General features: G+C 42.7%; 2 long non-coding RNA genes, 2 other non-coding genes and 1 pseudogene across 4 annotated transcripts; 4 read left to right on the top strand and 1 right to left on the bottom strand.

The window, feature by feature from the left end:
• The first annotated feature begins 33452 nt into the window (after nucleotides 1-33452).
• LOC114695752 lies at nucleotides 33453-103462 on the top strand (annotated as a pseudogene).
• On the bottom strand, nucleotides 65627-65748 carry LOC114695762. Its single transcript, XR_003734913.1, has one exon. It is a non-coding gene; the product is annotated as a small nucleolar RNA SNORA40 (small nucleolar RNA).
• LOC114695761 lies at nucleotides 79954-80088 on the top strand. Its single transcript, XR_003734912.1, has one exon. It is a non-coding gene; the product is annotated as a small nucleolar RNA SNORA7 (small nucleolar RNA).
• Nucleotides 103463-118448: 14986 nt separating the features above from the next.
• LOC114695730 lies at nucleotides 118449-126199 on the top strand. The gene is made up of 4 exons (XR_005090643.1): nucleotides 118449-118593; nucleotides 118685-118827; nucleotides 125080-125146; nucleotides 126170-126199. It is a non-coding gene; the product is annotated as an uncharacterized LOC114695730 (long non-coding RNA).
• Nucleotides 126200-126205: 6 nt separating this feature from the next.
• On the top strand, nucleotides 126206-126654 carry LOC119087202. The gene is made up of 2 exons (XR_005090642.1): nucleotides 126206-126354; nucleotides 126495-126654. It is a non-coding gene; the product is annotated as an uncharacterized LOC119087202 (long non-coding RNA).
• The last annotated feature ends 13285 nt before the right edge of the window (nucleotides 126655-139939 follow it).

Genomic DNA, 139939 nt, shown 5'->3' with positions numbered 1-139939 from the left:
TTCCCTGGACCCCCTCCTCGGGCTGCTGCCACACTAGGTGGCTGCCTTGACACACGCTCCGGCTTCTACTGTTCTACACAACAGCAGTCAGCCTGACACTTCATCATTATCTGAGTCGGCAGCAGATTTGGGGAGACAACTGGGAATTCTTAAAGGGAGGAATTGGTTAAAAGAGAGAGATTTTTCCAACATTAAAAAATGGGAAATACAGCAGGACATGGTGGTGTGTGCTTTAATTCCAGCACTCAGGAGGCAGAGGCAGGCCTCTGTGAGTTTGAGGCCAGCCTGGTCTACATCGTGAGTTCTAGGGCAGTCAGAGCTGTTACACAGAGAAATCCTGTCTTGGGAAAAAAAAAAAGGGGGAGGGAAACGACACTATTACAATGGAGGGAATTAGGTCTGATAATATGCTGGATGGTTTGAAAATAGAACAATTAAATGAGAGCATAATTAATTTAGATGGGATTTATGTAATGTCACTTATAAACATTATTGGTTTTATCTTTATGAATAAAAAAGTTGCTAATGTAGAAAAGCAATCTCTATATGATGACCACATTCTGGCTTTATGCCACACAGCAGCCTTGAATGCTTGGGACAGAATTGAAGAAGCAGAAAAGAAAACTGGGTCATTTACTAAAGTTATACAGGGCCGAAAAGAAACTTTCACTGATTTCTTACAAAGATTGACTTCAGCAGTAAATAAAATGATACCAAATTCAGAAGCTAGACAAATAATAATTGAATCTCTGGCTTTTAAAAATGCTAATACACAATGCAAAAGGGTAATTAGGCCATTAAAGGCAAGGTCAGCACCCTTGGAGGAATGGATCCGAGATATAATTAATATTGAATCTCATAACCATGATGATGCTTAGATAGGAGAGGTGATTTCCAGAGGATTGAAGAAAAATCAAAATGTCAAGTGTTTCAATTGCAGTAAACAAGGTCACCTAAAAAGGGATTGTAAACGTGGCATTCCTAGAAACAATGTGTTTTCTAAGCATAATCCAAACAGAAAGCCCTCCCTTCTGGATTATGCAGGTGTGGCAAAGGCAAACATTGGACTAATGAATAAAAATCAATGAGGAGCAGAAAAGGTAACCTGTTGCCATTAGAAAACGCCTTGAGGGGTCTCTCGCAGGACCCCATGTCAAATTCAGTTCAGTCATTTCCTGTCATCATGGAGGAAACTCCTTCCCAGAGCAATTAAAGAACTTAATGTTTATTGTAAGAAACCACACTGCTCTGGATGATAGACCAGCTATAGAAGAGAGAACAAAAATTCAGGAGAAACCATAAAGCAAAATTGATAAAGATTAGATTTGAACAAGAGAGACCACTTACTTAGAAGAGATGATAGTTCATCAAACAGCATGGCTGTTCAATCTAAACTAACCTATAAAACTAACAAATGCTTTTCATTTGATCAGATATAACTTGCCAAAAGGGAACTTCCCCAAATTAGGGTTGGGGAAGAGTTTTGTTTTTGTCTTTCAGAAGAATGAAGGCATTCAGATAAAGAATCTGAAGAACACTGAACAAACAAGACATGAAGAAAAAGGACAAATTATCCAGAAAAAAAAAAAATGTCCCAAGAAAGAGAGTAAATTGACCTATTGGTGTGTCTCATATCCAACAGGGTAAACTTTCATAAATCTTCCCAAATGTTTGTTTCTGCTGTTCTGTACAAATATAAAATGCAAATAGTCTCTTTGTAGTCACAGTTCAATTGAAAATCAAAGCTGGCTTAAAGTTGGAGCATGGCTCTCTCCTTCTCTAAACCCAAGCATGCTTGTTAAAGTAAATTCAAAATCTCTGTCTCAAGTCGAAGAGCCACCTAATATGAGACAGAAGAAAAACCAAAATTAGGGACTATTCTATTGCCACTAATCTCATGATCCTTTGGTTTTATTTTGACTCTGTAAAGCTTTTCTTAAGGTATATTATCTCAAAATTTATAAGATCAATATATTATATATATATGTATTTTTATTTTGTCATGACATTAATAGTCATATAAAGTACTAATTCTAAAAAAAGGCTTCATCTAGTTTCCTGTACATGATTTCAGGTTTGAGTCTCTATCAGGTAATTGGGAATTAAGTTTTTGTACTCTGGATGTACATAACAAATATTCATCCTTTAACCTCTTTGAAATCTACTGCAAATGACATTAAAATGTTTAAGTGTTCTGCCGTGAACCATGACCACACCTAACAGCGACCTTTGAAGTCTCCAAAAGGATGATGGGACCCCACAATGACAATTCCGCATGCACTACGATAATGCCACTAAGCTGACAAAAGCCACCTAAAGATCAGCTTTGGAATACAAACTGCTTAGGACAATTTTGAGGTAGCTAGCTGAGATGATCCAGCCTCACAGACTACTCCAGCCAGGACTTGAGACAAGCACTGCACTTTTCTATTACCCAGAGAATGGACAACAAATAATACGGCTACCTCTCCCAGGACTTGACAATTAACCCAAATTTTTCTTTTCAGGGTCCCCTAAAGATGCCATTGCCCCAGGCAGCAGGAAGTAATTTTAAGAAAACAACACCCACATTCCCAAGAGGTGGGGGTAGGTAGTTTTTGGTCTTTCAATGGGTTATGGATAATTGTCATTGTTTAGGGTGGTTGGCAACAAGTTGTATTGGTAAGGGTCAGGAAAAAAGCTGAACAAAGGAGATTAGATCCAGGGTTCTTGTTTTGGAAAGAAAAAGGGGGATATAGAAATGATAGGATAAAAGGATAGACTGCCTAGCAAGTGCAAGTCCCTGGGTTCAATCCTCAGCTCCAAAAAAAAAAAAAAAAAAAAAAGGATTATTGAATCTATTCTGAAAAATAAAGTGGATATAGATATGATAGGATAAAAGGTAGATTGTTAAATCTACTTTTAAAAAGCAACTACGTGTTTTAAATATTTTACATTGATACGGATCTTTGTATATTGACACAAATTTGAGTTATTTTTGTTAGAACATACTGTATATACATTTCTATTGTTGTTTAAACTATTATACCTATACAACTCATCTAACAATGTAATGCAAATTTCTAGTCCTTGAAAGTTATTATTACAAACTATTTAGGATAATAAAGAAATGCAGGTGAATAGCCACCTATTACAATCAAACTTGTCATGTTAGGCATGTTTTCAAGGTTAAACAGATATTTTTAGATAAACAAGTGGTCTTCAAACACTTCAGAGATCTACAGAATATGGCATTTAAGATGTTTTAAGCCGGGAGTGGTGGCGCACACCTTTAATCCTAGCACTCGGGAGGCAGAGCCAGGCAGATCTCTGTGAGTTCAAGGACAGCCTGGGCTACCAAGTGAGTTCCAGGAAAGGCGCAAAAGCTACACAGAGAAACCCTGTCTCAAAAAACAAACTAACATTCTGGGTTAGGTCCTCAGCTCCGACAAAAAAAAAAAAAAAAAAAAAAAAAAAAAAAAAGTTTTAATAACATAGGTTCTTTTTTTTTTTTTTTTTAAATGACAATGAGACATGTCTGCTCCTGGCAGCACCAGTCTACGTCAGAGATGATGAGCATCGAAGAAACTCCATATGCAGTTTACTTTCTTTGTGGCAAAAGTTAGCCACTGGGCAAAAAAGCACTCTTGCCTCGACTGCTGACAGTATGCTGTCCAAATTGGACAAACAGGACACAAAAGAATGACTGCCGAACTTTGCTAAGACAAGATGGGACAGCCCTTCAAAAATCCTGCTTCACAGATAAGTCTGTCAGATATGTTAGGCCTGTAGGCCGAAGATGGATGCCCCAGTGTTGCAGAGGAACCTTGTGTGACTGTCCAGGCCCCCAGCTGTCTCTGTCATTTCTCACATTTTTGGAAGTCACTTGCTTGCACTTCCTGCTTACTCAGGTAATATTTCCTTCTCTGGTCTCTGATGGAGTTGAAGACTAGATAGTTATAGTTACGGTTTTCCTTGTTAACAAATTCAGAAAAGAAACTCACTAAAGAGATATAAATGTTTTAGGGTTGAGAGACACTAAAAGATAGTTTTGGTGATGTAAGTTAGAATAGAAATTGAATTAGATACAACTTTTTGGACTCACCAAGATAGGATAGATAATGAAGTATTGTCTCTGAATTTGTCAAGTGTTTATGGACTAGACATTGTTAATGTATTTATTGCCTGTGTATATTGTATACAGTTATTGTAGTTACTGTATATAGTCTTCTTATATTGGTTATAACCTTTTAGACAAAAAGGGGGAAATGTGATTATTTGGTTTGTGCTCTACCAAAGCTTGCCTGAAGATCAGAGGTGGGGCTAGCCATTAGTTAACCACAGAGGTCTAGAGGTCTGTACCACAGGAAGTGATAAGGCAGGTAGAGATAGGAGCTCAGCTCCCTTTTGGTCTGAGTGTTGGGGAATATTATTTTAAGGTATGTTACTTTTGTTTATGTTGCATTTGTTTAACTCTGTGAAACTGTGTTACTGTGCCTGTTTTAAAACACTTGATGGTCTAATAAAGAACTGAACAGCCAATAGCAAGCAGAAGAAAGGATAGGTAGGGCTGGCAGGCACAGAGAATATATAAAGGAGAAATCTGGAAAGAAGGAGGACCCAGGGGACAGCAAGCCACAGAGTAAGAAACAAAAAAAGGTATACAGGAATAGAAAAGGAAAAACCCAGATGCAAAAAATAGACCGGGTTTAATTTAAAGTTAAGAAAAGCTGGCAAGAAACAAGCCAAGCTAAGGCTGGGCATTTATAATTACAAGTAAGCCTCCATGTGTGATGCATTTGGGAGCTGGATAGCAGGGTCCCCCTAAACAGTAAAAAGCAAAAACAAACAACAACATCTGAGGAGTTGTGGAGGTAAGAGGTGACTTTGACTGCTCCTTTATTTCTCTATCTTTCAGCATTTACCCCATACCTGACTTCAGGTTTGATTATTAAGTCCAATTAGAATTCATGCTACACATGCCCAGTACTTACTGTTGCTTACGTATTAACATGTAGCAGCTCTTCTCCAGCACCATGTCTGCCTACTTGCCACCATGTTGCACCATGATGATAATGGACTAAATCTCTGAAAATGTAAGCCACTCAATTAAATGTTTTTCCTTTATTGAATTGTCTTGGTCATGGTGTCTCTACACAGCAACAGAAACCCTAACTAAGACAGACAGACAGACAGACAGACAGACAGACAGACACACACACACACACACACACACACACACACACACACACACCAAACAACATAGGCAATCACCATTGCTGTGTTTGTCCACTAGAATTAGATGGTAAGGTGCTATTGCTGAAAATCACACATGCTCTGGTTACAAGACACAGAGATATCAAGCTGGGCTGGAAGCTTCCGCTCTGCTGGTTAACCCTCACCGTGACAGAAGGTACTGTTGAAGAAAGAATTGTCAACAAGTCTAACTTAGCTGTGGACCTTGTATTCAACACTACTGACTGGCCAAGCAAGTATGCCCACTGGCATAATAATGCCAAGTCAATAATGGAGATAACCAACCACTTTCTGATTGGATTTGACTTTTGTGGGGGGAATTCATGTCTGATAGTGTAGACTGAGTCAAAAGCCCATGGCTGGAGAGGCTATAGGCCCTAGTATGGAAGCTGCTATAGGCATTTTGCAGACATATGCCCATCAAACGGTCTTCAAAATAATTATGCTTATTCTATAGATAGTGCTACTATCATCTTTAGTCAGAGCAGCTTCTTTTTACAGTGGGCAGTGGTATTTATAAAGACTCACAACTGGTTATAGAGTGACTAGGATAAATGACTGTTGAATATTCATCAATGAATGAGATTTCTACACCACCCTCTCCAAGGCTCAAGAAACATCCCAGTAAAGGGAGTGGAAAGACTCTAGAGTGCCAGTGAGCTAGCTTCAGTGGAAAAAAACACCTGCCATGCAAGCCTAATGTCTTGAGTTCTATCCTTGAAACCATGATGGAAGGAGAAAACTGATGACTTCTGAAATTTTCCTCTGATCTCACGTGCACCTGCACACATATACACACGTGTACACAGCCTTAAATAAGTAAATGGAAAAGACATGGGGAACAGGGAAAAAAATAAGAATGTAAAAGTGAACCACAGCTTCTTCCTGAAGGCATTTTCTAGTCCTCAAAGCAATGGAGGGAGAAGTGAAGGTGGTAGACACTTCTAGTACAAAGAAAAGGTGGGCTCTACTTTGGGAGCACTCTGTAAATCTGCTGGAAATACTGAAAGCAAGTTGCTGTTTCTGGGAGACTAATTCAAGTTCTTTGTCTGCCAAACAAGGAAACGTAAGCACCTTGAAATAAGGTACAAATTCAATACCAAGGATTATCTAGAAGGAAAAAATTGGAAGCCCTTTGTCTTAAGACTGTTAGCAGGTGCTGAGAGAAGGAAATGAACATTTTTTGACACACGACTCTGGCTCCAAATTGTCTCTAAAAATAGCTTTGAAAATAATTTGCCAAAAGACAAAGATTAGTAAGGCACATGATAATATTAACAAGCATCAACAAAAGTAACAATCAATGCAAGAACTAGGAACATATGCTGAAGCCAGAAAAACTGTAATACAATTACACTAGGAGATAAGGTAAGCTCTGAAGCTCAACAAGGAAGTAGGAACTGTGTTGTGTCGTTTGGAAAACAAACCATCAGGAATTACAGAACTGAGAAACACTATAACCAACTTAAATACTCAACAGCAAATGAGACAGCTGAAGAACTTATCTAGAATGAAGCACAGAAATAAAAAAATACACGAGAGAGAAGATATACAAGTTCCAGTACATTGTTCTGAACAGAGGTTTCACTGGAGTCTAGAGGAGAAAGAAATAAGACAGAACAGAGGTAATGAAGAGGTATTACTTAGACCACAAATAGCGGCTTATGCCTATAAGTTGCAATACTTGGAAGGCCGAGGCAGGAGGATTATAGTGAGTTCAAAGTCAGTCTGAGCTATACAGACACTGTCAAATAAGGGGGGCGGGGGCGGCACGCAGGCAGACAGGGAAACAGATAATCCAACAAACATTCTCAGAACTGCTCACAGAATCTAACCCACTGGGCTTCCCAGTGAAGCTCAGCTGAGTAAGTTTGAATATTTTCAGAAGGTGGCCACAATTCTTTCACTTCCCAGTATCTATGTCCTTTTGCAATTTGACTTTGTAGTTTTTCACATAAATTTAAAAAAAAGTTTATTTCCCCACCACATTCTAAACTTGTTGACCAAGAAAATGCAGCAGAAATGAAATGCCCATTCTGTCATTATCTTTGGAACCTTGTTGTCACATATTAGCCAACCAACTCACAAGGCAGAGCAGTGCACCTGGTCTGCAGCTCACTGTAGATGCAGTCAGTGCACCTTGGTCTGCAGCTCACTGTAGATGCAGTCAGTGCACCTGGTCTGCAAGCTCACTGTAGATGCAGTCAGTGCACCTTTTATGGTCAGTGCACCTGGTCTGAGCCCTGTAATGTCAGTCATGGTCTGCAGCTCCTGAGATGCAGTCAGGCAGCTGGTTGCTGTAGATGCAGTCAGTGCACCTGGTCTGCAGCTCACTGTAGATGCAGTCAGTGCACCTGGTCTGCAGCTCACTGTAGATGCAGTCAGTGCACCTGGTCTGCAAGCTTGCTGTAGATGCAGTCAGTGCACCTGGTCTGGCAGCTCACTGTAGATGCAGTCAGTGCACCTGGTCTGCAAGCTTGCTGTAGATGCAGTCAGTGCACCTGGTCTGCAGCTCACTGTAGATACATGCAAATGACTACTGTTTTAAGTCACTGGGAGTTAGGAGTTCATGATATGGGGCTATATGCTGGCTTGACATACTATGTGACTTCAGTTTCTCTGTGTTTGTTGTGTGCTGTGTGTATTCCTCCCCCTGGAGTCCCTCCCACTCTCAGAAGTCCTTTCTCACTTTTCCTAAATAAAGCTGTTTACTTTTGAACAAATAAAAAGTATATTTTCTGCTTTTTCCTCCATATATAATGCTAATAACATTATCTACTTGCTCCATAGTGTTTGCACACAAACAGCATTTATTCTAGACATGGGAAATCACTAAAACTGTCCTGGAGGATTAACAGAGAACCAAAGAACTTGAGTTAGAAGGGCCTTTGAGGTTACTGTCTCTCTGCCACTGCAGACACTCATGCATATGCTCATTTTAACACATCTATTCCATTATTATTAAGAAAATTCTAATCCAAAGTATACCTCGCTGGAGCAGAGTACACTCTTATTTTTTCTTCTGAAAAAGTCTTCTCAGAAAGCAAAGGCAACTAAGAAGTCTTCTATTACTAATAACTTCTTTAAAATGAAATGTTAGTTGGTCCTGGCAGGGCACATTTGTAAACCCAGTTTGGGGAACCTGAGGCAAAAGAATCAAGAAGGAGTTTGAGGCCAGCCTGGGCTACAAGAAACCCTGTCTCAAAACAACAAACAAACAAAAAGAAATGTTTAAACTGCAAACACCTCCCAGCCTTCTCTGGATTCCTCCCATACTCTAGAACTGGAAGGAAGAAGTTTTAAGGGTTGTATTTTCATAAGATTGATTCAACAAAGACCTATAACTCATACCCTGATATCTGACCTCAAAGAAACATTATTTTAAAAATAAACTACATCTGGTCCGGGAAGTGGACAAATGAACAAACAATCTAATCTATGTCCAAGTAAAGGTAGGCTATTGCTGGGCCCAGGCAGACCAACTAAGCAAGCTCAGTGTGGGGATGGGTCTGAGTATGTGAGCAAGCATCCCGAAAGTCACATCTAAATCAAATGTTGAAGACCAAGTAGGTTAGTCAATTGAGTTAAGACAGATCATCACAACAATTATTTTCACAGGGTCCCTGTTCCAGTTCTCTTTCTCTTCTAAAGGTTTTGACTTTTGGAGTTTTTAAGATAGGATCTCATTATATAGCCCTGGCTGTCCTAGAACTCAGAGATTGATCTGCCTGCTTCCAACCCCCAAGGCTGGAATTCAAGGAGCGCACCACTACCCCTGGCTTCTAAAGTTTTTCTTGAAAAGAGATTTATTTACTTTTATGTGGTATGTGAGTGTTTTTTGGCTGCATGTATGTCTGTGCACCACATACGTGTCTGGTGCCTTTAGAAGTCAGAAAAGGATCCCTAGAACTGGAGTTATAAAGGTTGTGAGCCACCATGTGAATGCCTGGGAACTGAACCCAGGTCCTCTGCAAGAACAGTAAGTAGTCTTAATAGCTGAGACATTGCTCCAGTCTTCTCTTCGAAAGCTTCTAAAAGTAAGAGGTAATAAATATGCATGTTATATGAAAAGAAAAGGCAGCCTATATCTGCAACAACAACAAAAAAAATGCTTTTTTATATGGCCAGTTTCTTATTACTAAATTTGGATAATTGTCTATTCAATATCAGAAAGCACTTCTAATTGAGTTTTGGTTTTTGTTTTTGGTTTGTCCGTCCCACCCCACTCCCACCCCCCGAGACAGGGCTTCTCTGTGTAGCTTTGGTGCCTGTCCTGGATCTCGCTCTGTCGGAACAGGCTGGCCTCGAACTCAAGAGATCCACCTGGCTCTGCCTGGGTTCAATTAGTTTCTGTCCCCTCCTGGCTATTTTACTGATTTAACAATATTTCTTGAAGCAGCACAGCTGCATGGGAACCGAGGGGCAGTAGCATTAGGAATCTTGTACTTCCTAATTCCTTAATGTGGAAGCTGTTGTTTCTCAGTTCCCAATATGAAAACCTTAGATGGACAGATGTCTCCGTCGTGTTTACAAAGGTATGTGGCTGGAAAAACTGTTTTGTTAGGAGGGTAAACATCCAAACACAGGGTTTTCTCTGTGTAGTTTTGGTGCCTGTCCTGGATCTCACTCTGTAGACCAGGCTGGCCTCGAACTCACACAGATTCGCCTGTGCTGGGATTAAAGGCGTGCACCACCACCGCCAGCCCCTAACACATTCTTACTGGTAAATACCCAGAGCCAAGGCCAAGAATATTCTAGAAAGCAGCACTGAGGGCTGGAGATGGCTCAGTGGTCAAGAGTGCTTGCTGCTTTTCCAGGGACCCTGAATTCAACCCCAGCACCCGTCAGGTGGCTCACAACCACCCGTAACTCCAGGGCCAGGGGGGTGACGCCCTCTTTTGGTACCCATGGGCTCCTGCACACAGACGGCACTCACACTCACACACGTAAATAAAAATAATAAACTGCATCTTAAGACAAGAGAAAGCAACATTGAGGAGGACGCCCCAGCTAGCTAGGACTGCATGGCCTAACCATTTACCAAGCCAATTATTTAAACTCACGTGGTAAACTACACAGTAACAGTGACTCACACCACCCTTGTCCATATTCCTTTGCAGTATCACTTGGCTACTAAAAAGTGAGTGGTACATTCCATTTCCTTTTCCCGTGAGGCCCGGGCTGGTTTTGTTATTGTTTTCATCAGTCTTACAGAGTTGATGGGAAACTTCTTAACTAGCCTCAAGCCTTGCAGCTTCCATTCTCACCCAGGTAGAACACTCTGATGGAGGAAGTCCCAGAAGAAAGCCAGAGCCAAACTATGGAATGAGCATAAAAAGACCCTGCCAACAATCAGATATCTACACAAGCCCAGCCCTAACAGAACTGCCAGCCAAATTAATCTGCATAGTTGAACCAGGTAAGATCAGGGATACAACCCAGGCAACACCAGAATCCTGAGGGGGAAAAAGAACTTTTACACCACTAAACTGTGTATTGATTAAGCAGCAATAGACAAAAAAACAACCCACTGGAGGCATACTGCTGTTTATCTCCACTTCAGCTTATGAAGTAGATAGAAAGTCAAAGTTCCAGAAGTCTTTCCAGTTGGAAAAGCTGTGTCTTATCTGATAACTGATTACGTTTTCTGTAATACAGTGGAGAAGCAAACGAAATACAAGAGAATACACAAGCTAGCTTTACTTTCATCCAAATCTATAATTATAAAGTATTAATACACGTAAAAAAAAAAAAAGACTAAACAATGAAGACATAGTCAACTATTTGCAACTCCTGGAATAAGTCTGTTTGTATTTACCAAATGCTTAACAGTAACAATTCTATGACGTTTTCTATATACCAGGGACTGAATCAGTTATTTAAGTGTGGTAAGTACATAGACACACTCATTTTTTTGAAATCAGATAAGACTAAGTCTCATTTAATTATACTACCATTTTTTTAAGCAGAAAAATGAAGCATAAAGTAGTTAAGCCCAGGGTATAACTAAATTTACCAGCGGAAAAACAGCACAGCCGCCACACAACATACACAGCATTTCAACGTGCAGGCCTGAGCAAGAGTATCCCACCAATTAAACTAACGTGCTCTCAGCAGAAAGAGCCGGGCTCGTCCTTAATCCAGGACTCCGGAGGCAGAGGCAGGCGGATCTCTGAGTTTGGGCCAGCCATGTCCACAGAGTGAGTTCCAGGACAGCCAGGCCTACACAGACAAACCCTACGTCGAAAAAACAAAAAACAAACGAACAAAAAAAAAAACGCCTTTCCGCAGAAAGCAAAGCTGTGAAATCTACCAAAAGAGAACGACTTAAACTGTTCCACGACGACTACCTGGGGAGCTGACACGTCTCCAATTCTGACGTGGAGCAGACCTAAGCATTCTAAGGGTTCGACAAAATTCCTAGGCAGCCTACGGAAACATCACTGTTCTTGACATCCTAGGCCTAGGCAGTCTGCCGTGTTCTCTCTACGGAGTTGGTGACAGACTGAGCACCCAGAACAGAAAGGACCCACACACGCTTAGGAACTTGAGAGGTGCTGGACGTCATGACAGCGGCCATACCTCCTCGGCCCCCTGTCATCCTGGAAAGCCTTCTCTTAAAAACCAAAACACAAACAAACAAACAACTCTGCCTCGAATCGTACAATTATAAATGTATCTCCAGCAAGCGAGGCGGAGGCGGCCGCAAGCCCAAGTCAAACTCGTGTGGCTGGCCGGCCGGAACGCTAACGAAGGCGCCACCGCGAGGGAGGCAGCCGTCATCTTCCTCGCCACGCTTCCCGGGCCAAGGAACCCACAGAGGACGCTATCAAGACTTGAGACGCTGCGGTCGGCCCGGGTCTCGGGCGCCTCAGGACCCAGCACACGGTCCCCTGCAGGGCTCCGCTGCTCCCTGCATTTACCGCCAGAGCCGCCTGGAGGCCCGCCCCCCTGGGCCTACCACCTCGGCCCCAGCCGGGGGCCTCCGCCCCCCCGGGAGTGAATGGGTGGCTTCGCTCCCGCCTCTGGACTCCCAGGGAGTACTCACTTGCCCGCCAGATCTTTATGGGAGCCGCTCGAATTCATGAGCTGGGCCAAATCCTGTCGCACGGCAGCCGCCATCTTTCTCCCAGCGCAGCCACGGCGGCGGGACCTCTCGCAGCCAAAAAAGAAACGAGCGCGTCCTCCAGGAATGCGGCAGAGGGAACCCCGGAGGGGCCATAGAGTCGCGCCTTGACGGCCAGAGCGCCGGGTCTGGGAGCCGGCATTGGCTCCGCCCTCGGGCTTGAGTGACACGGAACTCCTCTCCTCCGCTTTGAGACCCGCCCAGGCCTCTCGAGGGACGCCGGCTCTCACGCTCCGACCTGGGATTGGCTGAAGGGCCTGAAGCGTGTGCCTTGTGCAACTACAGGAAGGGCCCGGCCCGTTAGAACTAGGGCGGCGGTTGTCAGTTCCGGGCGTAAGGATGATCGTTCTCCCCTTCTTTTTTAAGGCCTCCCTTAAACTACCTGGGCTAAGGAACGAGCTGTGTGTGTTTTATTTCCAGGCACTATAGTCCAACACTGAGAAAACAAACAAACAAAAACCCCAACACACACACACACAAACACACACACACACACACAATTTACCTGGGAGAGAATGCACCATGATCAAGAAAATGACCCTCCCAGGACAAGGCTGCACCATTTAGGTGTGCCGGTGTCTGCGTGTCGTTCCCCCCCACACACACACAAACCCACACCTGTGAGAAACTCAGCCTGCATACTTTGTGATAATGGTGGACTGCTTTCAGCTCATTCCCTAAAATAAAAACAATAAATAAGAAATAAATATTTTTTTTTTTTTAAAAAAAGCCAAGCTGTAATACCAGAGCTCCAGAGGTGGAGCAGGAGAATCAGGAGTTCAAGCTATGTCCCTGAATTTAGTGAGTTCAAAGCCAGCTTGGACCACCAGAGACCCAGTCCCACAAAAGTCTAAGATACAGATTTCATGTACACACACTCCCCTTTCTCTGTTGCACCCTGTATCTTTTAAAAGTATTGGTCACATATCGCACTTTGTTCAGAACAATGCTATTGTTCATCTATTGTCCTGAAGTAATTATTATGATACTGCCTTCGCTTTAGAAACTGTTACTTGAATGACAAGTTATATGGTCATCTTACTTTTACATGAGACTGTATTAGTACATTATTCATGTATTCTTACAAAACTTTCCAAAAGTACAATCAAATTAATTGTAAACTTGGTATTCTCTTCTTTTCACAATAACACAGCTTGTTGGTCTGCCTTTGGTGTTTTCACTTTTCAGGTGATCTAGCATATAAGTCCAGTTCTTTTTTTTTTAATCTTTATCCTTAAAAGTAGTGATGATAAATTATATTTAGTCCTTGCTAATTATATTAGCAACAATGGTGCAGTGAATAACCTTATATATGCATGATTTAAGACAGCTGCAAGTAAAATACACTCCCAAAAGTGAATCAAGGTACACACAGTTTGGGCAGATATTGACAAATTGCACTCTGCAGGAGGATTCTAGTATTTTGTCCTCCAGTCAGATATATTTAGGATTGCAATGCAATTTCTTTTTGTTTTCTTTTTTGTTTTGTTTTGAGACAGGGTTTCTCTGTGTTCCCCTGGCTGTCCTTGGACTCCCTCTGTAGACCAGGCTGGCCTTGAACTCACAGAGATAGGATTGCAATTTCTTACAGACTTACCTACAACAAATACTAAACTGAAGCATTTTACCATCCTGGTATGTTATAAATGGCATCTTCTCTCTACTGGAAAGGGCACAGAACAAGGGAAACAAAGGAAAATAGAGATTATCCACACCAATCCAATCATGTTCTTTTCACAAGGATGCTTAGCATCACTGAGACTGGAAACTTACTTCCCAATAAGGTTTTTAAAGGGGGGCTTATGCCCACAAAACAGTAGGTCAGGTCTGTTGGCACAGACCTCTTAAGGACTGCCTAGAGTACTTAGTGGGACCCTGTCTAAAAATAGCAAGTAAAAAGAAGACTAGGGCTATACTTTATACCTAAGTGGTAGAGCATTGGCTTACCATAAATGAGGCCCTAGACTAATTCCAGTCCAAGAGTGAGGGAGAGGAAAAAAATGAAGAAGAAAAGAAGAGAGAGAGATGGACAAGGGATGAGGGATGGAGGGAATTGGCCGTCTCTACTACAACCTGTCCATCTGACCACCTAAATATCTGTGTGTCCTTTTCACAGTAGAATAGCTTCCTTCCTTCCCCAAGGAAGAGAGTTCAGCTTCCCACACAGGGTTAGCAAAAAAAAAAAAAACCAAAAAAACAAAAAACAAAAAAAAAAAACCCTACAATTTAAAGAACTTCAGTTGAATATACTTTTTTATTTTAGCACTTTTCAAAATAGAGTAAATGTTCCAAGAAGAGGCACATAGTTATATAGAAACCACCACCAACAACCCCAAAAAAAAGAAGACACGGGGAAAAGTGAGCCTGGCATAGGAGGTGTGCCTGCAATCCCAGCGCTCAGCAGCTGAGATAAGGGACTCACACAAGTTTAAGGCCATCCTGGACTACATAGTGAGTTCCAGGCTAGTCTGTACCACAGACTGAGATCCTGTCTCGAAGGGAAAGGAAAGTGGTTTGGCTATTTCAAAGTTGTTTCTTTGTAAGACGGGACCAAAAAATATAATTTGAAAAGTCCCAAGTTATTTTGGGTTGATTTAGTTTTTGTTTTGTTTTGTTTTTGAGATTGGGAGGGGGTTGTTGTTTTGTCTTTTGTTTTGTGAAAGTATAGAACGTTGAAGAAGTTTCATCAATATGCTAATTGAAATTGTTTGTTTGACAATCTCTTTAATCGTATGTCTCTGAAGGTGAAATAATAGCTTGATGATATATGCTTCTGTGAGTCATTCTATTTTTGAATTCTAGCCTAGTCCTTTAGGGCAAGAGTGGGAGCTTGGTCCAAAGCAATGGGATTCTGTGATTTTATGTGACATGTTTACATCTGCTAAAAGTCTAGGATGTTAAAACAAAACAAGACAAAAAGGTTCCTGAGGGACTGGAGAGATGATAGCTCAGTGGTTAAGAACGCTTGCTTTTCTTGCAGAGAACCTGGGTTCAATTCTCACCATCTATATGGTGGCTCACAACTGCCTGTAACTCCACTTCCAGGGGATCTAATACCATTTCTGGCCTCCTGGAGCTCCCACACAGAAGTGGAACACATAAGCTCATACAAGCAAACACACATACACATGAAATAAAAAGAAAATCTTTCAAAAGTAATTTTTAAAGCACCGGCTAAGGGGCTGGGGAGATGACCAGTGCATAAAGAGTTTAATATACTAGAGTTTGGATTCCCAGCGCCCACGTAAAAAGTTAGTCTACGTGAGGTAAGTCCTGAAGGCTTGCTGGCCAGCCAGTCTAGCTGAAAGAGGAAGCTTGCAGTTTTGTGAAAATGAGGTGAAGACAGATGTAGGAAGACCGCTGGCCTCCACATGTGCATGCATGGGTGAGTACACATTCACACACTAGTGCAAAATCATAACAACACAGACTCACTCTCAAAGTTTCTAATTTACTATGCAGCTTAGCAATCTCCACATGATTAATTTTTGTTTATTGTTGAGAATGCTCACCTTTTTGCTTAAACCAAACCCTCTTTGGCATATCAGGATTGCCAATATCATTGCCTGCTGCACTCTGGGGGGCATTTATTAAGTAGAATAAAGATCAGTTGAATGCAGGGAAGTGATAGTAGAGCTGATAACCAGGACAGCTACTGAATGATTGATAGAAGGGCGGCAATACACATTGCCAACTCACCGAGCAAAGAAATGATTCATTCCCCAAGCAGCACTGAAAAGAATGGCCAGAGAATTTATCATACTACTTAAAACAGTGCTCAGCTTAAAACCTAGGGATTGTTTGCTTCTAGAATTTTCCATGTAGCATTTTCAGTTAACTACAGGTAATTGAAGTCTCTGAAAGTAGAATCAGGAAGGTGTGGCACAAACCTCGACACTGTCGTACCTCAAATACGCCTTCTTGATCTCCTTGGGGTCAAGCATGTGTGGTGTAGTGGGTGTGTAAGGGTTGGATGAAATTAAGAGTTACTATAATTAAGGAGATGTTGAAGTTCCTTAGGGCTTGAACAACCGAGGTCTTTTCTGTTTTTTTTTTAATATATATTTTTTTACATTTTATTTAGATTGTATGTATGAGTGGTGACGTAATAGGTGGTGACTGTGGCTGTTCTGCTTCTCTGATCTTTCAACTTTCACCCTGATATCCGGCTCTGGGTTTTTTTTTGTTGTTGTTGTTGTTTTTTTTTTTAATTAAAAGACCATCTAAGATTTGAACAACATATGAGTGCTCTGTATGCCAGAAGAGGGCAACAGATCTCGTTATAGATGGTTGTGAGCCACCATGTGGTTGCTGGGAATTGAACCCAGGACCTCTGGAAGAGCAGCCAGTGCTCTTAACCTCTGAGCCATCTCTCCAGCCCCTCTGAGTTTGTTTTTACTATGGTTTCTTTGGCTTTCAGAAAGCTATAATAATTTGCTTCCAGACAGTCCTGATGCCCAGTGTTCTTTCTAGAGTAATTGTTAAACCTGCCCTAGTTGGTTCATTCCACACTCACATTCCCTTCCCCTCCCCTCTCCCACCCCTCCCCCACCCCACTTTAACAGTTTCCTTCATAGTTAACTGTCTGGGCATTCCATTGCACTGACGTGGATCTCCTGGACAAAAATCATAAGGGTAGCAAACATCAGCATTACAACACACAGGTTTGGAGTTTCCAGAATCTACTGGTTCCTGAGAGTTCTCTGGCTAAAGATAGGTACCACATCTGTCAAACAATGTTGACAATCTTATCAAAAGTGACAGTTCCAGGGCTAGAGAGATGGCTCAGCAGTTAAAAGCACTGTCGGCTCTTCCAGAGGTCCTGAGTTCAATTCCCAGCAACCACGTGCTGGCTCACAGCCATCTGTAATGAGATCTGGCGCCCTCTTCTGGTGTGCAAGCATGCATGCGGACAGAACTGTATACATAATTAATAATTAAATCTTTTTTTAAAAAAGTGACAGCTCCTCTGTGTTGAGTGTTTTCTGTTTATTTCTACCCATTGGTTGTTCCTCGAGGGAATCTGAAGATGGTGGCTGAAGCAGGAGGTGCGACTTCAACGTGGGCTCCCGTTAGTTAGAATGAGCAGTCCCAGTGTGCTTTTCAGACTCACCAGTCACCATTTGCCTTGGTGATGCTATCCCCAGGATGTTTTCCCCCTGACAACAGACAAGGGGAGGGGGCACTGGTCTTGGAGACTCAGGAAGATGTGGCACAGACCTGGACACTGGTGTGCCTCAGATACACCACCTTGATGTCACTGGGTCAAGTGGAAATGGGATAGTAGAAGTATCCGGCACTGAATGAGTCCAGATTCTGAAGAACACTGCATCTAAGCCACAGATCAAAACCAACATTTTGTGTGTGTGTGTGTGTGTGTGTAAGTGTGTGTGTAAGTGCGTGTGCAGGCGTGTGTGTGTGTGTGTAAGTGCGTGTGCAGGCATGTGTGTGTGTAAGTGCATGTGCAGGCATGTGCGTGTGCAGGGTGTGTGTGTGTGTGTGTGTGTGTGTGTGTGTGTGTGTAAGTGCGTGTGCAGGCGTGTGTGTCCGGTGTCTTCTACCAATCTCCACCTTACTTTTTGAGGCAGGGCTTCTCACTGAACCCAAAGTTCACCAATGGCTTGACCAGCCAATTGATGATCCACCTGTCTCTGTTCCCAAGGGACTGTGGACTTGAACTCAGGTCCTCATGTTTGAATGACAGGCATCTTACCCATTAAACTCCCTAACACCAATATATTCTTTGTTGGTGTTGTTGTTTGAGTTAGGTTTCATGTAGCTCAGGCTGGCCTGGAATTTGTATGTAGCTGAGGATGATCTTGAGGTTTTTGATCCTCTGGCCTTTACTCCCTAACAGCTGGAATTATATGCACATGACACGACTCCTAGCTGGGCAATCTACTGTGTGTGTGTGTGTGTGTGTGTGTGTGTGTGTGTGTGTGTGTGTGCGCGCGCGCGCGCGCGCGCATGTGTGTGTGTGTGAGCACACACATTCGTTCATTGGAGGATCCACCTACCACAGCCCAGGACGGGGTTTACATAGCGCACCATGTGTCCTGCCGTGGGCAGCTGTTACAGGGGTTGGGGTCCAGCGTGTCAACTCAGGTCCTCACAGGCACCCAACTGAGCTGTTTCCTGAGCCATAGCCAATGCATTCTTGTTTTTTAAATAATTTATTTGTATTTTACGTACATTGGTAGTTTGCCTGCATGTATTGAAAGAATAAAAAAAAGAAAGGTGAAGTGGGCACCTCTCGGCGGGCCCTGCCAAGGCACGCCACTAAGCAAACACTCCAGAGTTCGTGCAAGAGGTTTATTGGGGGGGGTGAAAGAGCTAAAGGCCATGTCAGAGTGGGGACATATGAGAGGCAGGCAGACAGACAGACAGAGAGACAAGGAGAAAAGAGAGGAAGAGAGAGGAAGGAAGGAGAAGAGGCAAGAGAGCGAGCACCTGGGGGGCACTTCTATGGGTGCACATGTCACATAGCTAAGGGTGGAAAGGCACTTGGCCATAGGTGATGTCATAGCTGCTTTGGCGGAGGCAGGAAACTAACATGTCTGTTTGTGGGAGGGTGTTGGATGCCCTGGAACAGGGGTTACAGACAGTTGTGAACTACCATGTGGGTGCTGGGAATTGAACCCCAGTCCTCTCTATGGTTAACTAATGGCTAGCTCCACTCTCCTTCAGGTAAGCTTTGGTAGAGCACAAACAAAACATCATCACATTTCCCTCTTTTGTCTAAAATAAAATGTTATAACTAATATAAGAAAAATTATATGCAATAAGTACAATAACTATATACAAATATATACAGGCAATAATTACATTAACAATGTCTAGTCCATTGCATTTGACAAATTTAGAGAAAATACTCCAATTTCTACCCTATCTTGGTGAGTCCAAAGTCTTGTACCTAATTCACCTTCTATCCTAACTTGCATTACCAACCTATCTTTTGATGTCTCTCAAACTTATACACTTTACACCTCTTTTGTGATTTTTCTAAATTTGCTAACTAAGAATATTATAATTATGACTATAACTATCTAGTCTTCAACTCTATCAGAGACCAGAGAAGGAAATAATATTACAAGAGTAAGCAGGAAGTACAAGCAAGCAACTACCAAAAATGTGAGAAATGACAGAAACAGCTGTGGGCCTGGATAGTCACCCAAGGTTCCTCCACAATGTTGGGGCATTCATCTTCAACATACAGGTCTAGCACATCTGACAGACTTATCTGTGAAGCAGGATTTTTGAAGGGCTGTCCATCTTGTCTTAGCAAAGTTCGGCAGTCACTTTCTTTTATGTCCTGTTTGTCCAATTTGGACAGCATACTGTCAGCAGTCGAGGCAAGAGTGCTTTTTGCCCAGTGGCTAACTTTTGCCACAAAGAAAGTAAATTCCATATGGAGTTTCTTCGATGCTCATCATCTTCTTGAAGTAGATCAGTACTGCCAGGAGCAGACGTGTCTCATTGTCATTTTTAAAAAAGAACCTATGTTATTAAACATCTTAAATACCATATTCTGTAGATCTCTGAAGTGTTTGAAGATCACCAGTATATCTAAAATATATCTCTGTTTGACCTTGAAAACATACCTAACATGACTACAAGTTTGACTTGTAGGTGACTAACTACTCACCAGCATTTCTTTATTATCCTAAATAGTTGTAATAATAACTTTCAAGGACTAAAAATTTACATTTACATTGTTAGATGAGCTGTATAGGTACAATACCTTGAAGAAGAGTAGAAATGTATATACAGTATGTTATAATCAAAATAACCTTAAATTTGCATCAATATACAAATATATACATAATAATATCAAAGTAAAATATTTAAAACTAGTAGTTGCTTTTGGTTAAAAGTAGATTCAATAACTACCTTTTTATTCTATGTCTATATCTCCCCATTCTTTTTATTTATTTTTTAAATCAATAAAGGTTCTATTTGAACAAGAGAGACCTTTTGTTTTTTGTTTTGGATTTTTTCTTAATGATTTATTTATTCTTATTTTATGTACATTGATGTTTTGCCTACATGTATGTTTGTGTGAGGGTGTCGAATCCCCTGGAGGTAGAGTTACAGGCAGTTTGTAAGCTGCCATGTGGGTGCTGGAATTGAACCCAGGTCCTCTGGAAGATCAGCCAGTGCTCTTAAATGCTGAGCCGTCTCTCCAGCCCTCCTCTTTCTTTTTAGAATGATGTCCCTGAATCTAATCTCCTTTGTTCAGCTATTTGCCTGATCATTACCAAAAACAATTTGTAACCAACCCTCCTAAATGATAAGAAATATCCATAACCCACTAAACAACCAAAAATCACCCAACCCACCTCTTGGGAATGTGTGTGTCATGTTCTTAAAAATTACTTCCTGCTGTCTGGGGGTGATGGTATATTTAGGGGACCCTGAAAAAAATTGAGTTAATTTTCAAGTCCTGGGAAAGCTAGCTGTATCATTGTTGTCCAGTCTCTGTGTAATGGAAAATGCAGGGCTTGCCTCAAGTCCTGGCTAGAGTAGTCTGTAAGGCTGGACCATCTCAGCCAGCCACCTTGAAATTGTCCTGTGCAGTAGTTTGTAGTCCAAAGCTACTCTTTAGGTGGTATTTGTCAGCTTAGTGGTATTATCATAGTCAAGTTAGAATCGTTATTATAGGGTCCCATCATCTTTTTGGAGACTTCAGAGTTCACTGTTAGGAAAGTTTATCTTTCGCTGTAGAAAACTTAAACATTATTAATATCAAAATGGTAAGTTTAAATTTTAGATAGTACTGTACCTTAAGAAAAGTTTTAAAGAATCAAAATAAATTTGAAGGATAAGAGATTTGTGATAATGATGGTCCCAATTTTGGTTTTCTTCTGTCTCATACCAGGTGACTCTTCTGATATGAAATCGAGACTCTGAATTTTCTTTTTAACAAATACTGGGTTTAGAGAAGGAGAGAGCCATGCTCCAACTCCAAAGCCAGCTTTATTTTTAATTGAACTGGGACTACAAAAAGACCATTTGCATTATGTGTCTGTAGAGAATATCAGAAATAAATATTTAGAAAGATTTATGAAATTTTATCAATAGGCCAATCTACTCCTTTCCTTGGCACATATTCTCTGGATGATTCATCCTTTTTCTTCAGATGTCTCATTTATCCAGTACTCTTCAGATTCCTTAGTTGGATGCCTTCATTCTCCTGGAAAGACAAAAACAAAACCCTGCCCCAACCCCAATTTTGGGGAGTTTCTCTTTTGGTAAGTTATATCTTATTAAATGAAAAGCATTTGTTAGTCTTATAAGTTAGTTTAGATTGAATGTCATGCTGGTTGATACATTAAGTCCTTTAATTACTCTAGGAAGAAAATTCCCCCCACAGTGAATGACTGAACCAAATTTGACATGGTGGCCTACAAGACATTTCCCAATGGAAAAGGGTTACCCTGTCTGTCCTTTGTTGATCTGCATTTATTGGTCCAATGTCAGTATTTGCATACTCCAGAAGGGAAGGGCCTTCTGTTTGGATTATTCCTAGAAAAAACATTGTTTCTAGGAATGCCCTGTCTACAATCCCTTTTTAGGTGACCTTTTTGCCACAATTAAAACACCTACATTTGATTTTTCTTCAAGCCTCTTGGAAATCACCTCTTCTATTCAAGCATCACCATGGTTATGAGATTCAATATTGACTGTATCTGAGATCCATTCCTCTATGGGTGCTGATTTTGCCTTTAAAGGCCCAATTTCCCTTTTGCATTGTGGATTAGCATTTTCAAAAGCCAGAGATTCAATTATTATTTGTCTAGCTTCTGCATTTGATATTCTATTTGATATTCATTCTATTTACAGCTGAAGTCAATCTTTGTAAGAAATCAGTGAAAGTTTCTTTTGGACCCTGTATAACTTTAGTAAATGACCAGTTCTCTTTCCAACTTCTTCAATTCTGTCCCAAGCATTCAAAGTTGCTGCACAGTATAGTTCCAGAGTGTAACCCTCATATAGAGACTGTCTTTGTACATCAGCATAATCACCCTCTCCAAGAAGTTCGTCTTCAGAGATTTCCATACCTCTAGCCCTACTTCATTGTTCAATGGTCGTAGTCTCATCTTTCCTCCAAGTCCTCCACTGTAATTCAAGACTAGGTTCCAATATTGCTGTGACCAAGTCTCTCCAGTCTTGCCGGACAATTCTGTTACTAGTTGACCATGAATTTTAACATCTGCTTCACAAAAGGTGAATGTACACTATATGAGACCATTGCTTCCTTAAATCTCCTCAAATGTAACATTTCCACAGAAGTCCAGTCAGCCCTTACAAGCCTTGGGATATCCGTCATTTGACAGTTCCTTTGTGGTGACTGGATAAATTAAGGTTGGTTTTGAAAACCTTGGGCTGTTCCACTCTAATTTTATAATGTAATGCTGAGGTTGTTCTCCTTTAAATTTCTCTGTCTGTGTCTGTATTATCTCTATGATCTGTTTTAATAAGTTTTTCTAAGGCCTGTATCTTGGCACTCATAACAACTATTTTATAAATAAACCAAGAATTATCAAACTGATAAGCTTTATATTCCTGTTTCCTCCTCGAAAGTGCTGGGATCAAAGCATGATCCTCCTAGTGCTGGATTAAAAGGTGTAATCCACCATTGCCCGGCTCTATTTTCGTTTAGACTGGTTCAATCTGGTGTTTGCCAGGTGGCCTTGAACTCATGATCTTCCTGCTTCTTCCTCCCAAGTGCTAGGATTAAAGTGTGTGCCACCACTGATGGCCTCTATGGTTACCTAGTGGCTAACTCTGCCCTCTGATCTCCAGGCAAGCTTTATTTGTCAGAACACACACAGAATATCCCACAACCATTTTTGATGACAGCCAGAATGCTAGGGATTCTCTTTCTGTGTATTAGTGATTTTGTCCTTTTCCTTGGACAGAACTAGAAAACATGTATTTTAAAGGTGAAATAATGCATGAGTTCATACAGATACTTCCAATCCTAACCTTGTCAGGGTTACACCAGTATCTTCTATATTTCACAGCCAGAGTCCCAGTTAACAAGTATATTAGGAAACCGAGATTCAGGATATCCCATAATCACTCATTATATTTGCCTCACACTAGGCTTCCAAAAGCCTCCAAGAAAATACTAATACTACTACAGAAATATTAAGAGAACTACTGAGGGGCAGTGGATGCCTCAGCAGGTAAGGGAGCTTGCTGCTAAGTCTGATGACCTGAGTTCAATTTCAGGGACACACATGGTGAAACTGAAAACCATGCATGTGCATACTCTCACACATACACACATAAGATAAATAAATCGGGCTGGGGCTTTGGCTGAGTGGTTCAGAGCACTTCTTCTTGAAGAGGACCAAGGTTTGGGTCCCAGCACCCATTTGGCAGCTAACAAATACCTGTAACTCCAGTTCCAGGTGATCTGATGCCCTCTTCTGATCTCCACACTGTATGCACATGCATATAAACAACCACATACATAAAATAAAAATATATCAATCTAAAAAGAAATTGTAAGTTATTGTTCAAATGTAAAGATGTGTGGCTGTTTTCAACCTTGCCTGCCTAAGGCACCTGATTGGTCTAAAAAAGCTGAATGGCCAATAGCTAGGCTGAGGAGGGATAGGTGGGGCTGGCAGACAGAGAGAAAAGAGAAGGGGAATAAGAGAAAGGGACCCCAGGGAGCAGCCAGATGCTGGCCAGCGAGGCAGGGGCCAGCCAGACAGACACGGAGGAAGCAGAAAAGTAGGACATACAGAATGAAAGAAAGGTTAAAAGCCCTAAGCAAAACGTAGATGACGAGAAACAGGTTAAATTAAGTTATAAGAGCTAGTGAGACAAGCATAAGACAACACCGAGCATTCATGACTACTAACAAGTCTCCATGTCATGATTGGGGGTTGGTGGTCTGAGAAAGCCTGCTACAGTAAGTATAATTTTAAAGAGTGAAATACTTTCCTGCAACCTCCCCTCCCCATTTCCTTGGTGCTCACTGGCTCTCACAAACACCCGAGTGGCTAGGAGAACAGACTAGCATTACTGCTCCCAGGTTCCCATTTAAAACTGAATTATAGCTACTACTATGAACTGTCTGTTCTTCATTTTTGTTTTAAACGGTCTTGCTGTGTAATTCATTCTGGTCCTGAACTAGCAGCAACTCTTACCTCAGTCTCTTGAGTGTTGGGATTACAGTACTTACCACCCATCATGCCCAGGTACTTTCTTCCTTCTGACTTGTATGTATTCATATGTCTACAAGTGGTACATATTTAATGCTTACCATCAGCTCATATATTGGTATCTCTAGTCATTTTAGTTTTCTGAATCAAGTTCTTTATTTATTTTATGTGCATAGGTGCTTTTCCTGCATGTATGTCTGTGCACTCCCTGTGTGCCTGGTGTCTGCAGAGCCCCGAAGAAGGTGGTGGAAATGTAGTCACAGACAGTTGTGAGCTGCCATGTGGGTACTGAGACTTGAACCCCAGTTCTCTGGAGAGCAGCCAGTGCTCTTAACCACTAAGCCATCTCTCCAGCCTGAGACTAGTTCTTTAATAGAGTTCTCAGAAAGACTCATGGGGAAATATATTTTTCCATGTTCTTGGATGTTGTTATAGCTAGTGTCTTATCTATTTGAAAGTCACATGTGTTAGGTACTATAAACTGATACACTTTTGTTGAAAATCTGAAGATATTTTCTTCCTGGAAAATATCTGATGAGGGTCTAATTTATTGTCACTTGTTTACTTTTCTCCTTAAATGGTCACAGGCTCTTTTCCTCTGAAGTCCAGGAATTTTGCTAGACAATGTGTCAAAACAAGGTTTCTTTGGTGACTTTGGCTTTGGATTGTTTTGTTTGTGGGTTGATTTGTTTCGCAGACTCTGGTTATACACCCGGGGCTAGACTTGAACTTTCAATCCTCCTGCCTCTGGCTCCCAAATGCTCGGACTGATTACAGACATATGCCACTATGCCTGACTCTTTGAGTTTCTTTCTTCAGAAAACTATTATCATCTAGGTTAGTTCTTTATCTTTCCACTTTTCTTCAAAGTCTCTCAAGGATATATATATATGTGTACAGGTGTGCAGAGTCTATAGCTGGATTTACTCGTGGCTGTGAACTGTCTGAGTTCACTGTGAGTACTGGGACCTGAACTCATTCATGTCCTTTGCAGGAGAAGCATGCTCTCTTACTGAGTTCTCTCTCCAGCCCTTACCATTTCTCTTTTGTATTACTTGCTTTGTTACTTACTCTTGGTTTTCTTCAGGTTTAACCTTAACTTTTTTTTCAGTGCTAGCAATCTGAAAATGGCCTTGCATATGTGGGGCAAGTAGCTAAGTCTTGGCTGTATCCTCAACACTAATCTTTAACTCTAAAGTGACATTTTAAATTATTTTCCAAGTCCTGCCTCTCATGTAAGTCTTACTATGTTATTACAGTCAGTCCCATATCATTTTCTTATCCATTTTGGTAGTATGGAAGTATATTTAAGATTAAAAAAAAAGTTTGCTGGCTGGTGATATGATTCATCAGGTAAAGGCATTTGCTGCCAAGCCTGATGATCTGAAGTCAATCACTGGTCCCCAAGGTGGAAGGAGACAGTCTACCACTGAAAGTGTCCTCTGGCTTCCCAGGCACACATTCACAAAATCAGTGAAATGCGAAAAACTGGACTGTCATTTCAGTTTTATGGATTACTATCCATCTTCTAACACTCGCTCACTAGTAAACATTCTCTGGTATTCAACACAAGGCTCTGTCACTTCCTTCTTTCTAGACACCAAAATTCTGTCTCTTAGATTTAAAGATTTATCTTTGCTATTTTTGTTATTTGTGCTTGTGTGTGTGTGTGTGTGTGTGTGTGTGTGTGTGTGTGTGACTGGGAGGCAACTTCATTATCTAAAGTTCACAACAACATTGCAGAAAATCTACAAAAGCTGCATCCACTCCTGCACACCCCAGATGCAGCTCAGCTGGCCTCAGAGTCTTCTTTCCCAAGCAACTGTTGCTGTATAAAATCTTGAGGGAGGGGCCTTGTGAATCTTGTAAGTTTCAGGAGCTTCCTGAGACCCAAGAATTTTATTTATTTCCTGAGATTTGTAAGTTTCATTTACTTTTTGGGCCTTAAGCAGCCTACATTTAAGAAATAATGTTTCAATTTGAAGAAAGTAGTTGCAACACGTGGTCTATCTGTGAGGTGAGGCCCCACGTAGCCTCACACGATTCTCTAGGCCTCAAGCTCTAGAATTCCATAATGACAGCAGGAACTTTATCAAGCAGGGCAGGAACCTGGAGCCGGGAGCTGATGCAGAGGCCACACAGAGGTGCTGCTTACTGGCTTGTTCCTTGAGGCTTGCTCAGTCTCCTTATAAAACCCAGCACCACCAGCCTAGGATGGCACCCCACAATGGGCTGGGCCCTCCCTAATTGATCACTAATTAAGAAAGTGCCCTACAGCTGGATCTTATGGAAGCATTTTCTCATGGAGGTTCCTTCCTTTCAGATGACTTTAGCTTGTGTCGTTGACATAAAACTGGCCAGCCAGCACACAGTTGTCACTCTTATTTTGGCATTCACTCTTATTGATCCCTAACAGGATGTCTACGAGACACGTGCTTGTGAAGGTTTGCATGTCCATGCATGTCTGTCACCCTGACTACTCAATGCAACTTTCCAGTTTTGTAGCCACCCAGTCCCAGTGCTGTGCTGCCTCTCACCAGTCCCTTCTCTTCCCACATCTTAGCAACTTCTGTGTTCTAACATCAGAAAGCGCTTCTGTTCGTAAGACTTACCCAGGACACACTTAGGTGTGTCCTTTTTCATCCATCCTGCCTGGAACACAGACAGGTCTAAGTCTATATTTGAGGGACAGACATTTCCTAAAAGCATTTAATTTTCACTGTTCTGTTTTCTGTCCTTTTTTTCCAGATAACCATTTATTGAGCTGTTTAGATTTATCTTCTTAGTGACCTGTATTCTTCACCATAATTTCTTAAGATAAGATACCTTTTCCAGGCAGGTGTGGTAGCACACCCCTTTAATCCCAGTACCAGGGAGACAAAGGCAGGCAGAATTGTTGAGTTTGAGCTCAGCCTGATCTGCATAAGGAGTTCCAGGCCAGCCAGGGCTACATATTATGAGCATGTCCCCCCCCCAAAAAAAATCTTTCCATATCTCCACTGTGGGGTCTCCCTTTTCCTCACGGTCCGTTGGCCGCCAGTCTGAGAGGACAAAGGGAGCAGAGGCAGCTTGCAGGGCTTTGTAGGGTTGTGAGTACAACAGAAAGAGCCTTCCAGGAGTCAGCTTCAGTGAGACAGCTCAACCTCATCCCAGAGCGAGGGGAATATATAGGATGGTACAGCAGTGGGGACATCACCTGATAGGTGCTCATATATGTATGCTTCCTTTGCATTTGGCAGCAGGGTCCCATTGTACAGATGGGGACACCCAATATCACATGGAGCAGGGGAGAGCATTGACAGGACCTGTGTCAAAGGTCACACTTAAGTCAGGCATCCAACTCAGGAGCTTCCAGAGAAGGTCAGGCAGAGAGTAGGAGCACCTGCAGGAGGAGTCTTCTGTTTGTGCCTAGCTCGGAGAGCCGTCCAGACATGGTGAACTGCCACTTAAAACAGCAGGCCTTCCAACATCAACCTATAAAGAGAATTCATAATGTATATTTCTCCTTCACATATGAATGTAGTTTTTCTTAGAAATCCAGATTTGGCCAGGCAGGTGGCCCATGCCTTTAATCCAGCACTGGGAAGCAGAGGCAAAGGATCTCTGAGGTGGAGCCATCCTGGTTTACAGAGTGAGTTCCAGGATAGCCAAGCTACACCAAGAAACTCTGTCTTGAAAAAAATATATAATTTATGTCACATTGAGCCAATTTCCCACTAAATGAGTTTGTCATAAGCTTCCAGAAATCTTCCAGTCTTTAAAAAATTTGTTAATAAGGATTATCGGTGTTGTTTAAAGAGGGTAATATGCTAAGCTGGCCACGGAGCACATACCTATAATCCCAGCAGCTGGGAGCTGAGCAGTGAGACAGCACCAATCCAAGGCAAGCCTAGGGCTACACAATCAAGAGCCTGTTTCAAAAAAAATGGAAGGTAGCAGTTCCTGTTGACTGCTCTTAGAGACTTCTTGGACTTCAGACAGGGCGTCACAAGCCATGGACATTACTCCCCCACCCCCGAGACAGGTTTTGCTATGTGCTTTGGACCTGTCCTGGAACTCGCTCTGTAGCCAGCTGCCTCGAACTCACAGAGATCCACCTGCCTCTGCTCCCGAGTGCTGGGATAAAGGTGTGTCCACCACCGCTGCCACCAAGGACATTCTTGATAATCTTTTGGAAACTGACTGTGTAAGACATTTTATTAACTCATACTTGTGACTAGTATACATCTGTACAAAATAGGTATCAGTAATAATTTGTTCGTTTTTACTCTTTCTTGGGGTCTGCCACCCAGCTTCCAAATAAATTACAATAGAGGCTTATTATATTGTGTATGAATGACCGCCTTAGTTTGCTTCATTTCTAGCCAGCTTTCCTTATCTTAAATTATCCATCTACCTTTTGCCTTGGCTTTCCCATTCTCTACCTTCTGTAAATCTACTCTACTCTTGGCTTGCTGTGTAGCTGGCCCCTGGAGTCCTCTCCTTCTCTGGCTCCTACATCTTAGATTCCCAATCCCAGTTCCTCCTTCTATATATCTCTCTGCCTGATAGCCCCGCCTATTCTTTCTCCTGCCTTGCTATTAGCCATTCAATTCTTCATTAGCCATCAGGTTTTACACAGGCACAGTACACAGTTTCACAGAGTTAAAACAAATTAATATAAACAAAAGTAATACAACTTAAAATAATTTCTACTACAGCATTTATTTAATTTTGTTTTCTAATAATCCTACCCATGCTTACATATAGTTCTGCTTTATTTATTTATTTTTCTATTCTATTTTCCTCAGAATTGCTTTCAGTTGGACCTGAGGCTTAGCTCAGGGTAGCATACTCCCTAAGCACTCATAAGTTCCTCAGCATCAGTTGTTTTTCTTTTCTAAAAAATTGAAGATCGCTTACAATGTTTCCCCCAAAATTGCAAAGCACCATAGAAAGATGAGTGCGTTGGCCACCAAAATCACCAATTCCAACGGTGGGCTGTGCAGCGGAGGGAATGAATACATGGTCCACCTGCATGCTTTATTTGTGTTTAAGTAAACCACAAAACTGCAAAGAAAAACATTGAAAAACAAACTCAGAAACCCAAGCACTGGGGTGAGGACACCGAGCCCTCCATGGACAGTGGCTGCTGATCCTCACAGCTACAAATGCAGGCGGGATTTCAGGCCAGCCAGTGGATCAGACACCAACGAACCGAGCTATTTATGATTATTTTTAATAAATACTATTAGTCTCTACAATATTATATTTCTCACTTAAATTTTTAGCTTAGTCACTATGGAAATATTAAATAGCTGTTATATCTCTACATTAAAATTTTACATTTATTAATTTGTGGGGCATGTGTATGCCACAAAACACGTGCATATTCTGAGGACACCTGAGAGAGCTGGGTCTCTCCTTCCTTGCGGGTCCTAGGGTCGAGCTTAGACTTTATGCTTGTAGTAAGCAGCCCACCCTGAGCTGTCCCACCAGCCCCACATCTCTACTTATTATGAAGTACTTTTTGTTTGTCGTTAGAGACAGGTCTCACTGTGTAGCTCTGGCGTTCAGGTTGCTTTAGACTCACAGAGATCTGCCTGCCTTTGCCTCCACAATTCTGTGTTAAAGGTTGTGTATCACCAGCAGGCTTAATTAAGTCTTGGTAAGATATTCTTGTAATAACGGAAATGGCCTCGAACTCACAGATCACACCTGGCTCTGCCCCGAGTGCTGGATTAAAGGTCATGCACCACGCTGCCTGGCTTAACTGTAGTCTTGATCCAAGAAGAAACTTGTCTCTCGTGTGTGACAGGGTGGTGTCTCACTAATTAATCCGCCTCAGCTCCAAGAAGCTAGGATATGGGTTGTGCCACCCAGCCCAGCTAAAAGCTTGATTCTTATCTTATAATTTCATTACTTATTTTTAAGTTTATTTTAATTATGTGTATATCTGTGTGTGTTTGTGGTTGTACGGCATGAGCATGTGCCCTTGGAGGCCAAGATGTTGGATTCCCTGGAGCTGTAGTTATACGTAGTTGTAGGCCACCTATATGGGTGATGGGAATTATGGGTCTTCTGCAAGAACAGTATCTGGTCCTAACCATGGAAGCTCTCTCAGCTCTTCTAGAACTGTAATAGGGGTTAGGGTATTGCTCAGTGTACACGCTTGCCTAGTAAGCACAAGCCATGGTTTCGGTCCTCGCTCAGAAAAAAAAAAAATAATTGTATAATCAGCATATTTGCTGATAGTGTTACATAATGCACCCCAAATATCATGGTTTTCCTTTATAATAATTGCACCAGTCTATTGACTCATGGAAGACTATCATTCTCCACATAGACTAAATACTTTGTCATGGTGTGCGCTATTTTTACTACCAATTGGTACACTGATAGAATTGTAATGGTCACTTTAGTCTTTGTACAAATCACAGTAAAACCAGAAATGTTTCCCTAATCTTTAGGTGCTTTTTTATAGTGATATCAGAATTGTGCTACCCCTGTGGATGAAGGACTCAGAATTCTTCTATCAGGCTCGAGTGTGCTTGTGGGTGGTGGATTTCTCCTGAAAGTCAGCCAAATTTGGAACTCCATCTCTGCCCTTTCCTTCAGAGATGCCCCACAGTACGCTAGTTCTCTTGACAGGATTTCTGGCTATTCTCAAGTTCTCTATAAGCTAGTTCACAATACTGATCCCCAATAAACCCCGTGTTATTCTCCAACATTGTCACTGTTGAGAATTCTCTCTAAGCCTATGCTAATTTCATCCGTGGGCTTGCTGAAGCGTGGTTATAGCCTACACGTTCAGCCAGTATCTCTGTATCTGCTCACACACTTAGCAAGAATTCTATGTATTATGCTTGTCTAATCCTGGAAGTTATTTTATTCTGTAGATGGAAAAATAAACACGTTACATAGGAGTTAGTGGATAAAAAAGGTACCAGAACTTAAAAATCAGGAATATGTGTTTAAAGTATAGCTTAAATAACTTCTCACGGCCTCCATGCTGTTCCGCAGTACTCATGCTACCGCATGCTTCCATGGTCCATTTAGCGACGCACTTCACAGTATACATTCCACACTCAGGTTTCTGTTCTTCTTCTGTGTATTCTTGTCTGGACAGATTAGCTTGCAGAATACTTCGAGGCTTTTTTATTCTTGATTCAATAAATATCCAGAGATGAAGAAAGATCATTTGTAGTTTTTTTTTTAAAAACTCTTTGCCGTTGTGGCCAATATCCAGCTCCCAAATAAATACACAGAATTATTCTTACTTATGAATGCCTGGCCTTAGTTGGCTTTCTAACCAGCTTTTCTAAATATCCCATTTACCTTTATTCTGGCTTTTATCTTTCTCTATTCCACTTATACTTTTCTTTCTTCTTACTCCATAGCTGACTGGTTGGCTGCCCGGCATTCTCCTCTCCTCCCCTTCTCCTGATCATCTCCTGTCTTATTCATTTATTCTCTCTGCCTTCCAGCCCCCCATTTCTCTCTCCTGCCTACTATTGGCCATTCAGCTCTTTATTACCCAGTCACGTGCTTTAGACAGGCAAAGTAACACAGCTTCACAGAGTTAAACCAATGCAAAGCACCGTAAAGAATGCATCACGACTTTGCATCGTTAAACAAATGTTCCACAGCATAAAACGAATGCAACACCTCTTAAACGATATTCCACAATGATTGAATACAAAAGAATCCATGCTGTATTCGTATAAGATGTGGACTGTCTTGCAAATCGAAATATCAAAAACTCCCTTTCAAAGTAAGTTTAACTCTGCCTGCTCCTCTCCAGGAGCATTTTGGCGCTCCTCCCAAAATTCATGTCTAAACCCTGAAGAGATTGGCATTCGAGAAAGGATGTCGACTCCCGCCTCACTCAAGCTCATCCCCAAGCGGCCCCGGGGCGCGCTGGAAACCGCACCTACTGTGTGGTCTTGTCACCGAAGCCGGGAGCGTGAACCTGCGGGGTCCCCGCTCCGGGCCTTCGCCTTGACGGAGGCCCCAGGAGGAGTCACGTGGAGCCCGAGCGCGCTCCCACCAGCCTTGCGCAATGACGCGGCTCGGGTTGCCAGGGGGCGGGGCGGCGCGCGGAAGGGGCGGGGCGGCGGCTGCCGGCGGGGGCGGGCGGCGCAGGGGCGGCGGGGCGGGGCGGCGCGCGGGCGGGCGGGCGGGGCGCCCCGGCGTATTATGGGATGCGGCGGTGGAATGGCGCTGGGCGCGTGATTTTGAACAAACCCGGGTCTGTGTTTCGGAGGCGCCGCCGCCGCCGCGGCTGCTGGGAGCCCGGGAGCGCGGCGCGAGAAGGAGCGGCGGCGCCGCCGGCTCGGGTGAGTGTCAGCTCCGGAGAGCCGGGGCTGAGCGGCGGGGACCGGCGCCGGGCCCGCGGGGAGGTGGCGCGAGCCGGGAGCGCCGGCCGGCCGGCTCCCCGGGCAGCTGGGCCGGTGGGCCGCGGCGGGCGGAGGGTCGTCGGGGCGCGGCCGCGAGCCGCCTGGCGCCCGAGAGCGCGGCTGTCACTCGCGGGGTCGGCGCCGCCCGCTCCGCGCTCGGGAGGAAGGGCCCGCGGCTGTTGACAGGCTCTCGGCGCGGCCCGGGAAGCAGCACCGGCCCCGGGCTTGGGAACCGGTTTTGCTGCTGTGTCATTTCGTACCAGCGCCTCCTTTCGCTGCTGCCCGCCGCCGCGTTCTTCCTACGCCCCTTTTATGGACTCCTCGGGTGTGTGTCCGTTTCCCTCGCGAAGCCCACCAGCCAAATGTCATAATGTCCCGCGGTGCACGGGGGAAGGGAGCGGGCTGGGACTCAGCCTGGCCAAGCAACGGTAACAACCATCCGAGTGCCGGTAGACCCGGCTGTTGGTGGGGGAATAAAGTTGAAAGATGAAGGCACTGGACCCTTTAACAGCCTCTAGCGGGCTGTGTATAAAAACGCGCCGGGAGTGGGTGGGAGACAGCGCTTGAGTAAGCCAGAGCCTGCTGACTTTTATATGGAGTTGTCATTCAAACAAGGTAGGAAATGAAATGGCTTCTGCTTCTACCTTATTCTTAGGTAAACTTAAGACAGTAGAATAGCCCTGTTCACAACCCTGAGATTCAATTTTAGAGCTTATGTTGTAGCTGAATGATAAAAGAATACAGCTTTTGAATTGGCAATTATTAAGACTTTCTGAAATTAAACCGCTAATTTTTGGAGAATGCTGGTCCCATTAAGAAGCCTTGCAGCTTATGTGTTCTTATTCCTTAGTTGATTAAGCATTCCTTGTATCCTCTTTTGGCTACTTATTAAACTAAACGAGGAGAGGAACTGGAAGGGGTGGATAGGTCATTCCGGAATCTTGTTCTAAAGCAAGCTGTTTATTTTCATTGCATTGAACAAGTGTATCAGCAGCAGATGGTTCTTAATTTGGAAACTTAGATCCTAAAACCATTTGGCAAGGGATTCTAGCGAAGAGCTGTGTTTTCTGTATGTTAGAAGGCGATCATTCAGGTTTCGTTCATGTCTCCACAGTTGGAATTAATCACTTTAATTCAATACACTGTAAATTTAGTGGCACTTGTACAACTTAAACCAACGACGTAATGGTGTTGTTCATGGACAGAAATGGCCCAAGTTAAGTGGAGAGGGGAATAGTTCAGAACTCTATTCTTAAAAATTAAAAGCAGAGCAAAACAAAACATGGTAGGATCAGCACCTGTAATTAAGGGGTGCCCGAGAGTCAGACACGCATATGGAAATAGCTGTACTGTCAAAGTAGTTCTGGGGTGGAGAAGAGTGCCAAAGTTGCTGAGTGACGTTAAAGGTCTCCGTCTCCGAAATGTACACAAAACACGGTCTGCCATCTCAAGTGTTTTTCTGGAAATGAAAGAGTTTGGGGTCTTTTCTGTTTTGTGTCAGATTCCGCTTGGGCTTGCCCTCTTAACAGATATCTAGGACTTGGAATCTCGCAGGTATCACGACTCCCGTTGGCGTTCCTGCAGGCCCGCGGGAGCTGGGTGTCTGGTCCTGGGTGCTAGGTCTGGCTCTGGCTCGGCTCGCCGGTGAGCCCTAGAACCTCCGGTGCGCGTTTGAAGGTTGGCGGGGCGGGCGGGAGGTTTCCCCGGATATGTGGGTGTGTGCTGCTCGGGAGGCGGGCCGGGGCGGGAGCAGGAGGAAGGGGGAGGTGACTGGCGGCGGCGGCGGCGGCAGCGGCGGCGGCGGCGGCCGGGGCTCGGCTGTCGGGGGAAGCTGCTGAGCTGTGATGGTGATGACGAGGTGAAAATGGCGGATCTTTCGAAATACAATCCCGGCCCCTGACATACCAGAGGCGGCAGCCGCGGCGACATCGCCACCCCGGCTCCCTCCTGGGTCCCCGGGTACCCTGTAGTGCTTCTTTTCGGGCAAACTGGGAAAGGAAGCAGCTGGACAGAGCTACCGTGCACTGGCAAAACAAGCACTTCCCCGGGCACGGAATTGCCCGGACCTTCTGGAGCCCGCTCCTCAGAGCCGGAGGTGGAGAAAGCAGCAGCCTCTGGAGGTACAGGAGAAGGGGGTACCCGGGGGCTCTCTGTCTGCAGAGCTCTTTATTTGGGAGCTGGGGAGGAAATGCGTTGCGGATCAAGAATGACTTGTCCGGAGTGCAAAGAATCAGTAGCCTCCTAATGACATCAACATTATTTTTTTGAGTATCAAGGGCTGAGTTCGCTTACACCTAAGGCTGCTGCTGAGGCCTAGAGGAACCGCTAGTACTTATCATGATTTCCTGATAGAATACTTAAAATACCCACTCTGGGGGGGTTGGCTGATGGTGTTCAGCAGTTCAGGGAGTTGTGTTTCTTTGGGGGAGGCAGAGCATTGGCATTTTCTTCCATTTGATGTTGGTGACAGAGCATGGTCTAACTTGTTGGGGTGTGGGTCCTCACCTATTTTTGAACATATGGACCACTGTTGGAGCAATCAAAAAAAAATTTAGATGGCGCTGTCATCCTTGGTGGCACCTTTGAACCGGCCACTTGGCAAATAACAGTTGATACTGTAAATCATATTTTCTGCTCAGTTTTAAAGGGAATTTCTTCTCTGTCTCCATCTAATTTCATGAATTCAGAGAGCGAAGCTATGGAAGATTTTATAATAGGCTGTATACTACAAGTGAACTTCCATTCTGCTTGTGAGTTAACCTTTACATGAAGCTTGATGCAAGCCTTGAGCACATTAACCTGATAAAGATACTGAAACCTGTTAGAGTGCAGATGCCGCGTCTTTGTCCAGGTAACTGGAGCACTGCCACCTTGATCTTAAGGCTTGATTGACCTTTAGAGTGGCCCCGGCTTACTTTGGTCACCTGAGGGTCCTGACTGTCCTAGTGTGCTGCTGGGTCCTTAGCCAGTCTCCTTGTGTACAACAGGAGTGATACTGGAATTTGTACACTGATTTGGGGTCCTCCTTATTTCCTCAACTTCAGTGGTAGAAGGTTGGGTCAGTGACCTTGAATTAGGAGAGCAAACAGGTTGATATTTAAGAATTGCCTACTAGCTATATTTATGAGGAGCTGGAGCTCCAGTGGCGCAATCGGTTAGCGTGCGGAACTTATATGAGTAGCAGTGGATTTTCTTTCTCAAGTTGTCTACAAAGTAAAATGAAGTACTTCATATATTAACATAGGGTATACTGTGTATATACAGGCAAATACCTTGTCTGAATGTGTGTGCACAGTCTGGACTTCGGCTTTCCACCACTGGAAGAATGAGAAGCCAAAGAATGTCTAAAGCAACTGTTTGAAGGGTGCTTAGAAGATTTAATGATTGTTGTTCACTAAAAATACAATTTGAGGGGCCAGCCATATGGCTTAGCAGGTAAAGCACTGGCCATGCTAGCACTCCTGAACCTGAGTTCAGTCCCCTGGGATGCACACGGTGATAGGAGAACACCACTGTCAACTTGTTCCCTGACTTCCTCATGGCAAGTGTGCTCCCCCAACAAATAAATCAATGTAGAGAATATTAAAAGTGTGTCTGAAGACATAGCTCATCCCTTACGAGTGTTGTACCTGTCTGGAGTTCCCAGCACCCATGTGAGGCAGCTTCACGGCTCCTTTGAGCTCCAGCTCCAGGGATCTGATGCCTTCTTCTAGCTTCCTTGGGAACCTGCACACACGTGGCATATACACACATACATAAAAAAATGAATCTTTTTTTAAAAAGAAGAAAAATTACATACACACACAATTTGATCTTGCATTATTCAGTAGAAATCTTTTTTTTTTAAATTAAATTATGCTGCAATTTTTTGGTCCACATCAATTAGCTTACTTAGTAAGAATTTTTAAAACTTAAAATACTTTGTTATTTTAAATGGGGTCTTGCTTTGTAGCCCAGCTAGCTGTGTGTGTGTGTGTAGGTGTTTTGGCTACATGTATGTCTGTGCATTGCATTCATGCAGTGTCCTCAGGCCTTGAATACTCTGGAGCTGGGAATACAGACGGTTGTGGGCTGCTGCCATATGGGTACTGGGTCCATTGGAAGAGCAGCTACTGCCCTTAACTGCTGAGCCCATGCTCAGGTTAGTTTTACCTACCAACTCTATTGTCTTTTTTGTTGATTCTTAGTGGTTACCCCCAACCCCTCTCCGTATTTAGTCTCTTTCGGTATCAAGGTTGTCCTGAAATTTGTATTGGCACAGACTAGCCTCTAACTCCGAATGGCCCTGCCTCCAAAGTGGGCTTACAGGTATGAGCTGCCATGTCTGGTTTGTGAAACCTTTAAACTACCTTCTCTCTCTCTCTTTTTTTTTTTTTGGTTTTTTTTCAAGACAGGGTTCTCTGTGTAGCTTTGTATTTCTAAACACGTAAGTACAACCCACTCAGTCTATATAATAATTATAGTTACTTGTATGTATATGTTTTCAGGCTGACCTTTTGTTGACTAACTAACTAACTGAATATGTTCCCTAGGGGAAGACTATTCTCCCTATCTCAACATTCCTTAGGTAATTATCTTTTTTTTTTCTTTTTAGTTTTTTGAGACAGATCCGTCTGCCTCTCCCTCCCAAGTGCTGGAATTAAAGGCATTTGCCACCACTGCCTGGCACTAGAGCTCAGTTTTTAGATCATTTTAGTAAGGAAAATTGCCTATTAGTAATTTAAGTGTATTTGAATGACTGAAAATAGAATTTGCCTCTGGAGAAAGTCAGGTATCTGTTTTGTTTGGAGAGGAACAATACAGATGTTTTGCTTGTTGGGTTGGGTTTTTTTTGGAGACAGGGTTTCACTGTAGCTCAAGCCAGTCTGGAACTGGAGATTCTTCTTGCCTCAGTTTCCCCAGTGCTAGGATTATAGATGTTTGGTATCACACCCACTTTAGAGTTTTATCATTATTTGTCAAACAGGTTAAACATCCCTAATCTGATCCAAAATGTTCACTCAAAAACTTTTAGGTTTAGAACATTTGGATATTAATGTAGGGATAACATTAGAAGGAAAAGCTATACATATATCCCCAGTGTGAAACTTGAGAGTCTAAAATACTTCTGATACCCAAGCATCTTGGATAGGGAATAGTCAGCCTTTATTAGGGCTGTCTGTGAGTCCTATACTATTCTAGGGATATAGGAAAAACTAATTTAAATATGATTGCCCAAGAGGGCTTTCAGTTTGAGAATTGTTGGAGGTAAAGCTGAAACTATAGGTTAAAGGGGCCTTACTACAGTAGGCTCTGATTGCATACCACTTTTGAGTAGAGTGGCAGCCTCACAAATATACTTAGGGACATAAAGCCAGGAATGTTTATGTAAGATGCGCTGTCTTGTCTGAGAGGAGACAAGTCGAAACACCATAGTGTACTCCAGGCTGGTGGAGTAATGCGTGCATAATCTGCATTGTACAGACTACAATACAGACTAGTATTTATGGAGGTGTGTCAAAGATTAAAAGATCTATTTTTTAAAAATTAATTTACTGTTTGTGTGTGAACTCACATGCTATGGCCCACATGTAGAGATCAGAGAGGACAACTTGAGAGTTGGTTCCTCCATGTGGATCCATGGATCAAACTCAGGTCATCAGGCATGGTGGCAAGCATCTTTACCAGCTGGCTGCTGAGCCCTCACTCCTGCCCCAATTAAAAGAGCTTAAGCTTTTTTTTTTTTTTTTTTGGCATGCTTTATTGAGAAATATAGAAAATTAATGGCCTAGAGAAGAAAAACATGCAAATAAAGAGGAAAATGAGAAAAAGAGATACAATGAATGGCTGAAGAAATGAATGTAATTTAAAGGAGATGGTATTTAGCTGGATATGGTGGCACTCACCTTTAAATGCAGCACTCAGGAGACAAAGACAAGTGGATTTCTGTGATTTGGAAACCAGTTTGGTCTAGATAATAAGCTGTAGGCCAGCCAGGGGCTACACAGTGAGACCCTGTCTAAAACAATAATAATGACTTTAAAAAGACATTTGAAGAAAAGTATTCGGAAACTATTGACCAGTGTTCTTTTCCTTTTTATTCATTTGGGACATAGTGATGACCTTACTGGGTATCAGTAGGAGATGAACATGGGAATCCAAGAGGCTTGGTTAGTTAGCATCTGTCTGGGTCTGGATTCTGGTTGCTGTGATACCTGATGAAACCATCAATTCTAACTCACAACTCCAGGTTTCAGTGTGCCATTGCAGGGAAGCTAGGGTGGTGGGAACCTGAAGCAGCTAGCCATACCCTCCAGTATTTGGGGCAGGGGTGTCACTTCTCAAACTGGTTGATGCTATCTTCTGGACATACCATGCCATTGCACCCATGACTCAGCAGCTGTGCTTAGCTGCACAAGACTGTCCCAGAACGGAACCGGTCAATCATGGTGAGGAAAGCAGGGGTGGCAGGAGCACAGACAAGGCTGGCTAGCAGTCTGGAAGCAGAGGCAAGTGTTGATGAAGGAATAGTAAATGCATAAAAACAGAACTTAAAGGGAAGAAGCAAGAAAGAAATGTGGAGCTACAGTGCACCCATGTCTTCATAATGACCTTGTGAGTGAGTGTGAGATTACATGTGTAATGGCTGCTTTTGTGTGTCAACTTGACATGATGTAGAGTCATCAGAGGGGAAGGAGCCTCAGCTGAGGAAATGCCTCCATGAGATCCAGCTGTAAGGCAGTTTCTCAATTAGTGATCAATGGGGAAGGGCTGAGCCCATGATGGGTGGTGCCATCCCTAGGCTGGTGGTCCTGGGTCTATTAGAAAGTAGACTGGCAATGTTGGAGAGGATGTGGAGCAAAGGGAACACTCCTCCACTGTGGTGGGAATGCAAGCTTGTACAACCTCTGTGGAAATCAGTATGGCGGTTTTCTCAGAAAATTAGGAATTGAACTACCTCAAGACCCAGCCATCCCACTCTTAGGCATATACCCAAGGAATGTTGATTCATACCATAAAGATAATGCTCCAGCTATGTTCATAGCAGCACTATTTGTAACAGCCAGAACCTGGAAACAACCTAGATGCCCGTCGACTGAAAATGGATGAAAAAATGTGGTACATATACACAATGGAGTACTACTCAGCAGAGGAAAAACAATGAAAGCTTGAAATTTGCAAGCAAATGGATGGAACTAGAAAAAATCATCCTGAGTGAGGTAACCCAAACCCAGACATCATGGTATGTATTCACTCATAAGTGGATTCTAGATATAAAATAAAGACAATCAGACTACAACCCACAGAACCATGGAGGCTATATATATACATGAGGTCCCTAGGACGACTGTGGCTTATAATAAATTTCGGTTTTACTCATTACTGAGCAAACCTCAATGAAACATCTCACTATTAAGATAAGAATACATACTCATCAAGCTGATAATAGAAAAATAAATAAATTTTAAACAATAAAAAAATAAAAATAAAAAAAATTTTGAAATATTAGACAAACAAACAAAAAAAGAAAGTAGACTGGCCAGCGGTGGTGCGCACATCTTTAATCCCAGCACTTGGGAGGCAGAGCCAGGCGGATCTCTGTGAGTTCGAGGTCAACCTGGTCTACAAAGCGAGTTCCAGGAAAGACCGCAAAGCTACACAGAGAAACCCTGTCTCGAAAACCAAAAAAAAAAAAAAAAGAAAAGAAAAAGAAAGAAAGTAGACTGAGCAAGCCATGTGGAACAAGCTAGTAAGCAGCACCCCTCCATGGCCTTAGCATCAGCTCCTGCCTCCAGGTTCCTGCCCTGTTTGAGTTCCTATCCTGACTTCCTTCAGTGATGGACTATGATGTGTCAGTGTAAGCCAAGTGAACCTTTCCTCCCTGACTTGCTTTATATTCATGTGTTTTATCACAGCAATAGAAGCCCTAACTAAGACAAACATCGAGTAGAGCCAAGATTGGAAAATAGGTCTTTGATGTGGAATCCTAATAGAGAGTGTGTTGTTTGAGATGAAGTCCTCTACATAATCCATGCTGGGCACTGAATGCATGGATACTCCTGCCTCAGCATTATTGTGTGTTTCTTCTGTGGTAACACTCTGTAGTAAGTTCTTTAAAATGTAAAAGTGTAGCCTTTTATTTCCATCTAATATATTTTAAACTTTTAGATACAATTTACTTCTTTTTCATTGTCACTGTGCTAAATCAAATCTGTTTATCTCTGCTGTGGACTTTTTTATTGTAATAACCCTTTAACTGTCTGTCCAATATAATGCTGAGATGAGGTTGCCTCTCCCAGGGTACAGCTATGGTTGTTCTGTTTGTTGAGTTGAAATCCTCTTTCCTTGGACTCGACTTCAACATTGATGAAGACACATGCTAGCACATAGCTTCCATTCCTAGGATAAAAATTAGGTGATGAATCATATAACTAAAGGGCCAACCCCTTTTCCTGCCATGCTCACAAGCTCGGGAGGGTTTGTCTTAGTGAAGGTTAGTATGCCCCTGCGTGCGACCTAGTTGAAATATGTAAGGTTATAAGATGCTCTAGAGACTTTTGAATGATTACTTACAGACTGACCAAATCAATTAAGCGTTTTCTATTAGAAGCTTGAACTCCCAGTTCAAAAAGGCATACACAGCTTCTAATCCTCTGTATTGTATGTGAGTCTTCGCTGTCTTGTTCCCTGTCTTCCCTCTTTTCCTTCTTCCTTCTCTGCTTAGCCCACTCTGGAGTCTGGCTATGTGACTCAAAGCTGGCTTTGAAAATTGGCCTCAAAATAAAAATCCTCCTGCCTCCCCAAGTATTGGGATTTCTAACATGTACCACCATTCTGTGCTCTTCCAAGTCTCTTAACAGGACGAATGTGGACTTAGTTTTTAATAGTGGAACTTTAAAGGATAGGACATAGCCATATTTAGGAACTTCAGTACTCTCTCTCAGTGGTTTGAAACAACAGAACAGTTGGTTTTGTGTTTTTTATTCAATAAGTTGCTTTCCTTTTTTCCTTGCTATGTACAGACAGTCCAGGCTTGCCTGAGACTTGGCAGTCTCTTTTCTGGGGTTAGTGGAATAAGTGTTTGAATACGCCTGACTGAACATGAGTAAGGACATGGACTATGCAAATAATACTCAAAGTCAACTTGACCTAACATTTTAGAACACTACCTCTAGTTTATGTGTTCAAGTGCACAAGGTGAAACATTCACCAAGATAGATCATAACTCACTCCCAAATCTCTTATTTCAAATTATGGAAATGCTAGAGTTTCTGTCTTCATTGATACAAGATACATAGAAAAATCTCCAAATGTTTAGGTATTAAATGCTATCTATTATCTGTGTGTCAAAGATAAAATCACAAGGACTATTAGAAAATGTTTTGAAGTGAATAAATGATAGTAGAAATTCATCTTAATGGAATGCATCTAAAGTAGTGTTGGTATTCTTTGTTTTTTGTTAGTTTGTTTTTTATGTCTTAATGGCTTATTGTAGGTATAGAAGACTTGGGAATCAATCATCCTGCCCTTGAGAACTGTAACTCTGGGAGCCAATGTGGTCTTTAGTATGTCTGGGCTGCACTATCCCTTTGCTTTTTAGTAATGTTTTCTTGCCATTTTGGGGAAGAAACAAAACAAAGCTTTGTCAGTGATCTGTACCACAGCTTGAAAAAATTATTTTTCTGGAGAAGGATAGATAGCAAACATTTGAAGTTTTTCAGGCATAAACTTGCTCATATATGTTATCCCTCAATCATCTAGAAATTTAACAAACAATAACAAAAATACCCTTAGGATGAGAGTGATGTAGATAGAACTACACTGTGGGCCTCCAGGCTGGACTCACTAAGCCCTGACCCTTGTTGCCATTTTAAGATTCTGGAAAAAGGAGGTCAGATTACACCTGAAGCACTCAGAAGGAAGAAGGGAAGCATCGAAGACAACATTGAACAAGGCTAAAAAGGACATTGAAATCTCCAACTAGATTATCAGTCAGGAAAAAAGGGGGAGAGCCAATACCAGTGGGAGGAATGAAGAGAGGACTTTTCTACAGAGCCTGCAGATGGTGAAAGGAAAGAATATTATATATAACTTTAATTATATATAATTAAAATATAATTATATAGTGCTAATAAACTTGGCAACTTAGAGGAAATACATGAATTCCTTCAAAGACACAAACTATCAAATATCAAAGTGACTCATAAAGGGTTTATCAAAGATATTAAATTTATAAGTTTAACAAAAAACCTTTTTTTGTAAGCCAGGCACAGTGGTTCCTTTCTATAGATGTTTGCCAGGTTGAAGCAGGATCACTTGAGGCCAGCCTGTGTGCATGTAAGACCTTGTCTCTACAACAAAAACAAAAGAAAGCTTTCTATAAGCTATGTGTCTCTATGTGTCTTAGATAAATTCTAAGCAACATGCAAGGAGGAAGTAGACAATTCTGTGCAGACTTTTTCTGAGCAGAGAATGTGCTCCACTTCATTTTGTCAGGCTAGCACTATTCCCAGGCAGATGCTACAAGAAAAGAAAACTACAAACCAATACATATCATGAATATAGACAAAAATGCTTAGCAAAATATTAATGGATAGAATTCAGCAGTTTATACAAAGTGTGATACTTGATGAAGTGGTGTTTTGAGAATGTAGAACTGGATTGGTAATAAAAATCAGTTTAACTTGCAGACTAAAGTGGAAAACCATCTGATTTTTATTTTGATAATTTTAGAAAAAAGCATATGGCAGAATTAAGTGTGTGTGTGTGTGTGTGTGTGTGGTGTGTGTGTGTGTGCGCGCGCGCGCGCGTGCGTGTCTGTGTGTTGCTGGAAATAGAACATTGGGCCTTATATATACTAGACCAGTGTTCTACTAGTGAGTTCTGTTTTCACCCTTCACCCTTCTGTGCTTGCATCTTGATATGGACATTGGTGGATTAGTTACTTTTCTGTGCTGTGATACAATACCATGACCAAAGAGCAACTTAAAGAAGAATGTTTATTTTAGCTTACAGTTCCAGATGGCGAGTCCATTGTGACAGGGAAGGCATGGCATAGGAGCAGGAAGCTGGTTGAATACATTTCTCTCCATATACAGGAGGTGCATAGAGCAAGCAGGAAGTAGATGAGGCTGTTAACCCTCAGAGTCCTCTCCCAGTGATGTACTTCCTCCATCAAGGCTGTATCTATCAAAGTTTCCATAACTTCCGCCAAACAGCCCAAAAGCTGGGGATTCATTATTCATACATGAGCCTATGGGGGCCATTGCTCATTCAAACCACTACCCAAGTTAGCCCTGAACTCACAATCTCCCTGCCTCATCCTCCTAAGTTCTTGGATTATATACAAGAACCACCATTCTTCATTTAAATTTTTTAAAATTATTTTTACTTCATATATCATCCATCATATATGGATGCCTTGCCTGTGTGTATGTCCATGTACCATCTATGTACAGTGCCCTCAGTCCAGTAGAGGGCATTGGATCCCTTGGAAATCGAGTTACAAATGGTTGTGAGCTGCCATAGGTGCTCTGAGTCCAGCCCTGGTCTTCTGCAAGAGCAGCCAGTGCTGAGCCAATTCTCTAGGCTTGTTTGTTTTTTTTTTAAATGATAGGCAAGATGGCTTAGTAGATAACGGTGCCTTTGGCCGAGCCTAATGACCCACCTCCAGTCCTGGTGATTCACATGGTGGAAGGAGAGAATCAACTCCCTCACTTTGTCCTCTGATTGCCACACTTTCACCATGGTCCTTGTACACTCACCACACCACCACACAAATAAATATAATAAAAAAGATCTTTGAAAAAGTCAGGAAACAGAATGGAAGCTAACATTTTCAAGTTGATAAAGGAAATCTGAGAAACCTACAGATTAACAAATGAGATTGGAAAGCAGGCAAGGATGTTTGTTTTCATTCCCCTAAGTCATCATTTTGTGTCATGACACAGCAAATATTGTAAGGCAAAAGAAATAAAAGGTGTGCAGATTAGAAAGGAGGAATTACAGTTGTTATTTGCAGACGATATTGAGCATAAGTAATCAACATTGAAAAGCTACTACAGTGAGTAAGTGGGCTTGGGATGCAGGATACATGGACAGCATACAAAAACCAATTGTATCTCTGTATTAATGACAGACATTTGGAAAGCAGGGGAAAACCATTTACAGTAGCTTAAAAACAGAGTACTTATGGCTAAAAACAGTATGTAGCAGATGTATACACTTGGAGCATAAAACATTGCTGAGATAGATACCCTGTCGGGAGACGACTCTGTGGGTCTTTGCATTTCTGTACAAGTTGCAAGGAAATCAGTGACAGCTGGACAGCTGTTTTTTTTTTTTTTTAATTTTTTTTTTTTTTTTTTTTTTTTTGGAGACCGAGTTCTGCTGTGTAACAGTCCTGGCTGTCCTTGCTTTGTAGACCAGGCTGGGCCTCAAACTCATAGAGATCTGCCTGCCTCTGCCTCCTAAGTACTGGGTTTAAAGGCGTGTGCTACCATTGCCCAGCATCAGCTCTTGTTTTAAAAGATCTTTTTATGGTGGTGCATGTCTGTGATCCTAGCTAGTGGTGACTGATGCAGAAGGATCCCAACTTTCAGATTAGCCTGAGCTACTTAACCAAACCCTGTCCAAAATAAAATAGAGTAGGAATGTAGCTCAGAGGCAGTGTATTTGCCTGTCGTGGACATGAGTCTGGGTTGTGTCCACCAAAACCAAAAGCAAATGGCCTTGGATGATACAGTATCCCTCCCTGTAGCAAAGGGTAGCTTTGCTTATTGTCCAATCTAAGAAAAACACTATCTCCTCTGCGAGCAGTGGGATGCCAACTTCCTGGATGTCGGGCATCAGCCTGGGCAACGCCTTTGTCTCTCAGTGGGCCTAGGGTCTGGAGGAACTGGCTTCCACGCGATTCTCTCGTGCTTTTCCTGTTACTACTAAATGAACCAACAAACAAACTTTGTCTCAGACTCAGGACTTTGTGGTTTCTGCCTCTGAAGCAGTAACTGGTTACTTTGTTTCCTTGCTTGCAAATTGCCTTTTTTAAAAAACCAAATCTCCCACCTCAGTTTGGGCTGTGGCTCCTGGAAAGGAAGGGAGAAGACAGGCCCTTGTGGGCTAGGAAAAGGATGTGTCTGGTAGTAAATGATGTCATCTGTGAGTTAGACAGCTTGGACGGAGAGGGTTTTACCTGTTGAGTAATTAGAGGCTCAACCGAGGAGTGGAAGCTCACTGAATGATGCTTACTCACTGTACACACTCAACCCCATGCCCCTAGCTGAGGATTGTAAGCCCACAGGATGACACTTGACTTGTTGTACACATTCAACTCCATGTAAGTTAAGAAGCCTTCAAAACTTGTGTGGGGACTTCGGCAGGTGGCAGCGAGGACATGGAGCTTTTGTTGATTGAAAACCGCAGGAGTTTGGTTGGGCTACAAGAGTGAGTTCTTAGGATTGAAAGAAATGCCAACTTTGCTTATAAATGTGGAGTCCCAAGCTCCATCTGTGTCCTGATCTGAAGGAAAGAGGTGGATGAAGGTTGGGGTGAGGTGTCCCTGTCCTTAAGAAAGACCAAAGTCCATCCCTATGTGTCTACACCCCATTTTAAAGCACATTATAAAGAAGGGAAAAACAAAACAAAACAAAACCCAGTTGAACTACTGTAGGTCGGGGCCCTTGTGTGCTCAGTCCCTGTGACACACAGAGTTGTATAGTGTGCCCTTGCTTGCAGCATGATTTTAGATTGATCTTTACTGTTGCACTCATTACTAGTTCTCTTCCTTTCAACTCTTAAATAATACTCTACAGCACAGATCTCCATGCCTTGTATATCCATCCACGTAACACTGGCATTGAACTTTCACAGTTTGAAACTGCTGTGAATAACCCTGCTGTAAACATTAAGTTCAAGGTTTGATGGTCTTTCCATTTCTTTTGAATAAATACCTAGCAAGACTAAGGAGTCAAACTTTGATGGTTCTGTTGGATGCAGGCACTCCGATTACCTCATTCAATAGGGGTAGAGCATCCAAGTCATGGTTGGATAATGGAGAGCCTGTGTGGCTGTGGGTGGGGCCCTCTGTTGTGTGTGGTAGAGACGTGGCTATGGTGGGGCCCTTTGTGGTGTGGTAGAGACTGTGGCTGTGGGTGGAGCTCTCTGTTGTGTGTGGTAGGGACTGTGGCTGTGGGTGGGGCCCTTTGTCATGTATGGTTAGGATTTTCACTGAAACATGTCATTGGTGTTGGTATGTTTGTGAGCCTGTACTGTGAATGCCTGTAAACCTGTCCAGTGTTCATGGAGCTATGTTCAATACTCAGAGTGTTATGGCTCTGACTGTATTCAGTACCCAGTTCGTGTACCATGCCTCACTTCTCCACTTTCCCCAAAGTCTGCAAACCCTAGTAATTACTTTTAGCTACAAATTATTGTGACTGATGATTTTCCAGCATATGTAAAGAACTCACTCAGCTCAATAAGAATCCTAAAAGCTAGCATCCCCCTAAAACAGGTCTTAAGGCTGGTGTTGCTGAAATTACAGACATATGCTACCATGTCCCAGCTATTAACAAGCTCGCTCGCGCTCTCTCTCTCTCTCTCTCTCCTCTCTCTCTCTCTCTCTCTCTCTCTCTCTCACACACACACACACACACACACATACACACACACACACACACACAATTTGCAGGTGAAAAGATGGTCAGCATGATTAGTATAGTTGTCAGTGGTAAAGTATATACAAGGCAAGCACAGAAAAAAAACTAGATTCCTCATTTGCAAGGAATATCTTTTCTGATTGACTTATTTAATGTGATGATTTCCAATTACTGAATTCTCGCCTATAGAAACAGGAAAACAACACTTGAGGAAAACATGTAGAAAGGATTGGAGCTGTAACTCTGTGATAATAGCTCTTGTGTAAGCCTGTGCAAGTTCCTATGTTTCAATCCTTGTTTCTAATCTTTAAAAGAAGATGGAACAGTCTCAGTACATTGTTTAAAAATATATAGAGATTGGCCTGATGTGATAGCCCACACTTCAAACCCAGCATTTGGAGGCTAGTGGGGTATATAAATAACATAGCCAAATTTCATGCCTAATAAATTATAACCCAAGGGCTGGTGAAGTAGCTCAGGATAGAGTGCTTGCCCTAAAGCTAGTCCCTAAGAACCACATAAATCCAGGTGAAAAAGCACATGCTTGGAATACCCAGTACTTGGGAGGTAGAGGCAAGATTAGAAATTCAAGGTCATTCTTGTCTACAAAGGAGTTCAAGCCTACATTTGAACCTTTCTCAAAAACTCAACCTTTTTTTTTTTTTTTTTTTTTAAAAAATATAGGCTTTGGAAATAACTGGCTAGAATGCTTTCCTAGCCTTCATGAAGCCCTGGGTGATGTCCAGCACCACACAAAACCAACACGGTGGTTCAAACCTGTAATGCTAAAATTTAAGAGATGGAGGCAGGAGGATTAGAAGTTCAAGGTCATCCTTGGCTTCAGAATGTAAGCTAACCTGAACTGCGTTCTCATGTCTCAGAAAACAAGCCCCCCACCCCTGCCTCAGTGTGGCTGGAGAGATGGTCCAGTAGTTCAGGGCCACTGGCTGCTCTTGCAGAGCACGTGGACTCAGTTTCCCAGCACCCAATGTGTTGCTCACAACTGTCTCCAACATTGTCTTCTGGCCTCCACAGCACTTATGTACACGATGCAGTTACATACATGTAGCAGAGCACACATACACATAAAGGTAAATAAACTTTTTAAAATACAAAATCTTAGCAATTCTCTATTTAGATATTTATTCAAAGGAAATGGAAAGACCATCAAACCTGAACTTAATGTTTACAGCAGGGTTATCCACAACAGTTTTCAAACTGAGAAAGTTCCAATGCCCCAGTGTTACGTGGATGGATATACAAGGCGTGGAGATCTGTGCTGTAGAGTAATTATTTAAGAGTTGAAAGGAAGAGAACTAGTAATGAGTGCAACAGTAAAGATCAATCTAAAATCAATGCTGCAAGCAAGGGCACACTATACAACTCTGTGTGTCACTGGGATCGAGCACACCAGGGACCAGACTTACAGTAGTTCAACTGGGTTGGTTTTTTCCCTTTACAACAGTGCTCTCAACCTTCTTCATGCTCTGCCCCTTTAATTCAGTTCCTTAGGTTATGGTGACCCCAACCATAAAATTATTCTTGTTGCTACCTCATGGCTGTGATTTTGCTTCTGTTGTGAATAGTAGTGTAAATATCTGATATGAAGGATATGGGACAACCGTGAAGGGTTGTTCCATGACTCCAAAGGGTCCGACCCATAGATTGAGAAGCACCGCTTTACAACGTGCTAAGGTAGAGCTGGAAAAAGGGCTCAGCGGTTAAGGTTAAGAGTGCCTATTGTTCTCCCAGAGAACTGGAGTTCATTCCAACACCAGTATGGGGTGGTCCACAACAGCCTGTAATTCCCTCCAAGGGATCTGATACTCTGCTATCTAGTGGTTTGGTAGGTGTAGTATATATTTGACTTAGCATTTTGTGGTAGTTTTTCTGGGACAGTATCTTATGCTGAGGAACATCTGTACACGATTCCCTGTACATGAAGTTCTAGTATGAGCAAAAATGCAAAGCTTTTCTGATAGACAGCACTTATGTAGTGTGGGCTGTAGCTGTAACCAACCGTCTTATTAAATAAGAAACACAGAACCAATGTAAAAGAGAAAGCCAAGAGGTCAGAGCTCAGAGCTAAAATCTCACCCTTCCTCCTGCGGTGCTCCTAGCTCTCCGAAAGAGACCTATTTCCTGTGTGTAAGTCTTTTCATAGTCTTTTGTTCTGCCTTCTCATTGGTTGTAAACCCAAACACGTGACTGCTCGTCACTGTCTGTATGTACAGCCCCCCAGGTCTTAAAGGCATGTGTTTCCAATGCTGGCTGTATCCCTGAACACACAGAGATCTACCTAGCTCTTCTACCAAGCGCTGGGATTAAAGGCGTGTGCCACCACCGCCACACTCTTGCTATGGCTCTAATAGCTCTGACCTCCGGGGCAACTTTATTTATTAACATACAGTCAAAATCACATTTCAGTACAATTAGAATACCACTACAGTGGGCTTTCAGGGCAGGGAGTTAACTGGGAAGGATTAGGCTGATTTCAGTCTCCGTTTAAAACTCCAGTGGTACAATGTCTATGATAGTATAATAATTTTCAGTTAAAATGACTAACTTTGGACCATACAAAATCTGTAAAATAGGGATGGTAATGCTACACACATCAGGTTTGGGGAGGAAAATTATGCCACTTTTGCCATAACAAGATCTCTCTACTGATGGCTTATTTTGGCAGCAGCAATATTTGCCACGGCTGCTAAGTGGTTTGCTGTTTGTATGTGTTAGTCTTCTTTCGTGTAACGCAGGCTGCCGCAGACCGTGCGGCCGGGACCGTGCTGTCCCGGACCGTGCTGCGGTCCTTCCCCCTCAGCTTCTCAGGCTGAGGTTACAAGTGTGATCCATGCCCACTGTGTGTGCCAGCTGTGTGTGCTGCTCCTAAGTGTTCAATGCTTGTTTTTTAAAGAAATAAGGTGAGGGTGGCCACGCCACCTGCGGTCCACGCACCTGCAGTCCAGCACCCAGGAGGCTGAAGGGTTAAGACAGCCTGCTCCGGGCAGTGAGATGACATCATGCCTCCCAGAGGAAGAGAAGAGGAAGAGTTGCTGATTGGGTTCTAAAGGGTTTGAAGTTCTCTGAGCAACTTCACTGGTCTAGTCTATCTAGATCTGCTAGGTTGTCTTTAATACATGTTGATACTGGAATTCACTCATTTTGAAAAGTTCTGATTTTAGCTAAAAGCATGACAGCTGATTGTCATAATCTGGACTTTTTTTTTTTTTCCCATGAGGGGACGGCGTATATTCTTTTCTTTTTATATTATTTATTTTATTTTATACGTATGTGTTACCTGCTTGTGTGTGCTTGTGCCTGTGAAGCCAGAAGAGGGCTGAATCGCAGCAACTGGAGTTCTAGAATGTTGTGAAGCCGCAGTGTGAGTGCTGGAAACTGAACACTGCCTCTGCAAGAGTGACAGTTGCTCTTAATTGCCGATCCAAGCTTTCTAGACTTGTAAATTCTTCAATAGTTCCCCTTTGACACTTTAAATGCAGAGGACTGGAAATCTTTCCAAAGAAAAAATTCTCTTAGTATGAAGCTAATTGATTAGACTTAGGCCACGTATCCATTTGAATCTCCATTCATGAATGGAATCATCTAGAGACTCCTTTGACATTTAATGGATTTTATAAACAGGTATTGCTATACATGTATAGGACCCAGACAGATCATTGAAGATTTAAAGATATTTCCATATCTTAGATTCTTAAAAGCTATGAATGTGTAAAATGGTGAAATCTAGATAATTATCAGGAATGTCCTTTCATTTAATTATTTACCAATTTCAGCACTGTTGTTTGTCATTTACCATTTCTTGAAGTTATTTTTAAAAATCTGCTTAAAACCTGGTAACGATTTTCCCCTTTTCTTCCAGCACCCGGGCATCTTCCTAGAAGCAGAGCGATCATGGAGGTGGTGCCGGCCGAGGTGAATAGTTTGCTTCCAGAGGAGATAATGGACACTGCTATAACTTTAGTGGATGAGGATAGTATTGAGGCTGTAATTGTGTCATCCCCAATTCCCATGGAGACAGAACTGGAAGAAATTGTCAACATAAATTCTACTGGTGACTCTACAGCCACGCCCATTTCCACGAGCCAATCACAGTGTACAGTAACACACTAACCAAGTTGCAATACCACAGTTACTAAAGCAGATTCTAATACCACACAAACCAGCATTTCCAAGTGGCCTTCAAAACTTGGTGCTCAGACTGTGACTATATCAGCCAATCAGATTATTTTAAACAAAGTATCACAGACATCTGATCTTAAACTTGGCAATCAGACCCTTAAACCAGATGGACAGAAGTTGATTTTAACAACTCTGGGCAAGTCTGGTTCACCAATTGTTTTAGCACTACCCCATAGCCAACTGCCCCAGGCTCAGAAAGTTACAGCTCAGGCCCAGCCAGGAGACGCTAAGTTACCACCGCAGCAGCAAATTAAAGTAGTTACCATTGGAGGGAGGCCAGAGGTGAAACCTGTCATTGGTGTCTCAGCACTGACCCCAGGAAGTCAACTGATTAATACTACAACTCAGCCCTCTGTGTTACAGACCCAACAGTTAAAAACAGTACAGGTAAAAACAAAAAAGGGGGCATATTACTTAAAGTGCATGTTAAAAAAATTAAACTGACTCAAAGTTGTGTTTGCAGGGTTGTTAATTGCATAACTTTTAATGAATTCTTTTGAATGTTTTAAAGTAATTGTGTGGATTTGTTTTGTTTTAAATTTGATATGTCTAATGCTCATGAAATTTTTTTGCAGAAAACTTATAGCAAACTAAGTTTTGGTTAAATTTCGAATTGTTTATTTATAGCCTTTTAAGCATTTTATAGATAGTGGTAGTTTGGCTACAGGGGTATTATTTTGCTGGCATAAAGGTGCCCAACTTAGTGCAAACCATCAAGTAATCAGTCTTTCTCTTTTCTTGGTTCATTCATGACTAAAGCTAGGAAAGCTTGGCTGTTTGCTCCGAGAACCCTCGGAGGCGGCAGTAGCTGATGCTTGCAGCGCTTGTCTCCTACGGGGAACTTACTGTCCATCACCGCTGTTCATGTTTGCAGTTTGAGGAAGACAGTGAATGTCATGGAGCCGAGCACAGGGCTTGCTTGAGTCATCCCTGCGCTGTCCTACTGGCTGTGGAACTGTGGGTAGCTTGCTCTCTGAAGTTTCTAACCTTAGCTTAAGATGGCTACTTGATCATTTAACAAAACAAACAAAGCAAAGCAATATAGTATTACACAGTTCTCAAAACATTGAGGATCCTTCAGAATGGCACTTAATAGTATAGCCCTTAATAGCCCTCAAATAGTAGATTACCAGGTCATACATTAAATGTTTTTCATTTTTTTTATGGCCAAAAAAAGACTCTTTACGCTACCTTCAGAGTGCTTAGAAATACAGTGATTCGCTTAGAAGAAGGAGACCACAGTACATGCCATGTTTGGAAGAGTTGTCTGTGAAAAGAAACCAGAAAGGCAGTCCGTTGTTGTGGCTCCCACCTTTAATCCCAGCAGAGGCAGGTACATTTCTGAGTTCAAGGCCAGCCTGGTCTCCAGAGAGAGTTCCCAGGACAGCCAGGACTACACAGAGAAACCCTGTCTTGAAAAACCAAAAAAAAAAAAAAAAAATAAAAACATAAAGAGAAAAACCAGAAGGTGGCCGGGCGTGGTGGCGCACGCCTTGAGTCCCAGCACTTGGGAGGCAGAGCCAGGTGGATCTCTGTGAGTTCAAGGCCAGCCTGGGCTACAAAGCGAGTCCCAGGAAAGGCGCAAAGCTGCACAGAGAAACCCTGTCTCAAAAAACCAAAAAAAAAAAAAAAAAAAAAAAAAGAAACCAGAAGGCATGAGTGAAGCAATGTCATGGAAAGAGTGTCAGGAGAAATTGAGAGAGGCGCTTCCTCATAGCTGACACTGACATTCAACTTTTGTTACTGTGTGGGGAAAGCTTAGAAACTTGACTTCTCAGGATCTCTGCATTCAGAAGCTTAAGCTTTCCCAAGCCCTGTGACTTGCTCTGTCCTTTCTGCTGCTGTTTAATAGTTCATGTCCCCTGCTTCTTCGCCATTACCTCTCGTTGTGATCTGTTTATTTTGCTGAGGCACTCTTGAATGAGATAGCCTAGCCTGTCACTGTGAAGTATCCTGTCCTTAGTGTTGAAACCTGTTTTGATTAGCTTTTTTGTGGTGTGGATCATTATCATGATCTCAAAGAACTAATAATAGAAATCAGTGTACAGATATGGTTTCAATAACTGATTTATTTCTATCCACTAATTTCTTACCTTAGTTTTCTAAGTATTGACAATAAAAAGACTCTGGCCTAATATACACACTTGTTTTATTGTTGTTGGTTTTATAAAACCAGATTCCATTTGTTTTAAAAGCTTATTTTTATTTATTTATTTATTTATTTATTATTTATTTATTTATTTATTTATTTATTTATTTATTTATTTTGGTTTCGGGAGCTCACTTGGTAGCCCAGGCTGGCCTCGAACTCACAGAGATCCGCCTGGCTCTGCCTCCCAAGTGCTGGGATTAAAGGCGTGCGCCACCACCGCCGGCTAAAAGCTTTATTTTTTAAAGGAGCATATAATAGAGCCGAGCATGGTGGAGCATGTCTTAATCCAGCACTAAGGATGTAGAAACAGGTGGATCTCTGTGAGTTTGAGGACAGCTTGGTCTACATAATGAGTTCCAGGACAGCTAGGAGGACCATAAACCAAAAAAAAAAAAAAAAAAAGTAAGTTAATTAAATAATTTAAAAAAAAAAAACCAAGGAAACCTATTTAGAATATTTTCTAAGTATCCAGTTGATTTTAGGTAGCTCAAATCTTTCTAACTCAGAAGCAACTTATGAACCCTAAAACACTTCAAAAAAAATAAGTACACATTTATAGTTTTCTACATTAGGCCCCATAATAATGAGGTTGTTTCGAGGCATATGTGTATACAAATCTGATTTTAAGTTTGCTGTGAGCACTGAGGTTGTTGCGTGTGAGCAGCAGGCAAGAATGAAGGAGACCCATGTTGAGAAGTAATGAAGTAGCAGCTGGGGCAGGGTGACGGTGGGTGTGTAGTCACACTTAATTCCAGACAGCTGACCGCTGTCCGGGTCGCAGTGCCCAGGATGGGAGAACAGCAGCAGCGAGCAGTCGGGGGCAGCATAGCCCCTTAGTGGCTCCTGAATGTGTCCAGATATTGGCTTACTTTTCTACCTTACTTGTAAATTTTTTTTTCCACTTTTATCTTAATTTGCCAATCCATTATTGAAAATAATTCTTTAAAAAATTGTAGGGTTGCTTTATGTTTAAATTTATTTATGTGAATGAATGTTTCCTTGAATATGTATGCATGTATGTATGTATGTATGTATGTATGTATACCATGTGTGTACCTAGTTCCCACAAATCCCAAAAGGCATCAGGTCTTTTGAAACTGGACTTACAGACAGTTGTGAGCCTTCATGAGGATGCTGGGAATGGAACCTAGGTCCTCTGCAAGAGTAGTAAGTGCTCCAAACCACTGATGAGCTATTGCGTGCCAGGCAAGCTCTCCAAATGAACCTAGGCCAGGAATCAACCCCTTTTCACTTTGGTTTCTAAGCTACCCTAGAACAAAAGTGTAAGTAAAATAAAACTTGAATAAAGAGTCATTTTCAAGGGCATGCATAAAGCCCTGCTTTCCGTATACGTAACATAAAGCCAGGTGTGGTGGCTCATGTCTGTAATCCCCATGCTTGGAGGTAGATGGAGAAGGATAAGGAGTTCAAGGGCCAGCCTAGGAAATGTGAGGACTTGTTTCAAAAACTAATTTTGATTCCTTAATGGGTCTGGAAATTGTTATTTTGAGCAGTGCTCCACTAAAGGAATATAGCCATAAGAGCACGATGAGATCGTTTGTTTGAATAATTAACTTGCTTTTGGGTCCATTGTTTAGACTTTTTTCCTGTTTGGTAAGCATATAGCATATAACGGTGAAGGCCAGGAAAGGGGAAGTACTTTCAAGTCTTCCTTTTAATAGCTAAGTTATGTGTTTCTAAGACTGTCTACCTCTGTGGTCACTAGTACTGTGTGTGTATGTGAGATTCCATTTTGCTTTAGAGCTTTAGAAAGACTTGAGGAGTGCTTCCCTTCATGTCTCTGGATGGCATCAACTTTCTAAAGTATAATTAATTTACTCAGATATGTCATGGTTTATAACCTGTATCTATTGTTATACACTAATGGATTTCTTGTTTTTGAAAACATGATTTCCTGTCAGAGGTACTTGTGTCTCTAATAGGTTCTGAGTGTAAGAAAGGAACATTGTGAGTGTAAGATAGCATGCTGATGTAAGCTGAGCACATGGAGCTGATATGTAACTGTGATCAATACTATTTCTGATAGGTTGCTGTTATTCATGTTGGTCATGTTTATTCATTTGAGTCATCTCCAGTAATAAATAATACTTTAGGGTCTCATTATGCGTATCTGCCAAAAGGTAAAGTATTTAATGTTCTTCACACACTAAACTTTGAGTTTTATGCCAGGTAAGTTTCTGTTCCTTCTTTGTAACAGCTGTGTCCTTGCGTTTTGTGAGAATTCCAATGTAAAAACATTGATCTTGAGTATAGTGGCTATACCTTGGGAATTTGAAGCCAGCCTGGTCTTCTTAATTAGCTTCACGAGAAATGACCCTGTCTCAAAAAATGAAAAAAGTAACTGTACCACACTGGTACCTCTGTCTTCTTTGACTTGTGGCAAATTTTAGTTCAGGTCAACAATGTGTCCATTATTTTAACTTCATGTTGGATATGAGTTATAAGTAATGTATGGATAGTCCCTTCAAGGAGTTTAAAGTACAATAAGTACTATTTTAGTAAATATGTTTCAGAGCCTTTTACAAATCTTTGTTCTACTACTAAACATGTCTCTTTGTAATTGACTTCAACTGGTTCAGTTCTTCCTTTACTCTTGGTGTGTTGTGTGTGTGTGTGTGTGTGTGTGTATGTGTGTGTGTGTGTGTGTGTGTGTGTGTGTAGCTGAAAGTTTGCTAGGCATGGAGATGTATGCCTATATCTTAGTACTTGGAGGTTGAGGCAGGGAGATTGCCATGAGTTCAAGGTGAACCTGGGCTACATAGTTTCTCCAGGCCAGCCTGAGCTGCTGAATGAGATCCTATCTCAAAAAAAAAACAAGTGAAAAAGAGAGACAGTGAAAAGAAAGAAAATGTAGTTGTAAATCTGTAATGTGTAAATAATTTATAGCTTGGATCATAGGCGAATGTAGCCATGCATATGTGTGCAGCGATACTTCACTGCTTGTATTGTATGTTTTGAACTCTTGTCTTTTTGTTACTCGATAGTTTATTTGGAAAACTAACATTGTGCATAGTGTTTCACTATTAAACATTATTATTATTATACTTTACTATTGTTTTCTCCATCTGCATGTTTCAGAGAGACTAGGGATTTATCCTGAAACTAGAGGTATTAGGACACGTGATTACAGATATGATCATACTAATATTTTGGTGAATGGATTTGTTTTAATTGTTTTATACATTAATACATAGATAAATTTGCTAAATGACCTGACTTTACGTGTACTACTGTATGAATCTTGTCTAACTTTTACTGCATAGATTTTTATGGAAACAGATGTCTTCATAGTTATTTATATGTTTCAGATCGCTAAGAAGCCTCGAACACCAACCTCGGGTCCAGTGATCACGAAGCTGATTTGCAAAACCAATTAATAGTAAAGCAGTCACAGGACAGACAACTCAAGTGTCACCACCAGTCATCACAGGTTATATTCCTTTATAGTCTCTCAAGTTACATGGATATCTTCTTTTTTAGAGTTAGAGAAGGCTGTTCTGCCACCTTCAGATGTTTTCAGTGCGGCAATCATAGCTTAGTCAGTAATGTTTTTTGCATTCTTTTTTGATGAAAGTAAATGTTTTCATACAATATATTCTGATTACAGTCCCCCCCCCCCAATTCCTCCTGTGTCCTCATTCCCCCTCCAACTCCTCCCAGATCATCCCCATCTCCCCCGATCCCAGTTCCTTTTCTCTCTTTTTAGAAAACAAATAGGTTAACAAAAAAACAAATAAACCAGAATAAAAAACAAACAAAATAACAAAAACACAAGAACACTACACACACACACACACACACACACACACACACACACACACACACACACACACACAGAGATACATACACACAAAAAAAAATCTATGAAAGCGAGATGGGAAATCATAACCCAGTTCCTCTGACTAAACTGGGCTCTCCAGCCCCCACATGCAATTCTTCATGAATGTTATCAAACAATAGTTACTTAAGTATTAACAGAATTTAAGCTATATTACATTTACCAGCACTCTCCTTAGTGTGATCAAGTTCCTCCCCTGCCCCCTCTTCAAGACAGGGTTTTTCTGTGTAGTTTTGGTGCCTGTCCTGGATCTCACTCTGTAGCCCAGGCTGGCCTCGAACTCACAAAGATCCATCTGGCTCTACCTAGTGCTGGGATTAAAGGCATGCGCCACCACCACCCAGCCCCAGTTCCTTTTTATTTTAGACTTAAAATGTGTTATTACCAGTAATCATTTTGGATATGCAAACTTCAAGTATTCTGTTAGGAATGTAGTTAAGATAGTAGAAAAATTGACTATGCCTAAGACCTTGGTATCAATTCTCAGTAATACAAAACAACAAGAAAATTCCAAACAATAACAGCTCTGCCTGATTAGTATGGATACCACCATGGATGCTATTGTTCAGTTTTTGGGTCATTTATAATATGTTGCAACTTAATCACAGATTTGCCTTGTAATTGCAGACAAAATCCATAGAGATAGCTATCTGTTGTGTTATTAGAATTATTGGTGCTAAGTTTAGTTTGCAGAGATAATTTCTTATTTGTGGAGGGTGTAGGGGTAGGATCTTGCTCTATAGCCCTGGCTAGCCTGGCTAGTCTGGGTAGCTCTGTAGCCCAGGCTGGCTTTTGAACTCAAAGTAGTCTTTCCTCCCTAGTGCTGGGATTATAAGTGTTCATTTAGTGCCCAGCTTAATTCCTTCTTTTGATTAGTTCTGTATAGCCTTTAAATTGTTTTATATGTCACATTTTAAAGTACCAAAGTAATTGCCCTGTATTACAAGTAGTAGGTTATATCATTTTTATATTGTAACTAATGCTGTTTCAAAATATGTTAAGATTGTTTTTAAATGGGGAGTTCTCGTTGAAGATGGATTTACCTATGTATAACTGGTTTCTCTAAAATACAAATTTGATCTTGTCAAAATCCATGCTTAAAATAGTCTTTGCTTTGTTCATTTCTTGGCTTTGACCTGTTGGGATGCTGGTGTTGCCGTAGCTGTTAGGACCTATGGGTAGCCTTTTCCCTCGCCCCCGCAGCAGCCCAGACCTGCTGAACTTGGAAGAAGAGATCTCAGCACGTGGCTCAGCAGCAGCCCCCTTGCCTGGCCTGGCTTTCTTTGCATCCTTGCACTGACTTGCTCATTTCAACTCTTGGCCACTCCTCTTGGAAGTCTCTTGGGGTTTAATGAGGCACCTTCATGCCATCGTTTTCATGTGTCCCCTCAAGTTTGATTATTTCTATCATGTATTTACCTTTCTGTTGTAGTTTATTTGTTTTTGAGGGTCTCACTATGTAGTCCTGGTTGGCCTGGAACTCACTCTGTAGACATGCTAGCCTCAACTCACCTCCCAAGTTCTGAGATTAAAGGTGTGCACCACCACACTTGACATATACTTATCTTTAATTAATTTTTTTTAAACTGGCTTATAATCTGTCCCCTAGTTATACTCTATTATGATACCTGGTTTCCTTTTTTGTCTCCCCTATGCAGTTAGGATTTTTCTCGATAGTAACCCCCCCCCCCCGTTTTTTTTTTTATTTCGAGACAAGGTTTCTCTGTATATCTCTGGCTATCCTGGAACTCACCTGTAGACCAGGCTGGTCTTGAACTCATAGAGATCGGCCTGCCTCTGTCTCCCAAGCGCTGGGATTAAAGGCATGCACCAACACTGCCTGGAGATAGTAATTTTTGTTTCTTTACCATTTAGTTCTTTAAGAATTACTTTATTTAAAAACTGTTTCCGGCCAGGTGGTGGTGGTGCACACCTTTAATCCCAAAACTCAGGAGGCAGAGCCAGGCAGATCTCTGTGAGTTCAAGGCCAGCCTGGGCTACCGAGTGAGTTCCAGGAAAAGGAGCAAAGCTACACAGAGAAACCCTGTCTCAGTAAACTAAAAAAAAAAAAAAAACAAAAACAAACAAAAACAAACAAAAAAACCAACAACAACAAAAAACTGTTTCCCAGTAAGGGCCCAGTGAGATTACGTAGCAGGTAAAGGTGCTTGCTGCCAAGCCCAGCAGCGACCTGAGATCAACGTTGCTGAAGGAGAGAGCCAATCTTAAAAGTTGTTCTCTGACCTCCAAATGTGCATCATAGCATACATGCATGTCTGCATGTATATACACAATAAGGAAATATTAAAATGTCCCACATAGGTGGCTAGCTCAGTGGCATTGAGTATATCCACATTACTGTGCAATGTGTTGTCACCCTTTTTCATCTCCAGAACTTTTCAACTTGCAAAACTTTAAAGTCATTAAACAGTTATCCCTCATTCCTCCCTGTCTCCATGCATCCACTGTCCTGTTCATGTGATCTTAAGTATGCTATACCCCTGTCCAGGTAAAATCATAGAACATTGATCATGTGATCTTAAGTATGCTATACCCTGTCCAGGTAAAATCATAGAACATTGATCATGTGATCTTGAGTATGCTATACCCCTGTCCAGGTAAAATCATGAACATTGATGTGATCTTGAGTATCTATACCCCTGTCCAGGTAAAATCATAGAACATTGAACATGTGATCTTGAGTATGCTATACCCCTGTCCAGGTAAAATCATAGAACATTGATCATGTGATCTTGAGTATTCTATACCCCTGTCCAGGTAAAATCATAGAACATGATCAAAGTATCTATACCCTGTCCAGGTAAAATATAGACATTGATCATGTGATCTTGAGTATTCTATACCCTGTCCAGGTAAAATCATAGAACATTGATCATGTGATCTTGAGTATCTATATGTGTAAATCATAGAACATGATCCTGAGTATTCTATACCCTGTCCAGGTAAAATCATAGAACATTGATCATGTGATCTTGAGTATTCTATACCCCTGTTCAGTAAAATCATAGAACATTGATCATGTGATCTTGAGTATTCTATACCCCTGTCCAGGTAAAATCATGGACATTGATCATGTGATCTTGAGTATGCTATACCCCTGTCCAGGTAAAATCATAGAACATTGATCATGTGATTTTGAGTATGCTATACTCCTGTCCAGGTAAAATCATAGAACATTGATCATGTGATCTTGAGTATGCTACACCCCTGTCCAGGTAAATCATAGAACATTGATCATGTGATTTTGAGTATGCTATACTCCTGTCCAGGTAAAATTATAAAACATTGATCATGTGATCTTGAGTATGCTATACCCCTGTCAGGTAAAATCATTAGAACATTTGATCATTTTGAGTATGATATCCTGTCCAGGTAATCATAGAACATTTCATGTGATTTTGAGTATGCTATACTCCTGTCCAGGTAAAATCATAAACATTGATCATGTGATTTTGAGTATGCTATATCCCTGTCCAGGTAAAATTATAAAACATTGATCATGTGATTTTGAGTATTTCTATACCCTGTCCAGGTAAAATCATAAACATTGATCATGTGATTTGAGTATGCTATACCCCTGTCCAGGTAAAATCATAGAACATTGATCATGTGATTTGAGTATGCTACACCCCTGTCCAGGTAAAATCATAGAACATTGAATGATGTTGATTTTGAGTATGATATCCCTTTATAACATTGATTGTTTTGTACTTGCCTTGCTTCACATGCTGTAAGGTCTTCAAGTCCATCTGTGTTAGGTGTGTTTGAATTTATTTCCTTTTAAAAGGCAGAACAGAGTGTTGTATGTGTGTACAAGATTGATGGTAGTTCTTTAATGTTTGTCATTTTGGCACTGAAGCTGTTTAGGTTGGTGAGTGTTGTTGAGTGAGTATGTGTATCTTAAAGACAGTGTAGTAATATGTAAAGCTACTGGAAGATTGGGCTTTCATTCTTGGCTCTTGAGTTGATTTTCTCTGTGATCTTGGATAATTATTTATTTGTTCATCTTGTGGGAGAGTGGTGTTCACACACAGTCTTCTTTAGCCCAGATGGGGCTCAAAGCTTACTGTGTAGCTGAGGCTGACCTTGAGCTCCTGATTTTTCTGCCTCCTGTCTTCCAAGTGCTGGGATTGCAGGTGTGGGATACTCTACCTGGTTTTGTTTGTCTTATTTCTTTAAAATATGAATACCATCACCTCACATGATCATTGAGATGGTTAAATGAGATTAGCGGACCTGTTACGAGAGCTTCTAAGATGGTGGGTTACTTCATGGTAGCAATCTTTGTTGTTGTGTAAAAACATCCACCAATGAATTGATCACTCTTAGAATCTGGCTGAGCTGGGCATGGTGGCATGTGCCAATATTCTCATTTGGAATGCTGAGACAGGAGATTACTGTGGGTTTGAGATCAGTGGGTTCCAGGACGACCTGGGTTACAGACAGACCCTGTCTCAAAAAACCAACCAAACAAAAAGTCTTATAATTTAATTTCAAGGTAAAATTATATTACTTGTATACTTCCTTGAATTTGCAGAGTTTAAGATGAATAGTGTTAAGGGTTAGATTAGAAAATCACAAATGCCCTGAATATGGAAGCTCATATCTCTAATCCTCACATTTTGAGGCTGAGACAGGATGGTTGCTGTGGATTCTAGGCCAGCCAGAACTCAACAGCATGATCCTGTCTCAAAGGGAAAGAGCATGACAGCAGCTGGCATGATACCCAGTGGGCAAAGGCTCCGCCACCATGCCTCACCACACGGGGCTTGATCTCTGAGACCCACACGGAGGGAGGAGAGAGCTGACTCACCCAGGGTGTCTTCTGATTTGCACAAGCACATCATGGCCCTGTGAACAACCAGACTCACACCACTAAATGAATAATCCAGCAGATTTCTCAAAAACAATAACTTGAGTTTTAAAGTATATCATGAAATATTCAAAATATTGGCCAAAGTTATGCATCAAGCTGTATTTGCCCCTGTGCTGTATCACAGGTTTTCAGAAGGGACCTCTTTCCATCCACAGCATCAAACAGCTCATTTGTGTTGTTCATCCTAAGAGGCGTGACTTCCCCCCAAGAGAACATCAAGGCTTTATTGGCCAGTTATGTGGCAGTCCCACACTGCCAACTAGGTACCAGGATTTAAAGAGCCTGTGATCTCTTCTTGAGGCTTAAAGACAGGAGAGTCATTCTTGGGTGTAGAGTTCGGTGTTCCCAGCCCTTAGGAGCCAGCCTGGGCACCTGGGAACATCTGTGCAAAACCTGCCTTTCTGTACTGTTGGAGAAAGAGGAGGCTCAGCTCATCCTTGGCTACACTGTGTAAAGTTCTAGGCCAGCCTGGGCTACCCAAGAGCCTGTCCTGGATTCAAACCCTAAAGTAGAAACCCGAATTCCCTTTGTAGTAAGGGCCTGTCTTCTCAGGGTTATTCTCCATTTAATGTCCATTCAGAAGTGTCAGGAGTAGGAGGAATCGGATTCCTCCTACCCTAGCCTGCCTCACATAGGGAGGGCAGTCCACCAGGACCCACACTGTAACACATGTACTCATCTTCATCTTGAATTGCCTGTGAGACCAAGCTCCTGGAAGGCTTGTTGGGAGGGGGGTGTGCTTCCAGGGCCCTCAGAGAGGTAGGAGAACACACTCACATTGTGGCTTGTGCACATGTGCAATAATAAATCTTATTTTAAAACAAAATTGTCCCAGCACTTGGGAGGCAGAGCCAGGCGGATCTCTGTGAGTTCGAGTCCAGCCTGGTCTCCAAAGCGAGTTCCAGGAAAGGCGCAAAACTACACAGAGAAACCCTCTCTCCAAAAACAAAAAAATAAAACAAAAAAATAAAAAATTGTACACTTCATTTGCGTGTGTGGGTGTGTGTGCCATGCATGTACCCAAAACTGAGTGCAAGCCCTTGTGTACCTTAGAGTATGTGTGGAGTCGCAAGACAACTTGAGACAGTCCCATCTCTTCCACCGCGTGGAGTCAGGCACCTTACTCAGATGTTCCCCCAGCTCAGTGGCAGGTGCCTTACCCACTGAGCCATCCCACCAGACACAATAAAGCCTGAGAGGAAAGGAAGGAATCACAGGTGGAAACTTAGTTGGGGTATCCAAAATCCAGATAGGGTTCTCGGAGACTTACTCACAAATGGAATCACTTTTCCCTGAGGCAGAAGGGATTCACCCCTTCCTCAAGCAGATCATCATACTCACAGCTTACATTAAATCTTGTAAAGAGTAGCCAGTTAATATAGGGTTTGTAGGCTGGGCGTAACAAGTGATGGAACACTTGTCTGAAGTGCTAGAGCCTAGGTTTGTTCTATAGTGACCCACACCTCTATCCAGAAGGTGACATCTGTGAGCAGGAGCATTGAGTGGCTACTTGTTCTGAATTCCTACTCTGGACACAGGTTATAGCTGCTGAAGCGGTCTGACCGTGTGCCCATCTTGCCCAATCCCTGAGTTCAGGGTGCTTCAGCACCTCAACTGACTTCCTGGGTAACTGTCTGTGCCCAGCTGCTGTCAGGGACTTCCACTCTCACTCCCCTGTCCCTCTCCCTGCACCTGAGTGCAAGGGACACCTCCAGTTGGTGTAAAGGCCAGCAGCACTCTCACCAGCCTTATTTCCCAGGAGAGCACTGGCTCCCAGCGGGCCCAGCCCAACACTGGAGTTGGTGTCCTAAGGCAGGGATCTGTGAAGGGCACAGTGGACAGCAGAAGAAAGGAAGCAAACTTTGGCTTCTGTTTTCTTCCTTACCTACAGTTTGCTTTAAATTTTAAAATATTACTGTGTCGGTAGTGTGGGTGTGTGGAAATCAAGGACAACTTTCAGAATAGGATTTTCTGTTTTTTCTTTCCGAAATGAAATGAGGATTGAACTCAGGTCATCAGGTTTGGGTGGGAAGTGTCTTTACCCACTGAGCCATCTTGCCAGCCCTCTGCAGCATAATTTTTGCCCCGTGTTAGATGATTCCCCCCTAGTATTAGTTATCTTTAAGATCTGAGATTGTCTGAGTGTGTTTTCTGGAGAGCTGGTACAGTACACACTGCTCCAGTTCGGCTCCTGCACCCACACAGGCTGCCCACACTAGCTGTACCTCCCGCTCCTCTGCACCTAGGGGCAGTCACCTGTGTGCACAATGTATACTTAGACACACACAAGGCTGGAGGTGTGGCCTAGTGGCAGGCAGCAAATCTGCCTACACACACACACACACACACACACACACACACACACAGAGTTTTTTTAATTTTTAGAGAAATTAGCATGATGAAATTTAATTACACTCTTCAGTCAGCTTAGGCAAGTGTTCATCTTGACCAGTCTTACTTCCTAAACCCTCTATCCCTTCCATCCATGCACTGTTTTAAAGCAATTTCAGACACTAAGTTTTTTTCCTGTAAATCACCTTAATCTACAACATAAATATATTTATAAAGCCAACCATAACAATATCAATATTCATAAAAACCAGTGACCTTAACGGTAGGTTCTAAATATCATAAAATACCACTGCCAATTTCAATTTAATAAAATCACTTTGATGTTAATATTTTCAAATACTTAAAGAAATAGTGTTTACGCCGGGCGGTGGTGGCGCACGCCTTTAATTCCAGCACTCGGAGGCAGAGGCAGGCGGATCTCTGTGAGTTCGAGGCCAGCCTGGGCTACCAAGTGAGTTCCAGGAAAAGCGCAAAGCTACATAGAGAAACCCTGTCTCGAAAAACCAAAAAAAAAAAAAAAAAAAAAAAAAAAAAGAAAGAAAGAAAGAAATAGTGTTTATTATTGTTGACTATGCTGTTTTCAATTTTTTAAGATTTAAAAGATTTTACTACATTCTTTATCATGCATATCAAAATTCAGGCTGAACAATGAGTTCTGTATTGCAGAGATTTATTTTTGTACCCAGCTTTAAGTCTTTGGTTACAAGTTAAACAAAAACTCAAACAAGCCAGGCGGTGATGGCACAAGCTTTTAATCCAAGCACTTAGGATGTAAATAGGTGGATCTGAGTTCAAAGCCAGCCTGGTCTGCAGAATGAGTTGTGGGACAGCCAGGACTACGCAGAAAAACCCTGTCTGAAGAAAAAAAAAACAAACCAGCACCAAAAATGTCATACAGATGCTATAATATGTACAATTGTTAAAAAATAATAAAAATAAAATCTTTTTAAAAAGTGAATGTTTCCTGAAAGACAATACCCATTTAAAATGAAGTATTAATACCTAAAGCAATGAGTGACATTCCCAGTTTATTCATAACTCAGTTGCCAATGACTCTAGTTAACCTCAAGACTGGCAAGGGCATCAGGTCAGAGGCGCAAGTGCAGTGTACTCCAGATGGAGAATCAGAATACTTGGTGAGCAGCAGCAATGATTATTCTATGGACTCCTTCAGGAGTTCAGAGCTCCAGGGCTGGGGCTGACCATAGGTACAATGGTTATTCCATGGACTCTTTCAGGAGTTCAGAGCTCCAGGGCTGCGCCTGACCATAGGTGAAGGCACCTGAGAGGAAAGAGGATCAGACCTTTGGAATTAGAGGTCTAGAATGGCTTTGTGTTCTCTTCTCACTGAGGAGAGAATAAAACTTCCTGATATTTCACCTATTGAAATATGGCTTCCAGTTCCCTAAGTCATCCAGACACCTTGCATTTCCCCAGGTTGTTTCAGAAGAGTTATTATCCAAGACAGAGCGAAGTGTGGATCTGGCCAGGGCAGCTAGATGAAATTTTTCCTTCCTTTTGCTGCTCTAAAATCAGTGTCCAGGTTTGTCCATTCAATTATAGCTTTTATTTTTACTTACGTGTGTGTGTGTGTGTGTGCGCGCGCAGCGCGCGCTGTCATATTTGTGTGGGTACCTTCAGAGGCCAGAAGAGGGAGGGCATTATTAGGTCCCATAGAGCTGAAGTTACAGGGAGTTGTGAGTCACTTGATGCGGTTCTGGCTCTGACCCTGGTCCTCTGGAAGAGTAGCAAGTACTGTTAACAACTGAGCCATCTCTCTGGCCCCCAGTATTTTTTTTAAGTGTCTGTATGAGTTTTGTTTTTGTTTTTTGAGTCTGATGTATTCCTGGCTAGTTTATTTCTATGTAGCTGAGAATGACCTTGATCCTCAGGTCTCTGCCTTCCCAGTAGTGCCCCATCTTTCCTGGTTTATGAGGTTCTAGGAGAGATCCATGGCTTCCTGCATGCTTGGCAAGCACTCTGCCAACTAAGCTGCGTGCCAGCAGAACTGTGGATCTTAATTTTGCCCTGCACGGTTTAAATTCAAATAGGAAGACAGCCATGGGACAGGTGAAGTTCAGATAGGAAGACAGCCATGGACAGGTGAAGTTCAGAAGCAGACTCAGGCAGAAGCCCTGAGTTGTCTCAAGCTCGCTCTCTGATGGATATGGCTTAACTGTGTTTCGGAGCGTCTTCTTAGGTAATCCTTGGTTCACTGTAGTTCATTAGGGTCTCACTAATGTCTCTAAAGTCATATATTGGTATATGTGAAACTAAAGCCCTTGTATATATAGGTCGTCATCATGTAAGTAAGTGTTTATAACTATTACTAAATCCATCAACTGATGGGCTGCCTCTCATTTGCAGGTAGGGTTCTTTCACAGTCTACCCCTGGAACTCCATCAAAGACCATAACAATATCGGAAAGTGGCGTTATTGGATCAACTTTAAATTCTACAACACAGACACCAAATAAGATAGCCATCTCACCTCTGAAGTCACCAAATAAGGTAAAAAATGAAATCAGTCACAAATGCCAGATATTGTGATTGCTGCCTTTATTGTTTTACAAGAAACTTCAAATACTTTAATTTTCATATATTTCCAAGTAGATATAGGAACTCAGTGAATACAGGATTAATTCAGTAATCAAATTGTTACTTTCTTTTCTTGCTTATTGTTTAAGACTTGGTCTACTCTGTAACCCTAGTGGCTGGCCTAGGACTCAATGTCTCCTGCTTCTGCCTCCCAGGTGTGGTGATCAAGGCCCCCATTCCCCCCACTTTTCCCCCTCTCTCTGAGCTATATCCTCAACCACAAACAAGGAGTTTTTGCTAGTAAAGATTTTATCTTAAACGCTTGGTGCCATGTGGTGGCGGCACATGCCTTTAATCCCAGCACTCAGGAGGCAGAGGCAGGTGATCTCTGTGAGTTCGAGGCCAGCCTGGGCTACAGAGTGAGTTCCAGGACAGGCTTCAAAGCTACACAGAGAAACCTTGTCTTGAAAAACCAAAAACCAAAACAAAACAAAAAAAACACTTGGTAACAGAGTAATCATTGGTGATTTTTATGGCCCTTATGAATATACTTTTTTTTTTTTTTTAAATAAAGTATATGATGTGGTTAGTTATTCTTCAGCTAGTATTTAGCAAAATTACTCTTGGGTAGTAATAAACATATGTAGTAAGTTTGTAGTTATAAAATGCTAAAGTAGCCATTTCTTTATGGAGATGTGAGTTTTTGCTAGATAATATTCAGTACTAGAAAAGGATATTAGATGTTGCTAAGCATATTATCAGTATATTTGAAGCTTAACTACAATTTATTCAAAGTATTTGAAAGCTTTTCATGTTTTGTTTTCATTCTAAGGTGGCAAGTATCTAACTTACTTCTCTAAGACAGACTGGTGTCATTATACCAATGTAGAAAAGCATACAAAGCAGTATATTTTAAAAGCCACTTGGGTGAAAATGTTTTTGTTTTTTTTTTCCCTGTGAGATACCACCCTATGATTCTGGAAATACATTATCTTTTGTCCCTGACTTTTTCCTTGATTTACAGCTATTCATAAATTAAACAAAATTGAATGTTTGCTTTATATGATATGTAAATATGTATCTCATACAGCTTATTAAAGTAGGCATCCACATGCAATAATAGACAGTTTTCTGCAATAGAATGGAGTCAGCGAATTGTTTCAGGCATAATGGTAAGCCCAGGAGCTAAAACTTAAATAAGGTTTTAACTTCAAGGAGTTCAGTAAGAACATTAGATGGAAGCATGAAAAGTTGTCTATAGAATTTTAATGATTACAAGTAGACTGGTGTGTGTGTGTGTGTGTGTGTGTGTGTGTGTGTGTGTGTGTGTGTGTGTGTGTGTGTTCATGACCAAGATTTATACAGAGAAGGCTATTCTTGTTTTGTTTTGCCTTCAGTCTCTATAGCCTCGGCTGTGCTTGAACTCAGGGCCTCTCTCATAACTGTGAGAGAGATAAATTGAGGAAATACACTCACAATTACAGAACAGAGTAGACAGCTGAACTTGTCCTCTGATCTGACCGGGAGCCAATCCACCTCACAAGCAGGAGCAGGGAGAAGGGCATGTGACCCTTCTCCAGCTCCTTATTAGAGGTCATGTAATTGTGTAGTGGTATTTGCTCTGCCATGACCTTGGCTATACACAATTCTGCAGATCTGAGTCAATGCCCAGCAAGAAAAAGAAATAAGAGATTAAAGTGAATGTGCAAACTTATCACAGTTCACTCATTTACATTAATATGCACATATAAAATGTAAAGACCACACCACAGTTGAGCTGTTAGAATTAAGATTAAATTTAGCAAGATGACTGGACATATGGCCAGTGTGTGTTGTTTCTTCAGGACTTGGGATGCAGCTCATTTGGTGCAGGTGCTTGCCTAGCATACATGAAGCCCTGGGTTTGGTTCCCAGCAGTGAATAAAAGTGGACATGATCACACACACCTGCAATCTCAGTGGAGGCTGGTGACCCAGAAGTTGGAGGTCAAGCCAAGCCTCAGTACACCAGCTTGGAATCATGTCTTTAAAAAAAAAAAGTGTGTGTGTGTGTGTGTGTGTATGTGTGTCTGGACCCCCCCCCCATGTGTGCATAACATACACACACACACACACATACACATTTCTATCTATTGTACTATATTAATTTGCATTAGGTATATATATATATGTATATATATATAATTTTAAAAATTATTTTGGTGCTGGGAATTGAACTAAAGTATCATACATTCTGAGCCCAGGTTTTATCACTGAGCTGTATGCTCCTGCTTCATTTAACCAGTGTTACATAGTTTTTATTGTAGAACTTTCACTTTTCTGGTTAAATATATGCGTCAGTATTGTGGGTTTGTGTTTGTTTTGGTGACTGTTGTAAATGTGGTTGCTTTCCTGATGCTGTTTTAGAGAGCTTGCTGCTCTTGGCCTGAGGTAGTACTGGTGGGTTTTATCTGTGGAAGGCCTGTCCAGAAACTGTTGAATTTGTTCCTTAGTGTTAGCCAGGTCTTCAGGTTTTCTGGCAGAGCCCTCTGGTTTGCATGTGTAAGAGCATGTCATCTGCTGACAGTGACAATCTGACTTCCTCTCCACTGTCCACAGTGTTTCTTCTCTTCCCGCATACTCTGTACGGCACTTGCAGCACTTCATTGAGTAACGAGTAAAAGGGCTTTTCCCCTTGTTTGAGATGTTTAGAGAGAAAGTTCTTGGTTCTTCCTCATCAGAAAACTAGCTGTTGTATTTTTGGATATGGCCTTATGTGTTTAAGTATGTTCCTTCTGGTCCTTGAAAGCCCTATCCCAAAGGGTTACAAAGTTTCATAAAAATCTTTCTTTTTCTTTTGTATCTGTTGAGATGATCACATGGTTGGTTGCTTACATTTATTGATCGTTGCTGTTCTGTCTTACTTGTAGTCCAGGCTGTCCTGGAGCTCTGTGTAGCCCAGATTAGCCTCCAGCTCAGGGCAGTCCTCCTCTCTCCATGAATGCTGTAGGTAACACCTTTAAGGTGCTGTGTTGTTGATGTCGTAGTTACTGTTTCATGGCACTGGGACCTAGCTTAGGCAAACCCCGTGTCAATAACCCATTCCCCTTGATCAGTTGGCTAGTAGTCTGTGAGGATTTTTGCATCTGGATTTGTCAAAGATGCCTGCCCATAGCTTCTTTTTGTGGTTGTATTCTTATTTACTTTTGTTGTTGCAATAGTACTGACCACATAGAATATCTTTGGAAGAATTCTTTGATTTTTTTTTGTACTAATTTAAACAAATTTGGTATGTGCTATAAATGTTTTAGTTGAATTCAGCAGGGAAGCTATCTGGCCCTGTCTTTATCTTTGAGAGGACTGAAGAAAGGATTGGGAAACTGATTTAGTCTCCTTGCTTGTTACTGGTTTCTTCAGTTGATTCTGTGTTTTTCTGAACAGTCGTTGTATAGTTGTTGATGGTCATTCCTAGTGATGATTGTATTCCTGTGACGGCAGTTGGAATCTCTCCTTTCACTGCTATCTTTGTTTTCTTTCTGAGATGGATCTTATTGAGTAACCCAGCTGGCCTCATGCTTACTCTAATAGCCAGGTTAACCTGGAGTTAGAGTCTTCTTGCCTTGGCCTCTCAAGTGCTGGGACATGCACCCCAAAGCTTAGTTGAGGGTACCTCCCCAGACATCGCTCTTGTATATGTGAGTAAAATCAGGAGTTACTGCTCTCCTTCGCCATACTGTCCTAGGAACTGAACTCAGGCCCTCAGGCGTGGGGTAAGCCCCTCACCCACTGAGCCATCTCACTCACTTGCCTTCCGGACTTTCCTTTCAAGTCTCATTCTGTAGCTCAGGCTAGCCTGGAACTCTTTCCAATATTGGAATTGCAGGTATGAGCACTGTGCCAGAAGTGCTTTTTTTTTTTTTTCTGTGAGACAGGGTCCTCCGTTATGTAACCCTGGCTGTCTTGCAGCTTGATATATAGACCAGGCTGGCTTGAATTTGCCTGCTTTCTGCCTCTGAGTGCTGAGATTAAAGGCATGTGCTACCACACCAGGGTCTCCATTTTTATCTCTGGCTAAGCATTTATCATGTATTTTCTAGAATAACTATACTGTTGTAGCTTTAGTTTCTCGTGCATTTTTATTTTGCATGTTTACTTTTGCTGGATCTTTGTTATTATTTTCTCCTAACCTATGGTCTGTTTGTTCCATTTCTAGTTTCTTAAAATGTAACATACGTTGTGTTTTGATATCTTTTCCGGTTTTGATGTGCTGTATTTCCATTTTCATTTTTTCAAGAAATTTAAAACATTTCCTCTTGGTTTCCATAATCTATTGGTTATTTCAGAATAACTAGGATGATATGGTGGTTACACACCTGTAATCCCTGTACTGAGAGGCTGAGCAGAAGGATGGAGACTTCAAGGCCAGCCTGGGCTAAGTTTAAGACCATCTCAAAAAAGAAAATAAAGAGCTTGCTTTTCATGTATTTATATGATTTTCAAAGTTTTATTATCGTACGATTTCTAGTCTTGCTGCATTGAGATTGGAAAAAACATGAGGTGTGATTTCAGGATTCAAATTTTGTTGAGCTTTTTTCCATGACTATATGATGTGTCTTGGAAAATGTTGCACATGGTAATGAGAAAAAAGTGTAATTTATAAGGATTGGGTGGAATGTTCTGTTGGTGTTTTTTAGGTCCATTTGGTCTAGGCTGAAGCTTAAGTGATGTTTCTCTTGGTTTTCTGTCTGGATGACATTGCTGACACTGGGGTGTTAGGGTCCTTACTGGAACTGTGTGGAGTCTGCCCCTTCCTGCTCTGACACTGTATTTGTGTATAGCTACAATTGTTCCTTTTTCCTGATTGCCTCTTTATCCTTCTGACAGTTTGATTGTCAGACAGTGGTCTTTTGTAGATGTAACCAACCGTCTTATTAAAATAAGAAACACAGAACCAATGTAAAAGAGAAAGCTGAGAGGTCAGAGCGCAGAGCTAAAATCTTACCTCCTGCAGTGCTCCTAGCTTCCCCGAAAAAGAGCTACTTCCTGTGTGTCTGTCTTTAAATAGTCTTTCTGTTCTGCCTTCTCATTGTTTGTAAACCCAAACACGTGACTGCCTCGTCACTGCCTGTAGGTACCGCCCTCCAGGTCTTAAAGGTGTATGTCTCCAATGCTGGCTGTATCCTTAAACACACAGAGATCTACCTAGCTCTTCTACCAAGTGCTGGGAATAAAGGCGTGCGCTGCTGCTGCTGCCGCCGCCGCCGCCGCCGCCGCCGCCACCACCACGCTCTTGCTATGGCTCTAATAGCTCTGACCCCCAGGCAACTTTATTTATTAACATACAATGAAAATCACATTTCAGTACAATTAGATTACCACCATAGTCTTCTTTATTGCTCCTTACTGTTTGTGAATTGAAATCTGTTTTACTTCATATAAATATAGCCACTCCTACCTCTTTTGGATTGTTTGCTTGGAATACTCCTATTCTGCCTCTTTGTGTTCTTTTGTGTTAGAAGTGAGGTCAGTTTCTTACAACAGCGTGTGGTTGGGCCTTATTTTTTCATCCAGTTAGTTGGTGTGTCTTAATAGAATTTCACATTTAAGGTTAGTACATGCAGGTAATGTGTTTTCTCTTTCTATGGTTTTTCGAGGTAGGTTTCCCTGTGCATCTCTAGCTGTCCTGGAACTCACTTTGTAGACCAGGCTGGCCCCAAACTCACAGAGATCCGCCCCACCTCTGCCTCCTGAGTGCTGGGATTAAAGACGTGCACCACCACTGCTGGCATTTTGTTGTTTTATTATTCTTTCTCCTCTTGTTTTTGTTTTTGTTTTCAAGAACAGGGTTTCTCTGTGTAGCTTTGCGCCTTTCCTGGAGCTCACTTGGTAGCCAGGCTGGCTCGAACTCATAGAGATCCGCCCACCTCTGCCTCCTGAGTGCTGGGATTAAAGGCGTGCGCCACCGCCGCCCGGCCTCTTTCTCCCTCTTGCACACTCTTCCTTTATGATTAAGTAATTTACTGTAGTAATGTGTTTTTGATTCCAGATTATTTTGGTCTCTATTGAAGAGTATTTCTTTATGGTTACCATTAAGCTTACAGTAAAACTTATTTTGATTGTAACAAACTGTTTTGAAATTATTTCAGCTTAAGCTTATCAAAAGACATAAAAAGAAATACAGAGAGTATATATGCTATTACAAATTTGTGTCTGGTGTGGTGGTACATGTTCTAACCCCTGCGTTCTAGAGGCAGAGCAGGTGGAGCTCTGTGAGTGTGAGGCCAGCCTGGTCTACCGAGTGAGTTTAAGGCCAGCCAGAGAGGCTCCATAGAGAAACCTTGTCTTAAATAAGTAAATGAATCTTGCATCCGTAGGGCCAGGGTGATGGTCCAACAGGCAGAAGTCTTGATGCACGCCTGGTAGCCTGAGTTTGTTCTTCAGGACCCCATGGGAGAAGAGAGAACTGGCTTCTGCAGTTTGTCCTCTGCCCTCCACACTAGTGCAGTTGCTATCTACACGTATGTGTACATCACCCAAATAAATAACTAAATGTTAAAAAACAACACCAAATTGCATTCTAGTACCTGGGAGCTGAGGCAGGAGGATTGCCACAACATTCAAGGCCAAGTTAGCCAGGCTACAATTAAGACTCATATAAAAAACAAAGAAGTATTATAGAAGAATTTCAAGAGTGTAAATGTAATGTCTCTCTCTCTCTTTTTGTCTTTTCTCTCTTTCTCTCTGTGTCTGTCTGTACTTGAAACAGTCTCACTGTATGGCTGTCCTGAAAACTAGCTATGTATGAAACACACTGGCCTTAACTCACAAAGAATTCCCTACTTTTGACTCCTGAGTGCCGGATTAAAGGTGTCGCTCTCTTGCCTGGGTACAGTAAAAAATTTTTAGATGCAGCCGGGCGGTGGTGACACACGCCTTTAATCCCAGCACTCGGGAGCAGAGGCAGGCGCATCTCTGTGAGTTCAAGGCCAGCCTGGTCTACAGAGTGAGTTCTAGGAAAGGCGCAAAACTACACAGAGAAACCCTGTCTCGAAAAACAAAAAAAACAAACAAACAAACAAAATTAAATAAATAAATAAATAAATTAGATGCTATGGAATTCAGATACAAGTTTATAAAAGAAAAGACAAAATACAAAATTTTCACTGCTATATATAGTCTGTTTCAAAGAATGCAATGAATAATCAGTTAATTAATTAACAATATGTTACGATACCAACCACAATTACCCTGATGCTCCTTGGAAGATTGAGGCACAAGGATCCTGCATTCAAGCCAGTCTAGGCATCTAGTGAAACCTTTGTCAGAGAAGGGGTGGAGGAAGATGGCTCTTGTGTTTAATGGATGCACTTTAAAAACGATATAACCATCTATTTTCACATGCTGCTATTTCATAGACTAGAAGATGGCATAGGCTAGAATTACAATTGCTGAGTAAAGCTTCAGTCTTCCACTGGGCTGAAAGAGACGAAGACACAGAAAGGCACATAGGGAGGCTTTTACAGAGCACACCAGACAGTAAGCACTTTACTGGGTAAAATTCAGTTGTATCACTTTATTTTATGCCAAGAAGAACAAAGATATATCTGACTTTATGCTTAAAAAGCAGAAGTACAGATTTTTCGTAAGCAACGGGTAGTCTTTAATTATAATTATTTTGTATTTTTTACACTAAAGTGCTACATTCACATGGGTTATTGTCCTTAGCTAGGCAGAGGTTACCTGGGAGGTTAAATAATGATAAGGGCTTCCTGTTATAAGGAATTGTCATCTCAGTTGTCGGCGGCTGTCAAGGTCTGCGGTTTTGTGTGCCCTCTGCTGACACCATGGAAGCCACTGAAAGGCTTGCGGTGGTAGGTGACAAACTGAATGCAAGTAAAGCCAGAGTCTTGAAAGTATTGACGTGTGGTTAGAGTAATGATGCAGAGTACGGGTAAGAGGGCAGATGTTGACTAAAGAAGCAAATGGAATTCTTAGCCCATAGTGTTTTTTGCTAGAGTATATTGCAGTTGGCTTGTTTATACACTTTAATAGTCCGCCATTTCTAAACTAAACATATTTTATGAAATTTTATTTTAGGTTCATTTATCTTATTTTATGTTTGTGATGTTTTGCCTGCATTTATGTATCTGTATGTCTGGTGCTCCTCAGAGCTCAGAATAGGGTGTTGGATCCTGTGCTGGCTGATTTTGTCAACTTAACACAAATCTAGACAGATCTAGGAAGGAATCTTAATTGAAAAATGCCTGTGTAAGATTGCATGTAGGCAAGTCTGTAAGGCATTTTCTTTTTCCTTTTTCTTTTTCTTTCTTTCTTTTTTTTTTTTTTTTTTTTGAGATAGGATTTTTTCTGTGTAGTCCTGGCTGTCCTGGAACTTACTCTTAGACCAGGCTGCCTCTGAACTCAGAATTGACCTGCTTCTGCTTTATGTAGGTTTGGGTTACCATGCCTGCGTATAATGACTTTTTCTTGATTAATGATTGGTGTGAGAGACCTTGCTCCCTGGGCAGTGCCACTCCCTGGGCAGATGGTCCTGGTTGTTTAAGAAAGCAGGCTGACATCATCAGAGAAGCTTCCTCCTGCAGCAGGTGGGAGCAAATGCAGAGACTTGCAAACAGACCTTACCTAGAGGGTGTGGAACACTCAGCCCTAAATGGCGTGTCTCCATCAAATCCTCCCCTCAGGGCTCAGGGAACCACGTGGAAGAGGAGGCAGGAAGAGTGTAAGAGCCAGAGATGGGATGGAGGACACCAGGAGAACAAAGCCCTCTAAATCACATGAGCAAAGCTCATATAACTCACAGAGACTGAGGCTACATGCACAGGTCCTGCACAGGTCTGTGCCAGGTCCTATGCATATATATTATGGCTTCCAGTTTTAGTGTTTTATGGGATTCCTGAATGTGAGAATGGGTGGTCTTTGATTCTTGTGCTTTCTCTTGGGCTCTTTTCCTTGTGTTTGTCTTGTTTAACAACTAATATGATTGTTTATGTTTTAATCTTAATTATATTTTGCTATGTTATGTTTTATTTTTATCTCTTAGAAGCCTTTCTTTTTGAATGAGAGATAGACAGGAGAGATAGATCCCCATGGGCGGGAGATGGGGAGAAACTGGGAGAAGTAGAGGAAGGGGAAACCATAAACCAAAATATATTATGTGAGAAAAAATATATTTTCAATAAAAGGAAATTTAAAAAAGATAAAGGAAGAAGGCAGCTGAGCAAGCCATGAGGAGCAAGCCAGTAAGCAGCACCCCTCTGTTGTTAGCTGTTTTTACTCTTTGGGAGGCCGCCACCCAGCTCCCAAATAATCACACACAGACTTAGTCTTTCTTATGAATGCCCGGCCTTGCTTGGCTTGTTGCTAGCCAGCTTTTCTTAAATTATTATGTCTACCTTTTGCCTCTGGGCATTTACCTTTCTCTATTCTAGATTCCTTTCTTTTACTTCTTACTCTGTGGTTGCTGGGTAGCTGGGTGACTGCTCTGGTGCCCTCTCTCCTTTTCTCACTCCTTTGATCTCTCTTCCCAGATTTCTCCTCCTATATATTCTCTTTGCCTATATATTCTTTTGCCTTGCTATTGGCCATTCAGCTATTTATTAATTAGACCAATCAGGTAAAATAACATAGCTTCACAGAGTTAAACAAATGCAACAAAAAAGAATGCAATTTGCAGGGCGGTGGTGGCACACGCCTTTAATCCCAGTACTCAGGAGGCAGAAGCAGGCAAGTCTCTGAGTTTGAGGCCAGGTAGTCTACAGAATGAGATCCAGAACAGGCATCAAAGCTACACAGAGAAACCTTGTCTCAGAAAACAAAACAAAACAAAAGAATGCAACTTAATATTCCACAGTACTCCTCTATGGCCTCTGCTTCAGTTCCTGCCTCCAGGTTGCTGCCTTGGGTTCCTGCCCTTCTTCCTTTGTTGGTAGACTGTGATGTGTAGTTGTAAAATGAAGCGAACTCTTTCCTCCTCCAGTTGCTCTGGTTATAGTGTTTTTATCACAACAGTAGAAACCCTAACTAAGATGGATCTCCTGGAGTTGGAGTAGGGATGATTGGGAGCTGCTGTGAGTTCAGGGAACAGAACCAGGTTTTCCTCCAGAGCAGACAGTATTCTTAGCTGCTGGGCCATCTCTCCACCCCCAACTAGTTTTCCAACATAAGGAAAGAAGATGTGAAAAAGAAAGAAAAAGGGATAGGTACGTCCTAGTGTTCACCCACCACTTAGAAGCATAGACTGAAGACCTACTGTATGTTAGTTAGGGCAGTACTCTTTTTAGGGAAAGGTGGATATATGAAACCTAAAGGTCTATGTAGTGTAAAGAAAATATAATTTTAACAATGAGCCAAATAATGGTACAAACATAAAATTTCAAAATCAAGAAAAGATAAAAGGGGTGGGTCGATGGCTCAGCAGGGCAGGCTCCTCCTGCCAAGGAAGGACCTGAGGACCTGAGCACCTGAGCTTGGTTTTGGGGACCCACATGGTGGACAAGAACACCAGCTCCAATGGTGCATCAGCTCCAGTGGGGAACACTGGAGGATGTGTCCCAGCATGGGAACACTGGCCTGAGCTATGTTTTCGTATAGATGTGTTTCTGGGATAGACGTCAGCCACAAGAGCACAGGACTGGAGATGAGGAACATGTTACAGCCACTGTGATTCGAGGTGGTAATGGCTTGGAATGGAGAGGAAATAAACAGGGTCAGATGATGAATAATCTACAAAACAAAGCAAGTTTAGGACTAGTTGCCTTCCTAATTAGAAGGAGGTATGCACCTGCAGTGAGGTGCTAAAGTCAGAGAATGCTAGTCACTTAGTGTCTGACTGGCAGACAGGGGCAGGCGAAGGCTCCTGAAACCAGTTCTGGGTGTTCTACAAACATCTGGCAGGAAGTGATCTGAGCGGTGACGGTACAGCAACGCTGAAAGTTAGCACCGAGTTTTGAGAAGTGGCCCAAAGGTGGTCACTTATGCTGTGAGGCCTCTGTATAATTTGAAGAGAAAGGATGTTCTTTTCCTTGTATTCTGCTATATAGCCAGCAAGAGTGAACTAGAGTAGGATCCTTTGAGTTCTCTGAATTTGTATTTTGTTTTTTGTTGGTGTTTTGTTTTAATTTAATTACAATGTATTGTGTGTGTGTGCTTGTGTTTGTGTTGGAGTGTGCATGAAATCAGGACAGTTTGCTGGGAGCTTCACATATGTTCAACAAGTGCTTGATCATTGAACTACATCCTTAGACTGATAGGAAAGATCTTCAAACAAAAAACTTTAAACTGAAATTAAGAGTTCAGCAGTTTAGATGCATAGTAAGAACAAAGCTCCTTCCTTCCTTTTTGAATTTCCTGTCAATAGACCCACATTTAAGAAAATCCCACAGTGAATTCTTGAGGCAAAAGGTAAAGTAAGAAACATAAAGAAAATAGGATAGTAAAAGTAAGTTTGTAGGGGCTGGAGAGATGGCTCAGAGGTTAAGAGCACTACTTGCTCTTCCAGAGGTCCTGAGTTCAATTCCCAGCAACCACATGGTGGCTCACAACCATCTGTAATGAGATCTGGTGCCCTCTTCTGGCCTGTGGGGATATGTACAGACAGAACAATGTATACATAATAAATAAATAAATCTTAAAAAAAAAAAAAAAGTAAGTTTGTAGATGTGCAAAACTAGTACCGTAAGACATTTGTGTGTGAGATGTCAGGGTCACGTCTAGGCCTTGTACTGCCAGACCAGTAAGGACGGTAGCACTGAGCAACATTCCAAAGCTCATAGAATATTAGCCCAAAGAAGACAAAAAAGGAGAGAGAGAAACACCAAAAGGTTAAATTATTTGAAAGGAGACTGCAGTGAGTGATTGAAATGAAATATGTGACTGTATGTATGACATGTAAATAGACTTGGGCCAGCGATGCCTTAGTGGCTTTAAGTGCTGGCTGTACAGGTCTTGGCAACCTGAGTTGATCACCAGGAAGAAAACTGACTCGAATCCTCTTATCTCTGACCTCCAGGTCCATGTTATGGCACACATGTGTCTGTCCTCACCCAGGCAGACACAACATAACCACACATATATAATAATAATAGATATGTGTTTTAAAAGTGGAGACAGATTTGTATACTGATTTAAAATGTAGTCAGATCTGACTTAGGCAGTTGGAAACCAGTTAGGGATAGCTTATAAGAGTGGTAGCTTCAAGCTTAAGATAAAGAAAAGTTTAACAATGAAAGGTCTGAGTTTTTGTTATTAACACTTTCTTTGTATGTGTATGAGAGTTTTGCCTTTTTGTATGTCTGTGCACTGTGTATTATAACCTGGTACCCACAAAAACCAGAAGAGGCCTCAGGTCCCCTGGACCTGGAATTATAAAGGAGAGTTGTGAGCCAGGTCCTCCACAAGTGCTGGCCTCTTGAGATTGCGTCTAGAGTGGCTAGTATTCCGCCAGCTTCAGAAACAGGAGGAGAGCAAGTTTAGCAGAGGTACATTGCATTCCCAGTTTGCTCAGTAGCTGGTGATTGGAAGACACTCTGCAGCATCACTGGGGAGGGGAGGGGGAGAGAAAATAGCAAGTGCTCATGACTACTGAACTGTCTCTTTAGTTATCTCCACCCCCATTTTTAAAAATTTGTTTTGTTTTGCAGTGCTGTGAATCAGGCCTGAGGCCGCTCAAATACTAAACAAGCACTCTGCTACTGGAGCTCTGCCCTATGAGATAGAAAAAAAAAGTGTGAAAAAGTGAATTTAGATTGTCATCTGGCGGTTGTCTGTGTGAGGCCTTTCTGTAGACTTAAGTGGGGGTATATGTAATCTTTTATGAGCTAATATATTACAAGAGATTAAACTGCCTTATTTTATTTATTTATTGTTTTAAGTAGGGTTTCAATGTGTCAGCGCAGCAGCCTTGACAAACTCACCATCTGGCCTCAGCTTCTTCACTGCTGAGGTTGCCAAGTGTCCACCGCCCACACCCAGTTCACCTTGGCTTGTATGGACAGTGTGTTAAACATGAGTCACACGTAAATTAGGGACATCTCATGAGACTAGTTGTTTTCTGGGCTGCTTCTGAAATTTCATTTGCTTCCTAGGAGGTCTCAGCTTACTATCTGGTAGAGAAAATTATTAAAACGATTTTTAAAACTTTACTCAGATTTGTTATGCCCAAATTGGTTAGTTTCTCTAGACAACCATTTGTTGGAATAATTTTGAACTGTATTTGGCATCATGCCCATAGGTTTGTGTAGCAGGGTGGTGGGTGTTGTAGCCTTTCAAAATCAACTATACTTGATATGGGAATAGAATGGTCCTTCTTTAGAACATATTCAATAAAAAAACAATGTAGTTAGTTTATTTGGCAAAAACATCTGTATTCTCTTTCTAATTCTGAGAGTCAAAAAGATAACTTTGTCATAAATGTTACCTAATAGCAACAAAATTGTGTGCATTCTTGCATTTTTTTCAGTTTTAGTTTTTTTTAATTTTTGAGACTATAAGTATAATGTTTTTCTCTTTCCTTTCCTTTCTCTAAACCCTCCCATATCTCCCTCCCTGCTCTTCTTCAAATTCTCCGGAGTTTTTTAAGATTTATTTGTGTGTGTGTGTGTCTGTGTGTGTGTGTGTGTGTGTGTGTGTGTGTGTGTGTGGTTTTGTGCGTATGAGTGCAGGTGCCTGGGGAGGTAGAAGAGGGCGTTGGATCCCCTGGAAATTGAGTAGTAGCAGGTAGTTGTGAGCTGCCTCACATTGAACTTGGGGACCAAACTCTGGTCCTCTGGAGAGAGCTTATCACCTGAGCCATCATCTCTCCAGCTCCAGCTGAACAGTCTTTTTCATTTCGTTCTGAACAAAGTTGTTGAGACTTAAGAGCACACTCTGTTACTTACCTCAATGACTGTCATAAGTTAACAGGTTAATGGTAGACATGTTCTGTATTATTTTGACAGGCAGTGAAATCAGCTGTGCAGACCATCACTGTTGGAGGATGAACACATCACAGTTTAAGACCATCATTTCCTCTGGCAACTGCTCCCAATGTCCAGCAGATCCAAGTGCCTGGAAGCAAGTTTCATTATGTCCGACTTGTTACCGCCACAACAGCCAGTAGTTTCAGCCCAGCCAGCTAGTCAGAATCCCAGTGTAAACACTCAGCCTCTTCAGCAAGGTTTGTGACCATGTTTCTTTTAATGGCAATAAATGCTTTGAACACTGTGAAAGAACATTGCTTCTGTTTTTACATCTGGCATTTCCTCCAACAGTATGAACAAGCAGTGGTTACAGAAGACAGTGAAGTAAGAGCATAGTTGTATGTAACTACTGTTTCATTCTGGGAGAAGTTAGTTGCTGTAATACCAAATAATCATGAGTATCTGTTAATTGACTAGCTATTTTACTGGTAATTAAACCCCTGCTATTTATGTCAATGGATAGCTTTATTTACTCTCTGAACTAGACAGCTCTTTGCTAAAGCTTGGGTCAGTTGACATGACAAGTGATCAGTGTATAAATAAGAATGTGGCCAGGTGTTGGTGGCGCATGCCTTTAATCCAGCACTCGGGAGGCAGAGCCAGGCGGATCTCTGTGAGTTCAAGGACAGCCTGGGCTACAGAGTAAGATCCAGGACAGGCACCAAAACTATCCAGAGAAATCCTGTCTCCCAAAACCAAAAACCAAAAAAAAAAAAAAAAAAAAAGTAACAGTTAGCTTAATCTTTTTTTGAATAGTACTTACTTTACTTTAAGATTATCGTTGGCACTCTACGATCAGCTGATGGAGTGCTTGCCTTGCATGCACAGGGCCTCGGTTTGCTCGAAACACCGCAGGCTGGGTGTGGCTATGCACACCTTGTCAACCCAGCACTTGGGAGGTGGGTGCAGAAGGAGCAGAAGTTCAAGGTCCTCGTTTATGTGGCAGTTTCAAGGCACCTGCAGTAAGACTCTGCCAACAGACAAGCGTTCCTGTTACCTGATACAAATGCACACACGTAACTGTTCTCGTGCTTGGCTACTTTTCAAAAGTTGAGCAGAATGAAAGGTTGAGAATAACTTAGAGCTTAAGCCTGTTTTTCTTTGGAAAAGTGCTTTTATGTTCCCACACTGTCAAATTGAAGAGATGAGGATGTGGTTCAGTGCTGGGTGTGCTTGCCTAACATATGTAAGGAGGACTTGCGCTTGATCCCAACACCACAAAACCAAGCGCAGAGAGAAATGCAAGAACCAAATACCAGAAAGCTTTTACTCTGAGTTCCCCGTGGAGGGTGGGTCAAGTGCATTGCACTCATGTGGAGGTTCTCTTGGGAAGCTCGTTCTTCCTTGATTATGCGAGCTCCAGGGATCAAACTCAGGTTCTTTAAGCATGGTGGCAAGCACCTCACCCCCTGGCCATCTCTCCCTGGTCTGTCATAGCATTCCTCTTCACTTATTTGTTTGTGATTATATATGAGTGCTCTTTCTGCACATATCCCTGCAGGCAGAGAAGGCACCAGATCTTATTACAGATGGTTGTGAGCCACCATGTGGTTGCTGGAATTGAACACAGGTCCTCTGGAAGAACAGTCAGTGCTCTTAACCACTGAGCCATCTCTCCAGCTCCTATCATAGCATTCTTAATGAAAAGGAAAATGAAACTTACATTTCATGAACTAAAAAGAGTCCTTTTTTTTTAAAGTTTTCAATACTTATACTTAGTAGGATGGATCCAGTCAGTGGTATTTATGGGTGTTTGCATGTGTGTAGTGTGCCATGACTCCATTCCCAGTGTAACACGAGCTTGTTTTATTCATTGGTAGAGTAAACACAGTGAACTGTAGATGTGGGAAGGGAGAGGAGTGGAATTGGACGTCCCACAATTCTAATGTGTTTACTCCTTCTAGCTCCCATCTCTTTCTGCATCACTCTTACTCCGTTTTTTTGTCCTCCTTACAGTCTCAGGCTGACTCCTGCTTCCAGACCTCTTTACCTCCCTCTTGCCTCCTCCACCCTTCTCTGCCCTCTTCTAACACACCCACATACGTGTTCTGTGTGTGCAGTTTCTCTCATAGGCACCTGTATTTTTCTTTTCTGTCTTTACATAGGAGATCTACATATTTGTATTATGTAGTATTTTATAGGAATAGCAAGGAATAGCAAGTTGAAATAGATGAGCCAAGAAGGTGCTCTAGTTCATTAGATCTGTTATTGCAAATGTGGGTTCCTAAGTTTTCCAGGAGGCTGTGTGCAGCACACATTTGTGCATGCATGAGGAGGGGCGGCGAAGACAGCCCCATATGGATGGGATGGGCAGGTCACAGCCCTTCAGTATTCTTTCTCTGAGCACCAGGGGATTATCCCATCCATGCTGCTTTTCTGTGTGCTCACAGGAGGGTGACCGGTCTCTCTTCTGTCCAAAGAGCAGATGCTGGGGTCAAGTGTACATTGGAACTTTCTTTTTAAATCCAGTATTGCTAGCGCTCACCTGTAATGGTTTTTATAACTTTATTCATCCTCTGGTGTAACTGAGGAGAATCAGTCTAGAAATAACTTCAAATCAATGTCACTGCACTGGTGTTTAGTCACTGTTCTGCTGTGAAGAGACACCATGACCATGGTGACTCTTATAAAGGAAAATATTTGGGGCTGGCTTACAGTTTCGGAGGGCTAGTGCATTGTCATCATGATGAGAGCACGGCATGGCAGCAGGTATGGCCGGCGTGGTGCTGGAGAAGGAGCTGAGGGCTGGGTCCTTTCAAGAGTTCCATCCCAGTGGCCGAGCATTTCAGACACGAGCCCAGGGGTCATTCTTATTCAAACCACTGCATACTGTTTATGCATTTTTCTTGTAACTTTGTTGAAATATTTTATATACACCTTCAAATTCTCTTTTATTTTATCTTTGTGTGTGCACACACTTGTGAGTTCAGGCTTACACTTGTCACAGCACATCTGGAGGTCAGAGGACAGACTCGGTGTCATTTCTCACCTTCTTGAGAACTCCTGTTGTCTCCTGCTCAGTACACCAGGCTAGCCTACTCCTTGAGCTTCCAGGATTCCCCTGTCTCACTCCCATCTCACTACAGGAGTGCTGGAATTAGGCACTGTACAGCATCTGGCTTTTTGTGGGTCTGTGGGGCTCATGCTTAGGAGGCAAGTGCTTACCCCACTGAGCTGGCCGTCCCAAGCCAGGCAGAGTTGTGCGGTCATGCTCACTGTAGCACTGGTGTGTGCTCCCCGGCGCGTGCTCCCTGGCGTGTGCTCCTGGCGTTGCTCCTGGCGTGTGCTCCCTGGCGTGTGCTCCCTGGCGCGTGCTCCCGGCTGCCCTGGTGTGTGCTCCCTGGCGTGTGCTCCCTGGCGTGCCTTGTACCAGCCTGCTCTCCTTAGAGCTGTCTTCCAGGACCATCAGTGCCTCTGCCTTTAGCTACTAGCCTGCTGGTCTCCATCCGAGTCAAGAAGAGAGAATTCCATTGCTATCCTGATGGCCTTTTACACGAAGAAGGCTTTTTCATTTATTGTTAAAACAGCTGTTTCCCCGTGCTGTCTTCGAGACCAGGCTCCAAGCTTTACTCTTGCACAAATGAAACCCCAGGGACATCCTTCCTGTCTTCTGTTCCCACCCCCTTCAAGGCTCTGGAAATGGCAGTAAGCAGTTTTCATAATTATACCTAATTGACCCTGGACCATTTCCTGAGTTTATCCATTGTTTCTCTACATCAGGTTTCTGTCCTCTGCAAGACAGCTCACCTTGAGTTTTTAGTCTAACAGCCATCCGTGTTCGGATAGCTCTGCAATGACTAGCCTTTTCTTCCCTTCCACCCTGTTCCTGGCACTGAGGGTGAGGTGGTCATTTCCTTTCACCTCCCCCAGGTCTCTGGCATGCAACCCCCCTCCCCGGCAGCACCCACGCCTTCATGCTTGCGCTCTCCTGCTTTGTCTTGGTTCTTGCAACTTGAGTTGGCTGTTTTGTTTTTCACACACTGCTACCAAATAAATTTTCCTTTGTGCTGTTGTAATAAATTTTAGGTACCTCAGACTCCCTAGAAACTTCTCATTGCCTATAGAGTTAAAAATATAGAATAAGAGTGGGCATGATGGCTCATGTCTATAACCTCAGCACTGGGGTAGGCAGAGGTAGGCAGATTTCTGTGAGTTCAAGGCCAGCCTTGTCTATATAGCAAGTTCCAGTCCAGCCAGAGCTATATAGTTCTCAAGACCCTGTCTCAAAAATTAAAATTAAATTTAAGAAAACAAGCCCTTGCCGGTGGTGGTGGCAGCGCACGCCTTTAATCCCAGCACTCTGGGAAGCAGAGGCAGGTGGATCTCTGTGAGTTCGATACCAGCCTGGTCTACATAGCGAGTTCCAGGACAGCCAGAACTACATAGAGAGACCTTCTTCTCTCTCAAAAAAAAACAAACAAACAAACAAAACAAACCACAAAATAAGTGTGCACTTACTCTACTGTAGCATTCAAGGTTCCTCAGCATCCTGCCCGCGTCCTCTGTGTCTCCTAACCCTGAAGTCCCCCAGACTGGTGTTTCCACTGACGTGTGAGTGCGTGCTGTGCTGCAGAGGGAAGCCCTGCCACGGCCTGTGGCTGCCTCCACTCCTGCCTCATGGCGGGGCCTCTCCTGGCGCCCGTCTCGTACTCTCCCGCAGGCCCATTTTCTGCCAACGAAGGTGTATATATTTGTTTTTTGTTTCTTTGAAATCTCAAGGCTGTTTACCTTCTTGGTAGTAGTTTTTTTTTTATTTCTTGAAATTTAAATATAATAACATCATTTTACTTCTTCCTTTCCCTCCCTCCGTCCCTTCCCATGCATCCCCCCTTTGCTTTCTCTCAAATTCATTGGCTCTATTGTAGACGAATGTCTAAATAGTCTTATTAAATAAAAAACACGGAGCCAAATATAGGGGTGAAAGTCTTAGAGAGATCAGGGAAACAGGGAAAGTCACCAGCCAACCTCACCTCACCAGCTTTGCAGCTTCCAAATGCCACGACTTCCTGTCTACCCACACACATAGGCCTTGCTGTTCTGCCATCTGATTTGCTCTCTCCGTTCAACTACGTCACTTCCTCTTCCTACCCAGCTCTGTTACTTCCTCTCTGTCTGTACAGACCTCCAGACCTCCGTAGTTAACTAGTTTTGAATTTAAGGCGTGTGCTATCACACCTGGCTCTGTTTCCAGTGTGGCCTTGAACACACAGAGATCCTGCCTCCCACGTGATAGGATTATAGGCGTGTGCTAACATTGCATGACTTCTGTGTTGTGGCTGGCTTTTTCTCTGACCTCCAGGCAAGCTTTATTTATTAAAGCACAAATAAAAATATCACCACATTTCAGCACGAATAAAGTATCACCACATTGCCCCCTTTTTGTCTAATAAAAAATTTAAAAATGTTATTACTAAGAAAAACTATATACACAAAGTACAATAACTATATACAATATATACAAACAATAAATACATCAACAATGTCTAGTCCATTTGCATTTGACAATTCAGAGAAAATATCCCATTTTCTATCCTATTTTGGTGAGTCCAAAATGTACCTAATTCACTTTCTATCCTATCTTGTATTACCAACAGAAAAACTCTCTTATGATGTCTTTCAAACTTATACACTTAACACTCTTAGTAAGTTTCTTTTCTGAATTTCTTAACAAGGAAAACTATAACTATAACTATCTAATCTTCAACTCCCTCAGCGACCCGAAAAGGACTTTTACTTTAACTGAGTAAAAAGGAAGTACAAATAAGTGACTTCTAGAAAATGTGAGTTATGACAGAAACATCCAGAAGTTTTCTCCAGTCCCGCCAGGCTCCCCTAGTCCCTTGGCCTGCTTTTAAAATAATCACTCAGAAGCTTATATTATTTATTACTGCTTGGCTATTAGCTCAGACTTATTACTGACTAGCTCTTACACTTTTTTTTTTTTTTTAGCTCTTATACTTAAATTAACCCATAATTTATCTATGTTTATCCACATGGCTTGGTACCTTTTCTCAGTTCTGCCTTGCCATCTTGATTCCTCTCTGTCTGTCTGGTGACTCCTGACTCTGACTTTCTCTTCCCAGAATTATCCTTGTCTGCTTATCCCACCTATACTTCCTGCCTGGCTACAGGCAATCAGCGTTTTATTTATCAACCAGTCAGAGCAACACATATTCATAGCATACAGAACGACATTCCACAGCACTCTATTTCTTTAATTATTGTCACACACACACACACACACACACACACACACACACACACACACACACACACACACGCTCACACATCTAAATATAATCTGCTCAGTTTCTATAAAGTACTTTATGATTATGATTTCCGTTTTCCTGTGGGTCTTGAGAGGTGACTCAACAGTCCAGATAGCACATGCTGCTCTTGCAGAGGACCTGGGTTCAGTTTCCAGCACCTATGTGCCAACTCAACAATCGTCTGGAACTCCACTTTCCTGGGATTTGACACACTATTAGAACCAGACATGTGGTGCACAGACATAAAAGCAGGCAGGCAAAACACTGATACAATAAGATAAATCTAAAGAAATTTTAAGTAGTTTTTCTTTATTTGGGTGCTTGCCTAATCTGTTCAACAATATAATCCTAAGAACAAATGCTTTATATTTTTAGTTTCCTGGGGAGCACTGGCCAGAATATCATTTATTTAGTAGCAGTGGTTATTTACTTAGTAGTAGTGTTGATAACTGATGTTTATGGATACTTGCTATTTGGTGGAAACTATTTTAGTCCCCTTTAATGAATTAACATTTTTAATCCTTATATTTCCATCTGGGTAGTTACATTCAAAATCGCAGGCAAAGAGAACACACAGTTAAAAGTGGAAGAACTGGGGTTCAACCCACTAGATCCTCTGACCTTAGAACTTACTCTTTTCTAATTACTAATGTGTGTGTGTATACATTCCTGTGAGTGTGTATGCATATATTTGAGTGTGTGTATGTGTAGTTATGCACATGTATGCATGTATGTATGTTTGTGTGTACACGTGTGTGTGTGTGTGTGTGTGTGTGTGAATGAATGTGTTCATGATTGTTGTTGTGTGCCTATGCTTATTGGTGCATGAGTGTGTTGTATGTGCACATGCATGTGTGTGTGTGTGTGCATGAGTGCATGGCATGGGCACACATGGATGTGTCGGAGTTGTAGGAGCTGGTTCTTCCCCTCCATCATATGGGTCCCGGGGACATCATATGGGTCATGGGGTCCGCTATACCTGCTGAGCCATCTTGCAGCTCAAGAACTCTTTTTGCCCTGTTGTCGATTTTAAATACTGAGTTGTACAAACATGATCTTTTCTCCAGCTTGAATTAAAACACAGAAGTTAGGAATAGTAGCATGGAACGGTGTACTTAGCTGAATTTATAAATGGCAGATATTTGCTTGTGTGGTGAGCACAGGCAGAAGGAGTTTCAGCGGGTAGTCCCTCCGCTGGTGAATTACTCACCTTAAGAAAGCACCTTGGAAAGGGAACTCCCTTTTTTGTCTGTTTGCTTTTTGTTTGAGACTGGGTCTCTCTATGTAGCCCTGGCTGGCCTGGAACTCATTGTGTAGACCAGGCTAGCCTCCAGTTCACAGAGATCCACTGCCTCTGCCTCCCAAGGAAGGTAACTAGCTTGATTAAAGATTGCGCAAAATGAGAATCGAGTGGAATGCTTTAAGCTGTTTCTTAAGCATGTCTTGAAGGAGAATTATTCTTAAGTGTCTTGAGTACTGTTCTTTGTAAATAAATTGTTCTTTTTTCCTCCCTTTTAAAAAGCAAAACCAGGTTGTTAACACAACCCCCGTACGGATGTCAGTTCCGTTCGTCCCGACTCCGGCCGTTAAACAGGTGAGGATTGCACCGTTCTCAGTTGTTCCCAAAGGGCAGCTGGAGTTTTAAGTTCAAAGATGAGATTTAGTTATAAGGCTGGACATGGGGGCACATGCTTTTAATCCTAGTTCCCAGGAGTCAGAGGCAGGAGGGTCTCTGGCTGTTCAAGGCCAGCCTGGTCTACAAAAGGAGGTCTAGGCCAGCAGGCTACACAGAGGGGAAAAAAGAGTTATATGTAGGAGATTTATACTAAATTGAGCAGCTTAATTAATGATTTTTTATTATATAATCACAAATTTACCTTTAAAAACTTTTTTTTAATTGTTTAAAAATTTTTTTAATTGTTTAGGTTGTTCCAAAACCAATCAATTCAACTTCACAGATTGTAACTACTAACCAGCCACAGCAACGGCTTATCATGCCGGCCACTCCACTGCCTCAGATCCAGCCCAACCTCACTAACCTGCCACCAGGCACTGTGCTGGCACCGGCTCCGGAACAGGGAATGTGGGCTATGCGTGCTTCCGGCTCAGTATGTTACCCAGGTACGTGGGAATGGAGGGCGAATGCTTCAGACCGGCTAGTTGGCGTTAGAATGGCTAGCTCTGCTGTGTTATAAGGCTACTATAAACATCAGCTCTGTGCTGAAATAGCTCTTCCTAAAAGTGGAAATATTAACTCAACATTTGAGTTTAGTTCTTTGTTTAGAATTTAGAAATATATAGCACAAATAGATTGGGCAATTTTGGGCTGAGAGATGCTCAGTGGTTAAGAGCACTGGCTGCTCTTCCAGAGGACCAGGGTTCAATTCCCAGCAACCACATGGCAGTTCACAGCTGTCTGTAGCTCCAGGTCCAGGGGGTCTGACACCTCACACACAGGCAGGCAAAACACCAATGCACATGAAACCAAATAAATCATTACAAGTTGGCAATTTGAACAGCTTGAGAGGGCAAGACTATAGAGTAGAGAGCTAGTAGACATTAAGAGTGTGGTGGTGCATGCTTTGAGTCCCAGCACACGGGGGCAGAGGCAGGAGGATCTCTGTGAGTTCAGGCTAGCCTGGGCTAGAGAGCAAGTTCCAGTATTGCCAGAGCTACACAGAGAAACCTATCTTGAAAAACTTAAAAAAAAAGAAAAAGAGTTAACATTAAAAATCAGAATCCTAGTGATTTAGGAAAACCTGTGCCCACACTAATGTTCATCTGCACATACCCTTGAAAATAAGCTGAAATTCACATTTCTTGGGGACTTCTTTTGAGACACTCTAGCCTAGGCTGGCCTGGAATTCACCATGCCTCCACCTTCAGTGTGCTGGGATGGGGGATAGGCATGAGCCACTTTTTCAGCAAAGGTTTCATATCTTACAGAGAGAGAGAGAGAGAGAGAGAGAGAGAATGTGTTGGTGTGTGTGCGTGCATGCATGAGGGGCACATGTCTGCAGGTGTATCACATGTGTGTGCTCACGTGTTCAGGCCAGAAGCCTGTGTTTTCCTCCATCCCTCTCCACTTTTTATATTGAGGCATGGTCTCTGACTTAAACTCAGAATGTGGCAGATCGCCTAATCTAGCTGGCCAGCTGGGTCCTGCCTCCACCTTCCAAGCACAGTAATTTTGGTTGGGTGTAGATGTAATTTTGAACAGTTTATTAAATAAGAAACACAGAGCCAAATGCAGAGTTAAAAGCCTAAGAAGTCAGAGCAGCAGCCAAGGCTAAGACCAAGACCATTTTCTTACCCCTTGCTGCCACTGCTGTCCTTCCCCTGAGAAAGAGACCTACTTCCTGTGTGTCTGTCTTTTTATTGACTTTCTGTTCTGCCTTCTCATTGGTTGTAAACCTAACCACATGACCTCCTCATCACTGCCTGTCTATACAGACCTCCAGATCTCTATGGTTGGTATTGAGATTAAAGGCATGTGTCTCCATGCTGGCTGTGTCCTTGAACACATGAATCTGCCTGTCATGTGACTGGGATTAAGGGTGTGCTACCACTGCCAGACTTCTGCTATGGCTTGCTATTAGCTCTGACCCCAGGCAACTTTATTTATTAACATACAAATAAAATCACATTTCAGCACAAATAAAATATCACCATAGTTGGGTTACCACAACTGCTGGCATTTACATGAGTGCTGGGGATCCAGACTCTGATCCTCTTTTCTTGTTTGTTTGGGTTTTTGTTGTTGTTGAGACAGGGTTTGTCTTAGTTAGGGTTCTCTTGCTATGAAGAGACACCATGACCACAGCAACTGTTATAAAGGAAAACATTTATTGAGTGGCTTACAGTTCAGAGTTCAGTCCATTATCATCTTGGTGGACTTGGCAGCATGCAGACAGACATGGTGCTACAGAAGGAACTGAGAGTCCTACATCTTGATCCAGAGGCAACAGGAAGTGAACTGGTGGAGCTTGAGCAAAGGAGACCTCAAAGCCCACCCCCACAGTGACATACTTCCTCCAATAAGGCCACACCTCCTAATAATGCCTCCCTATGAGCTTATGGGGGCCAATTGCATTCAAACTACCACAGCATTTCTCTGTGTATCCCTGGCTGTCCTGGAATTTGCTCTGTAGACCAGGCTGGTCTCGAACTCACAGAGATCTGCTTGGTTCTGCCTCCCAAGTGCTGGGATTAAAGGCGTGCGCCACCAAGTCTTGGTCCTCTCTCTTGTATGGCAGCACTTTGGCCACTGAGCCATCTCTGCCCCAAGATGTCATATTTTAGTGATTTGTTCCTGCTCTCTGCCCCTCTTTTGGAATGGAAGCCATGTATTGCCTCTTGTCAAGTTGGGTTGGTGCTGCTGGGACAGGAAGCAGATGCAGATGGAGCTTTCCTCTGCTGTGTCTGGATCAAGCCCAATGAGCACTGTGTTCCAAACTGTTGAATTGATGAGTTCTGATCACAAGACAATGAAAACCCACATGTGTTCTTTTGCTATTTACTATTTTGTGTGGCTATGGTTTTCAAAAGTTCAGTATTTTTTCCATGACATTTCGTATGCTTACACAGCCTTGCAGAATAGAAGTTGTGCATGGACGGCCCCTTTTCATTGTTTGTGATGTGATGAATAATACAGTGCCTATCTTAGAAGTTAGGACATGTTATTTCAGTACCTGTAGGATGTTCACCTAGAATTTCCTATAATCCTGACAGAGTCTTTTGTGAAGTATTTTTTTTAATATCTGTAACATTCAATGCTGTAAAACATTCATGCATTTTCACTAGTATTAGTTGAGGTCTTTGGAAACACACCATGAGGCTTATATGAAATCCCCCATTGTTTTCCTTTTTTGAGTAGACATACTTCTTACTCATTGTTATGTCTGAGAGTGCTATCCATTTTTGCAAATATTATATGAATTTATTCTTTGCCAATAGTTGCAGCAGTCTTCATATGTATCTATAGCAAGCAACTCTAATTTTACTGGAACATCTGGTATCCAGACACAGGCAAGGCTTCCATTCAATGGGGTGAGTACTTTTTAAATATGTAAATTCAGTTACTAAGTCAGTTTAAGCACAGCATTAATAGATTTATTCCAAATATGTTGCATTTGATTTTCCCTTTAAAGCTGTGTATTTGTCTAAAGGACTCTGTTTTGAAATACTTCAAGTGAACAAGTGTGGAGAGCATCAGTGAGGACGCCCTATGGCTTTGCCAGTTTTACCATGTTTTCCCACTCACTCTGAACATTGTAAAGTGATGTTACCTGTTGTTTTTCACTGGGTTAAGCTTTGGCTTTTTGTCATTGTTTCGCTGTTGGTTGCTGCTTTGCTCTAGCAGCTTGTGAGCAGTGTGGAGTTAGTTAGAGGGGTCAGTCCATCCCTGCTGCCCTGTCCTTCCACACACCAGCTTCTCCTTCCTGCTTTCCTTTCATAAGTAAACCCGAGGAGCTTTGGGGCTGTTTTCAACCTCTGTTCCTTTAGAGGAAAGAATGTGTGTCACGTATTCTTGACAAGCAGTGTTGATCATTTTTTAAAATTGTAAATGGAACAATCTAGTAAAAATTTTGCTAGAAATGGATGCATCTATTTGTTTTACTTTAGGAGGAATTTATAGATTGAAGTTGTTTCTAGTTTTAAGTAATTTAATTAATTGAAATTTTTTTTTGTGTCTCTGGATAGCATAATCCCATCAGAGTCTGCCAGTCGGCCCAGAAAACCCTGTAATTGTACAAAGTCACTTGTTTGAAATTGTGAGTAATTTATTATTCTTTGCTTGCTTGATACACCTAGAAATGTTCTTAAAATTAAATGAAGTTAGTTTGGCATGGTAGTACAAGCCACATAATCCTAGCACTTGACAATGGAATCAGAAGGATCCTCAGCTACATAGTGAGCTGGAGACTAGCCTGAACTACATGGAACCCTGTAAGTAGTTAGATGACAGATAGATAGATGGAGAGATCTAAATAAACTTAAATGTGAATGGTTGAACACATGCTGTAGCATAAAAACTATCCTTCCATTGATTTAGAAGAAGATAATCCGGGCATGGTGGCCTATGCCTATAATCCTGGCACCGAGGAAACTGTGGCAGGAGGATGGACAGGAGTTCAGGATCATCCTGGCCTATCTGTGGTAGTGAGTGTGGGACAGCCTAGACCATAGTGTAAGACTCTGTTTGTAAAAACAACAAACAAAAACAGAAGAAAATAATGTTAGAGTTTTCCATACACAAACGAGTAGGGCCTAGGGACCCAGCAAAATAAGACCTAGGTTATGTCTCATTATTAACAAGTTTGGTCTTGTTTATAACCTTATGTGGTCCCCCAGCTAGGAAGTACTGTAGTTTTAAAGTCACTGAGTGAGGGCCTGAGAGTTGGCTCAGTAGTTAAGAGCACTAGTTGCTCTTGCACAAGCCCCAGCACCCAAATAGGTGCTCACAATCACCTGTAACTTCAATCACAGGGTATCTGACACCCTCTTCTGACCTCCATGGGCACCAGGCACACACATACATGCAGGCAAAACACTCAAACACATAAAATAAATAAAAAACAAACAAGTTAATTAGATAATTAATTTTCTCATTAGGATTAAACTAAAAGATCTGACATGAGCAAGTTCAGTAAAATGTACTGGTTCTATTGGAGATTTGGGATCCCAAGCAGCACTACTCCAGTGCCTGCGAGTCTGTAGTAAGAATGAAGCCAGTCTCCTTTTGCTCAGGACTTTGAAATAACTCACTTTAGGGCACATCAAATCACATAGCTCTTGTGTTGGCATCTGTTAGTTGGACTAGGTTTTTGGGATGAAATTCCAGGAGTTGGTGGCTCAGATTTTGAGCTCTCATATGTGATTGACAATCTGTATATGCGGTTGTTAATCCTGTGTCTAAGGAGCTCTGAGTCCATTCCTAAAATGTAAGACATTTATCACAGAGGTAGAAGGTATGTGTATGTATAATTATTTGCTATTTTATTTAAAATGACTTTTTAATCTTGTACTGATTTTTATCTTCAGATACTGTGATTGCTTTGCAAATGGTGAGTTTTGCAACAACTGCAATTGTACCAATTGTTACAACAATTTGGAACATGAAAATGAAAGACAAAAGGCAATAAAGGTGATTCTTTTCATTTAACTTACAAAAATCTCCTTTTACCTCTTTTTAAAGAACTCGGTTGTTTTACAAAGGTAAATACCACTTCTTTACTTTTGAAATATTTAAATTGAATCTATGGTTTAACCTCCGTTGGTGTTGTTTGTTCCAAAGGCATGCCTTGATAGAAATCCGGAAGCCTTCAAGCCGAAGATAGGGAAGGGAAAGGAGGGAGAGTCTGACCGGCGGCACAGCAAAGGGTGTAATTGCAAACGGTCAGGATGTCTGAAAAACTACTGTGAGTGCTACGAGGTAAGACGCTGCTGGTGGAGGTCATCCAGCCGCCTTTCGGAAATGTTACTTCACGACTGGCAAACCAGTGTGCTGTTAGAATTGTAAACATGCAGTTAGTGCAGGGCCCTTGGAGGAAAGACTGGCACCTTCCAGGCAGGGCTTGAGAAGAGCCGTTCCTTAGACTCATCATTCCAGATGGGGGTCGCTTTCATTATCTGAGCTACAAGTCTGACTTAATTAATGGTCATTACTCGAGTGTGTGAATCAGAATACCAGTATACTAATTTCTCACTTAAAATGGTAGCATCGCCACAGAGTGCCTGCAGCAGAACTTCTGGACCACGTACAGTACTACCCAGCTCCCTCCATGGACTTCTTAGCTATGTATGGACACCAAGTCGTCTGCATTCTGGGTAACCCTGACATCAAAGGTTGTCCTGACTAACTAACTAGGCCCTTGAGGAGGACTGCTCTGCAGGAGGGAGCACATGACTTGTTGTAGTTGAGTTTACCGTTTACCCTGAGCTCACTGGATCCCTGCTCACTACTTCCATGATGCTTGTCCAGCTGGGTTTGTTTCTGGGCCTGCTGTTTTCTCTCTCTGGAGAATGTATTTGCTGCTCTGTCTTTACAGATCATGTGTAAAATCATCTGCTTCTTGCTTCAGACAGAGTCTTTTTGTTTTTGTTTGTTTTATTTTGTTTTTTTCAAGACAGGGTTTCTCTGTGTAGCTTTGCTCCTTGCCTGGAACTCACTCTGTAGCCCAGGCTGGCCTCAAACTCACAGAGATCCGCCTGTCTCTGCCTCCTAAGTGCTGGGATTAAAGGTGTGCGCCACCACCGCCTGGCCAGACAGGGGTCTTAAACTTATTTATTTTCAAAGCTTAAGTGTAACAGTCTGCCTGTACCTGATATTAACCCTTTGGTTGAGTCCTTCCTTATAGTTAGCTCTTCTATATTTTCAGTCTTTCAATGTCATTTTCAAAGGGGAACTCTCCTCACCCCCAATCTTGACAGAAAGCCTAGCCTTTCATTTGGCAAAATCACACAACTCATGGGTACACCCTTCCTTCGAAAATATATCCTGCATTCCCATTACTTTCTCCCATATAAAACTAACCCTGTTAAGGTTTTGTGTGCTGTGTTCTTTGTGAATTTACTATTTAAAAAGTCAAGTGCTGGTTGGTAGAGCACTTGCCCAGAATGTACAAGTCCAGCTTGTATGTATTTATCGAAAATGAATAATGTAATCAAAAGGTCAGTTTCTTCAAGGTAGGAACTAGTGTGTTCATCCCACAGTCAATTGAAGTGGAAAGCATAGGACCTTTTTAATTTCTGTGACTTCCTGAAATCCAGCAAGCCAGTTTTCCAGCCAATGCTAGAATACTTTTGCTTTTTCATTGGACTAATTCATAAAACATTTGGCTTGTGTATATAAACCATGCATAGAAAACTTGGAGTGAATATGTATGAAAACAAGTGGACCATTTTGGATTTGAAAGCCATTAGAGCAAATCTACAGAAAGAAGAGAAGACAGGCTTTGCTCTAAAGCGAAGTCCAAGGGGCACAGTCGTTTGTGTCTATGGCACAGAGCAGTCAGGACAAGCTCGCTCGTGAACCTCACAGTATGTGAACATAATCATTCAGTTGAGCTGGTAACAGGCTATAGATTAGTAGAAGCAGAAAAAACAGTGGGGTTTAGAAAGTGTTAGCAACTATATCCCGACAGACACTCTGCTTAACAACTGATTTGTCATTCTAAAACTCATTTACAAAAAGAACAGGAAAATGAAAAAATAGGAATATATCAAGTAATGAGTAGCAGTGGTTAATTGGCCAGTTGGATTGGTGATGTTTTCAGCAGTTTGAGTTTGTTGATACCTTGACATGCAGTTGAATTGGTTTTTGGTCCTGTTGGTTTACCTCTGGACAACACATTCAAGTTTATCTCACCTGTCCTCAAGGATTATTTGATTATGTGTGACTCTGCATGCTGTTTAAATACTTCTGCTCTTTCTTGTGTTACCCAGCTCTGCTTCGACTTCTGGGGAGGCAGAATTAACAAAGCTAAATAGATAACATATTGTTTTCCCATTGGCACATCGGCTGCATCTGAACCTACTGCTGTTTCAGCCAGTGCTTGTGCCTCTGCAGTTACTGGCCACTTCTCAAGCAGCTGCCCAGGACTTTACATCCTGCAGGATCCACCTCTGCCGCTGCCACCATCTGTAGTTTTTCACTAACTACCAGTAAGACTGGAGAGTCAGAGGGTGGGGTGAAAACCTGCTAGCTCAGAGAGCGTAAGGAGCAACCAGCTGACCTTCCCTCTTCAACAGTGTCTCGGAAAGAAAGCATCCTAGTGCTCTGCCAAACCAAAAAAGACTGCCATGCTCCATCCCTCCCTACCACTTCTGTGTGTCTCTGTCCATCTTCCAAACTCCCTGTGGCTCTCTAAGATTACTTTCTGTCAACAAGTTTCTGAGCCAGCAACTAGTGAGCCTTCTCACCCAAGGTTGATTTTATTTAATTAATGCAAATGCAACTTGGGGTTTACAGTGTGATTGAATATCCCACAACAGCATATTGTTATAATTTCTTTCCTGAGCTCTGACCCTGTCTCCAAAAAATAAAAAAGGGAGGCTGGGCGGATGTGTGGTGGCACACATCTTTAATCACAGCAACTGGGGGGCAGAGGCAGATGGCCTTTCTAGAAACTCAGCACCAGCCTGCTTTTATACTTCCAGGCCAGCCAAAATCAACAAAGAAACAAAAGCCCTAAGTCAGCAAAAGATAGGGAACTCCAGTTCTAGGCAGTCTAGTGCCCTCTTCTGGCCTCTTCTATCAGGAATGCACACAGGTACACATATACATCCATCCATTCTGGCAAAACACTCATACACACTATTTGAGACAGAATTTCTCTGTGTAACAACCCTAGTTGTCCTGTAACTTGCTCTGTAGACCAGGCTGGGCTCCAACTCACAGAGATCCACCTGCCTCTGCCTCCTGAGTGCTGGGATTAAAGGCATGTGCCACCACTGCCCGGCTGTGCTTTGCTGTTTACACCTTCCTCATCACATTGGAAGCCCAGAATGGTGGCGCACACCTTAATCCCAGTACTCAGGAGGCAGAGGCAGGTGGATCTTTGTGAGTTCAAGAACAGCCTGATCTACAGAGTGAGTTCCAGAACACCTAGAGCTATGTAGAGAGACCCTGTATCAAAAATAATCAAAAAAATTATTTTGGATAATAGTACAAAGAGTTATAGTGCCTGTATTGGTGGAAATACTGGAAAGCCTTAATGTACACATTGGTGGTGAGGTGTGAGAATCAACCTCACCACTTCACTTACAGTACACATATGCTTTGACCTAGAGTCTATTCTAAAAAATCTAGTTCAGAGAAATAGAAGTTGTATTTGGATATTCCTCCCTCCAAAACAAACAAACAAATAAATAAATGCCAACCCTTTTTATGAATTGCTTTGTTCCCCAAGAACTTAAACAAACACCCACTAGGGGATGAATGACCCAAAAACCATGGCACATCACGCCAGGGCCAGCCCTGTGGGTGGCTTGGAGAGAGACAGAGTTGTGAAGTTAAGGAAAGGAGGGTGCAGCAGAGAGCGGCGGTGACTTTGTAAGACAAGCGGAAAGAGAGTTCTGTATTTGTCAGCTGCTCTTTGCACCAAAGGTTTGGGGTTTCGGGCTTATTTATTTATGTGTGTGTGTGTGTGTGTGTGTGTGTGTGTGTTTTAAGTGGTTTCATGTAGCCTAGGCTGGCCTTCAACCACTACATAGCTCAAGCTGGCCTTGAACTACTATCATCCTGCTTCTGTTTTCCAAGTGCTAAGTTTATAGATGTAGGCCATTACCTAGCTTCAGTCTTTATGTAAATATACTTTATATTTTTACAGAGGGGAACATACTGGTTTATGGTTTTGGATTGTCCAAGGGGAGACTGAACGAAGGAGGAAAAGCCAACGCATGAAATCCCCCTTTTCTCCTTTTGTCCTTTTGAGATAAGCTCTCATACTTGTAGCCTAGGCTGGCCTCAAATTCATGAGAGTCTTTTGTGCCTCATCTGACCAAGCCCAGGCATGAAATCCCTTTAATGTGAAATTGTGAGTTTATCTGCCTAAGTGTGAGGTCACTGGTGTGTTAATGGTGATGATTGAGGTTGGATTCTTAGTGACCTTTTTAAAATGTTTCATGTGTTACTTATATTCATTCTGGAGAAAATGTTTAGTCCATCTGTAGTCAGAGTGGATGAGAGCTGGAAGGCCTGGAGTGAAGCAGTGTTCTCAGCTAATCCTTGATTCATCCACCGACACAGCCTTTGTTAGCAGAGCATACTTCCATCGAAGCTTACCTCAGCTGACAAGATAATGCCAGTACTTTCCTGTTGCGGAACAACCTACTTACAGCAATTTTCTGCTTTTGATTTGGAAACTTCCATTTTGTAAATCTTTCAGGCTAAAATAATGTGTTCCTCAATCTGCAAATGCATTGGCTGTAAGAACTTTGAAGAAAGCCCAGAACGGAAGACCTTGATGCACTTAGCAGATGCTGCTGAAGTGAGGGTCCAGCAGCAGACGGCAGCCAAGACCAAGCTATCCTCTCAGATCTCAGACTTGCTGACGAGGCCGACCCCAGCTCTGAAACAGTGGAAAGTGAGTCAATACTTCTCAAAGCCTTTTTATCTGGTTCTCAGACGGTCATTTTTAGTAAGGTTTTTTTTAGGGAGACAAGGTTAAATTCGGACTCTGTGCTGTTGTCAACCTGAATTTTCCATTTCCCTCCGCCTTTCTTACCTTTTAAGTGAGGTGAAGAGCAAGCAACGGTCAGAGTCTGTGCTGTTGTACAGTGCACAGAAGTGTTGTAGTTTGCTATGGCTCTTAACTGGATCTCTGCTGACTTGAGGTAAGTATGCGATCTGAGGAACTTGGAAGGAACCCAGTGTTTGTACTTCCTTGTTCCTCCTCACTTCCTTAGTTCTCGGACGAGTCTGTGTTCTTAGACTTTCCCACCCTGCCACTGGAACAGTGTAGTCTCATTATTTTCTGTTTCACTGGACTCTGAACTCTGGAGTAGAGACAATGATTAAGTCAGACAGTAGGCACAGCTGCTCAGGAGCTGAGGTAGGAAGCAGTGGAGTTCCAGGCCAGCCTGTGCAACAGAGCAAGACCTCATCTCAGAACAGCCGAGCATGGTGGCACACACCTTTAATCCAGCACTCGGGCAGAGGCAGGTGGATCTCTGTGAGTTTGAGGCCAGCCTGGTCTACGGAGTGAGTTTCAGGACAGGCTCCAAAGCTACACAGAGAAACCCTGTATTAAAAAAATAAGAATAAGGGCTGGAGAGATGGCTCAGAGGTTAAGAGCACTGGCTGTTGTTCCAGGGGTCCTGAGTTCAATTCCCAGCAACCACATGGTGGCTCACAACCATCTGTAATGGGATCTGGTGCCCTTTTCTGGCCTGCAGGCTGAACACTCACTGTATACATGATAAATAAATAAAATCTTAAAAAAAAAAAGAAGAAAGAAAGAAAGAAAGAAAGAGAGAAAGAAGAAAAAACAAAAATAGGTAGACCTGTGTTTTCTATCTTAGTTACTTCTTAGTTGGTGGAAAAAGCACTCTATGTCTCTGGTTTCAGCTTTCTGGTAACTGTAGGAAGCATTTCTGTTGCCAGTGATTTTTCTGCTGTTAACACAGTCATTTGGACTTGGATTTTTACTAGTCAGTGTATTAGAGATTTATTTGAGAAATTATTAAGAGAATGAATCTTGTAAATGATCTATTACAGAGGTTTTCAACATGTAGGTAGTGACCTCTTTGAGAACCTTTTCACAGGGTCACCTAAGACCATCCTGCATATCAGATATTTACATTACAATTCATAACAGTGGCAAAATTGCAGTTATCAAGTAGCAACAAAAATAATTTTATGGTTGGGGGTCACCACACCATGAGGGACTGTACTAAGGGGTCATAGCACTGGGAAGGTTGAGAACTGACCTATTAAATACTTATGTTAAAGAAAGGTTCAATATTTGTAACAGTGAGGTGCTTTTTTGGTATAAAATTGTTTTATTATTAGGTTTTTTTCCTTTTGTTTTAATTTTTAGAGACAGGATCTTACTATGTAACCCATACGAGACTTGAAATTTGTAATCCTTCCATCTCAGCCTCCTGAGTGCCAGGGTTACACACTGTGCTACCACACCCAACTTACCTGTAAGTGTGTGTGTGTGTGTGTGTGTGTGTGTGTGTGTGGAGAGAGAGAGAGAGAGAGAGAGAGAGAGAGAGAGGAGAGAGAGAGAGAGAGGAGATCAGAGGATTCTGGAGTGGTTTCTTCCTTTTGCCTTTTATGCCCAGGGATAAAACTTTGGTTATCAGACTGGCCATCACCCCAGCCTCTTAGGACGGAAGTATCATTTACAAAACTTTCTTGACTGAAGTATGTAAAAAGGGGCAGATACCTAATTTTTAAAAAATATTTTAATGATACTTTTAAGATTACTAAATCTAACCTCTGGATATTAAAGATATCACTACAGTAAACAGTTCAGCCCCCCCCCCAAATGTTCATGATGGAAGTATAAACACAAAACTATATGCTATAGGGCTGGTGTTATAGCTCAATGATAGAGCATTTGTGTGTGTGAGGAAGTCCTGGTTCAACCCACAGAAATGCAAGCGCACACAAACACATACACACACATGCACACAAACACTACACACTATAATTAAAGCTATGTTTTTGAAAAATTGTATAAGGCCTAGGAGATAGCTCAAATAAGATGGACCTGAATTTGATCCCCAGAACCTACATTTAAAAAGCTGGGCATTTTGTCAGGCAGTGGTGGCGCACACCTTTAATCCCAGCACTCCAGAGGCAGAGGCAGGTGATCTCTCTGAGTTCGAGGCCAGCCTGGTCTACAGAGTGAGTTCCAGGTCAGGCAGGGCTACACAGAGAAACCCTGTCTTGAAAAACCAAATAAACAATAAAAAAGCTGATGTGGTGATGTACATAACTAATCCTAGCTCTGGTCGGTAGACAGGGGAATCTCTGGGCTCACTGACCAACAAGCTTAACCGACTTGGTGAGTTTCAGGCCAGTTGAGTCCTTGAAAGACAAGGCAGACTGCCCAAGGAATGCTACCCACGTTGTCTCCTGACCTCCACATGTGCATGTATGTACACGTGCATGCACAATTTCACAAAAACATACTAAGAAAAAGGCAGAACTGAAAAATTATGCCAGGATACTTACTTGATTTTGTTGATGCCATACCTGAAATTCTTTCTTTCTTTTTTTCCTTTTGTTTTTTTCGAGACAGGGTTTCTCTGTGTAGTAGCCCTGGCTGTCCTGGAACTCACTCTGTAGACCAGGCTGGCCTCAAACTTGAAGAGATCTTCCTGCCTCTGTCTTCTGAGTGTTGGGATTAAAGGTGTGTGCCAGGCATCCGGCTTTTGTTTGTTCTTTCTAACAATATAAGGGAGTGTAGAACCTTGTTTTCAGTAATTTTTTTCGCAGGTTCATGGAATCCCTCTGTGTGTCAGAAGGAGGACACCAGACCAGGACAGCACTGGTGGGGTATTCGCACGCTGGGAGACTGAGGGTAAAATGCCCAGGATAGGTTAGGATCCATCTTCTCTTTAGCCAGACACATTGTCTGGGAAGTAGATCTTGTTTTTTATGTTAAATGTATTTCCTGGTAAATCTTTTTAGATACGCTCACTGAGAGCAAAACTGTGTCTTAGAGCCCTTGAGGTGTTTTAACTCACAACCCTGATGTCCCTTATGCTGGTGCAGCATGAAGGTACCAGTGGAATCCCTTATCAACCCCGTGATCATCTGTGTTTCTCTCTCGAAAATCATTTCAGATTGCCATTTACATTTGTAACTAAGGAAGTAGCTGAAGCCACGTGTAATTGCCTTCTTGCCCAGGCAGAGCAGGCAGACAAGAAGGGGAAGTCAAAGGCAGCGGCAGAGCGGATGATACTTGAGGAGTTTGGACGGTGTTTGATGAGCGTCATCAACTCTGCAGGAAAAGCCAAAAGTGACCCTTGTGCCATGCACTGCTAACTCCTGCACAAAAGACGGACGTGAACTGCACAGAGAATCTAAGGTGCCAGGACATTGGATTTTCTAGAAGATAGTTTAACAATTACTGCATTTTAACTCAGCCCTTGTTTTAAGAGACCTGAAACTATAGTATTGAATGAGAAGAAAATTTAAATGAAGAAATTAGTACATTTTAAATCTTAGTTAATTCTGCCTCTGTCCCTTCTAAATTTTTTCTTTAAAATTTTTTCTTTTATTGTATTATATTTTTAATTTGCTTGGGTTTCTTAAGAATTAGATGTTCTGTCCTTCTGATTCTATTGACAAAGTACATTCATAAATTATTGTAATATCCTTTATAATGTATGGTGTTGTATGACTTTGTTCAGTAGACAGAGCAAAGCAGCGTGGGTAGGACCCATTCTTTGGCTCCAGATCTAGAATATTCACAGGTAGAATGTCCACATAACCAGATTCTTAATGAAACATATAATATTTTGTCTAGAAAACACCATCCTTTTAAAGAAAAATCAGCTTTTTTTGGGTGGATTCTGGAATACTGTGTTGTCTTTGGGAAATTGGAAGGGGAACAATCCCCATCACACTTTTCAGATATGAAAGTTGTATTTTCTTTAAAGAAAACAAAATATTAAGGGACAGTAATTTTCAGATGATGGCAGTATGTCTCTGATGAGGAATGGCTAACATGTTCTGGAATATCTTCATTTTCTTTGAAGGAAGTGGTATATTTTACAATAATTGTCGAAGTCATTATTGATAACTTCTAAAATGAGAGATTGTGTGAATTGTAAACATTTTATGCCAAGATAATATAGGACTCATAAGCATCAAGTATAAAATTTGACTTGGATGGAGAAGCAAGAACACAAAGCTGTGCGATCATGTATGATGAAGTTTTTATCCACACAGTTCTCTGTAGAGTTTTGGAACTAAATTTGAATCAATGTATTACCTAATTTACTGAAATGGGCTCCTAGCAGCTTTCACTATTGTAGTGAGCTACTTTTTATAAAGGCAGTTTAATTCAGCATTGTTTTTAGCCAATGATTTGGTATAAGCTGGGGTATGTGTGTTCTCATAATTGCAGAAATAACCTAAATCAGTAACTAAAGACTGTATGATCTTAAGAGCCTATTGTAGTAGGATTCTTGAGTTTATGACAAGGGGGCAAACTATGTTGGAATTGAGGCATTTTGCAAGGTACCTTAGTTCTCGGTAACTATTAGCCTATGCTTATTATTACCCTTCCTACAAGGATTTATAGTTGTATGTAGTAAGTGTGTATATATGTTCATATGAACATGAAAGATACAGGCAATAGAAATTAATGAAAGAGGATTCCGTTATTCATTAAAGTATCCTCCTTTTAAAGTGTGGATTTATAAATTATAGGCAGTGACTTTAAATGTAGATAATGCAGACATTCTTAGCACCTCAGTCTAGTGTGTCGAAGTAAACTTTGTATAAATGTAAATTAGTCTAAAAGGACAAATAATATCTAATCAAGTTATTTTTCAAAAGACTGCAATAAGTTTTTGGTCTAAACCTGAACTTTGTTCATATATATTATGTGTTAATTCTAATTGCACCATTGTGATGTGTATTTATATACAGTGTGCAAATGTTTGTGAATTTTTGATTATAATTGTAGATTATGATGGCATTGCTTAAGAATGTTTTGCTTGTAAAAATTTGAAGGTGCAATCAAATGCTTACTAGTTTTGATTTTTCAGAAGCTTCCTGAAGTATCACGCCCTTCCTTCTGTCTGGTACTCACTGAACAACCTTTGTATTAGGCTTTTTACACATCGCTGAACAAAGTTAATAGCCACATAATTCACCAATTTTAAAAGATTATTTGGGGAGGGTTCGGTATATAATTTTTAAGCCCTATTTACATCCCAAAGTAGAAAGATTATATTTACTAGAGCTATTCAAAAAGTACACTTTTCTATATTGTAAAAACAGGACAGAAGAATAAATCATACAGAAAATAAAACATTTATACTCTTCTGTAAGAAAAAAAAGGTTTTGCATTTTTTCTTTAGTTTAGTAATACCAGTTTAACCATTTCCCATGCAATAAGCCTTTTTAGTTAACCTAATTTTCAAGTACACTTGACATTCCTCTTGAAAAAACTTGAAAGCTCTCATCTTTGCCCAGTTCGTTAGCATGAGTTGCATTGAAATGAGATATGTCTATGCTTTTTCCACTTCTATGGCAGAAATACTGTCTACTCTCCTAGATGCCTGATGCTTTCCCCGACCACCTGCCTTAGTTCTGTGGTTCTGAGACAGTGAAAGCCACCTGTAGGTCTTACGTTTGAGATGGGAGCTGGGTGTGTGTTACGGAAGTGAGCAGAGCACTGGGTGAAGGAGAGGATGGGCTGGCTTAGCATCCCCAGTTTTTGATACTTCATAACTGACATTTTGCAATCTCATGTAAAATGTGAATAAAAATAGCTTCAGAAAGGTTTTTCTATTTTTCTGTAATGCTGATTAGAAAAGGAATACTCACACCACTGAAGCTCACCTAGGACCTTGAGCTCCACCTCTGGGCCAATCAGCTCCCTTAAGCATTCTGGTTTGTTGTTGTTAGGGGAGATGAACTCTGGGCCTTAGGCCAAGCAAGCACTCTGTCCCCGGGCTGCAGCCATAACCCTGTCTTCAGCCCCTTCTGTAGTGTTTCTGAGTATCTATTCACAGCCCCCCAACCAGCCCATTAGAACTTAACTGTCGAAGTACTTCCTACTATGATTATTAATTAGTTTGCTTCTGTCAGGGGTTGAACTTAGGGCCTCATTCATGTTGGTCCAGCGTTCTGCTACTGAACTCCATCCCCCAGTTGGGAAGCTATTTTCTGTTACGTAAATTATTTAAGCTTACCTCCTTGTTCTGTTACAGTTTCCCTTAATGCTGTATCTGTAGACCCAATGTGAGTTTTTTATTGTGTTTATTTTGGTTTTTGGTTCCCTCTGGCCCTCCCTTCTCTCCTTCCTTTTCTTTCCTTCCTTCCTTCTTCCTTCCTTCCTTCTTCCCTTCCTTCCTTCCTTCCTTCCTTCCTTCTTCCTTCCTTCCTTCTTCCTTCCTTCTTCCTCCTTCCTTCCTTCACACTCTCCCTGTTTAACCTAGGTCTGGACCTCAAATTCCTAACAGTCCTCCTGACTCCTCAGCTTTTCAGTGTGCTGGGGAATTGCAGATGTGAGTCGCTCACCTGGCTTTTCTGTTTGGTTGGTTTGGTCCTTTTGAGGCGTTGTCTCATGGAGCTCAGTCTGGCCCCAGGAAGTGAGGATTGTGCTGAGCCCTGGTCCTCCTCTCTCCCACCTCCCAGTCTGTGACACGTGTGCCACCACACTCACGTGTTGTGTGGGCTGCTGCTTCGTTTGGTTTATTTTCAGAGATTCATTTTTAATTGTGTATATGTGGCTGGGGGACATGGGGAAATATGTAAATGAGTATGGATGCCCCCCCAAACCCTAGTTGTCAGGTCCCCTGAAGCTGGAGTTAGAGGTGGTTGTCAGCTGCCCTGCTTCAGGTGCTGACACCAGAACTCAAGTCCTCTGCAAGAGCAGTGTGAGCTCCTAACCACTAAGTGCTCGCTCTGCCCCGAGCTGTGTGTGGTTTGGTCTTTCAAGGGCTTTTCGAGCCTCGAGTGGATCCAGGGCATGTGCTAAGCGAGCGCTTCACCTCTGAAGCAGGCTCCGAGACTAGCCATCTGATTTTTTTTTTTTTGAGACATAGTTTCACTGTGTAAACCTTGCTCACCTGCAAGCAGCTCAGCTATGTAACCAGGCTAGCTTTGAACACAGACCTCTGCCTGCCTCTGACTCTGCAATTTTGAGGATTAAGATGTGCACCACTATGCTGGCCAAGGCTTTTAAAAAAAGATTATATATTTCTTAAATGATATTTTTTTTGTGGCAACATTTAAGACCTTCTTAACTACTAAATACTAAGTAAATTCAAGGTGTTATTTTATTATAAGATCACTGTGACTTTTGTAAATTTGTAGTAAGCAAATAAAACCTGATAGTATATAAAAAGAAAACACCATAATGCAATTCGCTGGATTAATAATATATAAATGACCATAGCATCCTAAGTCCAGAAAATGATGGCGAACATAAGAAATTCTGAACTGTACACTTCTAAAAAATGAGTGTTATGGCATGTGAATTTATATTCCACAAAATTTTTGCCAAAAAGCTGAAAAAAGAAAATCCAGCACCTATTTATAATAAAGAAAACCCCAACTCTTTAGCAAACCAAGAATAACCAGATAAAGAGAGTTTACAGAATGCCACAGTGAGCCACACTCTTGGTGAAGTCAAGGGTTTTCTCTGTGTGACTGGGAACAAGGCATTCTATGCATATTTGTTAAAGGTCCTTTATTTAATAAGGCAAAAGGAGAAAGAGGCCCACAAACTGGAAATGAGTAAGAAGCCTGTGGTTAGATTATGTGATTTGCCTGCCCTGAGAAATCAAAGATTTAATGAAAGCTATTACTGAGTTTAGCAAGTATGCAAGAGACAGTTGTATTTCTGCATTAGAAAACAAGCATTTAGAAATGGAAGTTTGGCTGGAGAGATGGCTCAGCTGTTAAAGCTAGGCTCACAACCAAAACTATTAAGAAATGAAGTTGAGTCAGCGTGTGGCACACACCTTTAATCCAGCACTTGGTGGCAGAATCAGATGGATAACTGTGAGTTCATGGCCAGCTCTACAGATGGAATTCTAGGACAGCCAGGGCTACACAGAGAAACAGTGTCTGGAAAAAACAAAATAATAAAAAAGAGAAAGAAGCCGGGTTGGTGGTGGTGCACGCCATTAATCCCAGCACTCGGAGGCAGAGCCAGGCAGTTCTTTGTGAGTTCGAGGCCAACCTGGGCTACACAGTGAGTTCCAGGAAAGGCGCAAAACTACACAGAGAAACCCTGTCTTGGAAAAACAAAAAAACAAAAAACAAAAACAAAAATTAGACTAATCAAAAACACTGGGGTTTTTTTTTGAGACAGAATCAGTGTTGGCCAGGCTGTCCTGGAGCACACCGTGTAGCTGAGCATTGGCTGAACTTCAGTGTGGTGAGAACATGTAGAGGTCAGAGGGACAATGAGGGAAGCTGGTCTTCTCCTTCCACAATGTGGTTCCAGGGATTGAAGTCAGCTGTCAGCTCTAGGGCAACCCCCCTGAGCCACCTCACCAGCTCCTACCTTGGCTTTCTTATTCTCTTGCCCTGCCTTCCAAGTGCTGAGGTTAGAGGTGCAGACCACCATGCCCATGTTTTCACATTAAAAAATGACATTGATTTATTATGTGTATGTGTATGGAGGTCAGAGGAGTTGGTCCTCTCCTACCACGCTGGGTCCCAGGGACTGAGCTTGGGTCATCAAGCTTGGCAGCAGGTGCCTTTACCTTGGTGAAAGGCATGCTCCTCTTCTATGGTGCTGGGATCAAACCTAGGGCTCTGGGCACACTCAGCAAGCACTGTACAAACAGAACTACATTCCCCAGGCCTCACAATCAGAATTTTATATGTTTTTCAAGTGACGTTTTCATGGAAATAGCAAGCCACAATCTTGAAAATTATAAAACACATGAAATTTCATGTTTATCTAGAATATACAATGTTCAATAAGTGACTCAATAATATACACCCTCCAAAATGTGACTAAAAGATTGAGTAGACATTGCACTCAAGGAGCTGGATGTTAGACATGCAGAAAAGCTGTCGGCATTGTTAGCCGTTAGGAAAATGAACAAGAACACACAGCAGGGCACAGCCCATAACCAGCACGTGCAAAGTGAGACATGGGATGATGGCCTTGAGTTTGAGGCCACCTCGTTTACATAGATATTTCTGGGCCAGCCAGGCTGCATACCAAGACCATGCCTTAAAAAGGGGGAGAGTGCGGGGAGGCGCCAGTCACTGCAGCTGAAGCCTATAATCTTAGAACTTGGGATGTGAGACAGGAAGATCAGGAGTTCAGGGGTAGCCTGGGCCACATGAGTCCCCATTTCAAAATAAAACAATTAAAAAATAAAGAATAAAAATCTGTCTGAGCCGGTTATAGTGGCACATGCCTTTAATCCCAGCACGTAGGAGGCAGAGACAGGCAGATCTCTGTGAGTTCAAGGTCAGCCTGGTCTATAGAGCGAGGACAGCTACAGCTACGTAGAGAGACCCTGACTCAAAACAGACAAAGCTATGACTAGAGTTATGAGCTTTTTTGGGGGGTAGTATTTTGCTTGTCATTGTGTATTTTTTTAAAACTATAAAAATCTTGAATTATTTGTGAGTAATCACTATGGGATTTGTGTTAGTTACATATTAAACCAATCTGATATTAAAAAAGAAATATCAGTGTCTCTACACAACCAATAAATACTTCAGCCAGAATAAAGGCTAACTGTGATAGGAGATAGAACATTAGGAACTTCATACATGAAAAGTTGGAACTTCAGACATTACCTAATAAGTATGGTCGTTCACAAAACATTGTTGACAGCTACATACGAATCCAGTGTGGCCTGACACAGCACAGTTCATTTGTTCACTCATCCTTCCATAATTAGTTCTGTTTTTCCTAATTTCTGGTTGATAACTCTTTTTGTTGTTGATTTTGCTTTTTTGAGACTGGGTCTCTCTGCATAGCCCTGGCTGTCCTGGAACTCACTGTAGACCAGGCTAGTCTCAACATTCAGATGTCCTCCTGCCTCTGCCTCCTGAAGTCCTGAGATAAAGGTGTGCGCCACCAACTGCCCAGCTGATAACTTTAAAATCTGTATGTGTTGAGTGTCTTGCTGCCTTAGGTGTGTGTAGCATGTGCATGCATATGCCTGAGGCGCCAGAAGAGGTCATCAGACCCTGGGACTGGAGTTACAGATGGTTGTGAGCCATGATGTGGGTGCTGGGAACTGAAGCAGGATCCTTTGCAAGAGCAGACAAGTGTTCTTAACCACTGAGCCATCTCTCCAGTGCCAATAACGATTTGTTTTTGTTTTTTCAATGATATTTATGAATAAACTTTTTGTGTTTTAATTTCTCAGTTTTATGCCTAGGAAAATGGCCAGGTTGGAAGTCCTTGTTTAACCTTTGGAGGAACTGCCAACCTGTTGCCAAAGCTTATGTGTCATGTATATCATTTTCCACTTTGAACAGCGAGGGAGTGTGGGGGACCAGCCCCACCTTTTATAGGGTTCCTGTGAGGAGGAGAGAGGAATGACGGATGTCAGGTTAGAATGATACAGGCCTAGCCAAGAAGAAGAAAGACAGAAACACAGGATAGCTTCGGGAGAACCTGGATCCTTATTCACTGGCCCAGAACTTTACTCAAAAGGGCTTTTTATAACAATGCCAAGGGTTGAGGCATAAGACACACACACACACACACACACACACACACACACACACACACACCCCCGCTACACAACCAAGTGTAGACCCTTCCAAACACCTGGTACCCAGGCCATGGTCCAGTCATCCTCTTATGCAGTCCTGCTGGTAAAGCAAGCTCAGATCTCATGAGGAAACCTCTGTGGCCTCCCACAAGGAGGCTCCGGTTCACATTCAGGATTTTATATGTGTGTGAGTGCATGTGGAGACCAAAGGTTAATACTGGTGTCTTCCTCTATCACTCTCCACTTTTTTCAAAAAAAGTTTTGAGACAGGGCCTCTTACTGAACCTGGAGCTCACTCATTGGCTAGCCAGCAGACCCCAGAGATACTCTCCTGTCTGCTTCCTTGGTGTTGGGATTGGAGATTATGGACGAATTTTTAAAAGAGGATGTTTGGGGCTGGACAGATGGCTCAGTCGGTAAAGTGCCTGCCACGGAAGCATCAGGACTTGAGTGTTGGCCACAAAAGCTGAGTGCAGTGGCACACGTGGGACTCCCGGGGTGGTGGGGTGGGGACAGGCAGACCCCTAGATTCACTCACTGGCTATTCTAGGCTAGTGAGAGACCCCCTTTCAACACATAAGATTGCGAATAACATAGAAAGATACCTCATACTGACTTCTGACCTCCTCATGCGCATGGACATGCAGCTATGTGTGCATACACCCCCGTGAACATGTATGCACACCACACGTGCACACACATACACATGCAGCTTATTCAAGGAAAAGAATAAGAGGCAGAATAGAAATTAAAACCAATTCCTCTAACCAGATCTGAATATATCACTGTGAGTCATATTGACTAAATATGGTAAGGGTCTGAAGAGTTGCAAGAATACTTAACTGGGCTAAAAGCAGCAATGGAAATATTCTCATCTTCAGCCTTTGTCTACCCAATTTATCCAGTGTTTGAAGGAATAATGCAAAACACTTTTTCAAATGCAGAGTATATAAGTACATAGTCAAATGTAACAGAGCACTAAACACAGATTTGAACCTTGCTTTAAATGTCATGCACAAAACTTAGATTTATTTAGTTTTTTTTTTTTTTTTTAATCGAGACAGGGTTTCTCCGTGTAGTTTTGGTGCCTGTCCTGGATCTTGCTCTGTAGCCCAGACTGGCCTCAAACTCACATAGATCTGACTCTGGCTCCCAAGTGCTGGATTAAAGGTGTGCACCACCACGCCTGGCAAAAATTTAGATTTATAAAGGCAATAAACTAAAGGGTGATTTAGAAGTGCAGTAAACCCTGCAGTCTTGGCTTCAATAGCATGTCACAAAATGGAACATGACACTGACTTAATTTTTCAAAACATAAGCCCTTGTTGGGTTGGAATAAATAACAAAACCGTGTTTAAAGGGGAATTTTAACTTTTTTTTTTTTTTTTTTGCATTTTTAGGTTTTCATGTGGGATTTGCTGTAGTTTGCTAATATCCATCCAGTATCAGTGACTTTTACACAGTACCAAGTGTATCGTATGTTTCTTCTTTATCCCTGAGTAGCACACTCCCCATTGAGAGTGTGCACTTGTCCTTTTTCTGTCCCTTCAAATGTGAGTGAGAGAACAGAGTACTGTCCACTTTACAATTTAAACTTCCAAATCCTGCTGGGTTGAGGGGGATGGGGTTCTAATCCATCCTCATATGACTTGTTCTTTTTTTCCGGTTTATTAAGCACGCTGGGACGGCTTTGTATATGAATGTGAGTACTGGGTCTACTTACTGTTCCTCATTTTAACCTCACAGGCAGGCCTCAGAGGCAGCAGAAGGTACAGACTTGTGCCTGTTTTCTGCTCAACACTGGGTCTTTCTAGGAGTCACGTGAGTAGCCGCTTGGTTGCATGTTTCAAAAGCGGTTGGTTCGCAGCCAGGGCCTTGAAAGTAGAACTCACATTCCCCGCTTATCTGCAGCACCAGAAGGCTCTCTCTGACATACCACTTGGCCTTCTGTCGGCTGCTATTTCTTATTTTAGGCTTCCTCAGACAAGGGGTTTTGTGGTATATGAATCTGCACTTCTTACTTAATTTCAGACCATAGAGCCTAAATTTTCTATTAAAGTAAAATTATACTTTAGCTTTCATAGATATTTCACCAATATTTGATTGTGTAGGTGATTCTCTGTGTGTGACTGTGTGTATGGTTGTGTGTGTGTAATGTGTGTATATTATATTGCACGTGATGTGCCTCTGTGTAATGATGTGTGTTGTGACACTATGCGTGTGATGAGTATGTATGCTGTGTTGTGTGAGGCTGTTTGCGTGTGATGTGTCTGTGTGATGTGTGATGTGAGACTATATATGTTATAATGTGTCTGTGTGTTGTGTGTATGAGGCTGTTTGCATGTGATGTGCTCGTTGTGATGTTGTGTGTGTGTGAAGTGTCAGATGGTAACTCTTCAAGATCGCTTCTTGCCTTCCACCTGTGAAGAAGGGTCCTCGTTTCTGTCCAGATGCTGCACACGCCCAGGCTGGCAGGGCCAGGAGCCCCAGGGACTCCTGTGACCTCCCGTTCGTGCAGTGGCTGTGCTCAGATTGCAGACAGACGCACGCACGCCACGCACGCACGCACTGTGTCTGACGACACGCTCCCACATGCAGCTTTTCACAGAGGTTTTCCAGCTCTGAATTCACACCCGCAGAATTTGGAGTCAAGCACTGTTAACCACACAGCCATCTCCTTGACCTCCAGCATCATCCTTTTTAAAATTTCACTTAGATGTATGGTTTTGTCTACACACATCTGTGCATCATGTGTGTGCCTGGTGCCTTCAAAGGCCAGAAGGCTCATCGGACACCTCCTGGACTGGAGTTTACAGGTGGTTGTGAGCCACGGTGTGGGTCTTTCTGGAAGACCAGCTGGTGCTGCCAAGCTATCTCCCCATCTTCACTTCCATCCAGTAATTTAAACTGTCAACCAAAGCTTTTTCTGTATAGTCAATGTTTTAGTTATTTAAATAAGTTAAAAGCAGGCCTAACATTGCACATGTGTATGAAATGGTAGAAGAGTGAACAAGGTTTTCTTTATATTTGCTTTAAACACGTTTAGCTGGGCACACACTTGTAATGCCAGCACTCAGGAGTCAGAGGCAGGCTGATGGTCTCCGTTAGTGTGAGGCCAGTCTGATCTACACATCAAGGTCTTAGGCCGGCAGTGCTTAACAATGATACCTTGTCTCAGAGTGCACGTTTTGGAAAGCTTTTGAAAAAAAGGTCTGCTCACACTTCTGTCTTACAGGATAACTTCACAAGCAGCACCTGGTGTGTCTTTTCCTCCTTTTTTGGAAACTCATATTCAAGCAGCCCATACAAGAAGTTTCTCATATGCGTAGGTCAGAAATACAAACTCAGGCACTGAGAATGACAAGATTTTAAAATAACATGTGAAACTTTATGATAAAGAGAGACCGTCATGTCCAGGCATGCCCATCATGTAATAGGCTTTAGCAGCGACAGCCGCAGAAACCTGGTCAGCTTTCCTTCTGACTGCTGACACTGGTGACCGTCCAACACAGTGTGATCACTCAAGCACAGTCTGCCCTACGGAACTAAAGGTCCTGGAGTTTTTTAGTTGGCAGTGGTGCCACATTGAAAAGAAGAGATGTCATATTATTGGAGAGAAACACTTCAAGTAGGAACCCCTTAGATTATCTGTTCAGATCATTGGTGAATTTTGGGATTCTCAGAAATGTTTTTGTTATTTTCTCATAAAAACCATTCTACTATGTAAATAAGATTTGTTTGTTTTTTTTTTGTTTGTTTTTGTGAGACAGGGTTTCTCTGTCCTGTTCTGGCTGTCCTGAAACTCACTTTGTAGACCAGGCTGGCCTCCAATTCAGAGATCCACCTGCCTTGTCTGCCTCTCCTCCCAAGTGCTGGATCAAAGGCATGTGCCACACCACCTGGCATAATTAAAATTCTTAACCATTTAAAGGGAAAGCAGACTTTAAAAACAGTTGAGCGAGTGCTCTGAAATATCTTAACATAGTCTGCTGAGAACATGTCTGTTGTTATTTACTTAGCAAATGCCCAAATTACTTGGTATTACCAAACTTGAACTACTGTAGTTCAAGAAAGAGAACTAGTATTTTGTCAAAAACTTTTATTTTCATTCTTTCTGATTTTTTTTTCTCATTTTAAGACAGGGTTTCATGTCATCCACACTGGTCTCAAATTCACCATGTAGTTAAAGATGACTTTGACCTTCTCATTCTTTTGCTTCTACCTCCTGAGTGCCGGGATTACAGGTGTGCCCTGTGCCCTATCCCGAATGATGTTTTAAGGATAGCAAACTAGTTTAGCTCTGATATTCAAGAAACTGATTTCTAGCTCCATTAGTAACTTTACAAAGTGATTGCTGGCACACATTTCTCCATCACAGATGCTCATTTCAACCTACAACAGATCAACAGGCCAAAGCTCATGGAATATTTCTTATAAAAAATTACATGTTTGGCGTGTGTTACATGGGGGTGCTTAATCAGAGGGTAACATCCAAGAGTCAGTATTTCTCTTTATCAAACTCAGATCATTCATGTGTATTTGGTATGTATGTGTATGTCTGTTTGCATACGTGTGGGTGAGTGCACATGCTCCTGTGTGGAGACCCAGCATTGACAGAGGGTATCTTCCTTGATTGCCCTCCACTTCTTGAGGCAGAGTCTATCAGTGAACCCAGAGTTTGCTAATCTAGCTAGCGAAATAGTCCTGGGGATCCCTGGGTCTCCCCGTGCTGTGATTACAGGCGGCTGCCGCCCTGCCCAGTTTTTATTAAGTTCTGGGGACCTGAACTCCGGGCTTTATCTTTGCAGGGCCACTGAGCCGTCTCTCAGTTGATTCCTCACTTCTTAGCTGTCATTTAATCTCTACAATCTATGTTTATCTACAAAAGATAATAATACATGTTTGGTAGCTGGTGAGAAATTCATAGGCTTGTAGGTCATAGAGGATGGACCTCTCCCTCACAACTAGCAACATGTAAAACCATGAATTGAATTGCAGGGCTCTAATGACCATTCACACTTTGTGATGAAACACCATGACCAAAAGCAAGTTGGGAGGAAAGGGTTTATTTGGCTTTCATTTCCACATGGTGGTCTATCATTGGAGGAAGTCAGGACAGGACCTCAGAGCAGGAACCTGGGGGAAGGAGCTGATGCAGAAGCCGGAGGGGTGCTGCTTACTGGCCTGCATAGCTTGTTCAGCCTGCCCAGGGATAGCCCCACTCACAAGATGCTGGGCCCTCTCATGTCAATCACTCATTAAGAAATGCCCTGCAGGTTTGCCTGTAGCCCAATCTTCTGGAGGCATTTTCTCAGTTGAGGTTCCCTTCTCTGATGATTCTATCAGAGTTGACATAAAACTAGCCACACAGGGCCTGTCTTCACAGCCCTGGCTGTCCTGGAACTCACTATGTAGATCAGACTGGCTTTGAACTTACTTGAAGTTCCACCTGCCTCTGTCTTATGAGTGCTGGGACCAAATATGCCTGGTATCATCATGCAAGTGGGCCTGTCAATCACCTGAGCAGGAACAAAATAAACTATCTGTTGTAGAGACTTTTGTGTTTGAAAGCATTCTAAAAATGGAGGCTGGCAGCGTCCATTCTCCCCCCTGGGAGTGAGCTTGTATGCCAGTGGTCTCTTTGGCCATTGTTTATTCTCCTTTGGGTGGACTTCATGTTCCACTGTTGAACCCCTCATCTTCCACAGTCCGCTCTTACGTGTCTCATCTGAACTCTTTCACTGGTAACCACAGGAAATGAGGAGCTGAGTTCAGAGGGAGATCCAAGTGACACAAAATTGGTCTGAGGATACGTTATCCGTTTATATAACTCTCCCGGGCTATTTTATTTTAGATCTTGGTAAGTTGAAACTCGTGTGGATTTTACACAGAAGCCAGGAAACAGCCAGTTTATTGCATATAAAGGGAATAAATATGTGCAGTTTGTCAAGAAAGTCCAGGCCAGTTCGAAATGCACAGATCAGCTGGGTGTAATGGAACAAGCATGTCATTCCAGGGCTCTGGAGGCTGAAGCATGTGGGTCAAGGGTTCTAGGTCATCCTCAGCTACACTGGGAGGTTAAGGCCAGCTTGACATACAGGAGACCTTGTCTCAACAATAACAGCAACAAACACCGAGCCTGGGGGGGGGGGTACTGGGGGAGGGGAGCCCCACCTGTGCCAGATTCCACAAGGCTGACTGAATTTCCAAGACTGTAGAGAGATGGAATGTTACAGGTCCAGAGCCAAATTATCTTGTGCTATCTTTAGTAAGAGCCAAGAAAGTTACTCCCCAAAGTAGCACACAGATCTGGTCAAACACACACGTCCCAGCTAGCATGGAGAAGCTTGAGGGTTTTTTTTGGGGGGGGGGACGGACGGACAGAAACAGATTCAAGAAGGAAATGTTCAGAAGAAAGCTAACATTTGGTACTTGGTCAGTCGTGTCTGTTGTCACGTTGACAAAATTTAGAATCTAGAGGACGGGCCTCTGAGTATGTCTGAGGGATTAGACAGTGACTGGCAAGATGCACCTGCTGTGGGAAGGAATCCTGGGCAGTATACACGTGGAGGCAATGAGATCAGCACATTAAAAACATGGTGGTGTGTGTAATCCCAGGCAGATAGGAGGAACTTGAGGGCTCTCCGGCCTACCAGCTTAGTCTAATTGGTCAGTCATCAGTGAGAGACTCTAAAAAAAAAAAAAAAAAGATGTCTGGCTTCTGGGGAGTGACAGCTGAGGTTGACCTGACCTGTGCTCCCACGCCTACGCATACACGTGCACGCACACCCTGAAATCAAAGCAGCTGTGATGGCCAGTGACGAGCTACCAAAACCCAATGAAACTCGCATCATGTGAGCTTATGGTTATTCACTCAACAGACTACAAATTCTGACACTGTAGGGCATAGTGCGGGGCCACGGTCTGCGAGGCGGGTGCAGGAAGGTTTGAGGCCAGCGTGGGCTACATGGATTCCCGGGTCAGGCCGATCTGCACGGGAGACGCCATCATCCCACAAAACCAAACGGCTCTACTTACAAGTTCGTGTTCGTAAGGATTTATTTTACCTACTCTTCTCCTTCTCGGTGTGCCTTCCACATGGCATGAAAAACTTCGGGCACCGAGATGGCAGATTCACCATAAAGGCCTCCACCCGAAAAACCTCTGAAAGGCTGAGGTTCCGGGCGTTCGCCACCACGCCAGACGCTACGGACGGCCTCGCTTTTAAATTAAAATCGGCGAGAGGAAGTATTTGGAGTCACCTCACTCAGCCCGGGAACCCAACACGAAGCACTCCCTAACGGCCCCCCGCCGCTTCCGGTTGCGCACGTCCGGCGGCGCTCCGCGATGTGCCACCGCCCACCGTCCGCCGCCGCTGCGGGCGGTCGGCGGCTGCGCTCGTTCACACGGCCGGAGGAGCGGAGGAGCGGAGGAGCGGAGGCGATGCTCCCCGAGGACTCCTCGGGGGCTGCGGTCCTCTTCAGGGCAACTTCCGGCTGCCCTACCCGTGGAGCTTCCGCGAAACCTAACGTGGCGGGAACCTCGGTTCCGCCCGAGTACTGGGCGACCGGGCCGGAAGGGCGGGCTTTGGATGCCACCCTGCCTTCCGTGGGCGCCGCTCTCGACGGCCTAGCCAATCGCAGGCCACGCCGTGTCGCAGCAGCCAATCGGAGAGGCCCGGAGCCTTCAAGCCCCTCCGGGCCCGCCCTCGCCTCGCACCGCTCGGCTTCTTTTGTTAGCGCGCCCGGGTGTTGCTCGCCCTGATCCTGCTCGCGTGCGATCCGGCGCCATCGCGCCTTGGGCGAGCCTTGGCATGGGAAGGAGAGAGCGGAGCGAGCTGACGCCGAAGTGGCGCTGGCGATGGTGGCGCTTGCGCTGGAGGACCGGTCGGAGAATGGCGCCAGGAGACGGGTAGGGACCGGACACGATGTCCGATGAATGTTGCAGACCAGGCAGGGACAAAAGAGTGATTTCAGCCCTTGCCTCGTGCTCTCTTTTGTAGCTCACGGATGACGCAGGAGGTTTTGGTGTGACCCGGCGCTATGTCTGTGATACCACCCAGGAGCTTGACCGAGGATGCCCCGGAATCCTAATTTAGCGAACCTCTTTTCTGAAGACGTTTTGCCTGATGAGGAAGAGGAGGAGGTAAGGTCTCTGGGCCCTCGCAGTCCTCCCAGTGCAGTGGGAGCCGCTCAAGAGCGGAAAAGAGAAAGGGCCGGCCGATCAATGTTCGGACTTGGAAATGGGCGTCGTGGATTCCAGGATTAAGATTTTAGAACAAAACAAGTTCCTTTTATTCACACTTCGCAGAACGAAAAAAATCGCCAATTGAAGGCGTCGTTTTTTGCCTTTCTCAAGGAGAGCCTTATCGTATTCATTAGCTCCTCTCTGATAATGTAGGCCCGCTAGAGAAGCATGTAAAGTTTCATTTCTTTTATTATTACTCCCCCCCCCAAACAGAGTTTCATTATGTGGCCTTGGCTGTACTGGAACTCGCAAAATGTAGACCAGGCTGGCCTCGAACTCACGGAGATCCGCCTACCTCTGCCTTTCAATTGCTGGGATTAGGTCACCACTGCCCGGCTCTTTTATTACTTTTTAAAAGAAAGCCATGAACTTGGGGACACTGGGTGCTGGGGGAAGGCAGGGTGTAAATGTTGCTGAAGTTAAAATACAGGGCTTTGTATCAGTTTCTTGTTATTTCACCTCACAGTTAACAGTGTACAGTTAGTGAGGTTTAGTGTGGTCGCACATACTAAAGCAGCTTTCGGCACAGCTGTGTTTTTATATTGCAGTGCTGGGATCCCAGCCCAGGTTTCCTGTGTGCTTTCAGCCACTGCCTTGCCAACCTGCTCGTTTTCAGAACATTCACGGTTTTCTTAATCTTTCTGAGACAGGTTTGTTTCCTAGAGCCTGTTCTTAAACTGGAGGTGATCTTTCTGAATGGGTCTCCTAAAAGGCCAGGAATAAAGGCTCAGGCCACTTTCAGAAGTTTGACATCACCCTGTGAAGACACCGTTAGACTCGCTGTGTAGCTCAGGGTGACTGTATATCCCCTGTGCTGCTAAGCTCGGTTAATGGGCTTGGATTTTGAACCCAGGGTCATGCACACCAGGCAAGCACTCTGCCAACTTCGCTTTGTCTCTGGCCCAGAGAAACACCATCCTATTAACTGTCCCTTTGTGCCTGCAGAGGGCCTGTTCTGTGTTTCAGAGAGTCGGGGTAAAAAATTAGTACATAGGATTTTTGTGGCTGGCTTTTCCTGTAGAAAAGTGTTAGGAGTTTGCTCTTTTTGTTGCCAAAGTGTAACCTTGTATGTGTAAGACATCAGTTGCCCGTGCATTTACATTGTTAATGTTTATTTTTTGAGTATTACTAATGGTGATGCCTTGAGTGTGGACAAGTATGGATACACTTCTGTTTCTCTAGATGATGTAAGTGGAATTGCTTCTCAAGTTCCTGTCCCATTTGCTACCAACCGAGGGTGAAAGTTCCATGTTTGTCACACGTTTATAGGTGTGAAGTGGTAGACTGTAGTGCGCCCACTCCTACACAGAAGCTTGTAAGAAAGAAAATCTTCATAGAGTCAGTGGGAGAGCATTTGGCGGTCTGGCATTGCACAAAGCTTTGGTTCGGGTTGTGGCAGAGTGAACAAACAGCCATGCTCGAACAACAGGGACAAGCCAGATAGCTCCTGGCATGCACAGCCACGGGCCTGACGGCATGAATCCATCTCAGAACCCATGTAAAGGAGGAGGGGGAGGATGTAGCTGGACCACTGCCCACAAGTAATGACAGGGAGACTTCTTATTCTGAAAGCTCGGCCATAGCTTGGGCTTGTTAATTTACTTGTGTCTCGGGGCTTTATCACCTTTACTCTGCACTGCCCATGCTGCTTCCTGAGTCCTGCTGTCTCCTTGCGGCTCCACCTTACCAGCGTTCTCTGCCTGAAAATCCTGTCTAGCTATTGGCTGTTGAGCTTTTTATTAAACCAATCCAAGTGACGAGTGTTTACAGTGTCAGAAAGATTATTCCACAACAGAGAACTGACTCCAAATAAAAATCATGGGATGTATGTGCCTCCCCACCACAAGATAATAGAGTAAATTATAAAACCATAATAATAAAAATCCTGGACATTGCAGGGAAACTAAGCATTTGTACAAGAGGAGCGGTGAGGTTGGAGTGGACTTCAGAACATGCAGAGTTCCAGGCTAGACTGGGCTACATAATTAAATTTTGTCTCAAAAATAAGCATACTGATTTTTGTCTCTGGAGAGATGGCTCAGTGGTTAAGAGCACTTGCTGGTCTGGTAAAGGGCCCAGGATGTTGGCAGCATCCATATGGCAGCTCACAATCACCTGTGATTTCAGTTCCAGGGGATCCAACACCTGGCCTCTGGACATCAGGCATGCAGGTGGTGCCCAGATACACAGATAAGATAGCTACACATGACAATACAGAAATGTTAAAGTATACAGGTTATAACTGAAGGGCATTTTGTGTAGTGATTAGTGCTTGGATACCGTTGTTAAAGTATTAGGAGAACCTGAGGCACTGGCTGCTGTGATACTGCCAAAAGTGGGAGTCCAGGCTCTCTCAGTCAGACACCATGACCACTGCAATTCTTAAAAAAGAAACCATTTAATTGGGGCTGGCTTACAGTTTTTGAGGGTTGGTCCATTATGTCGGGAAGCCAGGCAGGAAGGCATGGTGCTAGAGCAGTTGCTGAGAGCTTTATATTCTGATGTGCCTGCGCAGAGCAGGGCTTTTGAAAAGCCAATGCTTGCTCCCAGAGACACCTCTTCCAGCAAGGCTGCACCTCTTAATCTTTCCCTGACAGCTCAGCTGAAGACAAGCGTTCAAATGGATGAACCTGTGGGGGCGTCTCATTCAGACCACAGGCTCAATGGTTTCAGAAGTATAACCTAGGGATTCATGAAGGAGGAGGAGGAGATTGAGCTGAGCACAAAGCCAAGGTTAGCATCTACAGTGCTTAATTGCACGCTTACTGTGGAGGGTCTCCACATAAAGGGGTCCTGATGGCTGACACTGCTCATGTTCCTGGTCTCATGGATTTTGACTACATTGCTGTCATGAATTACAAATGGGGAACTGCAAAAACACATTTACTTACATGTCACAGACCTGGAGGTGTCTGCTCCAGGTATTAGAGGACTTTCAGATTTATAGCAAGTAGTTTTGGTCTCTTTACTGTTTCCTCTAGTAGCTTCATATCGATGATTAAACTTTTCACTGCTGTTCACATAATGATCTGCTGTGATTATTGAGGAATTAATGAGGATATGTAAGCTTTGCTAAAGGCGCTGTTGCAACAGACATGTGTCCTTTCATAATGATTTAAAAGAAAATCTCTTTTTAGAGATTGTTCTTGGTGATGTCTGGAAGAGACGTGGCTTTGGAGATGATATGAAATACACAGGAAAGGTATAGTCATCTGTTTTTTGTATATTAAATGTGGTGGGAGATAGTGTGTGGAGGTTAGAGAACAACTTGGAGTTTTTTTCTTTGTGCTTGGTCTCAGGTATTCAACTCGGTCATCTGTCTTGGTGACAGGTGCCTTTATTTTTTTGTGTATGTCTTCACCATGTGCATGCATGGTACCTGCGGAGGCTGTAAGAGGGCATCAGATCGCCTGAACTGGAGTTGCTAATAGTTGTGGAGCTGCTGTGGGGGGGCTGTGGGTGGAACCCAGTTCTTAAACTGTTGAGACCTCTCCAGCAGATCCTCTAAAACGTAGAGACTAGCTCTGTGTGCATGCATGTCTGCTAGGCATTTGCTGCAGCTTGTGCTTTTATATTCTGCACTATTGGTCACAGTGGCCCTATGGGGAGACCGTCAACTCTGTTGGAGGGTCAGTGCTGTGCCTGTTGAGCATCTGCTCTGGTCGGGCTTCCTGACTAGTTCCGCTAGCACCTTCCATGCTGTGTCCTGCTATAACTCAGATACTCACAAGGCTTGCGGCTTCTGTTCTTTGCTCTAGAAAGTGTTGGAGTTCTGGATTTCTGGTTAGCAAAATTAGATAGTCCTAAATCTTACAAGTTTTTACATTTTCCTTTTGGGATATGAATATGAGTTGAGCCTCTTAATTAAAGTCAAGTGGTTCAACGTGATAAATGCTACTTCCTTCCTCTGTGCATCTGGGACCGGGGATAGGTCTAGGTCTTCTCATGGGCTTGTTGACGACTGTCTGAAGTGCTGGCTTGTCTGGAGTGTCCAGTTCCTGTTCCCATGACCCTTCGTAGGCTGTAGCAGCTGGCTTCCCTTGAGGGAGAAGGCAAGAGAGAAGAGGATCTTTGAAAATGTGTTTAGGAAGCCTGCCATATAAGTACTCTAGAGAGGCTGCAGGGGTACAGGAGGTGGAGAGGGTAGCACAGGATCTTGGACGTTGACTAACTGCTAGTTCCTTTAAAATTAAAGTTTCTGTTTATTTCATATTTAGCATTTGGATTTAGTATTTGAATCTAATAATGAGTATAAGAGCATGCATATCCAAGTAATTGTCCCTTTTAAAAAAAAATCTATTCTCTGTGTATGGGTGTTAATGCCTTGTATGTCTGCACCTAAGGCCAAAGGGGGCCATTAGACTCCCTGGAACTGGAGTGAGAACATGGTTGTGAGCCATGTAGCTGCTGGGGGCAGCTAGTTCTCAGGAGCCAGCTCTTTAGTCTAGTGGTCCCTATCCCGTCCCCTTCTCTTCTGCCCTGGCTGTCCTAGAACTCGATATGTAGACCAGGCTGGCCTGTAATTCAGAGATCTTAAAGCTCATATTTTTTGTTTTTTTTTTTCCTTGCCTACATTTACATATAATTTATGTGCCTTAGTATGGAAAGTCCCTGAGTCACTTAAAGTTTTTTCAGTTAGTATTTTTCCCTCTTGATTTCCTCCTAACTCTGGGTAGCTGGAAAAGCTGGTTGGAACTAGACTATAATTAAAAATTAGATAGCCTCATGCTTTTGTGGTTTTTTGGGGGCTGGAGTGGGATTGTGGTCCGGTTATACAAATACTTAACATTGCCTCCAAGCTTGACGTATGTACAGTGTGGTGAGCATATGAAAGTAATTGTCCTTGCTGCTTATCTGTCCCTCTGTAGGGCACTGGCTTCTCTTCATGAGTAAGATGAACTATCGTGGAATCAGAATATCCCTAATGTGTAGACTACCGTAGTCAGGGTTCTTTAAAGGAACAGGAACTGTGGACTAGATGGATACATACACATATCAAAGGGGGGCTTACTAGAGGGCCTCCAGACTATCGTCTAGCTAGCCAATAATGGATGTCTTAAAGGAGAGGCCAGGTGGTTGTTTTTCTTGTTCAGTTCATGAGACTGGGTGTCTCAGCAGTTCCATTTGTGGTGGAGAAACTTTGGAAGAAGTATCTTCTGATACCAGTAAAAGGTGGGGCAAGCTGGTGGGAAGCAAAAGCTTCTGTGTGGCCTTCCTTCCCACCAAGAAAATCTCTCAGATGTGCCCAGCTGCTTGGGTTTTAGTTGTTCTGGCATAGTCAGGCTGACAACCCAAGACTAGCTGACAGAAATATATCACTCTTCCCTGAACACAAAAATGATTTACTCAGGATAAGACCTGACTTTGAAGTAGAGGCACAACATTGTCACCTTCAAAGTTGATGCTCAGAAGAACCACACACGAGATTCTTGTGTGTTAAGTAGGTTGGATTGCATTCATAGCTATTCCCAGCTGTGTGTGGTCACCTGTGGGGGGTAGAATGACCACACCTGCTAGGAAGATCTTAGTTCTTGACAGTTGGAAACCTTCAAAAATACTGCATACATTTATAGGGGCTGAAGAGATGGGTCAGTGGTTAAGAGACCGGGTTTCAGTTCCTGGCACTAACGTGGCGGCTTCAAACTATCTGTAACTCCAATCCAGGGGATCTGAAGCCCTTCTCTTTGGGCACCAGGCATGCACATGGCATGCAGGCAGGCAGGCAAACCACTCTGAAATAACATAATAAGTCTTAAGCCCAGAATAAGCAGTTTTATTACGTGGTAAAGTAGGTTTTTTTTTTTTTTTTTTTTTTTTTTTTTTTTTTTTTTTTTTTTTTTTTTCATATCAGGCTTGCTTGGTGATTAGAGACACGAGCAAGGTGACAGGAGACGGTCTGGACAAAGTAAACGCAGTAATACACTTGGTAGTCTATGAATTCTTTTTTGACATGTACTTATGTATTTACATTTTAAAGGGCCAGGCAACAAGAACAAAATGTTTCTATGTAGAGCTTAAAAATAAAGCAAGCACAGGTGGCAGTGTTTGGCTTTCTGCACTGCTGTTCACATGTGAGGGCATATTGCAAAGTCGTGATTTTAAATATTCACGGTCATTTCTGCATTGATTTGTCTTTTTAATTTTTTGTAGGAAAGAAAAGGATTTTTGCTTGAGTACCATTTGCAAACTTACTCAATAATTTGAAGATTTATATAAGGTAAGGGATTTTAAGTTGTATTATTTCTTTAGTCAGGAACTTTTAAGTTACTAGGCTGCTTTCAGTTCTAATTCTGCTTCAGCCTTCCAGGTACCTCAGATTTCAATAATTGCTGGCCTGGTTTTTCCCTAGACTCTCTGATATATAGACATAACTTTGAGGGGGCACAACCAGCAGGTAGGACACATGACTGGTGATCAGTGTAACCAAACCTTTGGCTTGTAAGGGCTAGTAACTGCCCAGCCTTGATGCCATCCTTACCTGGGCACCTTCTTTATTGTGGAAGAAAAGTTAGGCCTACTAGCCAACTGGACATGTATTTGTACCCTGGCGTAACTCCCCAGATGAATATTCTTCCAATCAGAGCACACCTCTGGTAATTGGATTAGGAAGCACTGCTGGAATGGGTGTGGGTGTAGAGGAACCAGCCTCTTTGACCTCTTAGCGTTAGTTTGCCAGTGGCCTGTGGGACCACATGGACTAGTGGTGTTGTATAAAATGAGGGTGGGGGGGGGCAGCCAGACCTGTTGACTGCTGAAGTGGGGGGACTCTTGTCTCTTCCTAAGTGAAGAATGTCACTTCTGTGTAGACAAGTCAGGAATAATGAGAGATAGGGCCTGGCAGTTAAAGGGTCAAATTGCAAAGGGAGGAAGGAGCCAACTTTGGAGTGGGATGCCTTGGCTCTCTTTCTCTAACCACCCTTACGTACGCCAGTCCTGTGTGCCTACATCCATATTGTGCCAGCCTGATTTGTCTCTCCTCACCGAGGAAGCACAGAACTCCAGTACCTCTCAGATCACCAGTGAATGTGTGTAAGAGAACGAGGCCTCCTACAAGAGTTAAGAGGACACAAGGGGGTGGGTGAGAAAACTAGAATCCACTCTGAAGCAAAACATGAAATCCGTGAAACAGCTGGTTTGAAAAGGAAAGACCTTTGCCAAACAGCCTATAAATGGTGCAAAAGCCTGCAGCCAGAGCCCAGACCTGTCAGTGCAAATAAACCCTTTTTCACTCGTCCTGCAGGGCCTGTTGAAAGGTGGTGTGTCCCTTCCTCTCTAAGGAAAGTGCTCGTCACAGCCTGATGACCACAGCAGCGAGAGAACTGACTCCTGGCGTTGTCTTCTGACCACACAGACACAATAAGAAAATAAATCTTTAAAAATCAAGATAGTAAGACAAACATTAGAATGCTGCTGTTTTATTGAAATGTAAGTGTGGTACATGTGATTATGGAACAAATTGGATGCCTTGTGATAGTTCTGTACAAAATTTACCCTCTTCTGAACTGAGAAAGGGATCAAAATTGTCAGAAGAATTAACTCTTTGTAAATCTTTTTCTTTTGTATAGATCTATTTGTAACGGTATGCTGCGTGTTTGCGGTCCCCTCAGAGTGCCGCTGGAGTTGCAGACAGTTGTGAGCTGCCTGGGGTGGGTGCTGTAAGCTGAACTTGGGCCTCTGGAAGAGCAACATGGTCTCTTAAGTTCTGGGTCATCTTCCAGCGCAACTTTTTGTGAATGAATTTGAATTCGTTTGCATTGTGGAGAAAAAGCAAGAATGAGGGGTGCTGTGTTGGAATGTTGTGACTGCTGCCAATCAAAGTGAACTGTAACTTCCTGATGGAGGGCTGGCCGAGAGTCAGGCATAACTAGTCAGAAGTGTCCTCATTTACAGTTCAGAAACCATGCCAAATGAGGGTGGCTGCCCAATAAAAAAGCCCGTTGGTCCTCAGACCCAATTCTACCATCATCTTAATAAACATCATTTTCTACTAGTCTGACTTGGGTGAGTTCTTTCACTGCTTGCTACTCCAAACTACAGCACTTGGTGGCCCAAGAACGGGAACAGGGAACCCCAAACTCCTCCTCTGAGTTAGGACCCTCAAGTCAAGGAAACAGTTAATGGTCTGTGGTCAGGGCAATGTTGATGGCCTTGAAAGGTCCCTGACTATTCAATTAATTATCACTCTTAGGAGTTGGGGTCCAATGCCCCATTCTTTGTAGGAGTTTCTTATTCCTGATGCCCGAGTCTGGTATATCCAAGGGTTCAACTGCCCTGCCTTGTCTGGTAGAAAGGAGACCTACTTTCTTAATTGGGGTAGCTTATCCAGGGCAAATCTGCACATTGGCCCCTCTTTACTTTCTCAGGCTTTTCTGGACTTGGTAGCCACTGAAACCAGGATCTGGTTCTGAGGCCATACCTTACAGTCTGCAAACCTGTATCACGTTATGTTTTTTCCTCTGACCTGAGACTGATTTTGAGACTGACTTGGATTTGATCTTCTGATCCAGTAACTGGAACTATAGGTTTCTTGCCATTTAGCTGTTGGCCCTTGACATTTTCAGTAAGATGAAGCTACTTTAGAGAGTTGTCCAAGGATATTGTTTGGACATTATCCTCTTGGAGATGCCCTATTAGTAATCGGGGTCACTGGTCCCTTTCATTATCAGGGTCACACCTGCTGTGGATATCACTCTATATAAATAAAACACTGATGGCCAGTGATCAGGCAGGAAGTATAGGTGGACAAAGAGAGGAGAATTGGAACAGGAAGAAGGAGGAGAGACACTGCAGCCACGCCAGGACAAGCAGCATGTAAAGACGCCCGGTAAGCCACCAGACATGTGGCAAGGTATAGATTTATAAAAATGGGGAATTTAAGATAAACAGTTAGCAAGAAAGCCTGCCACGGCCATACAGTTTATAAGTGATATAAGCATCTGGTTATTTTATACGTGGATTGTGGGACTGCGGGTTTGGTGGAACCTGGAGAGAAGCCCTCCAGCAACACACGCCTCTTTGCTGTCAACTAACTCATTGAGATGTTAGTTTCTGGGGCTTCCTTCCTTAAGGGGCACGTAGGTGCCATTGTGTCTTTCCCCACAGCACAAACCCCAGTCCTGGGTCTCTATTAACAGGCTACTTGCTTACATTCCTTACCTCACTGAGGGTGCTACGGAAATTGTTTTCTTGAGAGAATCTGCCCAGGCTGGCCTCAAACTCACCATGTAGCTGAGGATGATCTCAGACTGGTCTTTGTTCTCTACCTCCCACGTACTGGCATAGGCATGTGCCACCATGCCCAGCTCTTAAAATTTTTAAGACTTGTTTCTCTCTTTGCCTACATTGTACCCCAGAATCACTTGTCCTTATTTTCCAAAAATCGGTGAAACCTAGGGTTCAACAAAACAACCAGTTGTAGAATTTTTGATAATATGACTTCGGGAGGCTTCCTAAGGTGTCATCTCCTTTTTGGTCACACTTGGCCCTTGAAGTGAAGGTTACACAATGAAACTTACACTAGTCTTACCACTTAGATAAAAACCTGTCTTAAAGGACCTCTCAATGGTCTGGCAGGCTGAGGGTATTTTCTTTGAGGGACAACTGGACAATCCAATCAAACCTCTGGAAAGAGAGTCAAATCCTCTAACTTCAGATCTTACACTTGGACCTAGATACTGAGATTCCAGTTATAGACCTGAGTCCTGGCCCCAGTGAAAATCTCCAAACCTGAAAACTGGGCAGTTTTCACTGGCACCTCAGCTTGTACAAAACCCCACTAATTAGAGACCCCCAAATGGGCCCTGTCCTAAAAGCATGCAGAGTGCAGTTCAATGGGGCACTAGGATAGGACCCACTCAACCTCAACTGGGTTTAAACCGTGTATATCTCCCGACAGCCCCTATGAGCAGCCATGGGCTCCCTTTTCCAGACATTACTGGAAGCATTTCTCAATACAGTCTTTACTGTCTAAATCCTGTGGACCCTGTTTGTTTCCTTTGACAGACTTGGCGCCTATCTTTACTCCTAAAACAGGACACATGTGGCCTTCCTAGAATCTGAGTCAGGAAATGTACCCTTATTGTTGTGTACCCCTGTCTGAGTAAAAGCTGAACCTATTTTATTGTTGGACACAGAAGTGGTCTCCTGAATTCCACTTTTACTACCCCAAATGTCCCTGGGACTTAGAAATAGTTACTCCAAGAACTTCCAGCAATATAAGCAAAGTCACTTGAAAGCAAGTTACATTTCACAACTGCCCGGACCCTACCCTGTTACAGGAAGAATATTGCTCACGCACGTATCAGCCAAATCTTGACGAATAACAAACTCCAGACATGAAATGCACTGTTCAGAGAAAATGGATGTTCTCAGGGACAGAACAGAGCAAGTGGTTCAAAGGGTTGGGCCACAGCCATCCTAGGTACCTTTCTGTCTAGGGCCACTTATGGCTGTTTGCATTTTATATTGGTCCTTATTTATTTTTATTTTTAAGTTGGCATACAAAGTCATAGGTTTCATGTTGTCTTTTCAGGTTCTTATATTTTTAACCTATTTGTCATGTTCATGTCTAGGATTCAGCAATTTTAGGTCCAGGTGATCTTCACTATGGATTCTAGCCAGTACCTCAAAGAATTAATTACCATAGGCCCTTTAGACTAGGCCACCAGGATTTTCTTGACAGCCATTCTTAACTGTCCCTTCATGACTTCTCCCTGTCACCCCTTGACAGATCATCAACAGGAAGTAAGGACAGCATTAAGATTTCATGCAGGGGCTGGAGGCATGGCCCAAGGGTTAAGAGCTAATGTTCTTTCGGAGGAAACTAAGTTCAGTTCCCAGCAACCACAGGATGAACTGATACTGCTCATCTACAGGTATCCACCCCGTCCCCATATACACATAATTAAAAATAAATCTTTGAAAAGAAAAAAGATTTCCTGCTGCCCGGAGCTTCAGAAGAGACCTCCTAAACTGCAAACTGGCCTAGAAGAAACAGGTGGGGAGGGCATGTGACAGCAGTGCCACAGGGCCCAGCCTGGTCCAGAGAACATGAACCAGTCTGACTGGCTCTTGTTTACAGGATCCAAAAGGAGCTGTGTGCAACAGGCATCTCTGCCACCGCTCCCGGGGTGAATTTACTACCTGTGACTCCACATACCACATGTATGTAGTTACCTCCTCTTCTGGCTTCAAAGAGTAAATCAGAGTCTGGAAATGAACTTTCATTTGATCCAGAACAAGGCTTGATTAGAAGTTCACTAAAATGAGCTAAAAGTGTACTTTTGTGAATGATATACAAGTTTTCCTCTTTAGGTGCAGGCGTCCTTTGTGAGCTCTGATTCTGCAGGAGTCACTTCAATACCAGGCCACAGTCCACCTAAGGACATAGGACTGTAACCCCAGCTACTCAGGAACCTAAGACAGGTTATCAAGTTCACGGTCAGCTTGTACAACTTAGTGAAAATCTGTCTCAATAAAAAATGAGGGTTGCAGATACATATTTGTGGCAATACACTGACCTAGTATGTGCTTTGTTTCTCCTTTTTATCCCACATGCCTCCTGCTGTGTGGACACCCACAAGTCCCACACAGGGCGCTTGGGGGGAAGAGATGACGACGGACACTTGCCCCTTTAATGAACCCTGGACGTCCTTTAGGTTTGTTGTGCTGGGGACCAGTGCCTATCAGCCTCTCACAGTCCCTCTACTGCTGGAGTTACAGCTGCTGGCTGCCGCCCTAAGCTGTTACAGGGGTCCTATCCTGTGCTGGGTGTGTGTGTGGGCGGTGGGCTACCATTTTCAGCTCGGTAAGCTTGCTTTTTTAAAGTGAAATCCATATGCAGGACACTGAGAGGGTGAATTAAAAACATTCCACTTTCCAGTACGTAGGATTACTGGCTTGTGGCTAAGGATCGAACAGAACCTTGTGGATGCCATGCCAAAATTTTACTGGAAGTATATCCTCATTCTGTAGAGACAAGATCTCACCATATAGTTAGGCTGGCCCGCACACAATCTTCCTGCTTCTGCCTCAAAGTCCAGCTTGCTTACAGTTTGTGTTCAATAAAGAAGCATCACTTTGCCAGGCAGGAGTGGCAAACATCTTTAATCCCAGCACTTGGGAGGCAGAGGCAGGCAGGTCTCTGAGTTCGAGGACAGCCTGGTCTAGAGCGAGTTTCAGGACAGCCAACGGTACACAGAGAAACCTTGTCTTGAAAAAAAAAAAAGAAAAGAAAAGAAGTAAAGTAAAGTATTACTTTAAGGAGGCTAAGAAAAGTGTCACAGAAGAGTTGATGTGGTCAATAGGTGTAATAATAAACTTAGGGGACCTCATTCCATTCCAGGGTGCTAATTAATACCTTAGAGCAAGTGATTCTCCTGTGGCTGGATTTCACGGATAAAATAATTCCTAAGTAAAAAGTATAAGGCAACACATCTATTAAGATTGGAAGCTCTAGGGAAGATAGAGCGTTTGGGACCCTGTGAACCCAGCTTCGTTTGGTTAAAAATTACAGAATATACTAGAGCTAGCTTAAGTTGGGATATAGGGTTCATTAATTATCATTGTTATTATAATCATAATAGGGAATTCCAGCGTCCACTTTTATGTTTTACTCGTTTTATATTGAGTTCCTGTCTGTCTGTATGTCCCCCACGTGCACATAGAATATTGTGGGAGGTTAGAAGAGGGTGTGGAATCCTCTGGAACTAGAGTTAAAATGGTTGCATTCCCATGTGGGTGCTGGGAAATAAACCCACGACCTCTGAAAAGCAGCAAGTGCTCTTAACTGCTAAGCCATCTCTCCAGCCTTTGCTATCATTATATTTTGCTTTGCTTTTGAGACAGGCTCTCTTGCACCGCAGGGTAACCTGCCTGACTTTACTATGTAGCCTAGACTAGCCTTGAATTCCTCCTCTACTTCCTGAGTGCGGCATTACATGCATGGGCTATGATGCCCACCCAGCTCGGCCCCCATGTCATTCTTCTCTTTTGCTCTACAGACCAGCTTCTTCTACACTTTTCAGTACTAGTTTATATCCCTAATCGAAGATCCCAAATGCTCGGATCTGAAAGCGTCATACCTTCATACACACACACACACACACACACACACCACACACACACACACACACACACATAGAATGCAGCTTCCGATTTTCAAATTAGGATGCTCACTTTGTTCCAGTGGCCGGGCGAGTGCTAATAGGTATGAATGCCATGGATAGATATTGAAATATCAAGGATACCAACTTCATTCGATATAACTCACTCACAGGATCTAAGACTCTGAAGTACAAATAACAGCCTTGGGTGTGTGCGACAAATTCACGTAAATTCTCAAAAGGCAAACGCAGGCTGCATGCCTTTCATCCCAGCCCTCGGGAGGCAGAGGCAGGAGGACCTGTGAGTTCGAGGCCAGCTTGGTCTACAGACCGAGTCCCTGGACAGCCAGGCTACACAGAGAAACCCTGTCTCGAAAAACAAACCATAACGAAAACCACAACAACAAAAAAGGCAAACGCAGAACCAACAGAAGAGCCGAGACACAAACTGAGCCGGCCCTTGCCCAGCTTCCGCGCTGTTCCTCCGCCCGGTGTGGGGAGTGTCGCCAGCTGCTGCTGACGCCTCGCGGGAGAGCTACGTGGCGTCCTCGGGGTCACCGCGGCTCTTCCCTGACGGAGACGCCAGCAGGACTTCCCCTTGACCCACCGCCAAGCGGCCGCTTCCCTGCACTGCGCGCCTCCTCCAAGAACACCGCGGAAACCCGACCTCCAGCTCCACTCGCCTTCTGGGGCCACGGCTCCCGGAAGTGCCGTCCCGCCGGGTGGAGGGCGAACCGTTGCTCCCGGAAGTGCCGGCCGGCAGGGTGGGCGTGGTGAGTCCCCGCACCCGGAAGTGCCGGCCGCAGGCGGGGCTGCGGCTGCCACGTTGGAGCGGAGCGTGGAGGTGGCCCTGGGCCGCGGAGGAGGGGCGGCGGCGGCGGATGCTGGGAGAGCCCGACGTTCGCCGGCCATCGCAGGACAGAAGGTCGCCGAGGTCCGCCAGGTGCGTTTGCCGTTTGTTCCCTGCCCTCGCCAGGTTCGGTGTCCGCTGCCGAGGCCGAGGCCCGCTCTCCGCTGACGCCGCGCCCCTCTCTCGTTTCGGCCCCGCCGGGACAACGCCTGGAGTCGCAGCAGCCCGGTGATCGTGCCCGTCATCTCCGCCAAGGTTTCCAGGCTGCCCTGCTCCGGAGTGAGCTTGAGGTTAGGACCCTTCGGACCCTGTGCACAAAGGGGTGCGATCCCCAAGGGCGTGGAAGGGAAACAGACCTCAGGATTATTGCTTTGACTTCAGTTAGGTAGAGATTTAAAAAAAAAAAAATGGTGTTTGAACTGTTGCCAAATTTGAGGGTTTAGCGATTGGAAACTGAGACTACTATCTTTTTACTACGTTTGTATTATTTAGGTCAACAGTCGCCAGTCATAGCCTTCAAAAGTATGATTTTGCTGCTGTTGTTATACAAAATTAAATCGTGAGGCAGTTGTAAAATAATTGCCTGGACTTGTGGGCGTATAAACTTTTTCTGTGAGCTTGTAGAACTAATTCTGCAGGTTTGTTTTTTTTTTTTTTTTTTTTTTTTTTAAGTTGCAAGAGGTTTTTTTTTATTTTGCTAGTTTCTCCAAATCGTTAAACTATAGAAAGCTGGTACTTGATTACTTGATTCTTTGTGTTACAACTGTAACTGTTAAGTAGATAATTAGACGCTTGCTCTTTTCCCTTAAATCCTGATTATTCAGGAGTTGGCTAAAATTTACTGCCCTTTTGAGTAGTTCTGTCCTTGTTTCTCTAACTCGTAATTATAGCTCCAAGAAAGGTTTGCAGGAATGAGAACTTTTGGATAATTGCTGTCTAATTGTGAATATGTTACACATATATAGAGTTTGGAAATGTGAGGTTTGAGATGAGTTTTGGATTTTACTGATTAATTTTATGTAAACAGGTTTTTTTCCTGAAACATGTAAGAGTAAGAAGACGTTTGTAAACTGTGAAAAGCAGTGACTATCAATCTTTTGGCATTTTTATCCCCCTTTGAAAGCACTGGGCTATCTTCCTGGAAAAACATGTTTACACTGTATGCTCATGCCTGGGTAGAATTTTTATGTAATTTCATGGGGATCGAAAGTCCCACATTAAAAGCTTGTAAAGTGATACTGCTAAATTAATTTCTCTTTGTTTCTTCTCTTCCTCCTTCCTTCATTCTTTGAGATAGAGTCTCATGTGGCCCAGAATGGCCTCAAACTCACCAAATAGCCAAGGATGGTTTTGAATTCTGACCCTCCTAACTCTTACCTCCCAAGTTCTGGGATTTCAGGGATGTACCACCACACTCGAGGTGTTTCTTTTTTTGTAGGTTAATTTCATCTCCTAAAGTTTAACATTGCAGATTAGTATGATATCATTTAGTTCAGCAAGGCATGGTGATTTTTGAGTTTGGTTGAATGAGGTGAGCCTGGAACAGTTGATAACACTAAATAACATTTGGAGAACAAATATTCCTATCCTTAGTGAGATATTTTGCCCACATGCACTTTTACTAAAAATAGTGCCAGTAAGGGATTTGTCTTCCTCATGAGAGACAAAGGTGCTGGGACCATTGCCTCTGACTTCGCACTTTCGAGGTGTAGGTGGCTCTATAGTGTTGCAAGGTTGCTACTTTTGACAGAACAGTACTGTCGGCCTTCATATTGCTTCGTAAAGCTTGCAATTTGAAAATCAGTTACCTGCAGAGATGGCTCATGAGTTAAGAGCACTTGTTGCCCTTCCCGATACCCACATCGTGGCTCACAGTCACCCACAATATCATCTCCGTTTCCTCTGACTCCTCTGGCTTCTGCAAGTACCTGTCCATACTCATGTACCCTATATCCACATAGACACAAACACACAGCATATAATTTAAAAAATAGTGAAGAACATCAATACAAAGAAGAAAATTGTCACTTAAAAGTAAGTTCTTGTCTGGAACATAATGTTCCTCGGATGTTAGGTTTTGATCTCTGTTTTTTATTGAGGAGTAAGGACACTAGAGTTGAAACACAGGGCCTTGGATATTCTAGGTAAGCATTGTGAGCTGCATCCCCAACTCTTGGTTTTCTTAGAAACAGGATCTTATCCTTGTAGCCCAGGCTGGCCTGAAACTGCTGACCTCCTGCTTCTTAGTCTCCATAGATTGCATACCTCTGTATGCCACTTTCCTCAGCACTTAGATGTATTCTTGAAGACTTGTTGGATATACCTTTTAAATTGTGAATTGACAGCTAGAAACATTCTTGATGGATGAGCCTTTCTCCAGGCCCTTTAAATTGTGATTTTGAAATAGCTGTTGTTTGTGAGTTTTTATTTACTATGAGCTAAGCAGTGTTCTAAACACTCTAAAACCATTTAATTCTCTCAGTGTTAATGGGTTAGCTTTGTGGGAGAGGAGCAAAACACATATATTCAGCGCCCTGAGATTTAGAGCTGAGACTCAGACTGAAGTTTAAGCGAAGGGTTGTGTTTCCAGGCCTCAGTCTACCTGCTGTGCTGTAGGTACTGTGCTGTGGGTGACAGATACAGACAATCACTGCCCTCAAAGTCTTCATTCCCTGTGTTCATTATGATTATGCTCTGGGTAAAGTGGTCTTGAGTGCAGCAGTGATGCGCAGTGTGACTATGATCACATGATGTTGAAAAGCTACACAAAACTAGAAGATGAGCTGTAATTGAGAAGCATAGATGCTTCATTTAGTCCCGCATAGTCTAAGGAAGTCGTTTATCATTAAATAAGTAAGTGTTTCTAAGAGAGGGAAATGCTCATATGTCCCGTGAAACAGTATTTTTGTAGCATTCCTACATAGATTGTGGTAGTCCTCTTTAATTTGATTCAGAACTTATCGCATAGTTCTAGAGCACATTGTAACACAGTGGTTTCTTTTCATAGCTGACACTCAAACTTTATTCTGTGCAGGTTAATAAGAGGAACTACTTTATATTAGAACCTTGAGTTAGATACAGGTAAGATTGCTTGAGTTCCATTTGTGCCCCTGTGGTTATCTCTGTGTTACACATTAACTGAACACTTAAAATTAGGTAGCCTTTGTACCTTAGCTGTCAGATACTGTAATTCTAGTCAGGAGTTTTTTGGGGGCGGGGAGGGTATTGTTCGAGACAGGGCTTCTCTGTGTAGCCCTGGCTGTTCTGGATCTCGCTCTGTTACCAGGCTAGCCTTGAACTCACAGAGATATGCCTGCCTCTGCCCTACCCGAGCGCTGGGATTAAATGTGGGTGCCACCACCACCTGACCCAAACACCAGCTTTTAAAAAAACATAGATGTTTATTTTTCTTTTTAGAAATAACCATGAAGTTAACCCCTCCCCCACCTTGATGGTATTTTTCTTGGGTTTTTTTGTTTGTTTGTTTTAACATATGAAGAGATCCTCTAAGTAGTTAAATTAAAAAAGTTTTATCTAGCACTAGTTTTTAGCTTATCTAGGTCTGAGTACATTTGTTTCCTTTGAATATAAACATTAAAATTGAAACAAAACCTCTGTGTATTTTCTACATACCTCAGGCACCCTAGGCAGACTTGGGGTTATTTATTTGTTTTTGGTTTTTGGTTTTTTTTGGTTTTTCGATACAGGGTTTTCTCTGTGTAGCTTTGCGCCTTCCTGGATCTCACTCTGTAGAAAGGCTGGCCTCAGACTCACAAAGATCCGCCTGCCTCTGCCCCGGAGTACTGGGATTAAAGGCGTGCGCGCACACCGCCTGCCTATTTATTTTTTTTAATGTCATAGGCTTAAGCTTATGTCAGGTTATGTGTGTCACATGCATGCAGGAAACCCTTGAGCTGGAAGAAGGCATCAGACCTTCTAGAACTGAAGTTAGAGACAGTTGGAGCTGCTGTGTGGCTCTGGAGCTGGACCTTGTCTTATGCATGAGCATAGGCACTTGGAATCACTGGGCCATCTCTCTAGACCCACCTTAGCAACCTTGAATCCCAAAAGGATAAGACTTCCTACCTGATTGAAAACTGACAGGATGATACTCAAAGCAGTTTGTAAAAAGGCAGATTGGAAAACGGATGAACAATATGTGCTAATGGGTTATAATAAAGTATCTTGTTAAAGTGGGATGATACTGTATTATAAAATGCCTAAAGTGTGACCCTGCTCATGTGTGAACAGTCATGAGCTTATTGAGATCCATGTGAACTGGATTTTCATAAATGAACTGGAACTTGAATTTTCTGTTAAAGATTAAGTCAATCAATCGCCCAAAAGGAGGAGAAGGCTCAATAAGAGAAAATAGGGGCCAGGCGGTGGTGGCGCACGCCTTTAATCCCAGCACCGGAGCAGAGCCCAGGCGGACTCTCTGTGAGTTCGAGGCCAGCTGGGCTACCAAGGAGCTCCAGGAAAGGCGCAAAGCTACACAGAGAAACCCTGTCTCGAAAAACCAAAAAAAAACAAAAGAAAGAAAATAGGTCCTGTTTTGTTTTTCCTTCTTTTCCCCTACAAAATCAGAATTTTTTTTTTCTTTTTTTTTTTACCTAGGATGATCTTATGTATGGTATTTCCTCAGTCTTAGATAAAAAGGAATCTTACTGTTAAGACTGGGTCTCCTGGGTTCAATTCCCGGCAACATGGCAGCTACAACTGTCTGTACTCTTGTTCCAGGGATCTGAACCCCAACACAGACAAGACATAACAGGCAAAACACCAATGCACATAAAATACAAATAAATTATTAACAACAAAAAAAGACGGGCTCATTAGGCAGCCCTGCTTAGCTGGGCTTTACTGTGTAGGTCAAACTGGCCTCAGACTAGCAAAGTTCCATCTGCCTCTGCCTTTAGCACTAGGATTAGAGATATGCCACCACGTCCAGGACGTCACTACGTCCAGGACACCACTCTCCCTTTCATATGGAGACATGAGCCCAGGGCTTTCACAGGCTAGCCACAGGTTCTCTATTGGTGAGCTGATTCCCTACTGCCTAGTGTGTGCGGCGGGTACATATGTGTGTGCTGGCTGCCGAGTGCTCCTGTGTGCTGTGAGTGGAGGCTGGAGGTCAGTGTGCGTTTCTTTGTCTGTTGCTCTTCACCTTGACTTTTTTAAGACAGGAAACCTGTCTTATTGAACCTACCTGGATCCCCTGTCTCATGCCAAATGTTAGGATTACAAGAATGCAGTCTCTTTACTTTTTGTTTTGAGAGAGGGTCTCACCAGGTTGCCCAGGCTGGCCTGGAACTCAATCTGTAGCCCAGGATAGATCTGTGATCCATTCTTCCTTCCTTCCTTTCTTCCTGAAAAGCTAGAATACAGCTCAGGTACGTCAAAACACTCATCTATGTGCAGGACACTTTGAGTTTCTATAATACATTTATCCTGTTTAAAACTCATACTATCCCATGAGGTCACCCTTAATTAGTTAATTTATTTATTTATGTATATATTTTTGGTTTTTTTAAGACAGGGTTTCTCTGGAGCCCTGGCTGTCCTAGAACTTGTTCTGTAGACAGGCTGACCTTGAACTCAGATCCTCCCGAGGTACTCATTTTTTCCAAGTGTAGAAACCAGGGCTCAGGAAAGCTAAGCCGTGTCTTAACAACATACCATATCTGATAGTAGCAGGGCCAGTGTCCAACGTCAGAGGTGACTGTTGACCAGGACTTTAACCATGTAGTAAAAGTGCAGTCCCACTTTACCCAGCTTACATTCGTTCTGTTTTGTTGTGTTTTCTTCAGGTTTTTTGTTGTTGTTTTGTTTTTTGAGAGAGGTCTCACTGTGTAGCCCTGGCTGTCTGGAACTCATTATGTAGACCAGGCTATCCTTCCAGCTTTTGTAGGCCCTGGCTGGCCTGGAACTCATTATGTAGACCAGGCTATCCTTCCAGCTTTTGTAGCCAGGCTGGCCTGGAACTCATATGTAGACCAGGTATCCTTCCAGCATTTGTAGCCTGGCTGGCCTGGAACTCCTGATCCTCCTGCTTCCAGTTGCCAAGTGTGGAGATTGCAGTCCTGTGCCACTGTGCCCAGCTTACCTAGTACCCTTTCTAGAATGAAGTTCTTTCCTTCTTTGCTTGTTTCGAGGCAGGGTCTCTTGTAAGCTGAGCTGGCCTCACACTCGCTGTGTAATGACAGATGACCTTGAACTAGTCCTCCTCCTGCTCCGGCCTCTTGCGCTGATCTTACAGGTATGTGACATCATGCCTAGCTCCCAAAACGAGTGCCTTGTCCTCTTAATTTACTGTGCATGTGGGTGCATTGTCCATTGTTTCTTCTGGATAGTAATATCTTTAATTTAAATTTGTATGTGTGTGAATGCACGTGTGCAAGTGGAGTCAGGACAGTCTCTGTCCCGTGTGCCACCGGTGCCACGTGATTAGACTTGGGTTGTCGGTTTGAAGTCAGGCAACCTTTACACATTGTGCTATCTTGCCAGCCTGTTTCCAGTATTTTTTTTAAGTCTAGCTTTTTTATTGTTTTTGTTGATTTGAAACAGGCCCCATGTGCCTAGTCTAGCCAGGAAGTAGCAGAAACAGAATGCCCATGAACTTCTGATTGCCCAGTTTTCTCTGGAGAGCTAAGGCGTGGGACTCTCTGTGTGTGTGTGTCTGTGTGTGTGTGTGTGTGTGGTGTGTGTGTGTGTGTGTGTGTGTGTGTGTGTGGTCATGTGTAGAGGGCCTCTGCAATGCTAGCTTGGCACTCTGCCACTCAGCTGCATCCTCTGACAAGGACAGAGAAACTGAATCACCAGCTTACAGGCAGTTAGAAACAAGAGCTTGAATTTGGGAGTAAACTTCTGAGTTCAGTCTTGGCTGTCTCTTTGGAGTTGTACAAATCATCTAACTTTCTGCAGCTTAATTTTGCCATTTGTAAAATCTTCCAGTGAAGAAACTATTTGAAAGCATAACATTCAATTCTGAAGCCCTTCTCTGGAAACTAATCAAAGGAACTTGATGCTCTGAAGAGTGAGGAAGCCGCCGAGTGTT

This window comes from Peromyscus leucopus, unplaced genomic scaffold (assembly GCF_004664715.2).
Source record: "Peromyscus leucopus breed LL Stock unplaced genomic scaffold, UCI_PerLeu_2.1 scaffold_298, whole genome shotgun sequence".
Taxonomy (NCBI): domain Eukaryota; kingdom Metazoa; phylum Chordata; class Mammalia; order Rodentia; family Cricetidae; genus Peromyscus; species Peromyscus leucopus.
This window is presented reverse-complemented; position numbering and strand designations above follow the sequence as displayed.